Here is a 136,399-nt window from a genome sequence, read left to right as displayed (position 1 = left end):
CCATCCTCCGAAGGCACCAGATAAAGTTGCATTCCTACAGGGCAAAGATGCAGTGGGTTATAATTAAGAAAAGAATTTACTTAGCCTAAGGTTTAACATGATTAATATCAAGGTTAATACTTATTTCTCCCATACGCTAGTTATATTCATTAATGTAATAAGGGCAGGGGATATGGAGACTTAGCAGAGAATATTGGCTCAACAATGAAAAACCTCCACCAGTATAATTTCTAACCAACCCAGTAATACTATACTAATAATTTTCTAACCTCTCAAAAGAATCTGTATTTAGAAAGTTTAAAGCATCTCATGCCTCTCACGGTTGGGAGGCTGTGAACAATCACATGTGGCCGGACAAGCCTGTCAGGCAAGCTAGAGAACCTTCAGAGGAGTTTGTGGATTGAAACACTCTTGTCACACCCAGGAGATTTATTAACTGGAGCTGTAAGTTAACCCCTTCTCAGAGAGAAGTGGTGAGGGACAGCCCCCCGTAATGTCAGAAGTATAAGTGAAAGTATAAAGCAGTAAGATAGGCAGACTCTGGTTTTGGGGGTAGATGCTCGAGAATCTCCAGGAGGACCCCTGAGGCTCCATCCTGCCTTTGCGTATGCCGAGCCTCCTTCCTCATGACCTTTGCCACGGGCGGGATTCCTCATGATGACTCCCGGCATAAAATATTCTCTTTCATTTAATTTATATTGATTTCCCTGAGTAATTTGACTTTTCAATTCATCTCACTACCACAAATGCAAAACTATTATCAGCATCATAATCAGAAGCTGGGTATAAAGATCGATGCCAGAATACCAAAAGGATGGTGATCTAGGTAACTTCTCCAATTGCTCTTAATTCAACTTCCCATGGTCTCTGCCCTGCAGAGAGGATGTTTTCCTGTCTCCCTTGGACGCTCAAGCTGAAGACCTGTTGGGACAAATGTTGCTTCCACTGTAGGGCAAGAGGAGAGCCAGGGAGAGGGGAAGGGGGGATGATGTAGACCAAGGATGCAGAAGCAACAGGTGGAGTACGTGAGACAGCACTGAGGCTGTGGGTCCATCCTTCTGGTGGATGGGCTATGGGTTCTCCTGTGTGTGGGAGAGGGTGTGGGGGTGGGTGGGAGAGATTTGGAGGGCATTCTCTTGAATTTGTTTGGGGAAAGCAGTTTAGAAGAATAGCGAAGAGCAGGTGGAGAGGAGGGTTGTGACCCCCAAGTGAACCCTGGAGGGGTCAGGGGCTGCACTGTGCCTACAGGTTTTGTGCCCCTAGTTACCTTGCAAGAGAGATGCCATGGTCTTGAAAGTGTTTTCCCAGCATGTAAGCCTTGTCTGTTGCACTTGTGAAAGATGATGGCTGTGATTTCCCCACCTGTGGGAGGGACGTGGTGCTAGTGAGGGGTTTGAGTTGCCACTCTCTCCTGATATCCCTTGGTCCATGGCAGATGACACCTCTTCCATAATGCTTCTTTGTGCTATGCTGACCCAGGGCAAGAGCCACACCACTCCGTGTACTCAACTGCCTGGGAATTAGGGTAAGCACCTGCATTTTCATGGCCCTCCTGTTTCATGACCAACGTGTATAGATGGGTCCTACTTCATTTGCCAAGCCTCCTGACTGTGCTGTCTGTGGGCACGTGGGTTCCCCACCCATTGGACTTGGCACTTGCCTGGGGAGCCCTTGAGGGCTGGCTGGCAGGCACCAGCAAGAGAGAAGCCACACCTCAGGGGTTGTGGAAAGACGAGAAATGTGGCCCAGAGTCCTCATACCTCTGAGGCCAAATGGGGGTCAGGTGGGGGCAGTGGAGGCACCCCTTCCAGGAACAAGGAGGCCAGAGGCTCTCCGGACCAAGGGGCACTTTCCCTTCCAGGCCTAGCCAGTTCTAACGCCCTCATATGGCTTTCCCTTCTCCCTTTCCCTTCTCCACACCAGCTGTGTTCTTGGGGAGTGTAAGCCATGTTTCCCAACAAGCAGAAATCTCCCAACAAACAAAATGTCCCAACACACCTCTAGTGCTTAGGGAAGGAGTTGGATCAATGTTTTCTAACAACAGGAGGACAGAGAACTTGCAGTGGCTGGAGGCAACCTCTTGCTTTGTTGGTTCTCTTGGCTGACACGAGGGCCCAGAATGATGCTCCTCGTTGAAGGCTTGGGTGGCACAGCCCAGGGGCTTGACCAGGCTGGTGTCTCTCCCACTGCTTCTTAGGGAACAGCAAGAAATCCGTAGATCCACTCTTACAGAAGAGATGCCCAGAGAATGCTCTTGTAGAGCCCAGACTGTGCACTAAACCACTTTGGAATGATGATTCCATGGGCCATTCTTCCTTCAGTGAACCTTGGAGAGTGGAGAAAAGATTGACGATGCTACGCCCTTCATTGGCAGTAAAAATTCCACTTTCCTCTGACTTGCCTCACTGTTCCCTTCCACTCCCTCACTCCAGCATAGAAGGTCGCTGGTGTTGCTTTCCTGAACAATTTTTTGTCCTTGGCTCCGTTATCTTTAATAGACATTTATTCTCAGATAACTTGTGAAGTTACACAAGAAAGTTATAATAGAAAGGTATTCATATTAGCCTTTCCCGATACTGTAGCTTGAGATCACCCCAGTGTTCATCATATACGAAGTAGTTTTACATTAGTGTAATGGCTATCATTAGTATCAAATTAAGGTGTGAGAAACGCAAATACACACAGATATATACATACATGTGTATATATATATAACATAATGTTGGTTGATAATAGCTAGATAGAAAACTGTACACACATTCACTTGAACTTGAAGAAAGGACAAAACCTGATTTGCGATAGTTGACATTAGAATTGTTTAAAGTAGTACGGGATGGGTGGGCATTATCTGGTAAGTGTATCAAAGGGGCACGCTTGAATGACAAAAAAAATTTCTCTGTCGTGATTCTGGTAATGATTACACATGGCAATATTCTAATAACTGCCCTTTATTGTTTTGTGTATTTTGTTCTGTGAACACCTTTTAATAATTTCCTTTTAGGATAAAAATTGTGGGTAAGATGTCAGAGAATCCAGTGAAGACAATGACTGGATTGGAGTATATTATAAATTCTTTATTTAAATTCTATTTCGTTTTGTGTAAAAAAGCCTCACTGCTGTTTGAAATATTTCTGCTGCTGCTAAGTCGCTTCAGTCGTGTCGCGACCCCATAGACGGCAGCCCGCTAGGCTCCGGCGTCCCTGGGATTCTCCAGGCAAGAGCACTGGAGTGGGTTGCCATTTCCTTCTCCAGTGCATGAAAGTGAAAAGTGAAAGTGAAGTTGCTCAGTCGTGTCCGACTCTTCGTGACCCCATGGACTGCAGCCTACCAGGCTCTCCAGTCCATGGGATTTTCCAGGCAAGAGTACTGGAGTGGGTTGCCATTGCCTTCTCCGAGAAATATTTCTATACACACACAAAGATTCTTGTCTGAGTACACAATTTCTTTTGTGGAAGCTACACACAAGACTCATTTAGAGTTTGAAACTGATCTTTAGATATTTTCTAGTAAATGGTGAGACCTGGATCAAGTCCAGAGTGCTTCAGCCTAGAGCACCATTGGGTTGACTTCAGTTCTCCTGACCTTACTTCGTTTGGTGACTAAAGAGTTGTTATAGATACAATGCAAAAGAAAGAACACTGCCGTGACTCGGATTCGAACCGAGGTTGCTGCGGCCACAACGCAGAGTACTAACCACTATACGATCACGGCGCGCCACCGTGCTAGCAATAAACTGCGTCTTTGAGCTCCTACATTTTAGTATAGCTGTTTCGTTGAACAACCGTCAAGTACTCCTGCGTTTCCGTCACGTCTTCCTTCCGTTATTCTTTTCCCGTTCTGATGCAATTTTCATCTCTTTCAGCCCGCGCCTCAAAACAGGTATCCTGGGAAGTATCTTTGCTTTGACCTTGCCTCTCCTCCTCGTTACATTTCCCGATTTGACCGATCCTCCCCAAAGCCTCCTTCCGGCTCACGCCCACCGACCGCAACCTCGCGGAGGGAGGGCAGCGCCAACGGCTCAGGAGGTCAGATGAAGGCGGAGAAAAGAACCGAAAGAACCACTGCTGAGCCCACCGGGCGTCAGCTTCCCTCGGGCCCTCCTCGGCTCAGGCCCGGGGCGTCTCCGGGGCGCTGCATCTGCCGCGGGTGGGGAGCCAGGCGCGGCGGGGACGTTCGGCTGGACTTCTACCTTCGAAATGCCCAACTTCCGGCTTCCCCACTGGCTCCTCCGGTTTTCAGAAGCTTCAGAACGGGTACTATTGTTCTGCTAAAAGGAGGGAGCTCCCCCTAGAGTGGAAGGCGTGCTTGCTTTCTGCCGGATGAAGTTGTGGGGGAGGTAGGAGACAAACGCGGTTGTCCCAGAGTCTCTGTGGCGCAATCGGTTAGCGCGTTCGGCTGTTAACCGAAAGGTTGGTGGTTCGAGCCCACCCAGGGACGCCCCTCCCCTCCATTTTAGGACGTAATCTAAGGATTTGCGGTTATTTCTGCTTTGTACATTCTTTCTTGAAAATTTGAAACTAGGACTCCTTTACCCTCCTTGTTACCTATATCTTCTCAACAGGCTAACCTAAGACATGATTATCGCTGATCTTCACAAAAGAATGTTGGCTCTGGAGGAAACAGGTAGGTCACTTGGAAACCAGGATCGAAAGAACAGTCATTTCATCGTTGCCCTCCGGGTTCCTTTCAACGGTGAGGTTCCATCCATTGTTTGTATTGGTATTTATTAACCCCTTTACATACACCTTTAAAATTAATTCCTGTTTGTCGTGAAGTTCCCTGGTGGTCTAGTGGCAAGGATTCGGCGCTTTCACCGCCGCGGCCCGGGTTCGATTCCCGGTCAGGGAAGGTGTGCCTTTTTTTTTTTTTTTTTTTTTTTTGCGGCTTTGCAGGTGGCACTAGCAGTCAAGAACCTGCCTGCCTACGCAGGAGACATAAGAGAGGCGAGTTCCATCGTCGCGAAGATCCTCCAGAGAAGGGCATGGCAACCCACTCTAGAATTCTTGCCTGAAGTATCCCATGGACAGAAGAACCTGGTGGGCCACAGTCCACAGGGGTGCAAAGAGTCGGACATTACTGAAGCAACTTAGCAGCAGGAGTTTAAATTAAATATAAAGACGTTCATTTTTCATAGCTTGGAATGTTGCCATTTTCCTCATTTGGAGCTATTATATAAAGACATATTCTTTGTGCCACCTTTACCCACACATTTGATGTTTTTATCAATTCCTGCAAAGGCGAAGAAAGCAGTGTAGCTCTGCTGTTGTTGTTCACTCACTAAATCATGTCTGACTCTGTGATTCCATGGACTGCAGCACGCAAGCCAGGTTCCCTGTCCTTCACTATCTTCAGGAGTTTGCTCAAATTTATGTCCATTGAATCAGTCATACTATCTAGCCATCTCATCCTCTATTGCCCTCTTCTCCTGTCTTCAATCTTTCCCAGCATCAGGGTCTTTTCCAGTGAGTTGACTCTTCACATTAGGTAGCCAAAGGATTGGACCTTCAGCTTTAGCATCTGTCCTTCAAATGAATTTTCAGGATTAATTTCCTTTAGCATTGACTGGTTTGGTCTCCTTGAAGTTCAAGGCACTCTCAAGAGTCTTCTCCAACACATAGTTCAAAAGCATCAATTCTTCAGTGCTCAGCCTTCTCTATGGTCCAACTCTCACATCAGTTCAGTTCAGTCGCTCAGTCATGTCCGATTCTTTGCGACCCCATGAATCGCAGCACGCCAGGCCTCCCTGTCCATCACCAACTCCCGGAGTTCACTCAGACTCACGTCCATCGAGTCCGTGATGCCATCCAGCCATCTCATCCCGGGTTGTCCCCTTCTCCTCCTGCCCCCAATCTCTCCCAGCATCAGAGTCTTTTCCAATGAGTCAACTCTTCTCATGAGGTATCCAAAGTACTGGAGCTTCATCATTCCTTCCAAAGAAATCCCAGGGCTGATCTCCTTCAGAATGGACTGGTTGGATCTCCTAGCAGTCCAAGGGACCTTCAAGAGTCTTCTCCAACACCACAGTTCAAATGCATCAATTCTTCGGTGCTCAGCCTTCTTCACAGCCCAACTCTCACATCCATACATGACCACAGGAAAAACCATAGCCTTGACTAGGTGGACCTTAGTTGGCAAAGTAATGTCTCTGCTTTTGAATATACTATCTAGGTTGGTCATAACTTTTCTTCCAAGGACTAAGCGTCTTTTAATTTCATGGCTGCAGTCACCATCAGCAGTGATTTTGGAGCCCCCAAAAATAAAGTCTGACACTGTTTCTACTGTTTCCCCATTTATTTCCCATGAAGTGATGGGACCAGATGCCATGATCTTCGTTTTCTGAATGTTGAGCTTTAAGCCAACTTTTTCACTCGCCTCTTTCACTTTCATCAAGAGGCTTTTTAGGTCCTCTTCACTTTCTGCCATAAGGGTGGTGTCATCTGCATATCTGAGGTTACTTTCATGCATTGGAGAAGGAAATGGCAACCCACTCCAGTGTTCTTGCCTGGAGAATCCCAGGGATGGGGGAGCCTGGTGGGCTGCCGTCTGTGGGGTCACACAGAGTCAGACACAACTGAAGTGACTTAGCAGCAGCAGCAGGCTTTTAAATAGTTCAGCTGGAATTTCCATTACGTCCACTAGCTTTGTTCTTAGTGATACTTCCAAGGCCCACTTGACTTCACACTCCAAAATGTCTGGCTCTAGGTGAGTGACCACACCACTGTGGTTATCCTGGTCATTAAGACCTTTTTTGTATAGTGCTTCTGTGTTTTCTTGCCACCTCTTCTTATTCTCTTTTGCTTCTTCTGTTAGATCCTTACTGTTTCTGTCCTTTATCATGCCCATCCTTGCAAGAAATGTTCCCTTGATCTCTCCATTTTTCTTGAAGAGATCTCCAGTCTTTCCCATTCTATTTTTTTCGTCTAGTTCTTTGCATTGTTCACTTAAAAAGGCTTTCTTATCTCTCCTTGCTATTATCTGGAACTCTGCATTCAGATGGGTATATCTTTCCCTTTCTCCCTTGCCTTTCGCTTCTCTTCTTTCCTCAGCTATTTGTAAAGCCTCCTCAGACAACCATTTTGCCTTCTTGCATTTCTCTTTCTTTGAGATTCTCCTTTCTATAGGAGGCAGTTTTGGTCACTGCCTCCTATACAATGTGACAAACTCCTATCCATAGTTTTTCAGGCACTCTGTCTATCAGATCTAACCCCTTGAATCTATTCGTCACCTCCACTGGGTAATCATAAGGGATTTGAAGTGGTTTTCCCTATTTTCATCAAGTTAAGCCTGAATTTTGCAGTAAGGAGCTGATGATCTAAGCCACAGTGAGCTCTGTGTCTTGTTTATGCTGATTGTATATTGCTTTTCCATCTTCAGCTGCAAAGAGTATGGTGTGAAGTCGCTCAGTCGTGTCCGACTCTTTGCGACCCCATGGACTGTAGCCTACCAGGCTCCTCCCTCCATGGGATTCTCCAGGCAAGAATACTGGAGTGGGTTGCCATTTCCTTCTCCAGGGGATCTTCCCAACCCACGGATCGAACCCGGGTCTCCCGCATCCCAGGTAGATGCTTTAACCTCTGAGCCACCACGGAAGCAAATCAGTCTAGTTTCAGAATTGACCATTTGGTCATGTCCTTGAGTAGGGTCATCTCTTGTGTTCTTAGAAAAGGGTCTTTGCTATGACCAGTGTGTTCTCTTGATATAACTGTTAGCCTTTGCTCTGCTTTTTTAGTTTATTAAGGAACCTCCAATCTGTTCTCCTAAGTGGCTATACCAATTTACATTCCTACCAAGAATGTAGGAGGGGACCCACTCCACTTATTATCACTCAGTTCTAACCAAGAGTATCACTACAACAATACTAAACACAGAAGAACAATGGCACCATACAAAGATGACCAGGAACTTCCGCATACTGAAGGTATGGATTTCTGGTATCATATCACTTTCTTGTGCCCACATATACAAATTAAAAAACATTTCCTCCTGCCCACATATTAATCAGGCATTTATTTTTTCAGTAAAAACAAAGCAAGACTTAAACTACCTTGGAAGCCTCAGTTTTCTGTCCCACTTGCCTCACCATTCCTCTGCTTCTTCGCATTAGATTTTCATTTATTTGTGCCGTCCTGCAGCATTCCCTTCTTCAAACCCCGGGCCCCCTCTCACAGGAACAGAGGTAAATGGAGAATTGTATTATTGTTGACATTACAGACTTGTTCCCTGGATAGAAATCAACTCAAAGAAGAGCATTTTTTTGTCCATCCCAGGATTTTGTTGTTGTTGTTTTTAAAAAAGAGCTTAGAAAAGTAACACTTAAATATTTGCTTTTCTGATAAAGAGAAATTTGAAGTAACACTGCTGGCATCTGGTTATTAAGCTAAACGGAAGCTTTTACATTCACCATGGCGCCGAGGAGAAATGACAGTCAAAACTGGTTGGAAGGAGGCTTCTGAGTCCATAAGACATGTCACTTCCACTAAAGGGAAGTAATGTTTTCACCTCTCCATTTATAGCTGGACTAGGCAGAAGCTTTTATTCTGAAGGAGGTAAGGAGCAAGTTATGGGAGGGCAGTTGACTCAGTCTGGCCTTGAAATCATTTAACTAAAGGTGTTCTTGTGAGCCCCCAAATTGTTCTGTGACGTGACTTCCTCAGTCATGTCTCCAATGTCTGAAACCTCCTGAGACCTCCAGAGCTAGAGTGGTTTGAAAGAGCAAAGGATGAAAGAAACACTAGCCTAGGTTCTCATAAAGCACATTCCAGAGTGTGGTGCGAAGACTTCCAGTCCCTTGGGCTATCAACTAAGTGGGTTTGGAGCATGAACCTACTTGGAATCAAAGCTTCCTATTGAGTCTTTTCCGGTAGATTCCCTACATGGTTGACTTTTGCTGTCATTTCAGCAGTGATCTCATCCTATTTGCCCTTACCATTTAAATCAAATAACAAAAAGCCCTAATTAGTAGAGTGTTGGTGGACATAAAAGAAATATTTTCATCCAAAGCTCTGGGAATTAAAGGTAAAATTTGCCCTCAAAGTAATTTTCTTATGTTGGCAGAATTTAGTTCTTTGTAACGGTGTATCCTTGGAAGGCTGATTGGTGTGCTTCAAACCTGTTTCCAGCTCTTGCTTAGTTCAGTGAGCTTAGATCTATCTCCAGGGTTCCTTTGGGATCCAAGATGTCTTTATATTTCTTGTATTTTCAAACAAAACCTTCTGAAAAGAGTACATCAGTGTCTTTCCAAAAAAGAGATGATTCTACCCAGTTTTTGAACGAACATTTTTCACATTGAGGCAACCGGTCCACTGTAGTGCCCCACCCTCTCCTGAATTCAGTGCTCCAAATTCAGACTATGTGATGTCCAAAATTCAATTGCACCATATACCAGGAGCAATTATCTCCAGAAAGAAATAAGACAGTGCTTCAGTGGAAGGAGAGCATAGGCTTCTGCTTGGGGCCTGTATTGCCTTTCCCTGGAAGCAAGGACCCAGGATTTTCACATCTGGATTAGCAACCCACATCTCAGTCAGGAGTCAGAATCTCAAATCTCCTGATTTGAAAACAGAATACCAGTTGAAAGTTTTCACCCCTTGAATCTGAGAGCTCCTGGATGTTGCCTGCGGGAGTTAGGGCACATGCACAGATCAGAGGCGTGAGAGAGCTCTGTGCAAGTCAAGATCAGTGGGACTCCTCCCATCCACCACCCATTATTCCCCTTCATTTCATTGCTCTGCCAGCTCATTTCTCTTAAGCTTCAGTGTTTCTTTCTTGCTTTCCCTCAGAAATGGGAGATCCCTCTGGCTCTTGTCACTTTCCTTTGTTCTGTTTCATCAGATTTCAAGTCTAATAGTCTAACCAGGTCTTCATGTTTTAAACAGTGCCATAGCCAAGCCTGAAGGTCTCAGGGCATTTGGCTGTTTTAAAATGGTAAATCTCTTATCCAAGTCAGCTCTTGATTACATGCTTGAATTGAACAAAAGACCAGCCATGAGGCCAAGTGTGAACTATTCACATCACTGGGCTACCACCTAGTGGAGGACCAAAGTCCAGAAAACACAGACTGTCATGGTGACTATACTTCTTTTGACTTTAGGTTCTTTATCCCCTTAGTTGGTTCTTGTTGCCCTAATGGCCTGGGAGCAAGTGACGAGAATGAAGACAGAAAACAAAATCTGGTGCAATGGGTCAGAGGACCTGCAGCCTCTATTGGACTGACGTGCAGAGTCCACTCTGAGTCCAGCTTTTAGTCCTAATTGCAGCTACAAGACTTTCTCAGATCTTATCTTTCTCAAGACACATGCTGTGTTAATCATGTACCCCTAAATGTCATGGACTACACCGACATAGTCCAGATCTCCTTGTGTTTACCCCAGGCCGTTCCCTTCTGGGCTAGTCTTTGGAACAACTAGCAAGTGCATCGGCAGCGTTCTGGAGAAGGAAATGGCAACTCACTCCAGTGTTCTTGCCTAGAGAATCTTGTGGACAAAGGAGCCTCGTGGGCTGCCGTCTATGGGGTCGCACAGAGTCAGACACAGCTGAAGCGACTTAGCAGCAGCAGCAGCAGCAGGCAGCGTTCATGCCTGATGCCAACCCAGTGTTCCAAGTTCCATGCTTTCATGATCCCAGTCATATTCCCTTCTGGGTCTGGCCTTGGGGTTTGTAACAAGGAGATTATTCTTAAGAAAAACATGAAAGATAATTATTAACATGATTTCTTAATATATGCTGTTTTTTCCAGATGATCAACCCTGGAATTTCTTTGGAAGGAATGATGCTAAAGCTGAAGCTCCAGTACTTTGGCCACCTCATGCGAAGAGTTGACTCATTGGAAAAGACTTTGATGCTGGGAGGGATTGGGGGCAGGAGGAGAAGAGGACGACCCAGGATGAGATGGCTGGATGGCATCACTGACTCGATGGATGTGAGTCTGAGTGAACTCCGGGAGATGGTGATGGACAGGGAGGCCTGGTGTGCTGCGATTCATGGGGTTGCAAAGAGTCGGACGCGACTGAGTGACTGAACTGAACTGATTTCTGTGGAATTTCTCAAGGCTGTGAAAGTATATTATTAGGAATCCCCACTACAGGTTCTTCTTATAGGAAAGTATCTCGGATGGGAAGCAGGTAGAAACTGCTTTTATGAAAGACTTTCACGTCTCCTTTTTTTTTCAACGTCTATGGAAGGGCAAGAAAAAACCCCATCAAGTGTATCTCTGGATTCCTCTGGAATCCTGGCTGTAGAAGCGGTCACTAACCCATGTTGGAGAGAAGCACAGTTGAATATGAACCACAAATCAAGATACCTCAGACTGGGGCCAGGACCATTCAAGACCAGGACAGGACAGGGCCAAGCACTGTTGTTTCTTGGGTTGTTAAAGCATGGGTTCAGTAAGTAAGTGTTAAGTAATCTAAAAATATGAAAATCCTTTAGCAGTTCCAGGGTGGTTTTAGAGTAGAACAATGTTGCATACTGCCAGATTCTTAAAAAAGACATTCCCAAAATATTTTTAAAACATTTAATGAGATTATCTTAAAAAATAAAAAAGACTAAGCACCATTATTACAAGGTAGCCATCTACCTGACAACAGTGATTCAGACAACTCTGGAAACTCTTGAGAATTATCCCCTACTTTTGAGGAGATAATTTGCCACTTGCTCCCTTCATCCTCCCCCCACAGGAAAGATTCTTCACTTTTTTGTGGCATCAGAAGCATTTACAGTGTTGGTAGGAATTAAAATGGTGCATCCACTATGGAAAAAGTGTAGCGATTCCTTTAAAAATTAATAATAAAACAGCCATATGATCCAGCTATTCTGCTTCTGGGTCTTTACCTAGAAAATACAAAATCACTAATTGGAATAAATATATACACCCATATGTCCATCACAGCATGATTTACAATAGTCTAAATATAGAAACAACCCAAGTGTCTATCAGCAGATGAATGGATAAAGAAGATGTGGCATACATACACAGTGCAGTACTACTTGGCCTTAAAAACAACAAAATCTGCCATTTGCTATAACATGGATGGACTTGAGGGTATTATGCTAAGTGAAATAGGCAAATAAATACAAATACTATGTGATTTCACTCATATATGGAATTTTTAAAATGTTTTAATGAATGAACAAACCAAATCATATAAAAACAGCACATAGGTACAGAGAACAGAGTAATGGTTACCAGAGGGGAAGGAGGAGGTGTGGGAGGGAAGTGAGTAAAGTAATTTGTTATAAAATATTCTAGCAGGACACAGAGAGCCAGGCTAGAAGCGAGGAGGCAGCGGCACTTTCTTGTCTCTCCCAAGGTGAGGGGTTCCAGCATTCAGTTTTACCCAAGACCCCACAGCCCACTAAAGCAACTAAGCAGAGTCCACAGGGCAGCAGGGCTGTGTCCTGTTCCTTCTAAAAGCTCTAGGCCTGCCTGGCCTGCACTATCAGAAGAGCGGAATAAATTTTCACCTGAAGCTTCTTATAGCCTACGGAGAACAGGGCGAAAGGACAAAATCTTTCCCTGGCCTTGGAGAACAGGTCCTGCAAAAGCTGGTTTTGAGGGACGTGCCAAAGGAAGGGAGCAACAGTGGCCCAAAGAGTGATCTTGAGACGTCTGCAAGTTACTTTCAAATGATGGAGTAAATCATGTATATGGAGAGAGAGTGAGAAAGCAAATGTGGGGAAATGTTAACTGTACACTTAGGTGAAGAATGAAAGTGAGAGGGTTGCTGCTGCTGCTGCTAAGTCACTTCAGTCGTGTCCAACTCTGTGTGACCCCATAGATGGCAGCCCCCTAGGCTCCCCTGTCCCTGGGATTCTCCAGGCAAGAACACTGGAGTGGGTTGCCATTTCTTTCTCCAGTGTATGAAAGTGAAAAGTGAAAGTGAAGTCGCTTAGTCGTGTCCGACTCCTAGCGACCCCATGGACTGCAGCCTACCAGGCTCCTCTGTCCATGGGATTTTCCAGGCAAGAGTACTGGAGTGGGGTGCCATTACCTTCTCCAAAGTGAGAGGGTTAGCAGTGTCCAACTCTTTGCGACCCCATGGACTGTAGCCTGGCACTCTCCTCTGTCCATAGAATTCTCCAGGCAAGAATACTAGAGTGGGTAGTCATTCCCTTCTCCAGGGGAACTTCCCGACCCAGGGATCAAATCTAGGTCTCCCACATTGCAGGCAGATTCTTTACTGTCTGAGGCACTGGGGAAGTGAAGAATATATACTATTAATATACTTATAAAATTTTATAGGCTTCAAAATTTTTGTTCTTTTTCTTTTTAAAGGAGTAATTGGTGCTCAGTAATTCTTTTTAAAGGAGTAATTGGTGCTCAGGTCCCAAGTTCTCTTTAGATGGACATGCAAAGTGAGATTCTGCGTTCCTGAGATGAAGGGAAGAGTGGAGGTGAAGGGCTGTCCAGGCTGCTCCTCACATTTCCCCCTACCACTCTGGGAGATGCCCTGGACCTGCGGCCGGATCTCACTGACTTAAGGATTCAATGCAGAAATTTTACTGCATGGGGACACTGGGGTGCATCACACTTGTGGAAAATGAAAGTGTTAGTCGCGAACTGTAGCAGGCCAGGCCCTTCTGTCCTTGAAATTTTTCAGGTTGCCATTCCCGGCTCAAGGATATCTCCCGGACATAGGGATAGGAACTCAGGTCTCCTGCATTGCAGGTAGATTCTTTACGATCTGAGCCACAGGGAGCAAGTGAAAACTCTGTACCGGGAGATGAAAGCAAAAGAGACACTTTACTTTCCCTGACCGGGAATCGAACCCGGGCCGCGGCGGTGAAAGCGCCGAATCCTAGCCACTAGACCACCAGGGAACTACGTGCTCTTGTTCTCATAAGTGACAACAGGAAACCGGAAAACAGTGTGTGGTGTCTCTCGCCCTCCTATCTGAGTCCCGCACCCTCCTCCAAGGAATTGTACCCAAAGAACGTTCCTTCCCTGCTTTCTCCAAATGAGGAGCTCCACACCAAAAGCCGAGCGCTCTGCGTGACAGTGGACGCGCCCGGAGGTCCACCTGATCCTCACGTCCCCACGACTTGCCCAGTCCCGGCGCACCTCACAACTGCCCTGGAGACGCGCCTTTTCCCGGCGAGCGCGCGTGGAGAGCAGGTCGCCGGGGCGGCGGCGGGAGAGGCGGGAGGGCAGCCCCGCGGGTGAGACTTCGGGATCCCCAGCGACACTGCAGGAACCGGGAGGGCTGGATGGAAAACGCTTGCGAGCAAGGCTCCGCGCCCAGACCTGGATTCCGTCCGGTCTTCCCCCACGACCTGCTGCCCTGCGGTTCTCCCGCCTTGGATGCCGCCATCTCCAGCTCCCTGGGCTCAGACCTCCAGTTGTCCCTGACGCCGCGCTTTCCTCAGACCCACATCCAATGAGTCCGGACCTGGCGTTTGCTTCTCGGTCCCACACAGTCCCAGTCCCTCCTTTTCGCGACTCTGGACTTGGGCAAACGACTCTGCCGAGAAAGGTGGCCCCTCGGGCGCCCGCTGTGCCCCCGCTCCGGCCGGGAAAGGACTGCCGCCCCCTCCTCTTGTCCACGTAGGACGGCAGCGCGCTGGACGCAGCCGAAAAGACCGCGAATCCGCTCCTCTGGCTGGACGCGGGAGGTCCTGCAGGGGAGGAAAGCAGGGGAATCTCATGAAAGGTCCTGATCTAAAGCTATGTTCATGTCCGTCTCTGTGGGGACTCAGACTCCAGCGCTGGTGAGGGTGCTGCCACGCGGTCGCACCCTCGACCGCACTCGGAATCCACGCGGAATCAGGCAGAGCCCCGTAGCCTGGGGGCCGGTGCGCACGCAGCCCGAGCCTCCCTCGGGGTCGAAGCCCCTGAACCTCACGCTGGAAGGAAATGGCTGTGACCGCCGCACTAAGAAAAGTGCAGAGGTTTTCACCACTGCAGGAGAAAACGCACGTACATCCCCAAGCTTGTGACCCTTTACTTCTAAAGGAAACCAGAGGCAGACAGACACACAGACAACACTGCATTAAGTTTTTCAGCAAAAAGAAACTGCCTGCTGTGAGGTGAACACGGAAACCCCTCCAGACGCCAGCTTTCTGGGAAGATTGTCTTGACCTCTGCCGTCCTAGGTTAAAATTCTTACTTCATGACCTGTTGAACTGGAAAATTATAAAAGGCGTTTCAGCCATTGTAAAAGGTAAAACAAAACTGTTTCTCAAGAAGAATCTCAAGTACAATGAGCGAGGAATGAACGACCTTGAGATCTGTGTGGACCGAGCCTGGCTCCCCTGCGGCTTTATGCGGGGCCTGGCCTGCAAGCGAATTCAATACAGGCAGGGAAGAAAGCCTCGGCCTGCGTTGATACTCGCTATTTTCAAACAGATAAAAGACCTAAGCCTTCAGCCTTCGCTGCTCTTCGTGCTAAAAGTGAAAGAGTGGTGAAAGTCTTGGATTTGAACTATATTGGACAACTAAGCCATAGCGGCAGTAACCTGAGGAACCCCTTTTGCCGCAGATGTCGGGGGAGAAACGCTGCGGCCAAAGGGCTGTAAGGCAAGAACGCGCGGAGCTTGGGAGCAGAGGGGAGGGCCGGGCCTCGGGTTCCCGGGTGAATTCGAAACACCGCTCTTTTCCGGGAGCCAAGAGCTCTGACCGACCACCTGTGCCGTCTGCAGCCGGGGAGGGGCGGCGTCTACACTGAAGGGCGTCCAGGTTGCTTGCGGCTCAGACGTGCCCATCACTCCCAGCTCCTGAGGCTTCTGGAAGATGGGGATTCAGTGGAGCGATCCCTGGTCTCTGGCGCTAGGCTGAAGAACTGGAGACTCAGTTGGACGTGCGGGCCCCAGGGACCTCGCTTCGGGGGAGGCGACAAACCCTAACTTTAAGGAAGGCCTCTCGGGAACTGCAATCTCCGTGCTTGGGAGATCGAAGGTGCTCCCAGGATCCTTTTTCTTCAAAACTTTTTGGTGGGCCAGTCTTGGCGACAAGTTCATTTCTTGGAGCTGTCATTAGGCATTGGTACCCACGGGGTTTCCGTAGTGTGGTTGTTATCACGTTCGCCTAACACCCGAAAGGTCCCCTGGGCGAAAACAGGTTCCTTTTTTTTTTTTTTCCTCCCTGAAACTTTCCCCCTGAACTCCTGTTTTTTCAAAAACGGGGGCAAGTGGGGTGGGTTATGGCAGAATGTGTAGCTGCGTTTTTCTCCCCCCAGACCCAGGGGAAGTTCTACTACCGTAAGCCAACTCAGCACTAGGAACCAGGCCTCCTTTCTTTGCTCTGAGTAAGCTCTTTAGAGGCCAGGCCACAGACATTCCAAGGAGGACACAGGAGAAGGCTCGCCTTCAAGTTATCTTTCCATCTGAAAATCCACACCTTCTTTTTCAGGGGCCTAAATCTCCTCTACACGTTGACAGGGATCATGTCTCAGAAAACCAAGAAATGCATCCCTGTGAAGCAAACTTGGCTTTCCCTCACCCCAGCACACTTGTGAAACAATTTGATTTTCACGACAGAAAAATAGAGAACGAATTCAACTCTGCATGGGGCTCAAACTAAAGACACAAAGATGAAGAATTTCATGCTCCACAAATTGAAATGGTTGTGGGGGAAAGGAGCCAGTACACGTGCTTTTAACCAGGAGAGGTTCCCAGCAGTCAGGTCAGGAAACAGGAAATAGATGAATCTGCTTATCACCCACTGAGAACCAAGTCCGCCCCTGATTCAAAAGGCAGCTGAGGTTCGAAAGAGACCATCACATTGGCTCGACCAGCACACAGCGCTAAAGCTAGAGTAGGATGGAATCCACCTTGTGGCCTGGCCTCTGAGCCCAAAGCCTCACTCAGGAGGGAGAGGGTGGTGAAGGGTGATGAGCAGTGAGGCAAAGGCTAGGAGCCTTGCACAGCTGCAATTAGCCCTGGGCTCTGAGAATCACCTTTTTTTCTGCTCTCTGCATCTCTGAAATCTAATCTTTTCTGGGGTAGACCGCCTGCTGTTGTTGTTCAATTGCCCAGTTGTGTCCAACTCTGAGGTTCTGTGGGCTGCAGCACGCCAGGCCTCCCAACCCCTCACCATCTTCTGGAGTTTGCCCAAGTTCATGTTCATTGCATCAGTGATGCCATCCTATGATTTCATGCTCTGACGCCCTCTTCTCCTTCTACCCTCAATCTTTCCCAGCACCAGGGACTTTTCCAATGAGTCTGCTGTTTGCATCAGAGGACCAAAATACCGGAGCTTCAGCTTCAGCATCAGTCCTTCCAACGAGTATTCAGGGTTGATTTCCCTGAAGATTGGCTGGTTTGATCTCTTTGTTGTCCCGGGGACTCTCAGGATTCTTCTCCAGCACCACAGTTTGAAGGCATCAATTCTTTGGGATTCTGCCTTCTTTACGGTCCAGCTCTCACAACCATACATGACCATTGGGAAGACCATAGCCTTGACTGTATGGACCTTTGTCTGCAGTAATGTCTGTGCTTTTCAACACACTGTCTAGGTTTGTCACAGCTTTCCTGCCAAGAAGCAACCATCTTCTGATTCCATGATTTTGGGCTGTTTTTGTGGTGCAATCGGTTAACTTGTTTGGCTGTTAACTGAAAGGTTCGTGGTTTGAGTTCACCCAGGGATGCATCTTTCCTGCTATTGATTGCAGCTCCACTTTTCCCCTTCATGAATCACTGTCTTGTAGGGGTGAAGGGACTTGCCATAACTCAATGAAGTTATGAGCCATGCTATGTAGGGCCACCCAAGATGGACTGGTTATAGCAGAGAGTTCTGACAAAACGTGATCCATTGGAGGAGGGAATGGCAAACCATCCCAGTATACTTGCTGTGAGAACCTCATGAACTAAGTAAAAGACTGCCTATCTCCACTTTACTTAAGTCTGGAGTTTTGTCTTGTTCCTTCATTTGGAGCATGACCTCATTTTGCTAATGCACTGTTTTTATTTCTCCATATCTGGTAGGGTAGTTATGTTTCCTGGCCTTAGAGAAGTGGCCATTTGTATGGGACTTCCTGTGGATCCCAGCAGCCTGCTACCCTCTCATCTCCAGAATGATATGCTCTAGGGGTGCCCTGTATGTGGGCTGCATGGGTCCTTCTGTTGTGGCTGGCTGACCACAGTGCATGGTCTGGCAGGATTAGCTGGCTCCAATCTCTTTGCTAGGCCCTGCCTTGTTTGGAATCTCCAGCCACTGGTTAGCATGGCAGAGTCAAGAGGCACCTGGCTGTGGAACCCCTGGGTGCTAGGGCTAGTACTGGCACACTGGTGGGCAAAGCTAGGTCCTGGGGTCTGGTCTGGCTGGAGGGCCCAGGAGTCCCAAAGCTGGTGTCTAACTGCTGGTAGATGGGACTAGTTCCTGACAAAGGTGACTCTGAGGGGTCCAGACACTTCAATTGGCTGGCTAATGGGTTGGGCCAGAGTCTAGTCAGTCCCAGGGCTGGTGAAAAAATAGGACAGTTTAAGAAAAGTAATAACCTTGAATTGTTGTTACTTGGATAGTTATAAACTCTGGGTTTATAACATGTGCAAAGTTAAATGCAACAAAACAAATAAAGGCAGGAAGATGAGAAATGTGAACTGGTGTGACTTCACTTGAAGGTGGACTGTGGTAAGTTGCAGATGGATGGCATAAAGCCTAAAGCGATTGCTGAAATAACAGGTTATAGCTAACAAGTCAACAAAGGCAAGACAATTATATACATGGACTTATATACAAAACCATGTATAATCTATGATAGAGCATTTGCTCTTCTGGCATTCGTCCTATGGATATGTGTATAAGAAAGATGACTGCAGCATTATTTGTAATGATACAAACATGCATGTGTGCTAAGTGGCTTTAGTCGAGTCTGACTCTTTGTAAGCCTAGGCTCCTCTGTCCATGGGATTTTCTAGGCAAGAATACTGGAATGGGTTGCCTTGCCCTCCTCCAGGGGATATAGCCGACCCAGGGATCAAACTTGGGTTTCTTAGGTCTACCTGCATTGGCAGGTGGATTCTTTACCCATAGGGCCACCCAGGAAACCCATAATAAAATATAACCAAATTAATACCAAAAGTATATGCAAAGGAGTAAGTAAATTTTAGTACAAACAATGGAAGAAACTTCACGATTTACAGGAATTCACAGTTTAATGATGAGTCTACTCTTTTGAGAATTTCTCAATTGTGAGTGGCCTGTTTTCCTCATGAACTCCTCTCCGAGGATCAGCGATGATCTGGGCTTAGGTTCTCCTGTGGTGCACAAAATACAAAGGACAGCAGGAATATAGGAGTGGAGGTTCCTGTCTTGGCCATTAAGGGAAGAGAGCTTGTGTAGAAAAGGTAGAGATGCCAATCCTTTACATTTTATAGTGTGAAAGACACATTGCTGGTGAGGGTTTGAACCACCAACCTTTCAATTAAGAGCCGAATGCACTAACCAATTGTGCCACAGAAACAATTGGAGGCTATATGTTCTCCTACTTCCCTGCTACCTCGTTCAGGTGGAAAGCAAGCACGCCCTCTCCGCCTTACGCTGAGCCACCCGCTTTTAGAAGGACTATATATTGGCTTTAAAGCCTTGGAAAACCGGAAAAATCCATGGGGAAGCCATGAGTCGTTCGATTCCGAAGCCCCACGCCTTGCTTCCCTCGCAGCCACAGTTGCGGCACCCCGGAGATGCCCCGGGCCTGAGCTGAACTGCTGGTGGGCTCACAGGTGGCTCTGGGTTTGCTCTGCCTTCACTCAACCAAGTTCGCCCCTGGGCAGGAATTTGTAGATGTGGCCCTTCTGGGTGCAGAAGAATCTCTCTGGAAAGAGATCAGATAAAAAGAGGAAACATGAAAAGGAGCTAGAGCAGGCAAACGCAAGAAAAAGACAACGATACCTCCCAGGAAGCCTGTGAGGAGGCTTGGGCCAGATCCTGAGAGAGAAAAATTGTTTTTATTAAGTAGCAGAGTGGGGATGGAGAATCGGAGAAGAGCATGAAAACGAGAAAAGCACGAATTTCTGTAAGTGTGCACGAATAAAACAGCCAAGACAGTGTGAATATATTAGCCTTCAAAAACTTACAAAAAGTGCTGTGGCTGCCAGCTGGCCTGTGGCTCATCGTGACCGTATAGTGTTGTTAATACTATCGATGGTTACAGCAATCTCGGCTCAAATTCGAGCTACAGCGAGGGGAGCAAGGCATGGTGGGGACGCTGCCCTTCTTCCCTTGGAATCACAGGACTCACAGCTTCCCCATGGGTTTTCCTGGTTTTCCGAGGCTTCAGAGACGATATAACTATCCTTCTAAAGGCCAGTGGCTCAGCATAAGAGGAGCTGTAGAAGTATCCAAAAATAATATTTCAAGAGAATCCACTTGTCACTAGAATTCAGTTATAAATATAAGAACAAAATCTCTTGTGTTTGAAATTTTAGAAACACTTCTACCACTCCTGAATCAAAGCATATTTGAAAATAAAAGTTAGGAAATATTTTGAATCAAACAAAACTGAAATACTACATGTATACCAAAGATGAAGCTAAACCCATCTTTAGATGATGATGGTCAACACCGAAATCAGATTGATTATATTCTTTGCAGCCAAAGATGGAGAAGCTCTATACAGTGAGCAAAAACAAGGCCAGGAGCTGACTGTGGCTCAGATCATGAACTCCTTATTGCCAAATTCAGACTTAAACTGAAGAAAGTGGGGGAAACCACTAGACCATTCAGGTATGACCTAAATCAAATCCCTTATGACTATGCAGTGGCAGTGAGAAATAGATTTAAGGGACTAGATCTGATAGATAGAGTGCCTGATGAACTATGGATGGAAGTTCGTCACATTGTACAGGAGACAGGAAACAAGACCATCCTCAAGGGAAAAAAAAAATGCAAAAAAGCAAAATGGCTGTCTGAGGAGATCTTACAAATAGCTGTGAAAAGATGAGAAGGGAAAAGCAAAGGAGAAAAGGAAAGATATACCCATTTGAATGCAGAGTTCCAAAGAATAGCAAGGAGAGATAAGAAAGCCTTCCTCAGTGATCAATGCAAAGAAATAGAGGAAGACAATAGAATGGGAAAGACTAGAAATTTCTTCAAGAAAATTAGAGATACCAAGGGAACATTACATGCAAAGATGGGCTTGATAAAGGACAGAAATGGTATGGACCTAACAAAAGCAGAAGATATTAAGAAGAGGTGGCAAGAATACACAGAAGAACTGTACAAAAAAGATCTCCACAAGCAAGATAATCACGATGGTGTGATCACTCACACTCACCTAGAGCCAGACATTCTGGAATGTGAAGTCAAGTGGGCCTTAGGAACCATCACTACAAACAAAGCTAGTGGAGGTGATGGAATTCCAGTTGAGCTATTTCAAATCCTGAAAGATGATGCTGTGAAGGTGCTGCACTCAATATGTCAGCAAATTTGGAAAATTCAGCAGTGGCCACAGGACTGGAAAAGGTCAGTTTTCATTCCAATCCCAAAGAAAGACAACCCCAAAGAATGCTCAAACTACTGCACAATTGTACTCATCTCACACACTAGTAAAGTAATGCTCAAAATTCTCCAAGCCAGGCTTCAATAATACGTGAAATGTGAACTTCCAGATGTTCAAGCTGGTTTTAGAAAATGCAGAAGAACCAGAGATCAAATTGCCAACATCTGCTGGATCATCGAAAAAGCAAGAGAGTTCCAGAAAAAGCATCTATTTCTGCTTTATTGACTATGCCAAAGCCTTTGACTGTGTGGATCACAATAAACTGTGGAAAATTCTGAAAGAGATGGGAATATCAGACCACCTGACCTGCCTCTTGAGAAACCTATATGCAGGTCAGGAAGCAACAGTTAGAACTGGACATGGAACAACAGACTGGTTCCAAATAGGAAAAGGAATATGTCAAGGCTGTTTATTGTCACCCTGCTTATTTAATTATATGCAGAGTACATCATGAGAAATGCTGGACTGGAAGAAGCACAAGCTGGAATCAAGATTGCCGGGAGAAATATCAATAACCTCAGATATGCAGATGACACCACCCTAATGGCAGAAAGAGAAGAAGAACTAAAGAGCCTCTGATGAAGGTGAAAGAGGAGAGTGAAAAAGTTGGCTGTAAAGCTCAACATTCAGAAAACTAAGATCATGGTATCCGGTTCCATCACTTCATGGCAAATAGATGGGAAACAGTGGAAACAGTGACAAATTTAATTTTTGAGGGCTCCAAAATAACTGCAGATGGTGATTGCAGCCATGAAATTAAAAAACACTTGCTCCTTGGAAGGAAAGTTATGACCAACCTAGACAGCATATTAAAAAGCCGAGACATTACTTTGCCAACAAAGGTCCATCTAGTCAAGGCTATGGTTTTTCCAGTGGTCATGTATGGATGTGAAAGTTGGACTATAAAGAAAGCTGAGCACCGAAGAATTGATGCTTTTGTGCTGTTGGAGAAGACTCTTGAGGGTCCCTTGGACTGCAAGGAGATCCAACCAGTCCATTCTAAAGGAGCTCAGTCCTGGGTGTTCATTGGAGGGACTGATGTTGAATCTGAAACTCCAATACTTTGGCCACCTGGTGCAAAGAACTGATGCATTTGAAAAGACCCTGATGCTAGGAAAGACTGAGGGCAGGAGGAGAAGAGGATGAGATGGTTGGATGGCATCACCGACACAATGGACATGGGTTTGGGTGGACTCTGGGAGTTGGTGATGGACAAGGAGGCCTGGTGTGCTGTGGTTCATGGGGTTGCAAAGAATCGGACACGACTGAGTGACTGAACTGAACTGAACACAAACATAAATGCAAATTATGAAAATTAAGGCTGATTGCTGAAGAGATAAATCTTCATCTTACAGGTACTAAAAGAATAACAATAACAGAAGCAGATAGGAGTAGAAATTAACTAGAAAAGCAGAAATTTTAAAGTTAGAAATAAATATACAGAAGAGAAAATATAAATGGTTGACGCTGAAAAGACTACTAAAGCTGATAAAACTGTTCAAAGAGAAAAAGGAAGTCATTGCTACTAAACTTGTAGACATGAGGGAACAATAAGTGAATCTCTTAAACACAAAATAAATATTTTAGAGGAACTGAATCATTTGTCCCAATAATGATTTTTTTTTTTTTTTTTTGCAGGGGTGGGGAAGAACTAGTCTAAACGCACTAAATTTTTTCAAGTCAGAATTTTAAAATCTTCCTGTGAAGAAATCTCCAGAACTAAAAAATATTCATTAGAAGAAATGGCTCCTGAGCAAAGAAATTCCAAAAGAATTAAAAGACGGCACATTTTCTCCAATTTATTGTATGAGTTTAGACTAAAGCCAAACTCTCCAAAAAATATAGTGTAACAAACAGAAGTTATAGGACTGTCATTGCTGAATATAGCTGTAATTTAAAAATACTGAGTCAAGTAACGTGTTACAAAAGCATGTGAAAATAAAGAAAAATAAGAAAAAAAGTATGTGGAAAGTGTTAAATACTGAATCAAATAATATAGTAATAATGTATGTAAGAAGAAGTTACTTAGTCGTGTCCAACTCTTTGGGATCCAATGGGATATATAGCCTCTGTATTCATCCAACTCCCCAGAAAAGAACACTGGGGCAGGAAGAAGGGAGCAAGGAGTTCCTCCTGACCAAGAGATTGAACCAACGTCTCTTGTATTGCAGGCAAATTTTTTACCATTTGAATCACCAAGAAAGCTCATTGACTGCTATGACAAAATTGGTCTTATCTTGGAAAATAATTGATGCTCTTTACAAAATAAATTAATCTAATTAGCCACATTAACTATGTAGAGGAAGAAAATAATAATTACTACACAGAATATGGGGTTCCAAAATCACTGTGGACAGTGATTGCAGCCACAAAATTAAGACGCTTGCTCCTTGGAAGGAAAGCTATGACAAACCTAGACAGCGTATTAAAATACGCTTATACAAATGTATAGTCAAAGCTATGGTTTTTCCAGTAGTCATGCAGGGATGTGAGAGTTGGACCATGATGAAGGCTGAGTGCTAAGAACTGATGCCTTCGAATTGTGGTGTTGAAGAAGACTCTTGAGAGTCCCTTGTACAGCAAAGAGGTCAAACCAATCAATCCTACAGGAAATCAACCCTCAATTGGAAGGACTGATGCTGAAGTTGAAGGTCCAATACTTTGGGCACCTGATGCAAAGAACCAACTCGTTGGAAAAGACTCATGCTGGGAAAGATTGAAGGCAGGAGGAGAAGGGGACAACATAGGATGAGATGGTTGGATGGCATCACCGAATTCAATGGACAGGAACTTAGGCAAACTCGGAGAGACAGTGAAGGACAGGGAAGCCTGGCGTGCTGCAGTCCATGGGGTCGCAAAGAGTCGGACACGACTTAACGACAGAACAACTATATATATAGTACTGTTGACACGCATTTCCAGGTACATGAGATCCTTCCTGGAACACCGATGGGCTCACAGGACACGCAGAGGCCGAGGTGGCTGACGATGTTAAATGCATCACAACGTCCTGCGCAGAGCCTCAGAGACATCTTGCCACTGCTGCACAAGACCCGGTCTTCGCATCTCCGCTCCTGTCCGCGCGGATTCCTCCCCTCAGGCTTTCCTCTAACTTGGCCGCTGGCTCCTCCTTGGATACTGGGGGGTCAGCCGGCCGCAGCTGTTCTTTTGATTCTCGCTCCCTGGTGGGTTGTGGCCCATTCGTCAGCCCAAGCTCCAGAGTGTGCATCAGCGACCTGATGGCTCTTTGGGTTGCTAAGACCTTCTGGAAGAAAAACTGAAAAGTAACAAGTCCAAATATTCTAAATTGAAGGCCCACAGAAATACACACCGAAAGGTAGGAACCCACCAGCGAGGTGGTTGCTGCGCTGCCAGCCACCAAATGCTTCTCCATATACCCAGACACCTCAGAGCTTTGCAAAGCCCCAGTTGACCTCGTCCCCTTACAGTCTTCTGTTCAGAACCACCTCGAGGTTTTCAGTTCTCCTTTTCCTGCTCCTGGTGGCAAGAACCGCGTAGTATTCAGACCTGACTGTGCACTGGGCAAAACAAGGAAGTATGAAAAGTACTTAGGCACTATGCATTGGCCGGGAATCGAACCCGGGTCTCCCGCATGGGAGGCGAGAATTCTACCACTGAACCACCAATGCCTTACCACAAACAACCTTTTGACAGCTCTCCAGAAAGAATCTCCACAGTAACCAAGGGCCTGGTGGTGGGGAAACAAAAGACTTCCCAAATAGGTGTTGTCTTTGGAAGATAGAACTCACAGACTGAAAGGCGCTTAAAGGAAAGGCTTCCAAAAGAGACTGACAATCAGGCAATAGCATGCAGTGGGGACAACCAAATGAAAATAGAAATATTGGTTTTGTTTGCTCACATTACAGCTCTAATAAAGGCTCTTTCCAATCACAGAACAGACCCTTGCAGAAAAACATCGGAGATTCATTCAGATCCCTTGTTTATAACCCTAGACCTTCAATTGTCAACCTTAAGTTTTACCTAAAAGAGTCTATGCAGTGGTCTTAAAGAGTCTGAGAAAATGGTCTAACTTGCTAAAATAGGCAAGTAAAAAAATATTTTTAATTAAAAATTTTACTTTTAAGACTTCAAAATATACAAGTTCTAAGGTTGCTTTCCATTTACAGTTGTTACTAAACATTGGCTATACTCATCATGTTGTACAATACCTCCTTGAGCCTATCTTACACCTAAATAGTCTGAACCTTCCACACTCCCAACCTTATGTTGCCCCCCAACCCACTGATAACCATTAGTTTGTTCTTTTAATCTTTTTTGTTGTTGTTGTTATATTTACTAGTTTGTTGTGTTTTTTAGATTCCACCTATAAGTGATATCATACAGTATTTGTCTTTCTCTGTCTGACTAATTTCACCCAGCTTAATGCCCTCCAAGTCCATCCATGAACAGCAAATGGCAAAATTTTGTTCTTTCTTATGGCTGAGTGGTATTCATTTGCCTCACTGTATCCTGAGTGACCTTGCACAGCCCAAATCTGAACATGCCTGTTGCCTAAAGCCACCCAGTGTCCCCATATTCCTTCACTAAAATGTCTTATTACCTCTAGGACATGTACTCTGTTTCTCCCCCTCCTTATCATCGAGATACCTCTTGCCAGTTCCCAAGTCCAGCAACAGTGAAATAACTTGATGTTTCAGGAACTCTCTCCCTTTCAGGGACTTGCTTCTCTCTACAGGGAGGCCTTTCACAACTCCCTCTTAATTCTTCAAACTCATCCTCATTCTTCAGGTCTCAGTCCAGAAGTTTCCCCTGGAGAGACTTTCCTGACTGCTGGAATTGAATGTGTGATATTTCCACTTTGCTTTTGACATTGTGTTCTAACAATATCACATTTTACTTGACTCTGTCTTCCAAAGACATATTTTCATAAGAAAAAGATTTATATTTCCCACAAAAACCAAGACTATGTATGTAAATAAAATATTTTCAAGAGATAGCACAGTGCCTAGCATAGTTTATAGTCTAGAGTTGTTAAACAAGGAAAGAGAGAGGAGCAAATAAAGGAAAGTTTCTCTCTCTCACACACAAGCAAGATAGGCAGAATGATGAGTCTGCAAAGCATCGGAACTACAGCATAACAACTGAAAAAGGTGGAGAATAAAATGATCAAAAATAAAGTTTTGCTTGAGTGTAATGTGCTAAAAAGATCTTGAGTGGATCTTCAGAGCTGAAAACAACTCAAGAGCTGGGAAGGAGAGGGGAAAGGTGTGGTGTGGTGTGATGAAGGGAATAAACCTTGGTGCGAAAACTTCACTTATATTTTTGTGTAGGTCTCTGTGAGACACCAGAGTCTGAAAACTGGCCATTTTGATCCTTGGGCTTTTTTAAGGACTTAAAAGAGATGCTCAGGAGGAGAGAAACTGTGGGGCTCTGCAGTGATTGTGCATGGATTAGTGCTTGGCCTATACCAGGCTAATTGGTTTTTGTTTTTTTAAAGAATAAAAAACGGATAATTTGAATATCAGACAAAGCAAAGGGCAAAAGAAATTTATGTTAGAAATTTATGTAGCAATCCAGCATCTACCCAGAATCAAATGCAATCATTCTCTGCATGCCCTCCTTGAGTGACCAAAGAGGGTGGGGCTAAAGGGAAATCTTGGAGTGAAATTTTCATTTATTCACCCTTTCGTAGGTCTCTCTCAAATACAAGAGCTTGAAAGCAAGGCCATTTTATGCTTGGTCTTTTTCAACAACTCAAAAGAGTATCTTCTCTGGTTAATCATTAATTCTGAAGAGAATAGATTAAATTCACTTAGGTGTCCACTTTAATAAATTTTTGTTATAATTTATGTTACTGTTATTGAATCAGGAGAAGAGGATATCAAATTGCTTTAAAATTTTTTAAAAAAAGAAAGAAAGAAAAAGAGCCTTAGGAGAAGAGAGGCTTAATTGTCATTCAGATCTTCTGGAGTAACTCAGGCACATCTCCAAATTTTGAGCCTCCCAAACTGTCTCTGGGTCCAGAATGCCTGTTTAGGGAAGAATTGGTGTTTGTCTCAAGAGTGAGGGGAAAGGGTTTGGAAGGCACCAAGCCATGGGAGGGCAAAGAGAATGCATCCTAAGTGAGGAAATGAAGTCCAGTATTTTGATTTGAATTCCACATCTTGATGGTGTTTCCTGACCTAAACCTCCTATACAAACTTCTGTTCTGGGTGTGCTTTTGGGGCTTTGATCTGCATTTCAAATAAAGAGGCCTGTATAAACTTTTATTTTTTGAACTGGCTTTGCAACATCATTCCTGTGACTCTTCCTGGTGAAGCTGAAAGCAAGCACTTACAGGAGAGCACTGATGGTTTAGTGGCACAATTCTCACCTCCCATCCAGGAGACATGGGTTCAATTCCCGACCGATGCACAGCTTAAGGTACTGTGTTCCTTAATCTTTAAGGAAAAATGAGTTTTTGCAGCCCTCTGAAGCCACAAAGTGCTTCCAAACCGCTAATGCTGCAGACCCCTTCTGTTGGGAGTATGTCTTTGAAGTACCGAGTTTATCCACTAAAACCTCTGAGGTTTGGAATTTTTGAAACCGAAACCATTGTTCCTACACATCCTTTTTCCTATCCCAGTCTCGGACTACATCGCACTATGGAGTTTCATACCCAGGAAACTTAGTGTCAAGCCTAAGGTCACATAGATTTTCTCCTATGCTATCTTCCGGAACTTTTATAATTTAGCATGTTCCTTTTAAGTCTATGACCTATTTTGAGTTACATTTTGTGAAAAATGTAAGGTCTATGTAAATGCACTCAGAAATTGCATAAGTGAGAGGAGGCGATTTTCTGCAGCTGTTGCTAGTGGCAAATAAGGTTATGGAACCATGAGTGTTTAGACATGGTAACTAGCAGCCACAATCTACTTTCTAGTCACCTTTTTAGTGCTCTTCAGTGGCAGTAAATATTCCACTTTTCTACGACCTGCCTCACTGCTCCTCTCCACTCTGGCATACTAAAACCTCTAGGATAGAAAGCCATTGGTCTTGCCTTCCTTGACAATTTCCTGTCCGGTACTCCCTTTCTTTCAGTGGAATTTTATGCTCACATCCACAGATAACTAGTAGAATGGCATTTATATGAGCCTTTCCCAAAAGCTGTAGTTTGAAATTATCCTAATGTCCATCATTTGTGACATAGTTTTATATTGGCATAATGCCAAAATTAAGGTGTGAGAAATTCAATAACATACATATGTATCAAAAACATCATGTTGCTTGTTAATAGCTAGATAGAAAAATTATATATTCATTCCCATGAACTTGAAGAAAGAAGCCTGAAGGAGTAGACATCAGAGTTAAGTATGAGAGGATGGATATACATTACCTGGAAAGTATCAAGGGCCATTCTTGAATGATAAAAATTTTCTGTCAATCCTGGTGACAACTACACATTACAGTATTAAAACAGCTGCCCATTAATGATACAAACATTTTGTTCTGTAAACACAACTTAATGATTTCGTTTCAGGCCAAGAGTTGTTTTGGCAGATACAATGCAAAAGATAAAGATAAACACTGCCGTGACTCGGATTCGAACCGAGGTTGCTGCGGCCACAACGCAGAGTACTAACCACTATACGATCACGGCGCGCCACTGTACGGTAGGCGAAATGCGGTCTTGCTCTTTTAACTTTGACAAATCCGTTCCAGTTACTGTGCTGCCTTGTTGTTGGATAATTGCCGGCACTCCTGATTCTCTCTCACATCTTCCCTCAGTTACGCCCTCTCAAGTCTGTTGCATTTTTCATTTCCCCTGTGTCCAGTCCTTGTCTCTGCACGAGCTTCCAGAAGTTATCTTTGCTTTGTCCTTGCCGCCCCTGCTTCATTCCCGCCTCTTTATATTTCTGTTTTGATCAACCGTCCCCAAGCCCTCTTTCTGGCTCCCTTGGCCGGCTGAACGCAGGGAGAAAGGGGGCAACGCCAGGGGCGCAGACGGTCGAATGATGGCAGAGCAAACTGGGAGGCAGCACAGAGTCCACTCGGGGTTCAGCTTCCCTGGGGCCCGCTCGGATCAGGCCCGGAGCGGCTCCGGGGCTCTGCATCTGCGGGGAGCGTGGCGCCAGGCGCTGTGGGGACGCTCAACTGCACTTCTGCTTTCGGAATCGCCCGACCCCCGGCTTCCCCACAGGTTTCCCTGGTGTTCGGAGGCTTTGGAGCGGGTATAACTGTTCGGAGAAGGACGAGTGGCTCCTCCTAGCGTGGAAGGCTTGCTTGCACTCTAAGGGAATGAGGTGGGGGAGGGGGAAGAGGACGCTACCTCCAGGTGTCTCTGTGGCGCAATCGGTTAGCGCGTTCGGCTGTTAACCGAAAGGCTGGTGGTTCGAGCCCACCCAGGGACGTTTCCTACTTTTTCAGAATGAAAACAGGGTGCGGTTATTACTACCCTGCACATTCCCCTACAGGTGCAGAAGTCCTCCATTACCTTTTTGTTCCCTGAATCTTATGCACAACAGGAGGACATAAGCGAGGACATCAGTGATCCCCACGGAAGTGCTCTGGAGGAAAACAGGTTACTTAGAATCCAGGATTCTTCATCTCATCGTTATCCTCTGCGTTCCTTTTAGCAATGAAGTTTCTCCCATTGTTTGTACTAGTATTTATTGAATCCTTCCCATCTAACTTTGAAATTCATTTGGCTCTATGCATTTTCTGTGACAATTAATACGCATTCATCAATCTTGTGCACATATCTTATAGGACAGAGTTCCGGAAGAGCAACTGCTCTATCATAGAGTTTACATGGTTTTGTATATGGTTCCATTCTCTCACCTTCGTTGGCCTATTAGCTATAGCTATGTTTTGTTATTTTAGCGATTGCTTTAGGCTTTACAACATACATCTGTAACTCACCACAGTCTGCCTTCAAGCCATGTCACACCTTTTTACATTTCTCCCCTGCTGGGCTTTATGCTATTGTCATGCATGTTTACTTTGCTTATGTTATAAACTCCACAATCTAGCATTGTTACTTTTCTTTAAACTGTCGCATGTTTTTAAAAAGGTTTAAACAGTAATGATAATACCAATAATAATAATAAATGTTGTATATTTCTCCCACAGATGCCATTTTCGTTGTCCATCAATTTGTGTACATCCTTATTTCCAGCTAGTGTGAGTTTCCTTTTTCCTGGAGGACTCTAACATTTCTTGTAGTGTGGTTCTGCTGGTAATGAAGTCTTTCAACATTTGTATGTCTGTAAAATTTTCATTTTTATCTCTCCAAGACTTTGGGAGGGGGGGCGGGGAGAAGAAGTGTAGAATTCTACATAAACTGTTTCCCACCCTCCCCAATCCTTTAAAGATGTTATTCCACTATCATCTTCTCTTTTTTTGTAACTGTATATAGCAGAGTTTATTTTCCTATTTCTTGATTCCTTTCAAAAAGTTTTTATTTTTAAATTGGGGTATAGTTGCTTTACCACTATCTTATATCCACTGCTTCTGATGAGAAATCTGATATAATCTTTTCGTTTTCTGGATGCAGCTTGTCAGTATCCGTGCTTCTTTTGAGATTCCTTCTTTTTCAGTGGAATTGAACAGTTTAACTACAGTGTGTTAGGGTCCATTTGGTTCCTTGTTTCAGTGGGCTTATAATTTTAATTATGATTGGAATGTTTTCTGTCATTATTTCTTCAAAAATATTTTCTTTCAAGAAATTTACCCCCAGTGTTTTCAGGGACTCCGATTATATTAGACTTTCTAAAATTGCCCTACCCTTCACTTACGCATGCTATTAAATTTTTTTTTTTTGAGTGGGAATTTCACTCTGGATATTTAAAAATTGATTGTGGCTTTGTGTTCCATAATCCATTTTTTTTTCCCCTGCAATGTCTCATCTATTGTTAATTCTAGCTGGTGAATGTATCATCCCAGATATTATATTTTTCATCTCTGAAGTTTGGGTCTCATCTTTTGTCTATGTTCTACATCTCTCCTTAACTGGACATATGTAACAGTCATAATAACTATTTTAAAATCCTCTCTATAATTTAAAATCTGGTTCAGTGTGGATTGATTATTTTCCTCCTTATGGGATATGTTTTCCTGCTTCTTTGCATGCTTGGTATTCTTTGGATGCCAGACATTGTCAAAGTTTTGTTTTGGGGAAACTGGCTATTTTGGCATTCCTATATATCTTGAGACTTATTCTGGGGGACAGGTAAGTGACTTGTAACTACTTTCATGTTTTTGGACCTTGCTTTATGATTTTTAGGTAAGTCAGTCTAGGACTGAGTGTTCCCATGAGTGAGGCAAAATTGCTGAGGTCTGTAGCCAATGGTCGAGGAATGATGAGTAGCCCAATATGGCTGGTGGGAGTGAATAAGATTTTCTGCCCTGTGTGAGTACCAGACACAGTTCTATGATCTTTTCAGAATTTCTTTTCTTGGCATCATGCAATTTCTCTGCAACTAGGCTCTGATCAGAACTCTGTTTACTATTTGAGGGAGATCTTTTTCATATGTCTGGATTCTCTCTTCCATCTCTCTCATCACTGGATCTTTGTCCTATGGACTCCAGCTACTTTGCTCTCCACAGGCTCTTGGCTTTATCTTCACTATCAAGGAGCTGGCCTCAGATCTTGTTCCTCATGCCCAGTTTGCAATCTCTCTGAAATTAGTAAGCTGAACCAATGGTGGGGCTCACCTTGCTTGTTTTTCATCTCTCTGTGATTTCTCTTTTTATTGCCTATTTCCAGTGTTTGGAAAGCTAGTGTTTCATGTCTTTCTTTTTTTCCACCCCCTTGGAAGCAGGGAAGAAGGGGAGGGTATTTCAAGCAAGAAGATAAATAAAATTTCTGTCACTCCACATTTGCCAGGAGCTGAAGGCATCTTTTTATGTTCCTAGTTGAGCTTCAGTAGGAGTTGTGTTTATTGATATTCCAGTGTATTGTTCCAATTTGATGAAAGATCTTTTTCTTGTCAGTATGACAAGCTGTCTATGCATCTATCTGTTCATCCAAACTGGGGAGTGGTGCCCTCCCAAGCAAGAAATACAACAGAAGGGCAATGTGGCCATTACCCACAGACACCCTACTGCATATGTTCAGCAACTAAACCTCCAAGATGTTTAGAAAGTCTTCGAACAACTTCCAATTGTTTTTGTTGTAGCCAAGAGCCCTGGGAAGCAAACTCACTCAGAAGGACAGCGCAGATAGTGGAGTAGAGTTTATTATACCAGTGGATCTGAGGCAGAGATTCCTCTTTAGTGAGGGACGCCGACCAATTTTTGTGACAACTTTTTATACCCAAAGCATACGTGCCCAAGCTCACAACCCCCAAATTCTCTAAAGCCCACTCTGGACAATGTTAGTAAGAGATACAATCAGGTTACAGCCATAAATTTACATTCTAAAGTCATCTGGACATGCAGTTTAGCCTACATCAACAATGGGTATTATTAAGATTACAGATAGTGATGGATTACATAGTAGACATTGCATTCTTTTTGGCGCCGGGAAGTCTAGGTACGGGGTCAGCCTGGTCTGGTTTCCCTGCACCAGAGAGGCCTGCTCTGTATTTTATTTCCATGGCCTCCCAATATACAGTCCAAAGTTCACCGAGAGTGTAAGATGGAGTTCCCTTTCTTTTCAAGATGGAGTCAGTCCAGTCAGGGCAACTTGTTCCTTTCCTTCTTCATTTTCAGTAGTGACCTACACAACTGGGCACTAGAATGACTTGAGCTTGCTTCCTGCCATGTAGCTTACCTACTGGAGTTAGGGAAACCACTGGTCTCAGACATTTGCTCCTCTAGCCTTTCCTTTGTGGACTGCCTTTTTGCCTTCATTGTACGCACACACTTTAATGGCTGGGCTGCCTCCTATACCAGGGTGAATTAGCAAACTGATAACTGTCTCCATGTGATTCCTTGACAGTGTTTGAAAAAGAAATTAGCCTACTTGAGACAAATCATTAGAACCAAGAATCCTGCCACTGATAATGCATCATGTGCAAACCTGAATATCAAGAATTATTGGCACACCTTCCCTTGGTTCTCCTGTTGAATCTCCGGAGCATAATTGGGCTCTTTGCCTTTATACACTAAATATGGTTCTTGGACAATCTGTGTGTGTGTGTATGTGCACATGTGCGCGCATGCCCGTGCATGGGTATTTCTCTTTGTCTGTCCTCCTCTGTCCCTTGTACTCTAGGCTGCCCCCAATTTTACCCATTTTTCTCTCCTTCTCTTCTGTTTTCTGGGATCTCTTGTTAGAATGCCTTTCATCACTGAACACATATTAGGGGCTTACTAAGTGCCAGGCCCTCCTCTGGGAGAGATGCTGCGTGTTGAGCAAACCCAAGGCAAACCCCTGCCCTGCTGAGCCCACATCTGGAGCATAGCAGAAGCATAACAGCTTGGCACTGTGTCCTTTGCAGGTGTGGCCTCCCATTTCCCTCCCACTGCACTAACAGTGAAAAAGACAAGGAAAACCTAACAAAGAACAGGAAAGAGTGACTCACAATCTGGAAGGCAGGTAACAAGGAACACACCTGCCCCACACATAAATTTTTAAAAATAAATAACATTTTAGGGAAAGAAGTCTCCAGTGACAGCTCCTTAATTCCTGGCACAGACACTGCATGTGTTTTACACTTCTTAAAGTGACAGTATGGCCATGCTCACCAACATCCCTTAAAGCACTGACACCTCCTCTTAATCTGTGACCATATGGACACTTTATAATCTATAAAAATAATGAGGTAGTTACCCCCCAAATGGTAGGTAGAATAATCAACATAGTGGCTTCTAGAATTATGACTTAGTCTCCATTTATCATATGGTATATTATTTAGGCTTAGTTGCTCAGCTGACTCTCTGTGGCCCCATGGACAGAGAAGCTATGAACTGGAGCCCACCAGGCCTCTCTGTCCATGGAATTTCCCAGGTAATAATACTGGAGCTGGTTGCCATTTCCTGCCCCAGGGGATCTTTCCGACCCAGGGAGCGAACCCTTATCTCTTGTGTCTCCTGCATTGGTAGGCGGTTTTCTTTACTGCTAGTACCATAGGAAGCCCATGGTACATTTAATTTATTACAACACATATTTTAAAATTTTGTAAAAAATATTTATAAGATTTAAGTTTGCTTATTGGACCAGTAAAACCAGTGTAGGAAAATCAGACAGTTCAGTGTCATTAGAATTTTGAAGAGAAAATAAATCCAAGACTTCTACAAACACCGAATTAGAGCTCTTTGCCACCAATATTTTCTTCATTATTAGAAAATCTGGAAGACAACATAAAACAGCTTTTAGACTGAAATTACTAAACAAATGTGATGCATACAGGGCTTCCCAGGTGGTGCTTAGTGGTAAAGAACCCACCTGCCAATGCAGGAGACATAAGAGATGCTGCCATTTCTGGGTTGGGAAGACCCCCAAAAAAGGGCATGGCAACCCACTCCACTATTCTTACCTATAGAATCCCCATAGGGTTGCAAACAGTCAATTTCGAGCATGCACACACATGATGCATAAAAGGAGTCATTTTTAGAAACATAACATGACAAGAACATTGTCTATGTCATTATATGTCAATTATTAGAATTCTTAAAAGTCTTTAAAAATATTTTTTCTTTTACCTAACACTGACGATCACAAATTTATCCAGAGCTAAACTTTCTTCCTGAGCTAATTATTTTCCCCCCTGAGTTACGGATCACCAAGAAAGGAAGTTCAAGGAAAAAGGAAAAAACCCAACCCATGGATTCCATCCACCGGGATCCTGGAACTAGAAGTTCAGTGACTACCTCATTTTGGACAGAGGCACAATGGATTATGTACTGCAAACCAGGTTGCCTCTCTTTGCTGGGGCTCAGATTGGACCCAGGCCCAGGCCAAGGCCAGGGTGAGACAAGACTACATACCATGATCACAGGGCAGCCAACCCTCTGACAGCACCAATGCAGACAATTGTAGGAAGCTCTTGAGAACACTCCCTCTTCCTTTAATGCATTTCCCACCTGATCCCTTCATCCTCCCACCACAAGAAAGATCCTTTATCTTTCTGTCCAGTTGAAACACTTTATGCTCCCTGCAGGACAAAAAGAGCTGGGCAAGAGACAAGAGGGCAGCTGCACTTCCCAGAAGGGTTTTTCAGGAGGTGGGTGGTTCTAGCCCTCAGGCTGACCCAAGACCCCACTGCCCAGCGAGGCAACCAGGAGGAGTTCCAAGAGTAGGCAGTGCTAGGGGAATGACAGCCTAGTAGAGTTCCTACAAGCACAGGGCAAGCCTGGCCTACACTTTGGGGAGAGCAACATAAAACACCGCCTGAAGCTTTTCTGCAGCCTAAAGAGAACAGATTTCAGGTTCCTGAAGGGGCAAGCAGGAACTCTGTGCAAGGACAAAGCCTTCCCCTGACCTTGGAGGACAGGTCCTACAGAAGCTGGTTTTGAGGGAAAGACCAAAGGAAAGGAGCAACAGTGGCCCAACCAGTGGTCTTGAGTTGAGATGCCTGCAAGTTACTCTTAAATGATGGAGCAAATCATGTAGATGGAGAGAGTGAGAAAGCAAATGCAGGAAAATGTTAACTGTGCAGTCGGGACAGAATATACAATACGAGGATTTCAATTTTTTTTGTATTTTAAAAGGTTTTATGTTTTTGTTTTCCTAATGAGTTTTTAGAACTCAAGTTCCAGGTTCTCTTTGAATGAAAACTCCGTATGTGAGACACTAGGTTTCTGAAATAAAGGAAGAAAAGACTGGAGGGTAGAAGTCCTGGTGGTTCACCATATTTCTCTTCCCTGACCTGAAGGGCACCTGGCCACAGGAACGCTGCACAGGGTCTTGCCTGTGCCTTGCAGCAAACCACCTCTGGTCAGGAAGAGAAAGATTTAATGCAATTTAGAGCTTTCCTGGAGAAGGCAATGGCAACCCACTCCAGTGCTCTTGCCTGGAAAATCCCATGGACGGAGGACCCTGGTAGGCTCCAGTCCGTGGGGTCACGAAGAGTCGGACACGACTGAGCGACTTCACTTTCACTTTTCACTTTCATGCATTGGAGAAGGGAATGGCAACCCACTCCAGTATTCTTGCCTGGAGAATCCCAGGGACGGGGGAGCCTTGGTGGGCTGCCGTCTATGGGGTCGCACAGAGTCGGACACAACTGAAGCGACTTAGCAGCAGCAGCAGCAGCAATGCTTTCCTGACCTGGAATTGAATCCAGACCACAGCAGTAAAAATGCCAAATTGTACCTACCAGGCAACCAGACATTACCTTACTACCTCCACCCTCTAATTTGGCTTTTCCAGTTGAAAACTGACAATAAAGGTTAAATTTCTGAGAGTGGCAGGGCAGAAAAGGAGGTGAGTCCCAGTGGCCCAGGGCTGCATGCAGCTGGGCAAGGCTCCAGCCCTTATCTGCTCAACTCCCTTCACTCTCTCTCCTGGGTGATGCTCTGGGCTCTGAGGCCAAGCGGAAAGGTGATAGGCTGGGTCCTTCCTCGTTTGGTTTTAGTGCTGTGTACAGCAGAGCCAAGATCATGCTCTCTTTCTGAATCTCGGTTTCCTTGTTAGGCGTTCTCAGCGGGTGATGAGGGGATAGGTCTGCTCCCTGATCTCTCACCTGACTCCGGGATCTCTCCTGATAATGGCACTCGTAAGGACTCCTTTCCATACAATTCTAGAGCCTGAAATCCTTCATCCATGTGTCTTTGGGTTGAGCACTGGGTTGTTGACAGTCTCTTAAGTTCTGTCAGGCAAACCAAATTGTTCCACAGGTGTGCTGAGGTGGGGAAAAGCGAGCAAACGTCACAGGGAAAAGCTTCTTAGTTTTCAGAGATGAAATGCCTGTCAGTGTGTAGAGGAGATTTAGGCACCAGATGAGAAGGTGAGGGCATTTCCAGAGGAAAGCTAACCTGAAGCTGGCTTTGTGCCCTCCTTGGACTTTCTGTGGCCTGGTCTTCAAAGTGACTCAGAGCAGACAAAGGAGGTCTGGTTCCTAGTGCTGAATAGGCTTTTAGGTAATTAGGGAACTCCTCCTGTATTTGTGGGTGGGCCGTAAAAGTGCAGCTGCACACCCTGCTATAATCCATCTCTCTAGCCCAGGTTTTTTTTTTCTTTTTCTTTTTTGATATGTGTATGATGGGGGTGGTGGTGGTTTAGTCATCAAGTCGTGTCCGACTCTTATGACCCCGTGGACTGTAGCCCGCCAGGTTCCTCTGTCCATGGGATTTTCCAGGGAAGAATACTAGAGTAGGTAGCCATTCCCTTTGCCAGAGGATCTTCCCCGCCCAGGGATCGAACCCTGGTCTCCTGCATTGCAGGCAGATTCTTTATCGGCTGGGGCGGGGAGCGCGGTGGGGGAGCGGTTTAAACGTGAATATAAGCTTCAGGGAGAAGAAGAAAAAGCATGTAAAAATACCGCTCTGTTTCCAACCGGGACCTTTCACATGTTAGGCGAACGTGATAACCACTACACTACGGAAACCAGATAACTGTTGTTGTCTAATGACACATCTCAAGAACTGTATCTCTTACCACGCCTGGCCACAAACATTCTGGAAAGGAAAAGGACTGTAGGGGCACAGGCGATCCCTCAGGTGAGGAGACTGAACTCTGGCTAAGGTTCCTCGCCTTCCACGAAACGAGGTCCCTGGGTCCCCAACAGTCTAGCCTGGAGGTCCCACACCCAAGGCAGGGTCTCCAGTTTCACAGCTATGCATCCGCGTGTAAGGGTCGCCATCGCTGACTCGCCAGTTCCCAGAAGCCGCAGGAGCCCGGGGTTAGATGTGTTTGAACCCCGGTGACCCCTCAGCCCAGAAGTGTGGACGCTACTCCTTCCGGGCTGCGGACCCGGCGCCTCGGTGGCCCTCAGTGGTCAGTGCTCTGGGCTCTCGGAAATGACTGATGCTTCGAATCCACCCGGAAACCCAAAGAACCGCACTCCGCTCTGCTCCGATGCCCCTGACCCGCGCGCTCTTTCCTCGCAGCCCTTTAGCCGCAGTGCTTCTCCCGCAAAGACCACAGGAGACCGGGTTCCTCAGGTTCCTGCCGCTATGGCTTATTCTACTTGTCTACTGTAGTTCAAGTCCAAGACTTCCATCACGCTTTCACGTTCAGCAGGAAGCCCAGCAAAGGCTGACGGCTCAGGTCTTTTATCTGTTTGAAAATAGCGAGCATCAACGCGGGCAGAGCCATTCTTCCCTGCCTGTACTGAGTTCGTTTGCAGACGAGGCCCCGCCTCAAGCCGCAGAGGAGCCAGGCTCGGTCTACGCAAATCTCACGGTGGTTCATTCCTCATCGGTTGAGGTTCTTCTTTAAGGATAGCTTTGCTTTATCGTTTACAATGTCTAAAACTTCAAAAAAATTAAATTAAAAAGAACTGTTTATTTTATATTGGAGTATAGCTTATTAACAATGTTGTGACAGTTTCAAACGGACAGAAAAAGGACTCAGCTGTACATAAATATGTATCCATTCTCCCCTAAACTCTCTTCCCATCCCGGTAAGATGTCTAAAACTTATTTGCCTTTTATAATGTTTCAGTTCAACAGATCATGGAGTGCGAATCTTAACCTAGAACCACAGAGAGCTAAAGGCAATTTCCCCCAGAAAGCAGGATGGGTTTTTGTGTTCACTTCACAGCATAACGCCAGCGGGCAGAAAGCATTTCTTTTTGCTGAAAGAATTTAATGCTTTGTTGTCTGTTTCCTTTAGAAGTAAAGCTTCACAAGCTTGGGAATGCATATGCGTTTTCTCCTGCAGTGGTTTCTTCTTCTTTTCTTAGTGCTACGGTCACAGCTATTTCCTTCCCATCTGAGGTTCAGGGTCTCCTACCTGGCGGAAGACGCAGGCCGCGTGCGCACCGGCCCCCAGGCTACGGGGCTCCGACTCGTTCTGTGCGGATTCCCAGCGCAGTCGCGGGTGCAACTGCGCGGCAGCACCCTCACCAGCGCTGGAGTCTGAGTCCCCACAGAGGCGGACATGAAAATAGCTTTAGATAAGGACCTTTCATGAGATTCCCTGTTATGCCCAAGGTCCAAATCCCCAGAACTGAGAGAACAAGACATCCACGGCAAAGCAAACGCAAAAAGGTAATTTATTGCTAGCTCGAGCCAGGGCCCAAGTCACATCCAGCGCAGTGGAGTGGAACAAGGGCCCCGAGCCCTGAATTACAGCAGTATTTATAGGTTTAAGACAAAGACAGGGAGTTGGCAGGGGCGGATTGGTTGCAAGGGTTCCTTAGCATCTACTAAGTGGCTAGATTTTCACGCGCGGGGGCTTTCTTAGGGGGTTTTCATCCTCCTCCTGATAAGCTTGAACCAGGCTACAGGGAGTATACTGATTGGTCGAGTCCTGGCGCCGGCAGAGGATGATCTCAGCTCCTCCTTGGCAATAACTCAGCCCCTCTGTAAAGGAGACTTAGGCCTACCTTGGCCCCCTGAAGCCTGTCATGGCGCCTGTTTGGTCCTAACATTCCCCTGCTTTCCTCCCCTGCAGGACCTCCCGCGTCCAGCCAGAGGAGCGGATTCGCGGTCTTTTCGGCTGTGTCCAGCGCGCTGCCGTCCTACGTGGACAAGAGGAGGGGGTGGCAGTCCTTTCCCGGCCGGAGCGGGGGCACAGCGGGCGCCCGAGGGGCCACCTTTCTCGGCAGAGTCGTTTGCCCAAGTCCAGAGTCGAGAAAAGGAGGGACTGGGACTGTGTGGGACCGAGAAGCAAACGCCAGGTCCGGACTCATTGGATGTGGGTCTGAGGAAAGCGCGGCGTCAGGGACAACTGGAGGTCTGAGCCCAGGGAGCTGGAGATGGCGGCATCCAAGGCGGGAGAACCGCAGGGCAGCAGGTCGTGGGGGGAGACCGGACGGAATCCAGGTCTGGGCGCGCAGCCTTGCTCGCAAGCGTTTTCCATCCAGCCCTCCCGGTTCCTGCAGTGTCGCTGGGGATCCCGAAGTCTCGCCCGCGGCGCTGCCCTCCCGCCTCTCCCGCCGCCGCCCCGGCGACCTGCTCTCCACGCGCGCTCGCCGGGAAAAGGCGCGTCTCCAGGGCAGTTGTGAGGTGCGCCGGGACTGGGCAAGTCGTGGGGACGTGAGGATCAGGTGGACCTCCGGGCGCGTCCACTGTCACGCAGAGCGCTCGGCTTTTGGTGTGGAGCTCCTCATTTGGAGAAAGCAGGGAAGGAACGTTCTTTGGGTACAATTCCTTGGAGGAGGGTGCGGGACTCAGATAGGAGGGCGAGAGACACCACACACTGTTTTCCGGTTTCCTGTTGGCACTTATGAGAACAAGAGCATGTAGTTCCCTGGTGGTCTAGTGGCTAGGATTCGGTGCTTTCACCGCCGTGGCCCGGGTTCGATTCCCGGTCAGGGAAGGCTGGTTACATTTTTTTTTTTTTTTAAGTTTTGGCTGCATCTCCAGCAATCTTCACTTCCTGCCCACAAGTGTAATGTGTCCCATCGTCCAGTTGCAGTGGAGTCTCTGCATCAAATCCTTCAGCCAATGAGGCAGAATCCCAGGGTCCAGGGCATTTCCTAGGGTGACAGAGGGGAGGTGTGAAGAGCAATAGGAACAGCCCCTCGCCTCCACTCCTCCCTTCATCAGAAACCTAAAGCCTCACTTTCAGTGTCCCTCTAAAGAGAACTTGGCACTTGAGTACCAATTGTTTTGTTATTGTTCGGTCCCTAAGGCCAGTCTGACTCTGCCACCCCATGGACTGCAGCACACCAGCCTGTCCTGTCCTGTCTCCTGGAATTTGCTCAAATTCATGTCCATTGAGTCGGTGATGCTATCTCACCATCTCACCCTCTGCTGCCCTTTTCTTTTGCCTACAATCAGCATCAGTTTTTTCATCAGTCTTTTCCAATAAGTCAGCTCTTTGCATCAGGTGGCCAGAGAATAGGAGTTTCAGCTTCAGTATCAGTCCTTCCAATGAATATTCAGTATTTATTTATTTTATGGTTGACTGGTTTGATCTCCTTGCAGTCCAAGGGATTCTCAAGAGTCTTCTCTAGCACCAGAATTTGAAAACATGAGTTCTTTGGTGCTTAACCTTCTTTACGGTCCAACTCGCACATCCCTACATGACTACTGGAAAAACCTTAGCTTGACTATATAAACCTTTGTTAGCAAAGTGATGTCTTTGCTTTTTAATATGCTGTCTAGGTTGGTCATAGCTTTTCGTCAAAGGAGCATGTGCCTTTTAATTTCATGGCTGCATGAAACTGGCTGAGTACTTATTCCTTTAAAAAGTACACTGAAACTTATGAAAATTTGCAAGAAGAGTAACTGCATATATTCTCCATCTCAATGCATCAATTAACATTTCCCCACATTTGTGTTCTTACTCTCTCTCCGTATATATGACTTGCTCCATCATTTGAGAGGAACTTGCAGACATCCTAAGATCATTGGTTGGGCTGCTATTGCTCTTTCCCTTTGGCATCTCCCTCTCAACCAGCTCCCATGGGACCTTGTCCTCCAAGACTCGGGGAAGGTTTTGTCCTGGCAAGGAGGCCCCTCTTGCCCCATTCTCTTCAGGCTGTAAGAAATTTCAGGCAATATTTTATTCAGCTCTCTTTGGCAGTGCAGGCCAGTGCCTGTAGGAATGCCACTAGGCTGTCATCCCTGGCCCTCCACAGCACAGGCTGCCCTCCAGCCTCCTCCAGATTCCCTTGGTGGGCAGTGGGGTCGTGGGCCAGACTGAGCACTAGAACCACCTACCTCAGGAGAGAGCCTTCAGGGAAGTGCAGCTGCCCCCTTGGCTTTTGCCAGGCTCTCTGTACCCTGCTAGGATATCATTTTACTTATTTTTTCATTTATAACTATATTTTTTATGTGTAAGTATATTTTAACTTCTGTATACATTACAGCAAGTTCACCATTAAATAGGTTTACTTTCCATCTCTTGCCATACAGTTGACTCCTCTTACTCATTTTTCCCTCCCCACTTCAGTCTTCCCCTCTGATAACCGTTACCTGTTTGATAACCATTACCTGTTTATGTTTGTTTTTGAAAGGATCAGATGGTTCATTTTAAATTTTAAAAAAATATTCCACATGCGGTGAAACTGCATGCTGTTTGTCTTCCTTTGAATGATATTTCACGTAGCTTAATACCATCAAGTCTATCCATGTTGTAGCAAATGGTAAGATTTCATCTTTTTTTTTTTTTCTAAGGCTGAGAAATCACATGGATTCCAGACCTCTAAGCATTCCCATAATGTGTGATATGTCAGTATGAAATTCCTTCATTTCTGGTTTAAAAGTTTTGTTCTGTTCTCTGAATATCCAGTGTTCATGGATATGTGCCAGATAACTATAAACTAATAAAGGGTGATCAACACAGCACCTTCTATGTTTATGGGCTTAATAAATAACCTACTAATGATAACAGTGCATGGAGTCCCTTGTGACTGTGTGGCAGGGTGAGATAGGAGGAGTAATATCAAGACAGTTATGTCTGGAACAAAGCAGAGTACAAAGTGCCCACAGCACATAGCCATAGAAGGGGCTGGCAGGATGACATCCATGTTATTCCAGATGCTCCAAAAAGCAAATGGTGAGAATTAATTAAATGTGCAAGGACTTCATTAGGGAAAATACCCATTTGCAAGGAAATAGGAAGGTACTTAGGAATGATGAGAGATGCCTCAGGTCATGAAGCAAATCTGACTTAGTAAGGAAGAGAAGAGAAGGTGTCCAAGACTGCCTGCCATGAAGTCTAAGTTCATCAAAGTCATTGTGGAGTCACTGAGCCAAAGTCAGCCAATGAAGAGTCTTGTCTCTCCCAGGAGTGGGTCTGCCTTTCCATCCCCACTGCACTCAGCTATTGGCAGGGAGCAGTCCATGGGAGATGCAGCCTCAGAAATAGATAGATAGCATAACTGGGACCTTCAGTCAATTATCTCTGCATTAGGAAGGTCTATAAGGCCATCAGAGCAACCAAACCCAGGACAGATGTAAGACTACATAAAAGTATTAGTGATTGGTTAAGTACAGGGAACAGAAATAAGAACAATGGTAGAACTGTCTCGTCTCCTCTCCAGTTTGGTGAAATACTGGTCACTCCACCTTCTTTTGTTCTACCTTCAGTTTAAGCTATAAGTGGCAACAAGGAATTGGTGGACCCATGAGCCACAGATGTGATTATCTCTGTGCCCTGGGCTGATCTCATGAGAGAAATCATCTTGTTTACAGAATCTTGATTGAAACTATTATTTTTCCTCATTTTAAATTATGAAAGAATGATAAACACATTTACAGGAGACTTGGAAAATACAGAACAAAGTTACATATATTTCCACTATATATTACAATTATTTGAAAGTAGGTAAATTAGGATTTTTAGTTGGAGTTTCAATATCAAACTCTCAAAAATAGAATAGATAGAAAAGTAGAAGGATATAGTAGACCTGAAAAGGACTATGAACCAATTCAACAGAATTATGATTTATACAATTTTCACACAACAGCAGGGTACAAATTCTATTCAAGTTCCCATAGACTATAAACTAGGAGCCATTGGAACATATCCAGGGACATAAAACAGGGTCTAAAAATTTCATGGTATAAAGGTATTGAAATCATACAGTCTGTCATATATATGACAGATATATATATATATATATATATACACACATATATTTTCTGGTTGTTCAGTTGCTCAGTTGTGTCTGACTCTTTGTGACTCCATGGAGGGGTCTCCCTATACTTCACCATCACCCACAGCTTGCTCAAACTCATATGTCCTTTGAGTCGGTGATGTCATCCAACCATCACACCCTCTGTTGTCCCCTTCTCCTCCTGTCTTCAATCTTTCCCAGCATCAGGATCTTTTCCAATGAGTCAGCTCTTTGCATCAGGTGGCCAAAGTATTGGAGTTTCAGCTTCAGCATCAGTCCCTCCAATGAATATTCAAGACTGATCTCCTTTAGGATGGACTGGTTGGATCTCCTTGCAGTCCAAGGGACTCTCAAGAGTCTTCTCCAACACTACAGTTCAAAAGCATCAATTCTTCAGTATTCAGCTTTCCTTATGGCCCAGCTCTCACATCCATACATGATTACTGGAGAAACCATAGCTTTGACTAGATGGACCTTTGTTGGCAAAGTAAAGTCTTTGCTTTTTAATATGCTGTCTAGGTTTGTCATAGCTTTTTTTTTTATCAAGGAGCAAGCATCTTTTAATTTCATGGCTGCAGTCACCATCTGCAGTGATTTTGGTATATATATATATGTATTAAAAAATAATTTATATAAGGATGGACACACTACTACATTTAAAATGGATAGTCAACAAAAATCTGTTGTACAGCACATGGAACTCTGCACAGTGTTATATGGCAGCCTAGATGGGAAGGGGTTATGGGGGAGGAATGGATACATGTATATGTATGGCTGAGTCCTGTTGTTGTTAATTGGCCATACCCCAAAACAAAATAAAAAGTACAAAAAATACAGATAACATTCATCCTCATAAAAAATAAAGCTTTAATTGAATGTAACAAAAAAGTTACATTTTTCATTAAACTTTTTTTTAATGAATCTCAAATTCTGTGACAGACTTTTAGTCAAGTTGTTTTAATTAAAAAGTACTGATTTTAAAAACTAATAACTTAAAACTGCCACACACAAAATATATGGTCCACAAAACATTCTCCTTTCCTTCTGAAGGTTTTATGATGCATTTTTATCATTAGCCAGTCTTTTACTATTAAACTTAAATGGCCAATTGAGACGAACAGTTCTGAGACTGTTCTTCCACCACTGATTAAGACTGGGGTGGCAGATTTGGGGGATAATATTCATTTAGCCTTCTAAGCTTTCTGGGCAGACTTGGTGACCTTACCAGCTCCATCTGCCTTCTTGTCCACTGCTTTGATGACACTCACAGTGACAGTCTGTCTCATGTCACACACAGCAAAACGGCCCAGGGGAGGATAGTCAGAGAAGCTCTCAACACACGTGGGCTTGCCAGGAACCATATGAACAATGAGAGCATCACCGGATTTCAAGAATTTAGGGCCATCTTGCAGCTTTTTCCCAGAATGGCAACCAATCTTCTTCTTCAGCTCAGCAAACTTGCAAGCAATGTGAGTTGTGTGACAGTCCAGCACAGGTGCATATCCAGCACTGATCTGGCCTGGATGGTTCAAAACAATCACCTGAGCTGTGAAGCCAGCTGCTTCCATTGGTGGGTCATTTTTGCTGTCACCAGCCACACTGACACAATGAACATCTTTGACAGACATGTTCTTGACACTGAAGCCCACACTGTCCGCAGGAAGGGCTTCACTCAATGCTTCAAGGTGCATTTCTACAGACTTCACTTCAGTTTTTACATAGACTGCAAAATGCCAGTCTGGATGAAGCACCAGTTGGAATCAAGATTGCCGGGAGAAATATCAGTAACCTCAGATATGCAGATGACACCACCTTTATGGCAGAAAGCAAGGAACTAAAGAGCCTCTTGAAAGTGAAAGAGGAGAGTAAAAAAGCTGGCTTAAAACTCAACATTCAAAAACTTAAAGATTATAGCAACTGGTCCCATCACTTCATGACAGATAGATAGGGAAACAATGGAATCAGTGACAGATTTTCTTTTCTTGGGCTCCAAAATCACTGCAGATGGTGACTGCAGCCATGAAATTAAAAGACGCTTGCTCCTTGAAAGAAAAACTATGACAAACCTAGACAGCATATTAAAAAGCAGAGACATTACTTTGTCAACAAAGGCCTGTCTAGTCAAAGCAATGGTTTTTCCAGTAGTCACGTATGGATGTGAGAGTTGGACCATAAAGAAGGCTGAGTGCTGAAGAATTGATGTTTTTGAACCATGGTGTTGGAGAAGACTCTTGAGAGTCCCTTGGACTGCAAGGAGATCCAATCAGTCAATCCTAAAGGAAATCAGTCCTGAATATTCATTGGAAGGACTGATGCTGAAGCTGAAACTTCAATGCTTTGGCCACCTGATGCAAAGAGCCAACTCACTGGAAAAGATTCTGATACTGGAAAAGACTGAGGGCAAGAGGAGAAGTGGGTGACAGAGGATGAGATGGTCAGATGGCATCACTGACTTAATGGACATGAGTTTGAGCAAGCTCTGGGAGTTGGTGATGGACAGGGAGGCCTGGCATGCTGCAGTCCAGAGGGTTGCAAAGAGTCGGACACGACTGAGCAACTGAACTGAACTGACATGTCATTTCATTAATATCAATCCATTCTTAGTTTGAAAAAGATCAAAATAAAATTTACTCTTCTATATATATTAACATATATTATTTTTACCATTTTGAAAATTCAACAACTACTATCTCCAGGCTTGAGGCAACTCTGATCTTCATGATTCTGAGAAGCAGTTTCTGTCACTCTCTCAAATGGAGTTTACCTGGGTCTTGCAAATGGTCTTCATTATAAACATTTAGGTTTTATCCTACTATATTTTCACATGTGATAGTTTTTTTTTTCTTTCCAAGCATGTAATAGGGCTCAAGGATCCCACAGGCCCACTCTCAATAGATCTAACTTTTCCCCTACATTGGCCTTTCTGATCTAGTTCTCTAAATAGAGATAGATAATAGAGAAAATGTATTTTTCCTTTAATCTTTTCTTTGAATTTCAGGCCATTATGGCCTACACAAATTTTACTTTTTATAGTCACTCAATAATACATGTAAATAATTTTTAAATAATAATTTATTAATCTGATCCATTCATTTAAAGGTAATGTCTGATGCCTCCAAGTTTACACCCACAAACGCTGTTGGGTAGGACTGGAGAATCTGGAAAACATTCCTCTAGACCCTCCCGGTGTCGTGTCACAAGATGTCCTTACCAGAGCCAGAAGAGTGACTCTCAGTGTATGAATGAGGGGTGGCGAGGGACACATCTGAAGCTGACTGTGCAGTACCTGGGGAGGGAGAGACAGAGCTGCAATGAGGTCTGGAGGGATTTAGGGAACTCTCTTCAGTGACTGCTCCCAACAGAAACTGACATTTTTTCCCCTCCTTATTCACAAGCAACTGGAAGTGGGAAAGGTAGAGAGAGAAACACCAAGCTGGTATCCAGTTCACAGCCAGTAACTCTGGTTATCTGGGGAAGGGACTTACACGTGAAATGTGAATTTCCCACTGGGCTTCACTCCTAGAGCTTGCGAATCTAGGGACTTGCAAGTGGGGCCTCATAAGATGCAGCCTTATCTAGATTGGGCTGCGTGAGGCTGGGCAGTTTTTGTACTCTCCACTCTCTGTGACTCTGCAGCTGGCTATTGCTGCAGAACGGAGGGATATGGAAGTAACCAAGTTTGGGTTTTGCCCTGTGTAAGTCTGAAAACTCCAGCTTGCTTCCCTCAAGGCCCTTTTATTGTTGTAGAGCTGAGGTATGGACTCTGGGTTCTATCCATGGAAGCCAAAAGTAGATACTATCTCTGAAAAATAAACCAGACAAGTTACACATTTGGGTAACAGATGCTTTCAAAGATATACTTCCCGTCACCCACCAAAATTGTGGCAAAACCTGGGAGCCTCATGCACTGGGACAACAGTCTGATGTGGCTGAGTCACACCACTATGGGCCACACCCTCATGTCAATGGCTCCGGTTGTGGAACATAGTCTTTCCCTGTAATGGGCTGCTGCTGTGATGTTGTCAGGGCCCTGGTCACCATATTCCTGATCATGACAAGGGAGAACATTTGGGTAGCAAGTGTAGAAATACAGTCCATCTGCATGAGGGGGAGGAGGGTGGCAGGTGGCATCCAGAGCATGTGGTAGTGACATGAAGGTGGGATGCGGTTCTCCCTCTGCTGAGGGCACCATGGAAGCCTTGGCTCTACCACAGTCAGGCCATAAGCCCTCGGGGCAGCACCAAGTAGTCCAGGGAGATACAAGAATAGGCATCACATTAGATAGCTCTGAGGATGAGAACAGCTTCCCAGGTGGTGCAGTGGTAAAGAATCTGCCTGCCAATGTAGGAGGCGCCGATGATGCAGGTTGAGGCCCTGGATCAGGAAGATCCCCTCGAGCAGGAAATTGCAACCCACTATCAGTACAGTTCAGTTCAGTTCAGTTCAGTGGCTCAGTCGTGTCTGACTCTTTGCGACCCCATGAATCGCAGCACGCCAGGCCTCCCTGTTCATCACCATCTCCCGGACTTCACTCAGACTCATGTCCATCGAGTCGGTGATGCCATCCAGCCATCTCATCCTCGGTCATCCCTTTCTCCTCCTGCCCCCAATCCCTCCCAGCATCAGAGTCTTTTCCAATGAGTCAACTCTTCGCATGAGGTGGCCAAAGTACTGGAGTTCCAGCTTCAGCATCATTCCTTCCAAAGAAATCCCAGGGTTGATCTCCTTCAGAATGGACTGGTTGGATCTCCTTGCAGTCCAAGGAACTCTCAAGAGTCTTCTCCAACACTACAGTTCAAATGCATCAATTCTTTGGCGCTCAGCCTTCTTCACAGTCTAACTCTCACATCCATACATGACCACAGGAAAAACCATAGCCTTGATTAGATGGACCTTAGTTGGCAAAGTAATGTCTCTGCTTTTGAATATGCTATCTAGGTTGGTCATAACTTTTCTTCCAAGGAGTAAGCGTCTTTTAATCTCATGGCTGCAGTCACCATCTGATAGAACGTGGTCCACTGGAGAAGGGAATAGCAAGCCACTTCAGTATTCTTGCCTTGAGAACCCCATGAGCAGTATGAAAAGGCAAAATGATAGGATACCAAGAGAGGAACTCCCCAGGTCATTAGGTGCCCAATATGCTACTGGAGATCAGTGGAGAAGTAACTCCAGAAAGAATGAAGGGATGGAGCCAAAACAAAAACAATACCCAGTTGTGCATGTGACTGGTGATAGAAGCAAGATCCGATGCTGTAAAGAGTAATATTGCATAGGAACCTGGAATGTCAGGTCCATGAATCAAGGCAAATTGGAAATGGTCAAACAAGAGATGGCAAGGGTGAACGTCGACATTCTAGGAATCAGCGAACTAAAATGGACTGGAATGGGTGAATTTAACTCAGATGACCATTATATCTACTACTGCGGGCAGGAATCCCTCAGAAGAAATGGAGTAGCCATCATGGTCAACAAAAGAGTCCGAAATGCAGTACTTGGATGCAACCCACTATACAACATATTAAAAAGCAGAGACATTACTTTGCCAACAAAGGTCCATTTAGTCAAAGCAATGGTTTTTCCAGTAGTCACTAATGTGTGGATCTGAGAGTTGGACCATAAAGAGGGCTGAGTACTGAAGAACTGACACTTTTGAACTGTGGTGTTGGAGAAGACTGTTGAGAATCCCCTGGACTGCAAGGAGATCCAACCAGTCCATCCTAAAGGAAATCAGTCCTGAATATTCATTGGAAGGACTGATGCTGAAACTGAAACTCCAATACTTGGGCCACCTGATGCAAAGAGCTGATTCACTAGAAAAGATCCTGATGCTGGGAAAGATTGAAGGGAGGAGGAGAAGGGGGCGACAGAGGATGAGATGGTTGGATGGCATCACTGACTCAATGGACATGAGTTTGAGTAGGCTCTGGGAGTTGGTGATGGACAGGGAAGCCTGGGGTGCTGCAGTTCATGGGGTTACAAAGAGTCAGATGTGACTGAACTGAACTGAACTGAACCAGTATCCTTGCCTGGAGAATCCCATGGACAGAGGAGCCTGCTGGGCTACAGTCCATAGTGTCTCCAAGGAGTTGGACAGGACTGAGTGACTGAGCATGCATGCAAGAAGATGAGAATTAGCTCCACCCAGGGCAAGCCACTGAGTGTCTTCATTTACAAAGTAGGGGAAAAAATGCCTGTCCTGCTTACCTCTCTGGGCTGACTGTGAGGAAGAACAGGGTAGTGCACACCAATGTCTTTATAGCTGCAAAACTACGTGCCCTGTGAGGTCCCAGATGTGGACAGAGCCGGGAGGTTTCAGTGTCCTTCCTACCTTTTCCTTGGCTGGCATCGCTGAGCACGTACTCCAGCCTCTCCCGCAGGCGGTCATTGATGAATACAGATTCCTCCAGGCGCTGGCGCAGATTTTGGATCTCAATAAGATTCTTTTCCAGCAGGTCGGCCCCTGTCACACACCACCAAGACATGGGAGAGGCAGGAAATGAGGAAGGCGGATCCCTCATGGGACCCTCTGCAAGATCCCTGCCCATATCCGTACTTCTGTTAACTTCCTTTCTCATCTCGGCACCTGGGAAGCACCAGGCAACTTTGTTTAAAGCGGTCCTAGGCTTTCAATCCCAGAGAAGACAATGGCACCCCACTCCAGTACTCATGCCTGGAAAATCCCATGGATGGAGAAGCTTGGTGGGCTGCAGTCCATGGGGTCGCTAAGAGTTGGATACGACTGAGCATCTTCACTTTTACTTTTCACTTTCATGCATTGAAGAAGGAAATGGCAACCCACTCCTGTGTTCTTGCCTGGAGAATCCCAGGGACGGGGGAGCCTCATGGGATCGCACAGTGTCGGACAAGACTGAAGCAACTTAGTAGCAGCAGCAGCAGCAGGCTTTCAATCCCAAGACAGCCCTCTGCTAGGAACTCTATGAGGCCTCCTCCCAGGGAGAAGTTGAGTATATCTGAGGGAGATGGACACTGGGCTTGTGAACAAGGGTGAGAAGCCACTAAAGTGCTCTTGGGAGGAGTGGCCTAACAATGAGAAAGTGTGTCCACCTCCTTTGGTAGAAATCCAGAGTGCATCCCTCTCTTATCCTACGATTCATGACCGAACAACTTTTAACATTCACCCAGGAGAAGAAACTAAGGCAAATGCTTTTGAAATTAGATCAGGCTGTGAATAATGAGTGACATTGAATGTCTTCCTTGGGTGAAGAGTGACGGGAAGAGCCTGGGGAGGTGTCAGGACCTGAAGGAGGAATGAGAGAAGGGAACACTTTCAAGGATGGAAAAAGATGCAGAAAGAGGAGGGTAAAAAGATCAAAAATAGGCCTCACCAGGACATCTTGCTTACAGCTAGGTTTTTCCTCTGAGATTTTCAAATGTTGTTTTGTTATACTGTCTGCTTACTGAAACCAAGCTGCTTCCAAGCAGTTCCTCCATGGGTGCACCCCTAGCCACTGAGTGCCAGGTGGCCTGGCTCCAAACCCAATGGCAAAGAATGAGAAGCAGGACTGGCTTATAGTTGTATACAAAGTGTGTGTGTCTCTCTCTGTATGTGTGTATAGAAATAGTCTTCCATTCTGCAATAACTCTTGAGCTAAGAAGACTTACCTTCCCCTTGGAAGCCTGAACTTCGAATTCTAGAATAGTCCAAAAAATCTAGACCGAAAAGGTTATAGCACAGAAAAAAGGGAACACACAAATGTGAGGGAACTCATCCTCCTTGTAGAGTGCCTCAGAATGCCCTTGCTTTCCTTTATTCTCCTGCCCAGAGTGAGCCCCTAGCTAGTGGAAAGGAGAGAGGCACGTAGTAAGGATCAGCACTGAGCTGGGGCTTCATTCTCTGGCTGGCCCATGGGATACTGTCCCTTCATCTTCTCACCCACTTCTGGGAGTCAGGGTCTAACTGAGGAACAAAATACCCTCTGGCCAGGAAAGGAATGTGTCTTTTCTGTCAATGGCTGTATTTCACCAACTGCTCCTTTGTTACTTTACCAGAGGGCTTGGAGTTGGGCCGGTCCAAAGAGGAGGAGGAGGATAGGCTCCCGGAGGCATTCATCTTCTGAGGCTTCATCTCTTCCCATGGGTGATTGCTGCCATGATGCCCAGGGTCTGGTGTCCCATTCTGCTCTGTGGTGCCACCCAAAGGATAGGAGGGCTGAGCAGATACAGCTTCTGAGTGGTTGCTGGGCGATGAAGCTGAATCAGCAGGAGTGGCTGGGCTGACATCTGTCCAGAAAGGAATATGAGTGAGAAACCAATGGGGAAGTCAGAAATGAAGTGTTTTAACAATAATTATGCTGGGTTTAATAGTATCCTCCAAAAATTCATGTCTACCTGGAACCTAAGACTGTGACCTTATTTGAAAATAGAGTCTCTGTACATTTAATTAGTTAAAAGGAGATGATACTGGATTAGGGTGGACCTTAAATCCAACATGACTGATGTCTATATAAGAAGAGGAGAGGAGACAGAGATAGGAGATTCACAGGGGAGAAGACCAGGTGACACTGGGGGCAGGGATTGGAGTGATGTATCTTTAAGGCAAAGGATGCTGCCCCAAACCATCAAGTTAGGAAGAGGTAAGAAAGAAGGGAGCCTAGCTCTGCCTACTTGATTGCAGACTCCTGGTTTTCAGAACTGTGAGAGAACCAATTCTGTTGTTTTAAAACATCCAGTTTGTGATACTTTGTTACAAGAGCCTGAGAAAACTGACACAGCAATCCATGGAATGAAGACTAAGGTGAATGACAGTGATCAGTCAATTGCTTAGTATCAGCTAAGAACTCATTTCCCAAGGACTATCAATTTAACCCCAAGGTTCCTGGCACTCCTGGCCTATGATATCAAGAAGCAGTTGCTAGATACAATGTCTGAGGGTCACAGTGCATACAGAGGAAAAGTACAGGGGCCTCTCTCCTCATTCTCTCTAAGATCCTCAAATGCTGGATGATCCCAGGGAGGTACTTCAGAAATGTCTCCTCCAATTGTAGGAACCACTGCCAATCTTAGAAGTCATGAGAGTAAGGACTCTCAAACTGGTCTGTGAACGTGTGATCTTCTCACCCAACAGTCTATGCCCTTGCCACCAAACAGCTGATAATCCTTCCTGAGCTTGTTCTGTATTGGGATTGTTGGTAGAAGATGAGGAAGAGAAAATGGCCTTCGCTTTTGGCTGATGAGCAGCAAACCTAGACAGAGTGGCCTCCTCCTGGTGGCTCCCACTGCTTCTGCCTGAGTTGACTCTGGACGCCTTCTGAGGCCGAGGGGGTGTCTGAGGAAGGCAAGTGGTGATTTGCAGTCCACCCAGAATGGCTCATGAGAATGTAAAAAGAATTCTTAAGTATAGCTCAGATTGTCTGGCTCCTGTCCAAAGAATGACTGGGGTACAATATTTTTGCATAGGGGATTAGAGAACCAAAAAAAAAAAAAAAGGTGTTGTACAGCTCAATGATGCTATGAGAACATTTATATCATGTTCTTTGCTGGTTCCCTTTAGACAAAAATCCTGGCTGGGTGACAGGGCCATAATTCAGAGAAAAGTTTAAGAGCCTTCTCCTTTCAAGGATTATTATCAAGGGCCACAGAACAGCCAGGTTTCTTCTCTGAGCAGGGTCAGACTGAGGTCTTATTTTCCTCAACCAAGCCAAATTCCTTTAGGGAACTGCTTACTTAAATCAGTGTCCTTCCCTGACTTACACAATATAACATTGCTGTGAAATAAAGAGTAAGGTAGACTATGTTAAGCCTTTAGTTCAAGGCATAACTTAAAGTAGAAACTCAATCAAAATGTGATTCCTCATCTTATTCCTTTATATCCCCTCCCCAGAAAATCAGCTTACTCTCAGCCAAGGGCATACGAGGTTTCTAGTCGGTCAGCAACAGTGATCAGCATGTTTTTGTCCCATTCTTCCCTTGCCACACAACACAGGACACATGTCCTACACTGTACATGGAAAGCAAGCCTCCTGGGAGGGGAATCAAGTCTCACAGTGATACTGCCACACACCATTTGTTGCAATAGAAACTTTGGCCCCCAAAGAAGGAGTATTGATAAACCATTGCCCCTCTGAGAAAAATGAATGCTTCAGGTGGGAAAAAGGGCTTCGTTTCCTTCAGAAAAGACAGAGATAATAGAAAACAAGGCTGATACTTTCTGAGAGTGCCACCCCCGTGGTCACATCTCAAATGTGGCCATTCTAACAAGTAGTGGCAGGAACTGCAGCTAAGGAGAAGGTATGTTTGCCCTTTATCTGCTGTATCTCAGGGAAGTATTGAGGTGGAACCAAGTGCCTCTGGGCAACTGAGTTCAAGGATGCACCACAAACTCCCATCAGCCATCTTGGACAATGTCATGTACCTAACAAGGGCAGCCTATTCATTTATAGTGGGCTTCCCTGCTGGTTCAGTGGTAAAGAAGCCACCTGCAGTGCAGGAGATATAAGAGAGCCGGGTTTGATCCCCGGGTGGAGAAGATCCCCTGGAGAAGGAAATGGCAACCCACTCCAGTATTCTTGCCTAGGAAATCCCATGGACAGAGGAGCCTGGGGGGCTAGAATCCATGGGGTCACAAGAGTCAGACATGACTTAGTGACTAAACCACAATCAAAACCATTCACTTATAAATTCATGGGTGGAAGTACACATGCATAGAGTCTTGTCTTCTTTGCAGAGGCTAGGCCTTTGTGCTGGGCATAGGGGAAGAAAGAGTGGAATGGGGAAAACACTGGCTCCAGAAGCCTAGAGAGAGATGTGCACAGGGATGACTCCCTCCCGGCTTGGTCCATGACTGCTCAGGCTGCAGTGCAGAGGGCACTCCAAGCTTTAGAGTCAGCCAGGATCACAGTCAATGTTACTCCAAGCTGGACTGCTTCAATAAGTTCCCTGACCTCACTAAGCCTCAGTGTCCTTAGCTGTGCTGTAAAATCAGGACACCACCACTAATTTAAAAGGATTGCTGTCCTGATTAAATGAGGCAGCATATATATAGTGATCAATAATATGAGCATAATAGACGCTCAGTAAATGTGAATTTTCTGTCTTTCCTTGACTGCTATACTCAAGAGGAGACATGCTGCTTTGCTTCTTGTGTAAAATGAGAAACAGGAATAGTTCCAGGTCAAAATCCATTGTGGCTTATTCATGCCTCATTAGAAAAGACCCTGATGCTGGGAAAGATTGAAGGCGGGAGGAGAAGGGGACGACAGAGGATGAGATGGTTGGATGACATCACCAACTCGATGGACATGAGTTTGAGCAAATTTCAGGAGATGTTGAAGGAGAGGGAAGCCTGGTGTGCTACAGATCATGGGGTTGCAAAGAGTTGGACACGACTGAGTGACTGAACAACAAAAACAACAACATGCCTAAAATATTCAGAAAAAATAAAAACAAACAGATATAGCCAGGGACTAAGGATGGTTTCCTGGCCCCTGGTTGTTTACATCTGACTCTGTATGAGTCAGATGCTTTCCTCAGAAGGGAAAATAAAGGGAATGCTGAGCAGGAGAAAAACGAAGGCTTGACTTTAAACTTATTCTTAAACCAAAGCTACCCAAGGGCCCTCTTTGAGGAATTCTGGGGAGTGTCATGATGGTGATGGATTCAGTCAGTCCCAGTAACTGATGGTTTAGAGGATATTACAGCTGAATTATTAGAATGATGGGTGGGATCTGTAAATTCATAGATGATAGAGAATATTTAGTGGTGAATAAAAATAGGAAAAAGTAAAAAATATAAATGTAAAAATAAACAAATAATAGGAAAAAATGGGCTTCCCTGGAAGCTCAGATGGTGAAGAATCTGCCTGCAATGCAGGAGACCTGGGTTCGATCCCTGGGTTGGGAAGATCCCCGGGAGAAGGGAGTGCCTACATACTCCAGTATTCTTGCCTGGAGAATTCCATGGACAAAGGAGCCTGTTGGGCTACAGTCCATGGGGTTCCAGAGCTGGACCCTACTGAACGACTCACACACACACAAAAGAGAAACTGTAGCTGTTTACCCAAAGGAGTTCAGGATCAAAGGTGCAATGTTAATGACATTCGTGTCTGTGGTCTGAAAGGTGACAGGACTGTGTTGCAGGTATGAGGGAGCATTTGTCCCCTCCCCTTCCCAATTCATGACCCCTCCCCTCAAATCCAGCACCATGTACGTGCCTGAGTCAGGGTCTGGTGGCTGATGAAGTGAGGCACTAGGAATGAAGAAAAGCTACCTGACAGCCCTGAAGCCTGTGCTTGGCACTGAATCCCTGACCTGTGCTCAATCAGGCATGTCACAGTAGGTCTGCAGGGTGTGGCTGCCACGATGCCTCCTCTTGGTCTAGACAAATAAGCAAGCGCCCAGAAACTGGAGGATGTCTGGGTACTTACTGGCCATGTCCACTGCAGGGTGCACTTTCTGCTGATTGAGCAGCAGGTAGGCGCTGCTAGGGGAGTGATGGGCGGTGGACTGGGCATGGCTGCTGGAGCAGGTCTGGGGCCAAGTCTGCGGCTGGGCATCCTGCTGCGTCTGCAGGACTTCTGTCTTCTTACCCCACTTCTGCCTCCCCCTTAAGATACTAGGAAGTAAGAAAGACAGAGGAAAAGTGAAAGTCACCCAAACATCACAGTTATACTGATCTGGGGGCTTAGAGGAGAGGCCCCAGGAGTCAAGGAGACTGTTCCTTCAGAGAAGCAGCCAAACAATCCATTTTCATTTGGGGGTAGAGAGTTGGGAGGCAGGGAGAAAAACAGTGTCCAGTGCCTTGGCCACAAACATCCTGAGAAGGAGAGAAGACCCATCAGGCTCTTTAACACTTTGACAAGACACCCAGAGGCCCATAAGAGTTCAACATACCCTGTGACATAATCCATTAAATAGTATTTATGGTGACCCATTTAAAACTGCTTCCTGAGGCAATGCTCCCTTCTAGGTATCTTGTAGTTTTCAGACCTCCTTGGGCTTCCCTGGTGGCTCAGTTGGGAAAAAACCTACCTGCGATACGGGAGACCTGGATTTGATTCCTGGGTTGGACAGAGCCCCTGGATGAAGGGAATGGTTACCCACTCCGTTATTCTGGCCTGGAGAATTCCATGGACAGAGGAGCCTGGCGGGCTATAGTCCATAGGATCACAAAGGGCTGGACACAGAGTCAGACACAACTGAGTGAGTTCTCCTTTCCCTAGTCATACATAATATAAATCTATGTCATATTTATAATATAAATCTTTTTTGTTTGAAAGAAATTTGTAGCCATTCAACATCTGCCAGCACTTGTTGGGTCACTCTTAAAGATTTCAGATATGATCTAACTCCAGGTTTTAAAGATCTAGAGGAGACCAGAGGTGATCCCTGGGAGGATGGGAGACTCCTAAGACTGGAGAGTTAGGCTAAATTACTACATTACTAAATGAGTGAATTAATATGAGCCTTGGAACCAGAAGAATAATAAACTAAAAAAACAGGAAATGAGACCTTGTCACTAAGGTACTGATGGTATAATCAGCTGTTTGGTTTTCATGGGATGAGAGAGCTGCTGCTCCACTCATCTTCTGGCCCTTGCTCTGGATTCTTGACTAGATTTTATCTTTCATACCCCCTGAAAATTTGGAGTTACCTGAGTTTCTGCAGCACCTGTTCTCTTTGCTTCTTCTTACTTATACAGTCATCTGAAAACCAAATTGAGAAAAGGAGCAGTCTTACTTTAAACAGCTCTCATTTACCAAATACAAGCACACACTGGGTTCTCTCCCTGGGGTCCTTGATGCTCAAGTACAGGCTTCTCTGAATTTTTTCGGGAGACACTGGGTTGAGTGTTTGGACAGCATGTCTGGCAAACTTTCCTGCTGCTACTGCTGCTAAGTCGCTTCAGTCGTGTCCAACTCTGTGTGACCCCATAGACAGCAGCCCACCAGGCTCCGCCATCCCTGGGATTCTCGAGGCAAGAACACTGGAGTGGGTTGCCATTTCCTTCTCCAATGCATGAAAGTGAAAAGTGAAAGTGAAGTCGCTCAGTCATGTCTGACTCTTAGCGACCCCATGGACTGCAGCTGACCAGGTTCCTCCGTCCATGGGATTTTCCAGGCAAGAGTACTGGAGTGGGTTGCCATTGCCTTCTCCTGAACCCACCTCAGAGATCATCAGTCACCTCTACTTTCTCTGCCCTGAGTCAGAGTAAAAAGTTGAAAATGTCTCTTTTCCCACAGATCACGGGGTATTTGTCCAGCTGGCCTCTTGATCACCACAGCCAGAGCCTCCCAGTCCTGCCATGGGGTGGGTTCCCAGTCTGCGTTCCCATGTCTGTGTGTCCCATCAGTTTTCATGCAGAACCTGTCTCCACAGAGGTAACAGCCACCCTGTCCCACCTTTGCATCTGCCATCAGGAGCCTGCACAATGGCCTCAAACCAGCTCTTAGTATGTGCCCTCAGGTCACTAGGCAATATTCTGTGTAACGGGCTTCTGAAATAATAAACATTCCCACAAAAGGTACTTATACATAGAGTGCCTAAACCATTCCCAGGGACTTCCCTGGCAGTCCAGTGGTTAAGACTTCACCTTCCAATGCAGGGGCTGTGTATTGGATCCGTGGTCAGGGAACTAAGATCCCTCAAGCTTCATGATCAAAAAACCGAAACATACAAAAAAAACCAGTATTCTAAACAATTCCCAAATCAGCACCATTCTCTTATCATTCTTTTCAAGTGCACTGATTGTTTATTTGATCCTAAGAACAATCATGCAAGAGTTAGGGGCTTGTATTATTTGATCTAAATTTTTTTAGGTGAGAAAACACATATCAAAAAAAATATGAACAAGTCCAGAACTAGCAATGAACACATACAGGCTAGAGCAGAAGTCTTTAGATTCCTAGTTTAGGACTCTTTTCACAGCAACCAGCTGCCCCATTCTACCTCTCTTTCTACCAATTAGTTTCAGATACATGCTGTCACCCCCAGCGATGCCTCCTGCCGTAGCGGCCATACTCCACGAGACACAGAGTAGCTGGCATTCATCACGGCATCCCCAACCCTGTGTGCCTCTCTGTTGCTTCTCACCAGCCAGCCCTAACTCTGCCATAGCCCCAAGATGGTGATTACAGGACAGGACACCAGATTGAAATGTCACTTGTGAATGAGTGTAGGTCTGGGAGTGTGAGTGGGGGAGGGACTAAGGGCCCTCCTGAGCCCGGGGGGCTGGCTTACCTGTGTTGAACTTGCTGGCAAGGCTCTCTGCCAGCTGGCTGCTCTTGGCCAGCTGCTCACGGAAATGCTGTTCCACGTTATAGTCAATCTTCCTACTGCTGAGGAGCTCTTCAAAGGCCTTCACTGCGTTCTGAACATGTTGGATGAGAAGGGAAGAGACAGCCCTCCCAATCTTTATCTTTTCCCGCAGGTGGGTCAACTCTCGAGCCTGATCCTGGATCAAGGAATATTTCCTAAAGTGGGAAGTGGTAAGGGTAGAAAGGGGTGACTGATAGATTATGGTGCTTCAGCAGAAGGTGCTTTGAGAATTTCACCAGTAGAGTCCCCATGCGGAACTCTAGCTGGTGTTTAGTGCCGGGAATGGGTAAAGGGAATGAAGGAAGGAAAATAAGAGAGTGTCTCTGGGTAAAAGATTCCTTCTAAGATCATCTTTTCCCCTGCTCCCATACTTCTAAAAATGGTTTTCTTTTCTAGTTCTACTTTATCAATTAATTAATTAACTGGAGTATAATCACTTTACAGTGCTGTGTTAGTTTCTGCCGCACAACAGGGTGAATCAGCCATGTGTGAGCCTCCCTCCCACCCTTCTGGGTCATCACAGAGCGCTGAGCTGAGCGGCCTGTGCTGCGCAGCAGCTTCCCGCTAGCATCCATTTCACGTGGTAATGCATATGTCAGTGCTACTCACTCAATTCGTCCCACCCTCTTCTTCCCACTCTGGGTCTACATGTCTGTTTTCGATATCTGCCTCTTTATTCCTGCCCTGAAAATAGGTTCATCTGTACCATTTTTCCAGATTCCATATATGTGTGTTAATATACAATATTTGTTTTTCTGATTTACTTTATACTTTACTCTGTATGACAGACTCTAGATCCATCCATATCACTAAAAATGACCAAATGTCATTCCTTTATATGGCTGAGCAATATTCTGTTGAATATATGTACCACATCTTTATCTATTCATCTGTCAGTAGACATTTAGGCTGCTTCCATGTCTTGGCTATTGTAAACAGTGCTGCAATGAACATTGGGGTACATGTGTCTTTTTGAGTTATGGTTTTCTCAAGAGTATATGTCCCGTAGTGGGACTGCGGGGTCATTTGGTAGTTTCATTTTTAGTTTCCTAAGACACGTCCATACTGTTTCTCCATAGTTGTTGTATCAATTTACATTCCTACCAATACCGCGAGAAGGTTTTCTTTTCTGCACACCCTCTCCAGCATTTATTGTTTCTAGATTTTTTCATGATGGCCACTCTGACCAGTGTGAGGTAATACCATATTATAGCCTTGATTTACATTTCTCTAATAATGAGCAGTGTTTAGCATCTTCTCATGTGTTTGTTGGCCATTTGTATGTCTTCTTTGGAGAAATGTCTATTTAGGTCTTCTGCCCATTTTTCAATGACATCATTGTCATCATGGAACTGCCAATTAAAACAAGAGTAAGCTACTACTAAATGCAAATCAAAACTATAATAAGGTATCATCTCACACTGGTCAGAGTGGTCATCATGAAAAAAACCCTACAAACAGTAAGCTATTACTAGGGGCTTCCCTGGTGGCTCAGACAGTAAAGATTCTGCCTGCAATGTGAGAGACCTGGGTTTGATCCCTGGGTTGGGAAGATCCCCTAGAGAAGAGAATGGCTACTCACTCCAGTATTCTGGCCTGGAGAATTCCGTGGACTATAAAGTCCATGGAGTCACAAAGAGTTGGACATGATTGAGTAGCTTTCACTTTCACTAAGCTACTACTATACATCTGTTAGAATGGTGACCATACAGAACACTGACAATACTAAATGCTGGTGAAGATGTGAAGCAACAGATACTCTCATTTATAGCTGGTAGGAATGCAAAATGTTATTTATAGCTATCTTTGAAGACAGCTTGACAGTTTCTTACAAAATTAAACATATTCCTACATATGACCCAGTAACTGCATCCCTCACTGTTTACCCAAATTAGATGAAAATTTATGTCCACATCAAAATCTGCACACAATGTTTACAGCAGCTTTATTAATAATGGCGAAAACTTGGAAGCAACCAAGATGTTCCTCAGTAGGTGAACAGATAAATAGACTGTGGTACCTCCATAAAATGAAATATTTTTTGGTTCTTAAAAGAAATGTGCAGTCAAATGATTAAAAGACATGGAGGAATCTTAAATGCATATTACTAAGTGAAAGAAACCAGTCTGAAAAAGCTACAGAGCATATGATTGCAACTATATGACATCCTGGAAAAGCCAAAACTGTAGTGACAGTAAAAAGGCCAGTGGTTGCCAGGGATTAGAAGGCAGAGAAGAATGAGTAGGTGGAGCACAGAGTACTTTTAGGGCAGTGAACACTCATTCTATATGATACTGTAACGATGGATGCATGTCAGTATACTTATGTCAAAACCCATAGAATGTACAAGACCAAGAATGAACCCGAACGTAAACTGTTGACTTTGAGTGATAATGATTTTCATCGACTGCAACAAATATCAACAAACACACCGCTATGGTACAAGGTGTTGATACTAGGGGAAGAGGCTATGCATGTGCAGGGACAAGGATAGGTAGATGGGACTCTTTGTACTTTCCGCTCAATTTTCCTCTAAACTTCCTGTTCTAAAAACAAAGTCTATTTTTAAAAAAGAACGATTGTGAGAATATAAAAATTTTAAATGCATTTGACAAAGTGGGTGGAGGCTTTGTGAACTGAGAGCCCAGCATTTTGATATTATTTCTGCCAAAGTCCACTGTACAACTGTGAGCAAGCAACTATATCTTTGGGCCTTGGTGTTCTCAGTTCTAAAATATTTCTCATTATTTTAGTTCTAACATTATTTTCTGGGTCAGTGAAATTTAAGTGTTACATATTAACAGAGATTCAATGGAGTATGAAGCAAAACCTGAACCACCTTCAAAGCTGATCCTCAACCACTAAGCACGTTAGTGATGATTTAGTATTTCAGTAACTGATGCTCACAGGTAATTATATAATAGATTAATTCTATACTAATTGAATGTCTTTGAAAAGTTTTAGGAAAATGGCCATTAATGACAGACTGACAAATCTAGCGATCAGGCCATTATTTGGCCATTTTGTAAGCTTATTTTTGAAATTGAGCTAATCACACTGTAGTGCATACAGAAATGGAAATATAAGATTGTACTCATGGAAGTTATATAATGTCATAAATTGATGGTACCTCAATAAAAAATAAGTTTTAAAAATTAAGCTTATACAAATTGCTATTCTAGAAACCAGGGATGTGAGCTTCTGAAGAGAATGGAGTAGAGATGGAGGAGCCTCTGTATAATTCCACCTCTTCAGCACTAATATGGGTCAACTTTTCACCATCAACACAGATGAGGTAATAGGAGATTCTTATGTGCTCCCATCAATGCAGAAAAGAAACACCACTCACATGACCGGAAGGGCTCCATGAAATCTCAAGTATCCATGAGATCATATATTTGGTGTATATATATGTATTGTTAGGCTTCCCTGGTGGCTCAGTGGTAAAGAAACTGCCTACCAATGCAGGAGATGCAAAAGACTCAGGTTTGAATGCTGGGTTGGGAAGATCCCCTGGAGAAGGAAATGGCAACCCACCCCAGTATTCTTGCCTGGGAAATCCCATGGACAGAAGAGCCTGGCGCCCTACAGTCCATGGGGTCACAGAAGAGTCAGACACAACTTGTTGACTATTCAACAACAACATGCATTGTTAATTAGAATAAAACCAAATTTCTCTGAATAATATAAAGTAATTATAATAAAAATACTATAGACTTTTCTCTAAAGAATTTCTAGGCTGGTCTTAAGAGCAAGCCCTACAGTTAAGGCACATAGTTTGCATACAGACCCTGAAAGCTGCTATAATAGTCTCTGAAACACAGAGTCCCTTACTCGCTGTAGGACATAGAGGAGAATCCGGCTTTCTCAGGCTGAGTCTTTGGCTCATTCACCCTCCTCTCAGAAGGTCCCTTCTTCTCCAAGGGCTGATGCATCCCAGGCTTAAGTTGGAGCATTTTCTCACAAAGAAACCTCTTGCTGCCTCCTTCAAAAGGAAAGAGAGAAGAAACGCATCTGGGTATCCACAATGACTAGCCTCTCCTCCACATCTACCTAGAGGAATCAAAACAAAATAATGGTTTAAAGAGGTTGGATTATAAGAAGGGTCCCCCAGGAGCATAAAAATCACAAGAGCAGAAGCTACAAGGAAGTAAACAATGAAACCTACAATGTGCTCCATTGAAGAGTTCTTTATCAGCCATGAGAACCATGGTGATCCACTGGGACTGAGAAAAGATGCAGCAAGTAGGGGCGGATGCTGCCATGAGGAGGAAGGGGAGGGTTCAGAGAAATTTTAGCATTAAAAACAAGCAAACAATGAAGTAAACACATGAAAACAAGTGGGCTTTAAACTGGGCTAGAGGAAGAGTATTTTTGAGTCTTACAGTTTAGACAAAGTTCCTTGTGAGTGTCCCCTCAGAAACCAGCAAGCCTTTCTATCATCCCTAACTTCTGACAACTATGTGGGCACAAACAAAGTTTGAGATGTCAGAGTTCAAATCTCAGTAACTGGGACTCAACGATAGCACCATGATAAGAGAATCTGGTGGCAAATTGTAATCATACATAGAATGTGGAGGTAGCTACAAAACCCCAGGAAGCCTTGCTTCCTGATGGCCTGCCACACTCAACACAAGGCTTTTTCTTTCTGGTTGTCTCTGTCAATAAAGACCACTTCTCTCACCAGCCAGTTTTAATATCTATGTATTCTTTTGCTGATACTACCAACCAATCACTCTTGCCTCATAGCTCAGTTGGTAAAGAATCTGCCTGCAATGCAGGAGACCCTCATCCGATTCCAGGGTTGGGAAATTCCACAAGCCATGTGGTGTGGCCTAAATAAATATTTTTTTAAAAGAAAACACCAAACAATAATATTTTCTCAACACTTTTTATTTTCTTGAAGATAGTTTCAATGAAAACAACTCTTGCAGCTTTTCTTAAATGAGTTTTTTAAGACTTCTAGTGATTCTTACCATTTCTCTTTGGGAACTCTCCAGATTTTGCTTTTTAATATTCTTCTAAGAGCACAGTAATCAAAAGCTGGAGTTTATGTTCTGACTAATAAATTTAGCATAACAATTTTCCATTAATCATAATCTTTTTATTCCATAATTATTAATATATCCCAAAGCAAAGCAATGTTGGATTTCTTTCCCTTGAAGTAGGAATACATGCAGGGGGTTTCACTTAACAAGAAGTCAATTTTAACTTTCCAAACTACCACTCTCACCCAACTTTGCTATTTACAGATGACTGTTTTTGCTTAAAAAAAAAAAACTGTACAAACATTATACTACTAATGTCTGTTTTCAATTGAATTCTGGATCTACAATTACTTTCCACTTTATCATGGCCCTTAAAATATTTTATCTCCTTTAATATAATTAATGGATACTTCATGTTGGTACTGATTTTAAAAATCTAACATATTTATTTATTCTTTTACTTTATTTAATAGAGTTGCCTGGGCTGCCAAAAAGCCTATTGAAAATGGCCCTTGACAGAACCCAGTAAGATCTAGGCCATAGCAATTGGACTCGAGATGGTACAAACCAGGCTGGTACAGGTGTATGGTAATGTACAATGTGCTGCTTTTCATTAGGAATCACTAATATTCTAGCATCAACATTAGAGGGTATTCAATGTGCAAAGTAGATCAAAAGATAAGAAATTCTCATGGTCCTCACTTCAATAGTTTAATCTACTCATCAGAAAGGAGAGTCATAGCTATGAAACAGAAAGAGGTGTTAAAACTTTTTAATACCACAGGCTAACACCACCTAGCATCTGTGTGACAGTGGTTCATTATAAGCAACCTTGTTACTATTTTCTTTTTGGGGTGAGCAGTACTTATCTGTTTTTAAATTGATGTATAGTTGGCCACCTCATGCAAAGAGCAGACTCATTGGAAAAGACCTTGATGCTGGGAAAGACTGATGACAAAAGGAGATGTGTGTTAGTTGCTCAGGTCATGTCTCACTCTTTGCAACCCTGTCAGGCTCCTCTGTCCATGGGATTCTCCAGGCAAGAATACTGGAGTGGGTTGCCATTTCCCTCTTCAGAGGATCTTCCCAATGCAGAGATCAAACCCGTGTCTCCTGCATTGTAGGCAGACACTTTACCATCTGAGCTAGGAGGTGGCAAATGATGAGATGGTTAGATAGCATCATCAACTCAAAGGACATGAATTTGAGCAAACTCCAATAGATAGCGGAGGGCAGAGGAGCCCAATATGCTGCAGTCTATGGGGTCGCAGTGTCAGATACCACTTAGAGACTGAAAAACAACATTATTATAGTTTTGAACAGTAATATTTGATTTACTTACGTATTAAACCTATTCAATGTTCTTCAATCCATGTCCTTCATTTCCATGTTTCTCTTGGGATCACTTAGTGAAAGTAAAAGTGTCCCACTCTTTGGGATCCCATGGATTGAAGCCCTCCAGGCTCCTCTGTCCATGGAATTCTCCAGGCAAGAATATTGGAGTGGGGCACCATTCCCCTTCTCCAGGGCATCTGCCTGGCCCAGGGATTGAACCTGAGTCTCTTGCATTGCAGGCAGATTATTTACTGTCTGAGCCACCTGGGAAACCTCTGGGATCACCTAACTTCTGCCCAAAAAACTACCTTCTGTATTTCCTCTAGTGAAGGTATGCTGCTTATCTGGAAAGGCCTTTATTTCACCTTCCCTTTGAGGGATATTTTGTCAGGGACTAAATTGTTGATTGGAAATTATAGTATTTTAGTTCTTTAATAATGAATACAATGTGAAATTTTTTTCTTTTGGACATTTCTATGATGTTTCTGTTTGCCTTTTGATTTTCGGCAGTTTCACAGCCACGTACCTAGATGTGGCTCTCATTTTTATCCTGTTTGGAGTTGGTAGAATTTCTTATATATTTGGCTTCCTAGCTCATCAGTTATTTTTTTCATTGACTGTTACATTTTATAAAATTGTTTTCAATTCACATTCCATCTCCTACCATGTGGGACTTTGCCCTTTATAACATGATCTATGTTCTTTTTATTAAATTTATTTTTAGTTGAAGGATAATTGCTTTACAATGTTGGTTTGATTTTTGCCAGACATCAAAAATGAATCAGCCATAGGTGTATATATGTCCCCTCCCTCTTGAACCTCCTTTCCACCTCCCACCCCTCTGGGTTGTCACAGAGCTCCACTTTGAGTTCTGAGTCACACAGCAAATTTCCATTGCCTATTTATGTTTTTCCAGTAATCAAGTATGGATGTGAGAGTTGCTCTATAAAGAAAGCTGAGTGCCAAAGAATTGATGCTTTTGAACTGTGGTGTTGGAGCAGACTCTTGAGAGTCCCTTGGACTGCAAGGAGATCCAACCAGTCCATCCTAAAGGAAATCAGTCCTAAATATTCACTGAAAGGACTGATGTTGGAACTGAAATTCCAATACTTTGGCCATCTGATGCGAATAACTGACTTATGTGAAAAGACCCTGATGTTGGGAAAGATTGAAGGCAGGAAGAGAAGGGGATGACAGAAAATGAAATGGTCGGATGGCATCACAGACTCAATAGACATGAGTTTGAGTAAACCCCGGGAGTTAGTGATAGACAGGGAGGCCTGCAAAGAGCCTGACATGACTAAGTGACTGGACTGAACTGAACTGAACTCCACATCCCTGACCCCAAGAGATTACCCAAAGTGCTGCTACTTTTTTCTCCCCTCTTTAGCATCTGCCCTCTACCTAGCTTCTCGGCCTCTTGTTCCTTGCCAAGACTTGGCAAATGCCCTGAGGGGCAAAGGCAGAGAATTAGTTTCCTTCCAATGAGCCTCTCTCTAGAACTGGCTCTGTGTGTCCTGACTGCATTGGTAGTTTTCCAAAGACTTCAAATATAATTCCTTTAAATCAGATTTTATCTACTTGTTTTCAGAGTATGCGCTGGTTTGCTACAGATACTCCATTCATAACTGAAAGAGGAAATCTACAAATTCCAGGTAAATTAAATTTTCCTACTTTGATTCCTTAAGAACAACAAAAAATAAGGGGTCACTGATACATGCTTGGATTTTTCTTATATTTGGGTAAGTCTGATTTGGCTCCTGCATTGCAGGTGGGTCGGGGCTTCCCTAGTGGCTCAGTGGTAAAGAATCCCCCTGCAATGCAGGAGATTCAGGTTCCATCCCTGGGTTGGGAAGATCCCCTGCAGAAGGAAAATGGCAACCCACTCCAGTATTCTTGCCTGGGAAATCCCAGAGAAGTTAGCAGGCTACAGTCCCTGGGGTTGTAAAAGAGTCAGACATTACTTAACGACTAAACAACAAGTCTGGTTGTATACTAAAAGCACTTCCTAGAATCATGTGCAAAGATTTTCTACCATGAGCTGAAAAATCATTATGCCTGCATAGAAGTCCAAGAATATGATGAAGTTTGCTCCAGTTCCTTGCTGAGCTGTCTGCACTTCAGTTAGATCACTATCAAACCTTGCCAGTAACCAGTTTTCCAGTACTGGTCACTAATATGTGGGAGAAGAGGCCAACCAAACCATTCAGTTCAGTTCAGTTCAGTGGCTCAGTCGTGTCCGACTCTTTGTGATCCCATGAATCGAAGCACACCAGGCCTCCCTGTCCATCACCAACTCCCGCAGTTCACTCAAACTCATGTCCATCGAGTCAGTGATGCCATCCAGCCATCTCATCCTCTGTCATCCTCTTCTCCTCCTGCCCCCAATTCCTCCCAGCATCAGAGTCTTTTCCAATGAGTCAACTCTTCACATGAGGTGGCCAAAGTACTGGAGTTTCAGCTTTAGCATCATTCCTTTCAAAAAACACCCAGGACTGATCTCCTTTAGAATGGACTGGTTGGATCTCCTTGCAGTCCAAGGGACTCTCAAGAGTCTTATCCAGCACCACAGTTCAAAAGCATCAATTCTTCAGCGCTCAGCTTTCTTCAGAGTCCAACTCTCACATCCATACACGACTACTGGAAAAACCATAGCCTTGACTAGACAGACCTTTGTTGGTAAAGTAATGTCTCTGCTTTTGAATATGCTATCTAGGTTGCTCATAACTTTTCTTCCAAGGAGTAAGCGTCTTTTAATTTCATGGCTGCAGTCACCATCTGCAGTGATTTTGGAGCCCCCCAAAATAAAGTCTGACACTGTTTCCACTGTTTCCCCATCTATTTCCCATGAAGTGATGGACCAGATGCCATGATCTTCGTTTTCTGAATGTTAAGCTTTAAGCCAACTTTTTCACTCTCCTCTTTCACTTTCATCAAGAGGCTCTTTAGTTCCTCTTCACTTTCTGCCATAAGGCTGGTGTCATCTGCATATCTGAGGTTATTGATATTTCTCCCGGGAAATCTTGATTCCAGCTTGTGCTTCTTCTAGTCTAGCGTTTCTCATGATGTACTCTGCATAGAAGTTAAATAAGCAGGGTGACAATATACAGCTTTGGAAGTACTCCTTTTCCTGTTTGGATCCAGTCTGTTGTTCCATGTCCAGTTCTAACTGTTGCTTCCTGACCTGCATACAGATTTCTCAAGAGGCAGGTCAGGTGGTCTGATATTCCCCTCTCTTTCAGAATTTTCCACAGTTCATTGTGATCCACACAGTCAAAGGTTTTGGCATAGTCAATAAAGCAGAAATAGATGTTTTTCTGGAACTCTCTTGCTTTTTCGATGATCCAGCGGATGTTGGCAATTTGATCTCTGGTTCCTCTGCCTTTTCTAAAACCAGCTTGAACATCTGGAAGTTCACAGTTCACATACTGCTGAAGCCTGGCTTGGAGAATTTTGAGCATTACTTTACTCACGTGTGAGATGAATGCAACTGTGTGGTAGTTTGAGCATTCTTTGGCATTGCCTTTCTTTGGGATTGGAATGAAAACTGACCTTTTCCAGTAGACATCCTTAATTTATTCCTGGGAATGTTGAAAGTCAGCAGTGGTATAGTTAGAAGTGGAAATAAAAGGCTTAATAATAACAACAAAAATAACAGCTTTCTTAGAGCTTTACTGTGTGACCAGCACCATTCCTCAGTGCTTTACTATGTAATAATTTATTAAGTCCACATAACAACTCTGAAACATAGTGTAGGATTTTACCACCCTCTTGTTGCAGAGGAAAACACCGAGGCAGTAAAAGGCCGAGCTAACCTTTTCAGGGTCCCACCACTACGATGATGAGACCCAGCACTCAGACCCAGGCAGAGCCCTTCTCCTTGGCCAGCATGCTCAGTGAGAAGGCTTCACTAAGATTTGCATCTCTTCCTACTTGTTCCACCTCCAAGATTTCAAAGAAAAAAAGAAGACTGAAAGGAAGGCTTATGAAACATTTAGTCCTAATTAACAAAATAAGGAAGAGAAGAAAGTAAATAAAAACCATTTAATCTACCCCAAAACAGAATACATGGGTCCAGAGATGATGTGATCATATCTCCCAACCAGAAGTGTTTATGGGTCTTCATTCTCCTGGTCTGAACAAGGGAGTTCCCTAGAGAGTCTCCTAGGAAAAAGGGTTAACAGTGTCTTTTATGTTCAAAGGGTGAAGGGGACAGCTGAGCACGTCTTCTTGAGTTAGAGAAGAGAGAATGCTCCTAAAGGGACAAGGAGAAGGGAGAATATGCCATAAAAAATGAGACAAATTCATGCTTTTCTAAGTTCATTAATGATATAACCCTTTCATATTTAGCCATATCCATGTACCTTTATTGGGGCTTCCCTAGTGGCTCAGTGGTAAAGAACCCACCTGCCAATGGGGAGAGACAGGAGAGGTAGGTTGCATTCCTGGGTCAGGATGATCCCCTGGAGAAGGAAATGGCAACCCACTCCAGTATTCTTGCCTTGAAAATTCTATGGACAGAGGAGCCTGGCAGGCTGCAGCCCATGGGGTCACAGAGTCAGACACAACTGAGTGGCTAAGCATGCACGTGTACCTTTATCATTGAAAACTTAATGCTTTCTTTACAGTGATTCACATTTTTTTCTTCCTCTACTTTTCTGCTTGTTAGGTCATTTAACACGTCTTTGTTTATTTTCAAGTCCTTGTGTAATAGTCCAGCATCAAGGGCACCTGAGAGTTGTCTTTTTGTTGTTGTTCAGAGGCTGTCATGTCCAATTCTTTGCAACCCCACGGACTGCAGCATGCCAGGCTCCTCTGTCCTTTTCTATCTCCCAGAGTTTGCGCAAATTCATGTCCATTAAATTGGTCATCCCTTTTTCTTTTGATTATATGTCACTTTTTGCTTCACTGTGCCTCCAGTAACTTATTAATATGTGTCACACAGTGTGTTTGACAGTGTGGAAACAGAAGTAAATATTTACTCTCCAGTGTGAATATGAAAGAAGCAACAGTTAGAACCCTGTATGGAACAACTGACTGGTCAAGATCGAGAAAGGTGTATGACAGGTTGTCTGCTGTCACCCTGTTAGTTTAACCTATATGCTGAGCACATCATAAGAAATGCCAGGCTGGATGAGTTACAAGCTGGAATCAGGATAGATGGGAGAAACATCAACAAACTCCGATATGTGGATGATACTGCTCTAATGGCAGAAAGTGAAGAGGAACTGATGCGAAGAACTGACTCATTTGAAAAGACCCTGATGCTGGGAAAGACTGAGAGCAGGAGGAGAAGGGGACGACAGAGGATGAGATGGTTGGATGGTATCACCGACTCAACGGACATGGGTTTGGGCAAACTCCGGGAGTTGGTGATATACAGGGAGGCCTGTCATGCTGCGGTTCATGGGGTTGCAGAGAGTCAAACACAACTGGGTGACTGAACAACAACAATAATGAACATGCAAAGAAATAGAGGAAAACAACAGAAAGGGTAAGACTAGAGATCTATTCAAGAAAACTGGAAATATCAAAGGAATATTTCATCCAAGGATGGGCATAATAAAGGACAGAAATGGTAAAGACCTAATAGAAGCAGAAGAGATGAAGACAAGATGGAAAGAATACACAGCAGAACTATACAAAAAAGATCTTAATGACTCAGATAACCATGATGGTGCAGTCTCTCACTCAGAGCCAGACATTCCGGAGTGTGAAGTCAAGCGGGCCTTAGGAAGCACTGCTGCCAATAAAGTGAGTGGAGATGATGGAATTCCAGCAGAGCTATTTAAAATCCTAAAAGATGATACTATTAAAGTGCTGCACTCAATATGTCAGTAAATTTGAGAAGCCCAGCAGTGGTTGCAGGACTGGAAAAGATCGATCTTCATCCCAATTCCCAAGAAGGGCAGTACTAAAGAATGTTCAAACCACCAGACAATTGCACTCATCTCCTATGCTAGTAAAGTTATGCTCAAAATCTTCCAAGCTGGGCTTCAGCACGATGTGAACCGAAAACTTTCAGATGTTCCAGCTGAGTTTAGAAAAGGCAGAGGAACCAGAGATCAAATTGCCAACATTTGCTGGATAACAGAGAAAGCAAGATGCAACAGTTAGAACTCTGTATGGAACAACCGATTGGTTCAGGATTGAGAAAGGAGTATGACAAGCCTGTTTATTATCACCCTGTTTATTTAACTTATACACAGAGCAAAATGCTGGGCTAGATGAGTCACAGGCTGGAATCAAGATCACTGGGAGAAACATCAACAACCTCAGATATGCAGATGATACCACTCTAATGGCAGAAAGTGAAAAGGAATTAAAGAGCCTCTTGATGAGTGTGAAGGAGGAGAGTGAAAAAGCTGGCTTAAAACTCAGTATTAAAAAAATTAAGATCATGGCATCTGGTTCCATCACTTCATGGCAAATACAAGGGGAAAAGGTGGAAGCAGTGACAGATTTCCTATTCTTGGACTCTAAGATCACTGTAGATGGTGACTGCAGCCATGAAATTAGAAGATGATTGTTTCTTGGCAGGAAAGCTATGACAAATTTAAACAGTGTATTAAAAAGCAAAGACATCTCTTTGCTGACAAAGGTCTGTATAGTCAAGGCTATGGTCTTTCCAGTAATCATGTACAGATATGCTGCTGTTGCTACTGCCACTAAGTCACTTCAGTCGTGTCTGACTCTGTGCGACCCCATAGACAGCAGCCCACCAGGCTCCCCCATCCCTGGGATTCTCCAGCCAAGAACACAGGAGTGGGTTGCCATTTCCTTCTCCAATGCATGAAAGTGAAAAGTGAAAGTGAAGTTGGTCAGTAGTGTCTGACTCCTAGTGACCCCATGGACTGCAGCCCACCAGGCTCCTCTGTCCATGGGATTTTCCAGGCAAGAGTACTGGAGTGGGGTGCCATTTACAGAAGACCAAAAGGCACATGAACAGATGCTCAACATTGCTAATTATTAGAGACATACAAATCAAAACTACAATATCACTTCATACTAGTCTGAATGGCCATCATAAAAAATCTACAAATGAAAAAATGCTGGAGTGTGGAGAAAAGGGAACCCTCCTCTACTGTTGGCAGGAATGTAAATTGGTACAACCACTATGGAGAACAGTATGGAGGTTCCTTAAAAAGCTAAAAATAGAGCTACCATACGACCCTACAATCCTACTCCTAGGCATATCAGTTCAGTTTACTCAGTCATGTCCGACTCTCTGCAACCCCATGAACTGCAGCACGCCAGGCCTCCCTGTTCATCACCAACTCCGAGTCCACTTAAACCCATGTCCATTGAGTTGGTGATGCCATCCAACCATCTCATCCTCTGTTGTCTCCTTCTCCTCTTACCCTCAATCTTTCCCAGCATCAGGGTCTTTTCAAATGAGGCAGCTCTTTCCATCAGGTGGCCAAAGTACTGGAGTTTCAGCTTCAACATCAGTCCTTCCAATGAACACCCAGGACTGATCTCCTTTAGAATGGACTGGTTGGATCTCCTTGCAGTCCAAGGGACTCTCAAGAGTCTTCTCTAACACCACAGTTCAAAAGCATCAATTCTTTGGTGCTCAGCTTTCTTTATAATCCAACTCTTACATCCATACATGATTACTGGAAAAACTATAGCCTTGACTAGACAGACCTTTGTTGACAAAGTAATGTCTCTTGCTTTTTAATATGCTATCTAGGTTGGTCATAACTTTCCTTCCAAGGAGTAAGCGTCTTTTAATTTCATGGCTGCAATCACCATCTGCAGTGATTTTGGAGCCCCCCAAAATAAAGTCAGTCACTGTTTCCACTGTTTCCCCATTTGCCATGAAGTGATGGGACTGGATGCCATGATCTTAATTTTCTGAATGTTGAGTTTTAAGCCAATTTTTTCACTCTTCTCTTTCACTTTCATCAAGAGGCTCTTTAGTTCTTCTTTACTTTCTGCCATAAGGGTGGTGTCATCTGGGTATCTCAGGTTATTGATATTTCTCCCGGAAATCTTGATTCCAGCTTGTGCTTCCTCCAGCCCGCATTTCTCATGATGTACTCTGCATATAAGTTAAATAAGCAGGGTGACAATATACAGCCTTGACGTACTCGTTTTCTTATTTGGAACCAGTCTGTTGTTCCATGTCCAGTTTAACTGTTGCTTTCTGACCTTCATACAGGTTTCTCAAGAGGCAGGTCAGGTGGTCTGGTATTCCCATCTCCTTCAGAATTTTCCACAGTTTATTTATATCTGGAGAAAACCATGGTCCAAAAGGATCCATGCACCCCAATGTTCACTGCAACACTGTTTACAATAGCCAAGACACGGAAGCAACCTAAATGTCCATTGACAGAGGAATGGATGAAGATGTGGTACATATATACAATGGAATATCACTCAGACATTAAAAAAGAATGAAATAATGTCATTTGCAGCAATATGTATGGACCTAGAGATTGTCATACTGAATGAAGTAAGTCAGAAAGAGAAGAACTATCATGACATCACTTATATGTAGAATCTAAAAAAGAAATGATACAAATGATCTCATTTACAAAACAGACTCACAAACTTAGGGAATGAACTTATGGTTGTCAGAGGGTAAGAATTTGGATAAGGGATAGTTAGGGAGTTTTGGATCGATGTGTACATATTGCTGTATTTATAGATAACCAACAGAGAGAGAAGGCAATGGCAACCCACTCCAGTACTCTTGCCTGGAGAATCCCATGGATGGAGGAGCCTGGTAGGCTGCAGTCCACGGGGTCGCTAAGAGTCGGACACGACTGAGCAACTTCACTTTCACTTTTCACTTTCAGGCATTGGAGAAGGAAATGGCAACCCACTCCAGTACTCTTGCCTGGAGAATCCCAGGGATGGGGGAGCCTGGTGCGCTGCTGTCTATGGGGTCGCACACAGTCAGACACGACTGAAGCGACTTCGCAGCAGCAACAAAGTCCTACTGTATAGCAAAGGGAACTCTGCTCAGTGTTATGCGGCAGGCTGGATGGGAAGGGAGTTTGGGGGAGAATGGATACATGTATATATATGGCTGGAGCCCCTTTGCTGTCTACCGGAAACTATCACAACATTTTTAATCAGCTATACTGCAATATAAAATAGTTTTTAAAATGCTATGAACATTCTTGCTACAACTTCTTTTTGTATGAACATGTGTATTTCTCTTGGAAGAATATCTAAATGAAGTGTTTCTGGGATGTTAGGGAAATTAAAATAGAGGAAGTCTTGTTCAGTCTTCAAAGCAGGAGAGCAGGCCTCTGACTTTGCTTCTAACCTGCCTGGATTCCGAGCCTGTCTGCAAGCACAGCAAATCAAGCGGTACTTCAGAAAAGAAAGGGAGTGAGTGTTGGAATTCTTGAGCCCCTGGAGGTCTGGCCAATTGCTTGGGGTTTAATGAAATCCTATGACTCACAAGGTGACACAAACAGCATTGTGAAAATGTTATAGTAAAACCAGAGCTGCATCTTTCCATGTAAACTGATAACATCAGTTTGTGGCCTGGGATTATAAGTGGGAGCCCTGGAAAGGGCAATTTGTAGTCTCATTTGTGGAGTGGATGCACTGCCCTTCTCCTAACTGGGACTCCAGATTGCTGTTACTTGGGACTTCCCAGCACACTGTTTAAGTCTGGATGTTGGTCGGCCCAGTTTGCTGACGTATGTGCTATTACTCTTCTCTGTTGTTTCTATTTCTCTTTTCTTCTAATGACTGCATATTGAAATTAAGTTAAATAATCCTCTTTTAAATACTGAAATTATTTATTTGTATGTAACAAGTGTTTTTTTTTTATTAAGGAATCCTTTGAATCTGAAATGAAAGTAACACTTCCAGAAAAACATGGGAACAGAAGGATATTTATGTAAATTCGTTTAAATGTATAAGTAATCGTCAAATCAAAGTGATTATAACATTTACATCCCCGGATGAGAATTCTGGTTTTGTCCACATCTTCACCAAGATTTGATATTTTCAGACTTTGTAATTTTAGCCATGCTATTGAGTGGAGAGGTATCTCAATGTAGTTTTAATATCTATCATGATATTGAACACTTTTTTATGTGTTACTGGCCATTACTGTATCTTCCTCTCTCTGAAGTGTATTTAAGCTTTTGCCTGTTTTAAAAATGGGTGTTTCAGTTTTTAGTACTGAGTTATAGGAGTTCATTACATATTCTGGAGACAGTCTTTGTCAGATATCTTTTGTAACTATTTTTTTCCACTGTAACTTGCCTTTCTACTTACTTATGGTATATTTCATGAGAACACTTTTTAATGTTGTTAAAAAGTTGATTTAGCAAGTTGTAAAGTTGTTTAAAAAGTTATATTTTATAGTTATCCATAAATACAGCAAAGCTGTTATCACTGTATTTTTTACTTATTTGTGTCATATTTAGAAAACCTTTGCTTACTGTCATGTCACAGGATATTCTCATGTATTCTCATGTATTTTCTTATAAAATGTTATAGTTTTAGTTCATATGGTTTGATCTAGGGTCCAACTCAAATTAGTTTTTGTGTATATTGCGAAGTAAGGATTGCAGGCTTTTTTGCTATATAGATATCCAGTTGTCTCAGCACTATTTATTCAAATGATATTCCTTTTCCCATTGAATTGCTCTAGTGTTCTTAAAAAAATAATTTGCCCATATAAGGTGGGTTTGTTTTAGGTATCTCAATTCAGTTACATTTATCTATACATGTATGCAGCTGATTGTTTTGCCTCTGCCATACTATCTTATTTGTAGTAAAAAACAGTTTGATAGTAAATCTTAAAGTCTTCCAGGTTTGACTTTTTCACACAGCTCAAGATATGTTGAAATGTGTACACTGAAGTAGCCACCATGCAAATCAAGATATAGTTACTTAACTCCTCTCATTTAGTTGCAGGATACATGCCTTCACATATTATAGCTGACCTATTAGCCAACAATCCTCTAGTGCAGCCTCCAAAGGAAAATCTCTAGTTACCTCCAGAGCTGATTGAGAGACAAAATATCTGTAACATTCAACAATGAATCTGGGTTTTTCTTGGGGGGAAAAAAAAAGTTTGTTTTCCTTATGAACATGAATACAACGTTTGCTATTCAATTTTCTTTATTTTTGGCTGTGCTGGGTCTTTGTTGCTGTGAGGATTTTTCTCTAGTTGTGGTGAATGGGGGCTACTCTCTAGTTGAGGTGCACCGGCTTCTCCCTGTGGCTTCTCTTGTTGCAGAGCATGAGATGTAGATCTGGCCAGCTTCAGTAGTTGTGGCTCATGGGCTCTAGAGCACAGGCTCGATAGTTGTGGTGCACAGGCTTACTTGCTCCCCAGCATGTGGGATCTTCCTGAATCAGGGATCGAACCAGTGTCTCCTGCATTGGCAGGTGGATTCTTTACCACTGAGCCACCAGGGAAGCCCCTGTAATTTTCTATTCGTTGTAGGGAGAGTCCCTTGGAGGACTTCTACTCTAACTTACTAGGCTGATTGTTGGGTTTGGGGTTGCAAATTAAAGGCTGAAGTAGAATTTACTTTTATGGTATAGAAAAGATGATGGGAAGATGCTGAGGAAAGTCTTAGGGAAGAGTAAGCTGGAACTAGAAAGCTGGTATTAGGTTCTTGCAGTGGTTGACAGATTTCATTGAATGAGGAGTTAGATGCTACCTATCCAAAGGGGGAAAAATATTGATGGAAAAAATAATATTAAAAGTCATTTTATTAGGTCTTGTCATTTATATATCATCTTTCCTTTTCGTTTTTGTAAAATAGGCATAAAGGGGGGCCTCAAGTGTTTGTTAACTTCTGGAACGTGTATGTCCATTTAAAACTACTAAAATTAAAATATTCATTGTGAACGTCCTAGATTTTTCTGAAGTTCCACTAACAGTGCATTTAAAGTAGGCCCAACCTAATGGACCGGAGAAGGCACTGGCGACCCACTCCAGTACTCTTGCCTGGAGAATACCATGGACAGAGGAGCCTGGTGGGCTGCAGTCCATGCGGTCGCTAAGAGTCGGACACGACTGAGCAACTTCCCTTTCACTTTTCACTTTCATGCACTGGAGAAGGAAATGGCAACCCACTCCAGTGTTCTTGCCTGGAGAATCCCAGGGACGGGAGAGCCTGGTGGGCTGCCATCTATGGGGTCGCACAGAGTCGGACACGGCTGAAGTGACTTAGCAGCAGCAGCAACTTAACGGACAAACCTACCTGGCTGAAGTGTTGTTTCTGGGTGTGTGTCATTAACAGTAGTTGCTTTCCCTAGTGTATTGGTTTTCGTAGATCCCGCACACCTGAAATCTGTCAAAACCCACCACAAACAGTTTCCTTTGCTAAGAGATTTTAAAGTACTCTTGCCCCAAGTAAGTGAACTTTAAAAGTAGATGTTTCTGTTGCATCCTTGGAATCCATCCAAAGCCAAGGGGGAGAAGTTCAAGCGCTACGAGAGAAGTTCAAGTGCTGCCCATCCGGGGAGGAAGAGGGGCTGCTTACTCACTGGTGGCCGGGCCCAGGTTGTCTGCTTTGGCTCCAGCTGCTAACGAGGACTCCACCCCCTTCACCTGCGCCAGGAGAACCTGGTCCCTGCAGACGCCGACTTCATCTTCAGGGTGCTTTTAAATGAGGAAACCACCGACGATTTCGTTTCCCTTAACGTATTTCCACCCCTCCCTCCGTCTCAAGATCGTTTTTGGATCCTGACTGGACAGGACTTTAAAGGAGGCCACCCTTCTCCTACCGGTCTCCTGCTGCCCAGACGTTACTGCCGGTACGGTCAGAACGAGGCGGGCAGCGGATGCGCGAGAACAACAAAGTCGCCGCGTGCGCACGCGCGCACCTGCGCCTCGCAAGCTCCAAGCAATTTGATTGCATGGTGCCGGAAGCTTCTCTGCTAGCTCCGCGCGAGGTGTGAGGCTTCAGATGCTGGAAGAGGGAGATTTTGACCGGTGGAGCCAGAAAAGCTTCAGTTCAGTTCAGTTCAGTCTGATTCTTTGTGACCCCATGAACCGCAGCACGCCAGGCCTCCCTGTCCATCACCAACTCCCAGAGTTCACCCAAACTCACGTCCATTGAGTAGGTGATGCCATCCAACCATCTCATCCTCTGTCATCCCCTTCTCCTCCTGCCCTCAATCTTTCCCAGCATCAGGGTCTTTTCAAATGAGTCAGCTCTCGCATCAGGTGGCCAAAATATTGGAGTTTCAGCTTTAGCATCATTCCTTCCAATGAACACCCAGGACTGATCTCCTTTAGGATGGATTGGTTGGATCTCTTTGCAGTCCAAGGGACCTTCAAGAGTCTTCACCACAGTTCAAAAGCATCACTTCTTCGGCGCTCAGCCTTGTTTATAGTCCAACTCTCACATCCATATGTGACTACCGGAAAAACCATAGCTTTGACTAGATGGACCTTTGTTGGCAAAGTAATGTCTCTGCTTTTTAATATGCTATCTAGGTTCATCATAGCTTTTCTTTCAAGGAGCAAGTGTCTTTTCATTTCATGGTTGCAGTCACCATCTGTAGTGATTTTGGATCCCCCCAAAATAAAGTCTGTCATTGTTTCCACAGTTTCCCCATTTGTTTGCCATGAAGTGATGGGACCAGATGCCATGATCTTAGTTTTCTGAATGTTGAGCTTTAAGCCAACTTTTTCACCCTCCTCTTTCACTTTCATCAAGAGACTCTCTAGTTCTTCTTCATTTTCTGCATTGGGGTGGTGTCATCTGCATATCAAGGTTATTGATATTCTCCCAGCAATCCTGATTCTAGTTTGTGCTTCATTGTGCTTCCAGTCCAGCATTTCTCATGATGTACTCTGCATATATAAATAAGCATGGTGACAGTATACAGCCTTGACCTGTTCCTTTCCCAATTTGGAACCAGTGTGTTTTTCCATGTCCTGTTCTAACTGCTGCTGCTTGACCTGCATACAGGTTTCTCACGAGGCAAGTCAGGTGGTCTGGTACTCCCATCTCTTGAAGAATTTTCCACAGTTGATTGTGATCCACACAGTCAAAGCCTTTGGCATAGTCAATAAAGCAGAAATAGATGTTTTTCTGGAACTCTCTTGCTTTTTCCATGATCCAGTGGATGTTGGCAATTTGATCTCTGGTTTCTCTGCCTTTTCTAAAACCAGCTTCAACATCAGGAAGTTCACAGTTTTAGGACCCAAGAAACCTAATCTCTGGCATTTCTACTTATCATAAAGCCTGTTCAGGAAGTCGTGCATTATTTAACATTGCATCTGGAAATGGTTATTACCATTGTTTCCTATTTGGATGGTTATCTCATTTCTTGCTTCAAAATATCTAGAAAGTATGGCTTAGGACCACATTCTCAATTTTTAGGTGAAAAGTAGTCTTTGAAGACATCAAACACAATAAAATACTCCCTTAAATGACAGTGAAGTATATGGATTGGGAACCAGGAAAGGAAAAGTGTTCGCTTCAGTTCAGTTCAGTTCAATAGCTCAGTCATGTCCGACTCTTTGCAACCCCATGAATTGCAGCATGCCAGGCCTCCCTGTCCATCACCAACTCCCGGAGTTCATTCAGACTCATGCCCATCGAGTCAGTGATGTCATTCTAAAGGAGATCAGCCCTGGGATTTCTTTGGAGGGATTGATGCTGAAGCTGAAACTCCAGTACTTTGGCCACCTCATGCGAAGAGCTGACTCATTGGAAAAGACTCGATGCTGGGAGGGATTGGGGGCAGGAGGAGAAGGGGACGACAGAGGATGAGTGTTCTCTTAGGAGGTAGCAAAATTGATAAGAGTTGAAATTATGCCACCTACCCCTCATGTCCTACGTAGGAGGGAAGTTCCTGCCTTATCTAACCAGTAGATGGAGCTACCAAGATGAAAAATAAATTTTGGCCTGGTTCTTTTCTGACCCAGGTGCTCCTGAAAATTTGAAAACATTTCGCTTTTTCTTTTTTTGTGTTTCAATGTGGATAGTTTCTTTTGGTTTGTCATTAAGTCCACTTTTAAGTCAAAATCTTTCAATATTGGCAGTTTCATATGGCTCAACATAATAGATTAACCTAATGAAAAAAGTTCAATTTTGCTTATACACTGCTTAACATATATATATTTCAAACTTTTCCAATTTATTTCCATTGACACAGTGTGAAAGTATTCTTTTTCTTTCATTCTTTCCAACTTGATATCATCAATAATTTTTACAAACGTGAAGAGGAGGTTGTGGGAACTCCTATTTTATAGCTGCTCAGTCAGAAGCACAGGTGAAGTGGGGGCAGTCTTGTGGGACCGAGCCCTGGCCATGTGGATCTACCCTTTGAGTAGTTAGAATCCGAATTGCTTATTGCAGCGGTGGGGGGCGGAATTCATACATCTAGTATCAGAAGTGTCATGAGTAGGGGAAATCATTTTTTTCTTTTAGTATGTATGAAGGAAAAAGCACCCTTAAACTCACTTACCTTAGGGAAGAAGGAGAGTGCCACAAATCTGATGCTGGAAATGGCCTTTCCCCACATGAGTTTTCTGAACTGAACGAACTCCCATCTATTTGAGCTAGGATAACATATTCCTAACCAAAACAGGGAGAATAATGATGTGATCCCAGGAAGTCCTTGCACTGCTAGACCTCTAATCATCTATTTCATTTGGTTTCATAGTTCATAGCTCTTGAAACTGTAGAGACAGAACTGAAGGCTGGGCTGTGTTTGGGCAGTGATGTCTCTATGGTTGAACTAAGGCTTGGATCTAGACATGAGATCCAGTGGATTGAGTGTAAAGGGGAAGAATGTGGTTGTAACTAAGAACCACCTCAATCCTCCCTGAGTTAGCATTTGTCATCCTCTTACTTAAATTGCTCCTAAGAATTTTTTACAGATGTAAATTCTCCCAATACCTCTTGTGAGCATCATGACATACACTGATCATTAAATATTAGAGACTACTCTCTGCCTTAGTTAAAATGATTGTTCTTTTTTTTACATGAATTCAAACTTACATCCTCAAATTTTGGAAATTATAGATGCTTACTAGAAAAAAAGTATTTCATCCTTCCAGGTTATGGATCTCTTTCGTTCCTCTTCTGTAACAATACTTCTTCCCCCATATTTTCCTGGTCAATGAAACACATTCACTCATTTTCAAAGCAGCAGCTGTTTTGCTAGAAAGCAGGAATTGTAAGGGATGAAGAAGGTACTGTTATAATCTACTGATGAGAATGTAGAGGAAATCAAACTGCCTGGTTTTGAATCCTGACTCTACTTTTTATAACCTTGGTCAAGTTACCAAATTCCTCTCTGGCTAGTTTTGTTTATAAAATGGAGAGAACAGTGTGTCTACTCATAGTTTACAGTGAGGGTTAAATGAGAAAATACATATTGAGCATGTTTTCTGGCATATAATAAGCACTGTACAGTTATATGAAATGATGATGATAACAGACAACCTAACAATCTTTCCAAAGTTGGGGCGGGGAGGTGGAATGTACTACACCTATGGAAATAACAAGTTGACTATTTAAAGATAAGATTATTCATTGCAATGCTGGTCATAACAGTAAAACATTAGAAATAACCTTCATGAAGAGACGTTAGTGAAATACAGTATGGTACAGCTACACAATAGAACACTTTGGAGACAAAATAGTATAATAGTTTGGAATACAGACTTTGAGAGTAAATTGGAGTGAGCTGAGGCTTCTCCCATCGCTCCCAGAACATCTTGAGTTATTCTTAGACCTTTCTTTCTTGCTTTTCATTCTATCGGTCAGCTACAGATCCATAATAATTTCAAAATCTCAGTGGCATAAAACAGTAAGCATTTATTTCTCACTAGAAGTTTGCAGGGCAGATGGAGCAGCTCTACTTCAGGGCTAGGATAGCTTCACCTCACAACAGAGCTAGTTAGCCAGAATACGTTCTTATCATGACAATCACAGAAGTATAAGAGGATGAGAAACAATATGTGAAGCTTCCTAAGGCCTAGGTTCAGAATGAACACAAGTCTGTTTCCATCCACATTTCATTGGTCACTGAAAATCACATGGATGAGCCAAAGCCAAGGATCAGAGAAATACCCCCAGCCTCTCATGAAGCTGTAGAGATGGGGTAGATTCGAGGAGCGATAAGAAATTGGAGCCAGTAATTTAATCTACAACATTATTTGTCATCATTTTAAATTGTCTGTCAGTAACATTACTACCCAAGTCTCTCTTTGTACTCATTGAATTCATCCTTGATTCTGTTTAGTTTACTTTCTCTCCTAACAGAAATATCTAAAAATTTCTTTGTATCTTTGCAACTCTGACTCAGGAACTAGCTCACTTTGGTGGCATAAGGGCTTCCCAGCTGGACTCTGAAACTCTCTCTGAGGGATATTTCCACCCATATATATGAGTTATTTTTCTTCTCTATTGTACTCACATTAAACATTGAACTTCCTTGGATTCAGCCAAGATAAATATCCCAAATTCATATCGTCTTTTAGGGGATGGCTTTTTTAAAAACCAAAATAGGATATTAATCCTGCATGTTTTTCCAGAGGTACAGAGGCTGGTTTGCACAGATGAGTAACTCTTCACATGCTTCATCGACACTGATATAGAAAATCTGGATTCAAATGATCAGGTTTCGAAGGCATTAGCCAGTCTTTGAACCATTTTTTTAAAATGGAGATTTGCCATAGTCTAGCCCCAAGAAACAGAATTGGTGGAGGGAGAATATAATCAGAAGAGAATGTCAAAACTTTACCCCTTCCCTTGGATTCTGCAAATTCCATAAACCCCAAATCCAGAGTGTCAAACGGGGAGATAAGCCTAGAAGTATGAAAATGAGATCATGCTTCAAGAATTAGGGATGCGTTTCCCAGAAAAGGAGCATGATGAAAAGCAATTTCCTTCCTCTTTTCTAATCTTGACTCCAGAACCCCAAACAGAAACTCTTTAATGTCTTGTGTGTTACAGATTTCACTGTTCCTGTCAGATTGGAGATGTGGCTCATGATAGCTCTGATCCTTGGGGGTAAGTTGGGTTTAGAAGGGGGTAACTAGACGGCTCTGGCTGTGGGGACTCAGGACTTTTTGTCTTCCTTTGGTATCCTAGGCTAGAACTCATGAGTATGGAGACAACTGTTTCTGTGCTTCCATGGTTTACTCGTGTCTATTGTATCAAAAAACTGGGGAGGGAAACTCTGCGGTAACAATAAGCCTGGAAGCAGAGTCTCAAAATAAAGCCCCACCAATAACCATCTGTAGGCTGTTCATTATCACCAGTACCCCATTTGGGAAAAGTGGGTAAAGAGAAACTCAAGAGACCTAAATTGGTCCCTCAGAGTCCACGTTAATTCTGTCTCCTCAATTCTCCCTTCCTTGTCACCTCCCACTGACCAACTGATGTCTCTGTTCTTTGTCTCTTACAGCTCCAGTTGCTGAGCAAGTGGGTGAGTAACTCAACTTCCTTTCCTGTCACAGAATGGGTCCCCTTATTCTAAAGAAGAGAGTAGAGGGAGAGTAGAAAGGAGAAAGATTTATAAATGATGTAAAATTCCCTATATTCAGAGTATGACTGTGACCAAATCCTGGTTTTTAAGGTTTCTCTGTAAAATTTTCCAAATGCACCCTGATCTCTTGATTAAATGTCAAAGAAATGTTTATATAATAACAAGAAAGGACCAAACTTGCAAAAGCATAGATGTAGCTCTGCTGTGCTTTCCAATAACCCCTACACCATTCCCCTTTAGACAAAAATTATTTATTTTTTCTTCTCCTCAGAGAGAACCAAACAGGTACTGAAGGTTTCAAAGTATAGAGTTTGAACCTAGATTTCCAACACAGATGCTAATTAAAGTCTGAGGTTAGCCTTCAGAGACAAAACAGTACAGAAGACAGGAGAATCAGCTCCAGTCAGTTTGCCCTAGTTTAAAACCATGCTTCGTGCTTACCAACGAGACCTAAATTAGTCAATTATTTCTCAGGAACCCCAAATCTCCAATAGCGAGATGCAGCTTTAATAACATGAATAGAACTCTCTGCTGCAGAATCTGGATACTCTTAATGGTTAGCTTTTATAGTTTTCTACTTGCCTATTTTTCAATCTGAGTATTGATACTGGATTTTTCTTTTTCATTGTGCTAGCCACATCTTGCCAGTTGCTCAGATTTCCCTTTTATTCCACTTGATCTTTTTCTTTTCTTTTAATCCCCAAGCAGACCCCACAAAGGCAGTGATCACCTTGAAGCCTCCATGGGTCAGTGTATTCCAAAAAGAAAATGTAACCTTATTGTGTGAGGGGCCCCACCTGCCTGGGGACACCGCTACACAGTGGTTTCTCAACGGCACAGCCATCAAGACCCTGGCCCCCAGATACAGTATTAATGGTGCTACATTCGATGACAGTGGTGAATACAAGTGCCAGACAGGCCTCTCAATGCCAAGTGACCCAGTACAGCTAGAAATCCACAGTGGTAAGTACGGCATGGTACAGGAGGGCTAGAAATCACAAGGTCTTCATTGGTGTTTTCTCCTTCCTGGATGGCGTGTGTGTGTGTACCAATTTATCTGAGTATGCATCTCAGCTCTATGTGTCTACCAGGTAAAAGTCAAGATACTCAAAACATAACATTAGGGTTCTTAAATTGTGCCCCAACAATACCTCAACTAGGGCAGCTCTTAGGGTCTAAGTTTTAATCTAGATACCCTACTAAGACTTTATTTTTCAAAGTTATCTTGTTCTGTTGAAAAAAGTTATGCCTGCACACATAGTAAATAGAAATTCAGGGAAATGAACAATCACATTTCCTTCCCACCCAAACCCCAAGTCCTGCAGTTATCTTCCACAAAAACGAAACTGTTAATATACATAAACTCCCAAGTCTTGCAGTTACCTTCCACAAAAATGAAACTGTTAGTATATATACATTTGTTTTTAAAAGTGATTGATTAGAATACTCCATATACTATCTTCTACCTTACTTTTATCACTTAAAATACTTTGGCTGTCTGTTTATATCAATAGAAATCTACTTCCAACTTTTATAATTAACTTAACCATTATATTAGTAAACTTCTACTGTGTTTCCATTCTTTTGCTTTTACAATCCGTGCCTGCAGTAAACATCTTTATACACATAGTCTGGGGCACACTTCACAGTATATTGGTAATATAATATTCTGGACATGAAATTACTGTGAGACTTTGAGAATTAAAAACTTTGGTGAATAGAAGCAGAGAAAAAATCTCCATCCACTTAAATCTGTAAGAGGTTCCTACTTATCAAGAAATGGAGACTGTAGTATTTTTTAGGGCAAAATGTTTCATTATTCAGGACAAATCATTCAGTTGGGTGATTCAGTTATTCAAAAGCAATGTTAAAACTTCTTTGTAATTATTAATCAAAAGTTAACTCATACTGGAGGCAGAATTAGATTTATGTAGACAAGGGTGCTTTTGGAGGAAATGTGCTTTAGCCAAGGAAATGTTGAGAATGTCAGAGCAAATGCTAGGTGTTCCTTATGTGTCTCTTAAGACTCCAAGACTCAGTTCCTATGCGAGAGAGGTAAGGGAAGCTGACAGAACTGTTTTAACATGAGATTTTGTATAATTCAAGCAGAAGCAGAAACATTTCATAGTTCAAATAACAAAAGATGAGCTAGGGCTGGGAAGGGGCCATTTTCTTTGCTTCTGCACAGACTCTTGAACTTCAAGCACTGATGACTTACTGAGAAAAATATCTTTTACATTATTTGTTACAGTATACTATATATCTTTCACATTATATTTTGGGCTTCCCTGATAGCTCAGTTGGTAAAGAATCCTCCTGCAATGCAGGAGACCTGGGTTCCATCCCTGGGTTGGGAAGATCCCCTGTAGAAGGGAAAGGCTACCCACTCCAGTATTCTGGCCTGGAGAATTCCATGGACTGTAGAGTCCATGGGGTCACAAAGAGTCAGACACAACTGAGTGACTTTACATATATTATATACATTATATTTTAATGTAAAACTTTTATTGAAGTATATCATGTGTGCTTGCAAGCTAAGTCGCTTCAGTCATGTCCAACTCTTTGTGACCCTATTGATCATAGCCAGAACATTTCTAGACTCACTTGTCACTACCCTCAACACTGACTTCTAATACTGTGTATGTGCTCAGTTGCTCAGTCCAACATTTTTATACATGTCTTTTACTGTTGTTTTAGTTGCTAAGTTGTGTCTGATTCATGTGATTCTTTGTATATTCTGGATATATTAGGTAGCATTTTGGTCAAAATTTGTGTTAAATCTGGTATCAGTTCCTTGATGTGTGTTGAAAATTGCTTTGTGGCCTACTATGTGCTCATTTTTTAATCACTGTTGCATGTGTCTTTGCACAGGATGTGAATTTTCTTTTTTTAAGGTACATCATTCTATAAATCCTGAAATCAAGTCTATTAATTATATCATTCAAATATTTATATCTTTATTAGTAGTTTTGACAGTTTCTGATGGAAGCATGTTAAAATTTCCCACTGTGTGCGTGGATGCAGAAAGCAAAGGTGTCTGTGTGTTTGGGCAGTGCAGTCTTTGAGCACCTTTTGGCTGGGAATGAAAATACGGGAAGAAAGAGTGTTCATTCTATTTAGAAACTCTATGGCAGCATCCTGGACTGTAAAAACCATACACCATATAGCATGGAATACCTGCCTTCCATTCTTAGATATGTTCTGGAGGGAGGGAATGCACTATTATCTCTTTTTCTCTTTCGTCCTTTAAGAACCTCATCCTCATTTAGCCAAGCCAACTGCCCCAAGGGAGATGAAATAAAGTAGGCCTTTTGGGGTATGTATGGAAATGAACATCAAAAGGGAGGGCCCATTTGATCTGGAGTTTATTTTGAACCAGCTATGTCACTGATTTGCACATATGTGAGTATTCCTATCAATTTAGAAGCATATATATATATATATACACACACTTACATATACTTGTTATTCTGTGTTTGTCTTAGTATGTGTGATACCATTAACAAATTAGTCAGGAGTTAGAATGTATTAGTTTTTTATTGCTGTGTAACAAATTGCCATAACTTCAGCAGCCTAAAACAACATACATTTATTATCTTTCCATGGGTCAGGAGTCTTGGCACAGCTTGGTTGGTGCTCTGCTGAGGCTGCAGTCAGGGTGCTGACTGGGCTATGTCCCTCCTGGCAGCTCTTCCAAACTCCCATGATCATTGGCAGGATTCAGTTTCTTACGGTTGTAGAATGAGGTTCCCGCCATTTTACTGGCTGTCAGCTGGAGGACCGTCTCATTTCCTGAAGACCCCTTCTCTGTGGCCCTCACACAGGCCCTCTCACAATATGTCAGCTCACTTCTTCAAGGTTGGCAGGAGTTTCCTGCAGCCCAGTCAGCTAAGACAACCTCATATAATGTAACATCATCATAGGAGTGGCATTTCAGAACCTTTGCCCTATTCTGTTGACTGGAAGTAAATCATAGGTTCCAGCCACATGCAGGAGTATGACTCATAGGGGGCATTTTAAAATGCTGCCTACCACACAGAGTAAGCTGATTTGTCCCAACCAACTTCTGAGACGTGGAAAGAAAAAGTAAGAAGGGGCTGCTGGTAAAGATTACTTTTCTTCCTAGCAAAGCTAAAGATACTCTAGGAACAGAAGACAGACCTTAAATTCAACAGTTCTAAAGTTGGAAGCTTACAAAGTGAAAAAAGATAAACCCACAGGGTCCAGCTTTGGCTTTCTTGTACCTCTGCCACCATATACACACATTTTGTGCCCATATTTTCCAGATTGGCTACTACTCCAGGTCTCTAGCAGAGTCATCATAGAAGGGGACCCTCTGGTCTTGAGGTGTCATGCATGGAAGAATATGACAGTGTACAAAATGCTTTTCTACAAAGATGGCAAGTCCTTTTGGTTTTCTCATTGGGATTCTGAATTCACCATTCTGAAAACCAACTTGAGTCACAACGGCATCTATCACTGCTCGGGCGAGAGAAAGCGTCGCTACACATCAGCAGGAGTATCTATCACTATAAAAGGTACTATATCTAAATAGTCATAGAGCTATTAGTTATTAGAACCAGAAGAACCATCATAAATTATCACTTCAATTTGCAAGTGAAGAAACTGAACTCCAGAGAGGTAAACTGCCTTATGAAGGCCACACAATGGTCAGTGGCTGGGTTGGGAGCAGAACTGAGGTCTTCTGGGTCCCTGTCCATTGCTCTTTCCAGTATACCACAGTGCCCCATCACTAACTCCAGGCGCTAATGTCAAGGCCATGCCATAGTGAGAATCGACTTCACCCATTTTATTTTAGTTGCAAGGAATAGAGATGCACTCAAGGTAGGTAGGAAGATTATTAGAAAATAACTCAATGAAACTTCATAAAAATTCCATAGTGAGGAAGACTTTAGGATGTGGTTATACTTTCCATCTATCTCCCAGGGACCACGTGCCCTCTCTGGTTCCACTTCCCTCTGAACATCTGCTAATTAAGTAGTTCCCTCTGTCTTAGTTTGCATGTGGCTCTTGATATAACTCTTTCATGGCCTTTATCTTAGTAGTCATAACCACTAGCAACTTCTGTGTGTCTGAAAAATAGTTCATTCCTATGGGAAAAAAATTATTGTCCCAGATTATCTCTTTCTGTCTTTTTGACTGCATCGCACAATTTGAGAGATCTTACTTCCCTGACCCGGATCAAACCCTGCCCCCACTGCAGTGGAAGCACTGAGTCCAAACCACTGGATCTCCAGGGAATTCCCCTCCAGATTATCTTTTGAGTCAGAAACACAAGTAATGAGTCACTGAACTGGCTGGGGGGTGGGGTGTCAGTGTCCACTCCCAGTTAAACATTACCAGAGGGTCCTATAAAAAATGACACGGCTATTCAGTGAAGCATGAACTACGTAGAGGTATTCTCCTCAGAAAAATATGGTCAAGCTGGTAACTGCAAGTATGTCTATGAGGAAATCCTAAGAATACCTCTCTGCTGGAAGTGGGGAAATTCTGTCTTATAGACGTATTCTCTAGGAGCAGGTTTCCCAAAAGGGGTGGGAGTATATCTTCTGTTAAAAAACAAACAAAAGAACCTTGACACTGATGCAGGCCACCCTATCCCTATCAACTTTTCTTTCAGAGCTATTTCCAGCCCCAGTGCTGAGAACATCCTTCTCAGCCCCTCACCAAGAGGGGAATCTGGTCAACCTGAGCTGTGAAACAAAGTTGCCCTCAGAGAAGCCTGGTCTGAAGCTTTACTTCTCCTTCTATGTGGGAAACAAGACCCTAATGAGCAGGACCACATCCTCTGAATACCAGACATTCATTGCTAAAAAAGAAGACCCTGGGCTATACTGGTGTGAAGCTGCCACAGAAGATGGAAATCTTATCAAGCGCAGCCCTGAGCTGGAGCTTCCAGTGCTTGGTGAGCGGGAACCAGGGGAACTGACCGACACGCAAGGAGACATACCTTCCCTCCTCTGCGACTGAGATCTCACGACACTTTTTTCATAGCCCACCCAGGAAAAAACCATGAACAGGTCTTTGCACTCTTGATTCAAAACTTCACTGTTCTCCTCATAAACTTCCTTAAGTTTCCTTTCCTTTCTCTTTCTTCTCTTTCCTTCCTCCATTTATTTCCTCCCTTCTTTTCCTTTCTCTGTATTCTCTCCTGCCTTCTCTCTCTCCCTCTTCTGTCTCTCTTCCTCCTTTCTTCCCTCCCTCTTTCACCAATAATCTAATAAAAAATATATTTAATTCTTCCTATCTATTTTATAGGTATGGGGATATAAAGACACTGGGGTACAGTTTTTTACTTCAGAGAGCTCACATGGTAGATTGGTGAGACGGGGGTTTTATGGATTGCACATGAATACCTGCCTGCCCAAGTGTCTACATATGGTTGAGGTAGAGGGAATATGAGCTCTAGAACAAAGACTCTTGAGGGGAAAATGTTTATCTTCAAACTAAATTTTAATCTTTAAATGGCACAGATAGCAGTTGTTGCTGAAACTAGGAAGTAAGTGCACTGGCAAGGCCCTGGCAGCTAGGCTCTTACGAGGAGCATGCCCCCTGTCCAAAACCATAGAGCCCAGCTCGAGCTACCACCAGCTCCTTCCTGCCCCCCAAAGCCCCAGCGTCTCCCTCAGGCACAGACATAGCAAGTCTCAGTCAACCTTCTCTTCCAAACGTAACTCAGCCAGATCCCTCTGGTTTCTCAATAGCATTTATCCTCTGTTGTTTTCTGTTACAGGCCTCCAGTCAACAACTCCTGTCTGGTTTCATTTTCTTTTCTATCTGGCAGTGGGGATAATGTTTTTGGTGGACAGTGTTTTATGTATTGTAATACATAAGGAACTACAAAGAAAGAAAATGTGGAATTTAGAAATCTATTTGGACTCTCTGGACTCTGGTCATGGGAAGAAGGTACCTCCTACCTTCAAAAACATAGACAATTAAAAGAAAGCGGAAATGTCAGAAACAAGAACAACTGCAAGAAAGGACACATGAGGGTGGACTGTGGCAGTCATGCCGTGGGTGCCCGCAGGTCCAGAGGCCCCTTCCCCTCTTCTCTGTGTAAGCATGGGGCACAAACACCCAAATGCTGACACACATGAGAACCGCGACTCCCATGGCACCCAACTCTTCAATAAAGCAAATAAAGGAGGTTGACTTCAGTGGAAATAAAGTGGAAAACTTGGTAACAAGGATGATTTGAAGTAAGACTTACTCTAAAGAAAAAGTTTTTTTAAAGTTGGAAGTCAAGTCTAACCTGATTATCCTATTAAAACAATAAATTATTGTTATCAAATTATTATTTATGAGCAAGAATTTGTTTACAGAGACAGGGTGGAAAAGTAAGTGTGTATATATGTAAGAGATTAAGATAGAGAAAGAGAGAGGGGAAGGATATGAGGGAGACAAGAGGGAACAGTATAAACAAAAAAAGGAAGAACTATAACCTACAAATGAATCTGGGTGACTGAGAATGAGAGAGTTCATACTTCTTGGTGTCTGGGTGGTCCCTTGATGACTTTTCTGTATTGCATACACCTCAACGAGATACAAGGAAGTAACTCATGATGAAAAATGGGTGTATCACTTTTGCCCTTTCCTTTGAGGTTTTCTCATAACCTTTCTGTGATCAGAGACTTGCGACTTGAAGCAGATGGAAGAGCACCATAGGCCCCCTGCTTCCTTAGTCTGTGGACAATGAGAATGTCCTTCTCCCCTTCATGTTAAGAAAAAAAGTACAGTAATTGTCATCTCAACAGAAATATTTTAACTCCAACAGTTGTATTAAAAGAAATGGTCATAGAGCATCATAGGAGCCTTATTGATTACCCATATTTGGTTTTATGGACTGTGGAAACAGAAATTAGAATTGCAGGGAATTAGTTCCATAGGAAAGAGGCCCAAAGACCCTCTCTGGAGAGACTGTCTGTAGAAGACTCTAGCCTGAGGAATTGGGAATTGAAGCAGGAAGTGACAGTCACACTCAAGAGGAGACAGTTACATTCTACCCTCACTAGGTGGATGGAATTTCAGGAATAGGGCTCCCTGGGGACGGAAAATTGGAGGCAGACATGAATACAGACCTGGCGGAAATTGTAATGAAGCCAATCATGGTTAACATATCCAGAAGTACTTCCTTCTTCCCCATGCTTTTCTTTTGTGCTTCCTATCCAGAGTTTTCCATGCTTGTATCTTTGCCACAGTATTTTCTCACATATACTTTAGTATACTTAAAAAATGGATCTGATTCAGTTAAGTTTCTTGATTGAACAATCTGTACCTCCATGTACCCTCATTTCTAGTGTATAGCTGGAAACAGGCTCTTGGGATCCCCAAATGGAGGCACACCTGCCTGGTCCGCAAGCCTTGGTGCTGGGTCTGGTCGAGGTCTGATGCCACCTCCCTCTTTCTCCAGGTGGGTGTACAGCCCTATAGTTTCTCTACAGGGGTTGAGTGCCGTCTCCCTAGCACTTGCCCTGTCTCTCTAAGGGCTCACTCCTCTTTATTTTTATTCCATCCAGTGTGGAAACACACAGAAATCACTGGCTCCTCCTGGAGAAAGAGGCCCAAAGGACCCAGATCTCTTCTTTGTTCACCATCTTCCACCTTTGCTTAAAGCCTATGTATGGCGGGACCAGGCAACCATGGGAAGGAAAGTGAAAGATTCTCTAGGTCTGCTCTAGAGACAAATCAACAGGCACCCACAGGGAAACTTGACCTCATGGTCTCATATTTTGAATCACTAAATTCAATTTGTTTCAGACATAAAGAAAAATGCACTGATCAACCTGAATCTTCACACCAGTTTTCAGTTTGCAGGGAGAGGCACAGCTGAAAAAAGTCACGAGATGGTTGCTGACTCCAGCCTCTGGAGCATGCCTGATCACTGGAAAGGAGCCATTCTGCTTCCTGTGGTTTGTGTGCCACCATGCCAGTCTCATGCCCCTCTGTACACTCGAGACGTTTCCCGCAGGCAGTTCTCCAAAATGCCTCTGATTCTTAAAGGCTCCTCTGCTGTGGGAATTAGCATGCAGGGACACCCAGAAGTGATTTTGTAAAAGCTGACATTAGCTTTTACTTACTGGAGGATATAGGAGGTATGTTTTACCAATTCCCTTCAGAAAGTGCACTGAAAACTAAGTTTAGGCTCCAGATCACGTGCAACAAATTCATTTGGCCACCATCTTGTCAACTAATGATAACTTAATGCATGGATATGTATTCAAGATTTATAATCAGATGTATCTTGGTAAACAAACCTAAGTGGTCTTTTACCACCTATAAGAACAAAAATTCTAGTAATTTTACTTAAATCTTTCAGAACTTAATATCATCAGGACAAATCAAAGTCTTACATGTTTTTAACCCAATGCTTTCTTCAGAATAGCTAAGACTATTTATTGAATATTTTAGTATCACATTATCTATTTGTAATAATTTTTTTGTTTTTGAATATATACTCAAATCCAAAATGTACAAAAATCTCTTTCCATCTCAGACTCCAAGCCCTTTGTACTTAGTCTGTTTGTGCTATTATTAAAAAATACCATAGGTTGGGTCACTTGTAGACAGAAGAATTTATTTCTCATAGATCAGGAGGCTGGGAAATCCAAGATCAAGGTGCTTACAGATTGATGGTCAACACTGAAATCAGATTGATTATATTCTTTGTAGCCAAAGATGGAGAAGCTCTATACAGTCAGCAAAAACAAGACCAAGAGCTGACTGTGGCTCGGATCATGAATTCCTTATTGCTAAATTCAGACTGAAATTGAAGAAAGTGGAGAAAACCAATAGACCACTCAGTATGACCTAAATCAAATCCCTTACGATTATACAGTGGAAATAGAAATAGATTAAAGGGACTAGACCTGATAGACAGACTGTGTGATGAACCATGGATGGAGGTTCATAACACTGTATAGGAGTCAAGAATCAAGACCATCCCCAAGAAAAAGAAATGCAAAAAAGCAAAATGGCTGTCTGAGGAGGGCTTACAAATAGCTGTGAAAAGACAAAAAGTGAAAAGCAAAGGAGAAAAGAAAAGATTTACCCATTTGAATGCAGAGTTCTAAAGAATAGCAAGGAGAGATAAGAAAGCCTTCCTCAGTGATCAATGCAAAGAAATACAGGAAAACAATAGAATGGAAAAGACTAGAGATTTCTTCAAGAAAATTAGAGATACCAAAGGAATATTTCATGCAAAGATGGGCTCAATAAAGGACAGAAATGGTAGGGACCTAACAGAAACTGTGGTGTTGAAGAAGACTCTTGAGAGTCCCTTGGACTGCAAGGAGATCCAACCAGTTCATTCTGAAGGAGATCAGCCCTGGGTGTTCTTTGGAAGGAATAATACTAAAGCTGAAACTCCAGTACTTTGGCCACCTCATGTAAAGAGTTGACTCATTGGAAAAGACTCTGATGTTGGGAGGGATTGGGGGCAGGAGGAGAAGGGGACGACAGAGGATGAGATGGCTGGATGGCATCACCGACTCAATGGACGTAAGTTTGAGTAAACCCCGGGGGTTGGTGATGGACAGGGAGGCCTGGCATGCTGTGATTCATGGGGTCACAGAGTTGGAACGACTGAGCGACTGAACTGAACTGAACAGAAGCAGAAGTTATTAAGAAGAGTTGGCAAGAATACACAGATCTGTACAAAAAAGATCTTCACGACCCAGATAATCACTATGCTGTGATCACTCATCTAGAGCCAGACATCCTGGAATGTGAAGTCAAGTAGGCCTTAGAAAGCATCACTATGAACAAAGCTAGTGGAGGTGATGGAATTCCAGTTGAGCTATTTCAAATCCTGAAAGATGATGCTGTGAAAGTGCTGCACTCAATATGCCAGCAAATTTGGAAAATTCAGCAGTGGCCACAGGACTGGAAAAGGTCAGTTTTCATTCCAATCCCAAAGAAAGGCAATGCCAAAGAATGCTGAAACTATGGCACAACTGCACTCATCTCACATGCTAGCAAAGTAATGCTTAAAATTCTCCAAGCCAGGCTTCAGCAATATGTGAACTGTGAACTTCCAGATGTTCAAACTGATTTTAGAAAAGGCAAATGAAAGTGAAAAAAGGAAAGTGAATGAACCAGAGATCAAATTGCCAACATCTGCTTGATCATGGAAAAAGCAAGACAGTTCCAGAAAAACATCTATTTCTGCTTTATTGACTATGCCAAAGCCTTTGACTGTGTGGATCACAATAAACTGTGGAAAATTCTTCAAGAGATGGGAGTACCAGACCACCTGACCTGCCTCTTGAGAAACCTGTATGCAGGTCAGGAAGCAACAGTTAGAACTGGACATGGAACAACAGACTGGTTCCAAATAGGAAAAGAAGTACATCAAGGCTATATAGTGTCACCCTGCTTATTTAACTTATATACAGAGTACATCATGAGAAACGCTGGGCTGGAAGAAGCACAAGCTGGAATCAAGATTTCCAGGAGAAATATTAATAACCTCAGATATGCAGATGACACCACCCTTATGGCAGAAAGTGAAGAAGAACTAAAGAGCCTCTGATGAAGGTGAAAGAGGAGAGTGAAAAAGTTGGCTTAAAGCTTAACATTCAGAAAACGAAGATCATGGCATCCGGTCCCATCACTTCATGGCAGATAGACGGGGAAACAGTGTCAGACTTTATTTTTGGGGGCTCCAAAATCACTGCAGATGGTGATTACAGCCATGAAATTAAAAGATGCTTACTCCTTGGAAGGAAAGTTATGAGCAACCTAGATAGCATATTCAAAAGCAGAGACATTACTTTGCCAACAAAGGTCCGTCTAGTCAAGGCTATGGTTTTTCAAGTAGTCATGTATGGATGTAAGAGTTGGACTATAAAGAAAGCTGAGCACCAATGAATTGATACTTTTGAACTGTGGAGTTGGAGAAGACTCTTGAGAGTCCCCTGGACTGCAAGGAGATCCAACCAGTCCATCCTAAAGGAGATCAGTCCTGGGTGTTCATTGGAAGGACTAATGTTGAAGCTGAAACTCCAATACTTTGGCCACCTGATGTGAAGAGTGACTCATTTCAAAAGACCCTGATGCTGGGAAAGATTGAGGGCAGGAGGAGAAGGGGACAACAGAGGATGAGATGGTTGGATGGCATCATCAACTCGATGGACATGGGTTTGGGTGGACTCTGGGAGTTGGTGATGGACAGGGAGGCCTGGCGTGCTGTGGTTCATGGTGTCGCAAAGAGACACGACTGAGCGACTGAACTGAACTGAACTGAACTGAAGAGCCCAAATCCTGATCTATAAATGACTATCTTCTTTCTGTGTCCTCATATGCAGAGGGGTGAGGGAGCTGTCTGGGGTCTCTTTCATAAGGGCACTAATAACCACGCATGAGGACTCCACCATCATGACTCAATCACCCCTTACCCCTGGCCTAATACCGTCGGCCTAACACCCCTAATACCACCCATGACCTAATACCATGGCCTAACACCCCTCACCTCCTAATACCATCCATCATGTTGGGAATTAGATTTCAACATATGAATTTGGGAAGAAATATGAACACTCAGTCCATAGCACCTTCTAATGTCCTTTCCAAAGATAATTTCTATTGGTTGTTTTCTGTCATCTCAGAGATTTTCATGCTTTCATAGGCAAATGAAAGAAGGCATCCTTTCCTCTATCTCCCTTTGTAAGCAAATGTTGGCATAATATACACCATTGCACCTGGCCTTTTTCAAATAACTTATTAGGAGCAGCACTTGCTCCAGAGCTCCTTGGAGGGTTCATCAAAGCCTACACTGCAATCTGATTTCCTCTTCTGCCCAATCTTATGTCCTCATTCTTCCTTTCATAAGAGTTCATCCCTAATAATCATCTTGTTGGTGGCTCAGATGGTAAAGCATCTGTCTACAATGCGGGAGACCCAGGTTTGATCCCTGGGTCAGGAAGATCCCCTGGAGAAGGAAATGGCACCCCACTCCAGTACTATTCCCTGGAAAATCCCATGGTAGGAGGAAGCCTGGTAGGCTACAGTCCATGGGGTTGTAAAGAGTTGGACACAACTGAGCAACTTCACTTCACTTCACCCCAAACACTGCCTCAGCCTCTGCTTCCAGAAAGTCCAACCTGAGCAGTTTGTAAGTCATAACAACAATTGTAAAGCCTCTGGAGTCTCATAAGATATTCATATAACATGTTTAGGGACACACTTCTTGTAACAGAGAACAAAACATTAAAAATAATTGTACCATACCTCCATTGTGGACAGGAGAATAAGCTTGATATTCCTGTGAATGTTTTTGGTTTAACACCTTCTCAAATTGAATTTTTTGAGCTGTCTTATGAAGCAAAAATGTTGTCTCTCCCTCTAGCTGTAAGCAAGAAAATATTTTCTTTTTTTTTTTTTTTCTGATTATACTTTTATGTGTTACACAGGCTTGCGTTTTAAAGTCAGGGTTTAGAATTTCACTAGTTAATATTAGATGCAAAATGCAAGCCTGGGGACTTCCCTGGTGGAGCAGTGGATAAGAATCCTTGTGCCAATGGAGGGGACATAGGTTCGATCCCTGTTCATGGATTCTACATGCTGCTGAGCAACTAAACCCCAGTGCCACGATTATTAAGCTTGTGCTCTAGAGCCCAGGAGCCGCCAACTAATGAGCTAACGGGTTGCAACAACTGAAACCCGTGCACCTAAAGCCTGTACCCTGCAACAAGAAAAGCCACCACAATGAGAAGCTTTCGCACTGTATGGAAGAGTAGCCCCTACTCACCACAATTAGAGAAAGCCCTTGCAAAGCAACGAAGACCCAGTGCAGCCAAAAATAAATTAATTAAAAAGAATTGTAAGCCTACTAATTTTATTTGCAGAATCAATTGACCCAGAAATGGGTCAATATGATTTTATTCAACACTGGTAAAACAAGCACTGTACAGCATTTCATTCTACAGTCACCACCACTCCCTATTGTCACACACATGGATTGCTTCACTCACCAGCATAGGTGTCCTCGAAGGCTGTACGAACTCACAGGGATATATAAAGATGTCCTAACAGGTACTTTGGCAATGATAGTTTAAGAGACTCATCCCTTGATGGAAAATTGATGGAAATCATCAATTTCCATATGCACCCTTTCATTACATTTGTGCAGCCTAAGAACATGCCTGCTGTAAATGCTGAAGCTGGTTCATCCTTTTAAAGCTCTTCTTTCCCACTCATCCTTCTCCTAGTTTACAAAAGAAAAGCGGGTGAAAGATGGGTAGCTCTCACCCATCCCAAATCATGATACACTACCCCAGGGATTAAAAAAAAAAAATCTCCAAGTGTACCAAAGAGACAAAAGAACTATTATACAAACCAGAGGTAATTTTCATCTTTCTCTGTCTTATACATATGGGAGTTAGGTGCCAAGTCAGATATTCAAAAACCACTGTTAGCCCATGTTGAGATGTTTTAAATCCTAGTATACTGTAGAGAGGTAGGGCAGCCATTTCACAACAATTTTTATTTGAAGACCTTGCTTCCCTGCATTATTATTTACAAAAAAAAAAAAAAAAAAAGCTTGGCTCTGCGGCAAAAGTCCTCTGAGAGCAAGGCAAAGAAAGTGCAAGTAAGAAATATTTGATAATAACCTTGTGCATGCTCAGTCACTCAGTTGTGTCTGACTCTGTGACCCCATGGACTGTAATCCACTAGGCTCCTCTCTCCACAGAGTTTTCCAGGCAAGAATACTGAAGTGGGTTGCCATTTCCTACCCTAGGGGATCTTCCCAAACTCGGAGATGAAACCCAAATCTCTCGCATCTCCTGCACTGGTAGATGAATTCTTTACTACCTGATAACAACAGCAAATTATCTCATCTAGGACAACAAACATGCACAGCCTATACCTAATCTATTCATCTATGAATTAGGCTGTATTCGAATCTATAACACGTTGTTTGGGGGTTTAAACAACTCCCAAATCCCAGCACCTTACACCAATAAAGTTTTGTTGTTCATATTTACTCTAGGGTCAACTGAGAGGGAGGGAGAAGGCCAGTTGTTTGTGCCAGAATGAAAAAGAGTTCTGGAACATCTCAAACCAGGAATTAAACGCTCTAGCCCAGAAGTCACAACCAACACTTCAACTTCCAATGCTTGGGTCAGAACGTTGCGTTACACCCAACCACAAAGAGGATGTGAAATCCTAAAGTAAGCAAAAACAAGGAGCTGGAAATACTGTGACAAGAGCATAAATGCAATCACAGAGTATTCAAGCTACGCCAAAAGCATGCTGGGAAATACCAGCTAATTTCAAAAGAGCCCTGTCTCCCTGCATCATCTCAGTAAAGGGAAGGGGTTGATCTTCATTCATCATGACTCAATCTTGTTTCTTAGTTGAACAGGTGGCATGATTTTAAAAACTTGAAGTCTTTCACTTCTAACAGATTCAGCATTACATCTTCAAGTAAAACAAGTGTGTAGCATGTCCTCAGTCATGCGCAATTCTGCAACCCCATGGACTGCAGCCCACCAGGCTCCTCTGTCCATGGGATTCTCCAGGCAAGAATACTGGAGTGGGCTGCCCTGCACTTCTCCAGGGGACCTTCCCAACCAGGGATCGAACCCTGGTCTCCTGCATTGCAGGTGGATTCTTTACCACTGAGCCATTGGAGAAGTTGAAGGCAAACTGGTATTTTAAACCCTTCTCTGTTCCAGACTCATGTTTAGTACTGATGGGCCTCACTGTGCATCGGGCACATGGATGTGAGATTTCAATAACAATTTATGGTGACTGGGGCAGGACATCTGTGCCCATGGCAGTTTGACCCTGGCCAGGGGCAGCCCCTTCCCGAGTACCCAGCAGCTGCTGGAGTTCATTTTGCTCTGGGGAAATGGAAGGGACTCTCCCTTACAGGCTCCAGCTGCCCCAAGGCACAAGGCTGTTTGGAGCAAAGAAACATCCAGAGCTATGGTCCACATTTGGCGTTGCCTGGAGTACGTCACTCAAGCTTGCACAAGCTAGGAATTCTGTCCACTCCATTTGGGCTACTTCCTTTGCAGAAAGTGAGCCATTTTGGGTCCGTTCTCTTTTGAGAGCTGGGCTACTCTGGAGACCTCTGGTAGTGGAAGTGGAATTTTAAACTCACTTTCTCTAATTATCTGTCTGTGTGACTGTAGCTTCTTTGTTGTGTTTTTGTGTGTATCATTTTGGGGTGGGCCACTCTGGTTTGTCCTTCTGTGCGTGGGACCACGTTTGTTATTTGCATATTGTATGTTTGTGATTCAGGATTTTCACTGGTTAGTTGAGATGTCTTTGAATAATGGAGCTAGCATGTGATGATGACACCAGGTATCCTTCCCTATTGAGCTGGGTTTCGCCTGTGGTGGAACATTGGTTGGGATATTCCCTTTGCAATGGGTGGAAGTCTCATTTTTTTGGTGCTAGGGAACTGTGAATCTTAGAGACCATTTCGCACTGTTTGGTATTTGATAACACCTGGCATTTGATAATAATCAGAGCTCTATTCCATCTTATAGTGCCCCCACCCAGGGTTAAAAAAAAAGATTTTTTTTTTACACTGCATGGCCACTATATTCTTTAGACTCTGGAGGAGGGGAAAATTTGGTCAAGATGAAACTTTTTAAATTTCAAAACTGGCCCTTTTTTGTATATGCAGTTGGAGAAAGCTGGCTTGATGAAATACTTTTTTCAGAATTCTGACACTGAGAAAATAAAAAATACTAGCAGAAAGCATGAAGTTAACTAAGTAAAGTTAACTTATTCCTACTGTTATTTCTGGTTTTGTGTTTGTCGCGTGAATTGCCATGACACATGTAGTCATGATCTCCTGTCTTTCAATTTGCATGTTGTTTGTTATTAATAAGAGGAATCTTGGTTTGAAAAAGTTGAGGAAGTTGTTGAACTTCACCCTTTTGTTTTTGTCCTGCAGGGATTACATTTTTGTTCTTTGTATGTGTTTGGGTTTCTTTTGTGTGTAAGTGTGCCGGCTATGGGAAACTCAAATTTGTTTCCTGAATACAGCTTATTCAGCTGCATTCTCCAGAACTGGACCATTTTTTGGTTATAATACTTCTGAGTTAATTTGTAAATGATCTTTATTTAACTGACTCAAAAGTAAGCGCTTACAAATTAAATACTTCCTAATATTTAGAAACTTGGCCAAAATGAATTTCAAATCATGATCTGGGAAAAATATTCAGTACTGAATTGATACCTGGTATTGAAGCTAGCTTAAGTATGTTGTTTTGCTAAATGTACCTAGATTTATTAGACGTCAAATAAGACAGTAAAGAAACTGCCTGCAATGTGGAAGACTTGGGTTTGATCCCTGGGTTGGGAAGATCCCCTGGAGGAGGGCATGGAAACTCACTCTAGTATTCTTGCCTGGAGGGCTACAGTCCATAAGTTTCCAATCAGAAAATGCTGGTATGACAAACAGTTCACAGTTACTTGCCTCTTGGTTTTCACTAAAAATTAAGGTGTTTAAGAGTTGAGGATTCTGATCTAAATGTGTAATTAAAGCTACTAAGAATAAAGGAAAAAATTATCAGTATATAATAGGAAAGTAGGATATATGTGCTGAGTAAAAACACATGAGGACTTTTATGCATGGTCAGGCTGAAATTAGATTAAACTTAGGTAAATGGATTTTGCTAATATATGTGGATAACGTGCAAAAAAAAACATGGAGAAATACTATACTATCACTTTAAACTGAAAAAAAAAGACTGTAAAATCTTTACATATAATACACAAACATAATTATGCTACAATGTGCACAGAAAAATGACAAGAGGGAAATTCTCCACATCTTAATGCTGACTTTGAATGGTAAATGATTTTGTTTTCTTCTTTCCCATTTTCTGCATTTATAATATTTATAAAAGAAAGAAAGACAAATATTGGACTAGGAATCAATCTTGCAGTGACTAACAGCATGGTATGTTTGGAATTGCAAACGACATCAGATGCTGGTCTTTTTACTTTAGAAGGGCAGTCATTCCTAAGGCTTAGATCAGTTTCCTAAGGAGATCACCATCAGCTTTAGCACTACACTTCAGTGGCTTCCTCCTGACATATCCAGGTGTTATCCTCAAGATTAAGGATTATCAAAGAAAAGGGGGTAATCGCAACAGAGCAGGATGAGCACAGCCCTTAGCAGGTAGTATTGCTGTGCCTCATTACTCTGCACCCTGTTACTAGGCAACAGGTCTTGTTCAGCCATTGCTCAGTGCCTCAAGCATGGGCCCTTCCCACAACCAACCAGCTGTCCTGCCTACTGGTAACTGTCAATGAGGGACGACTGGGGAAGTGATTCAGTCAAGGGTCCATGGTGTGGTGGTCATCAGGTAGAGAGTGAGGTAAGAGGCAGATGCAGGCCTTCTCCTGGAGGCCATCCAGTTTACCCAGCCTTGGACCAGCAGATGAGCTGGAGGGCCCAGGGAGCAAGGCCCTCCACTAGCTGGGGCCCAGACTTTGAGAAGCAGTCAACCTCTCCCTGTCTCTGTGACCCACCAGCAGTGGCCGTCTGTATGCGCCACAGTCTGTGAGACCTGGTCTCCCCATTTGGATGGCCTGAGGAGACTGAGGCCACTTGGGTTGGATGCCTGGCTCCCTCAGGGATGACAGCTGGGCAGGATATGGGGACCTGGCCCCGAAGGAGCTGCCAACTGAGATCTGCCTCCTCTTAGCCAGGACGGGGACTTGGAGGGTAAAAGCTGTGCCTTGGGACTTTGCCCTTTCTCGTCAGGACAGAGAATAACATTCATCTGGTAGAGATTTACAGGAACATCATTACCTGACCATGACCTGACCTCGAGAACAAAGGATCTGACACCCAGAAGTCTGCAACAGCTAACCATGCCCATCCCTCACCTTTTCCTTTTAAAAGGACGCGCTGACAGCTTTCAGTAACTTTGGGGTTCTTAGGACATGAGCCACCCATCTGCTTGTATGAATCTGTAATAAACCCTTCTCTGTTCCAGACTCATGTTTAGTATTGATGGGTCTCACTGTGCATAGGGCACGTGGATGTGCGATTTCGATCACAGTACTAGATACTGTAAATCCATATTCATATTTTCACTCGGTTGCAAATCTGCAATCATTTGTTTCTAACTGGTGTTAGTAGATTCCACTGTAAAACTGCTACACTAACGGTCATTAAAACACTTTTTTTTAGCTCCACACTTACTTGCTAGAACCGGGCTAGCGGAAGGTCAGACCAAAGCGGTAGCTCTGGGACTGACGCGGAGTCTTCGTGCTCCGACGGTATCCCTCGGAAGACCGCTGACGCCATCGTGTGATCGCCTGTGCACACTGCGACCTTAGCTCGCCAGAGACTGGGGCCAGGGCTCGGGGATCCGGCGGCGCAGAGGCTGGCAGGGTGCACGCTTTCTGCAACCTCTCCTCAAAATCCCATGACAAATATTTGCTTCCCCAGAGCCAGCAAGTGCAAAAAAAACAGCTCTGGTCGGGTCGATGGACAGGGACTGCCTTGTCCTGCTCTTGGGCCCGGCGGCGGCAGCGCCAACCCCGGGCCCCCTGTTGCGGTTGCACTCTCGGCCGCCGTCTGGCGCGGGGGTTTGCCAGGAGGCGCGGGGCACGCCGGAGTTTGCCGGCGGCCATGGCCTCGGCTGAAACCTGGTCCGGGGATCACCGGAAGGGGAGGAGCGCTAGCCATCTGGGCGAGACCTAAAGAAAAAGGCGGCTGGAATCGGCGGCAGCAGCAGGGAGGGAGCAAGTGGAGAGTACGAGGCGGATGTCCAGTAGAGCACTGATGACTTCCCTGCTGGCTCCGTCACCATCAAGAGCCAGGAAGGGACCCTCGGCCGGCAGAGTGTGCAGGCTGCTGTGCAGGGAGCCCCCAGGCTCTTCACAGGCTGCTCTGAAATACGTTTGGGAACTGTGGAGCTTCTCCCTCAGGGGTCCAAGGCCTGTCTATTCCGGAAGACATTTCCGGGCCTGAGAACAAGGCCCCAGAGGGGACTGATGCAGCTAGCTGGGAGAGAGGAGGGAGGTTGGGGTTTTTTTTCCTTCGCTTTCTGTTTCAGCAGGGACAACACCCAGGACCAGTTGGATTTACCAAGGCTTCATCTGAGAAGCCCTTGGACCCTTATCTTATATTCCCCAGGGCTAGACCTAAGCACAGTTATGGAGCTGAACAGGCAACCAGGTGTGGAGAAGAGTTGATTTTCACCTTCCAGCCTGTAGGGAGGGCCCTAAATTCATTTGGGGATCACGGAAACTTCTGCTAGAGTCCAGGCCCGCTTCAGAGCACACAGGTGGTTACTAGTCTGAGAAGGAATCTATGTACTAAAATATACATACCATTTTAATACTTCTGTATCTAATGTTGCTGATAGTTATGTACTTTTTCTTTCAAACTTAAATTTACTAAAGGAGTAACTTTAAATTTTCTTTCAAAGAACCAGATTATGGTTTTAATTAATTGTTTTGGGGGAGTGGGGAAATCTGTTCCATTGATTTCTATCCTAATTTATTTTTTCTTTCCTCGGGTTTTATTATTCCTTTATTAGCTTTTATAGCTTTTAATTCAGTTTTTAATAGTTCTTAATTTCTCATAAAGGCATTTTAAAGCTATGAATTTTCCTCTGACCTCATCATATAGGTTTTAAAATGTAATGTTCACTTTATTTCTAAGGAGTATATAATTTTTATTTTGATATCTTCTTTAACCATGTGCTTTTCCCCAACAGTATAGATCAAGGATAGCATTTTTAGTTTTTTCATTGCATTATGATTAGCAAATATATTTTGTATGGCTTCAGTTTTTTCAGCCCTTGTTGAGTTTTCATTTGTCATCTCACACATGGTCAGTTTCTAATCAGTTTTGCATGTGAAGTTCAATATAATGTACTCTATAGGATAAAAATGGTGCAGGTATAGTACACTTATGATTGATCTTGTTAACTATGTTCTTCAAATCCTCTATATCTTCAAATAAGTTTTTGTTGATTTAGTCTTAATTCCTGAGAAAGATGTATCTATGCTAACATAATTAACCCTTGATTGTTGACTTATTTTAAATCTTTGTGTATACACTCCTGAGGATATGCATGTGTGTGTACCTGTGTTAGATGCAAACAATTTTTTTTACATTATATAATTTAAAAGATTTGTTCTCCACCACCACCACCACACACACACAATTAGCAAATGGGTTTCATATCCAACTGGAAGTTTCTTCCTACAGTCACCTTTCAAGTGCAAACAGTTCTTGTTGTTGTTCAGTTGCTAAGTCCTCTTTGCAACCCCGTGAACTGCAGCATGCCAGACTTCTCTATCCTTCACTGTCTCCCAGAATTTGCTCAAACTCTTTTCCACTGAATCAGTGATGCCATCCAACCAGTCCATCCTCTGTCACCCCCTTCTCTTCCTGCCCCTAATCTTCCCAGCATCAGGGTCTTTTCCAATTAGCTCTTCACATCAGGTGGCCAAAGTATTGGAGCTTCACCTTTAGCATCAGTCCTTCCAGTGAATTTGATTTCCTTCAGGATTAACTGGTTTGATCACTGTTTAATGGATTTCCGCTTTTCTGAGTATGAAATATTTAGTACATTGTAATTCAACTTTTATACATATACATTTTGTATGTACAGCTGTATTTAAACTTACACTTTCCTAACTTCTAGAATAATAATCTATATCCTCCTCTTGAGTATAACAAATATTAGTTAGCTTGTTTTATTTCTCTTCATTCTCATCCCCCCACCATGTCAATATCATCTGGAATTTGAAGTCCAGATTTTCTTTTTAATTTTTAGGATCTAGACCAAAAGAATCTATATTTGAAGTCACTAATGGTTTTGAACTCTTGTTTGTTTGTTTTTTAAATAGTAGACAAAATGTGGAGGAGAGACCATAAATGTAAAAAACTGTGTAATCACAGAATTACCTAAACAAAAATCTTAAAATCCAAACTTAAACCAGTAATCGAAACAGAGGGAGATTTCAGTACAGACATGGTGGGTAAAATAAGTTAATGCTTCTTGTGTGACCCAGGATGTCACCAACAGCGTCACCTGTACCTCTAACCTCACAGTTGATCCCACATGTAACTGTTTTTGACCCTACACTGTAGTCCTCCGTGCTCTGTCCATGGGATTTTCCAGGCAAGAAGACTGGAGTGGGTTGCCCTTTCCTACTCCAGGGGATCTTCCTGATCCAGGGATTGAACCCACTTCTGTGTCCCCTGCATTGCAGGAACTGTTAGGGAAGTAGTCTTTTTCAGGCTTCAGAAACAAAGAAAGCAGAGTAGAGCTCTGACTTGTCCCAACTTGCCTGCCTGCATGTACACTGGCTGTTACCAGCCCCCTGGGCCGCATCAGAGATAAGTTAGGGAGTGAGTCTTGGAATTCTCCTGAGCTCTGGAGATCCAGTCTCCCAGGCCAGAGAGTATCAACACTCACAAGATAAAACATACAGCATTGTGAAAGATTAACGTGACACCAGAGCTGCAGTTTGCTCAGACAGATGATGTTATCAGTTTGCAGCCTGGGATTATAAGCAGGAACCCCCAAACTGCAATTTCGAAGTCTCACCCGTGGAGTGGAGACTGCCTAGGACCTTTTCCCAATTGGGGGTTTCAGATTGCTGCTATTACATGGGACTTCCCAGTGCTGTTTGAGTCTGGATGTTGGTAAAAACCCAATTTGGTTATGTATCTGCTGTTTTGTTTCTCTTTCCTTTTAATGATTGTTTACTGAAAGTAAGTTAGATAATTATCTATTAAGTACTGAACTGTTTGTGTATGACAAGTGGTTTCTTTTGTTAACAAATCCTTCGAATCTGAGATGAAAGTTTAAATTTTGGGCAAAACACAGATTCTTTTACCACTGCACCACTTTGTATCTATCTTTTATAGCATATTTCTTTTTAAAATTTTATTACATGTAATTTGGTATATATGTTATATTCCTTTGTTAGTTGAGCCTTTTCTGATTCATTTATTTCATCTCTCTCTTATCACCTGATTTCTGATTTCTCAGTAAAGACATTCAATAATGAAATTAGATGGATGAATAAACAGCAAGTATTCTAAGCCTTAAAGAAATTTTTCTAGAACTTAGACTTAGCAATACATTTTACTGGCACGTGGCCCCCTTCTGGTATCTCATATCTTCCTCTTAGAATCTTTTCTTATTCTTGCAGGAATACAATTCCAGAAATTCTTTCAGGGAGGGCCTGAAAAGTCAATCCACACTTAGATGGTAGTTTCGTTGGATATAGATATTTAGTTTCAAAATTATTTTCCCTAGATTTTAAAAAATACCAATTCATTGTCTTTTTATACCCAAAGTTGTCCAAATGAGAAGTCTGACATAACCTGATTTCTATTTCTTTGCAAAGAATTTTCTGTTTCTAGAATTTTCTCAACTCTTGTGTTTTGACAGTTTATCACCCTGTCTATAGATATAGATACTTTTAATTCATCTCTGTATACTCTGCATTTAATGGAAAACTTGCAGTCTGAAGATAAAAATTCTGTGAAAGTCTCCTTTTCTTTACTCAGGACCACCATGTACGACACTTGGGTTGTGCACTGCACTCTACTCACACACTGTGCAATGGCGTATTCAGAAGATTTTAAGGCTACATTATCCTACACTGTGACTTTGACATCTCTGTGCTGCTGTTGGGCCCTGCTACATGGTATCTGACAACTCAATCTAAAAGACTCAGTCAGGCTTGTAATCCATGTACATACTACTATTTTCTCCTGTCAGAAAAAAACAGCCACAGCTGTTTTGCTTTGTTTTAGTCTTATAATAGTTGGGACTTTACTATTTCCCATTATAAATGATTTACATGCACTAATCCAGAAAGATTTATCTATTATGCCCCTTCCAGCCTAAACAGATTCCACAATCATAAATACCATGAAGTTCCTTTAGCCAAATGAAAAGATTTCTTACTTTTTTTCTCTAGTCTAAGAATTGAAATTCAAATTCTGCCTTGGTTAGCTTTCCTGCTAATTCTAAAATTGTGTTCTCTAGGCATACTCGTTTCTGAAAAAAATTGATTTAAGAATAATTTCTGTCACCCAGTTCCTTGATATTAATGTGAAAAAATCATGAAAATAAAAATGCAAACATTTACGAGGAAAAAGCACCTACAAAACAGCTTGCATCAGCAAAATCATTCTTACTTGATTTTCATGTTGCAGCAGGGAGAAAAGTGAAAAACCTATGAAAACAAGGATATGCTCCCTTGCTGGAAGTAGTCTTATGGTTGATATACATACAAGTTAATCAGTATGACTTTCTTCTGCTCATTATTCTCCATGTTACAATAGGGAGCGTAAGTGGACATGCTAAACTAGATGAAATCTACATCTCCAGAAAGAAATTCGAGTGGTTTAAGGCCCAACGCTAGAGTTGGAAATTTTGTTAAGAACACTGAACAACCTTTGCCCTGGGTTGTGGTATGTCTGAACTCTGTTTCACATTCCCTCTTGGACTAAAGAGTTTTCCTTCCATGCATTTGAAAACGATAATCCCACTAACTGGAAACAGTCCTACACAAATCTCCAAAATCATTGCCAAAAACAACAAAAAATAAAGCTGATAGCTTTAGGTATTTTGTCTTCCCCTCAATGTTAAAAACACTGATTAAAAAAAGCATGATAAGGATTTTCCCCTACCTTCTGGCAATTTAAAATTATTGCCTTTGATCCTGTAAAACAACAGAGAGAAATTGTTCTTTATTTCATTTCACAAATCTGCATCCTCCATTTTTTTGCCACAGGAATTCCTTCTGGGTACCTTGTGCTCCCGCAGTCCTAAGACCAGTTATCATCTTGATCTGGGTCCTCTGAGGGAAAGTGGTAAAGAACTGCTGCTGCTGCTAAGTCGCTTCAGTCGTGTCCAACTCTGTGCGACCCCATAGACGGCAGCCCACCAGGCTCCCCCGTCCCTGGGATTCTCCAGGCAAGAACACTGGAGTGGGTTGCCATTTCCTTCTCCAATGTATGAAAGTGGAAAGTGAAAGGGAAGTCGCTCAGTCGTGTCCGACTCTTAGCGACCCCATGGACTGCAGCCTACCAGGCTCCTCCGTCCATGGGACTTTCCAGGCAAGAGTACTGGAGTGGGGTGCCATCGCCTTCCCCGGTAAAGAACTGCTCAAGTTCAATTAGTTCTGCTTCGCTCTTTGTTTCTGGCTTTGGCCATTCAAAGCAAAGTTCCTTGGATTGGTTGATAATGATACTCTAGATTCTCATGCTGCCATTTAGTGAAACCACCTGAAATATTTATTGTATAATGAGCTCTCAGTCAAAGAAAAGAAATATTGAGGTTGGGACTATCATCTTGTTTGCCACTCCTCGGACCGCAGTTTGAATAAGAAAGTCTTGCTTATATTCTTGGGGAAACTGGGTTCGGAATAGGTGACAGGAACAGGAGCTTCATCTTGAAAATGAAGAGAAGAAACACGTTAGATACTTTAACAAGCAGAAGTGAAGAACTCAGAAGTCATCAACCTGACTCCACCAAGCCAATTTTTGAATTTCTAATTAAACACTTCCCAATTATTCATACATTCTCCTTTCAGTTATAAGGTTTGTCCTTCTCTGTGCTACCTGATAGCATGCCCTAGATCATTTCTATTCATTTGGTTTGTTCTTGTGTTAAATCCTCCAAATTCAGAGATTTCAACTCAGAAATAAGAAATAGGAAAGAAGTATTGAGGGTATTTCATTTTTTTCTGAAAGTACTGATGGGAAGTTTTACAGACATCATCTGATTTTTCTTTTTAAAGGTATGTGTCAAAGATTATATCGGTCTTTATACAGCACTAGTAACAGACATTAGAAATAAGGTCTTCTGTTATGTCACTCTTTTTTTTTTTTTTCCCTATTGAGACACATAACAGATAGTTGAAGATTCTACAGAATCATAGGCCCAACAAGTAAACTGTGCCACAGCCTTCTTGGATGTTTTTAAAATAAAGAAGTTCTTATGCAAGATGCTTAGGGAGTTGACTGGCAAGTCTCTAGGAATCTCTTAAAGCACAGCTTGTTGGGAAATAAATGTGCTCTGGAGGTACAGGAGTGCCCATGCAAGTGCCTTGCCTACCACAACAATAATGGGAGAAACACTGATCAAGTGTCTGCCATGTTCCAGCTGCTGCAGTATATGTATTAAGTACATTATCTAATTTAATCTTCACAAGAAGCCTCGAAGGTACGTTCCATTATCTTTCTCATTTCACAGAAGAAGAAATTGAGGTTCAGAGGAGCAAAGAAACTTTCCTAAGGTCATTGAGCTCTTAGGTGGGAAGCTGGGACTCAAAGCTAATGCCCATCACTACTACAGTACACTGCCTTTCAGCCGGTGTCTTGACTTTTATAACTGGTTTGCTATAAGGGGTTCATCGCCAGAGACCATGGCGTGGACTCTGACATAATGTATATTTGGTCTCTTTCGCCAGTTACTGACACAGAGTTCCTAAAACTCTTTGTGATAGTGGTGCTAAGAACATCTTTTGTTCTAATATTTGGTCTTTGGTCCCAATTCGTAACACAGAGCTCCCAAACCCCTTGGGATTTTCTGGGTAATAGGAGCCTATTTTGTTCTAATGAGATGACTCTTCATGGACTCCTGGGTAGCTTCAGGAAAGGGGCTGGTCACCAGAAAGCCTGGGTATAGATTAGAAGATTGAAACTGTTAACCCTACATCCTCCAGGGAAGAGAGAGGGACTGGAGACTGAATTAATAATCCATCATGCTTACCTGATGAAACTGCCATAAAAATCCCTAAACTATGAGATTCAGAGAGCTTCTGGGTCAGTGTACATACCCACATGCCAGGAAGCCATGTGGATACCCCAGGTACACAGGGACAGAAGCTCCTGCACTCAGGACACTTCCAGATCTTGTCCTGTGTACGTCTTCATCTGGCTGGTAGTCTGGATCCTTTATTATATATCCTTTATAATGGTAAACATGTTTGCCTGAGTTCTGTAAACTGTTAGAGCAAATTATTGAAACAGAGGAAGGGGCTGTGGGAACTCCTGATTTGTAGCCAAGACTGACAGGGGTCTACTACTTGTGATTGGCATCTAAAGGTGGTGTGTGTGTTGAGGGTGGGGGGTGGGGTAATCTCCTTGGCTGAGCCCTTAATGTGTGGGGGCTCTGAGCTAACCCCATGTAGTGTCAAAATTGCTTGATATGGAAAGCCCACACACTTGGTACCAGAAGGATTGAAAGTAAGTAAGTAGAGGAAACAAAAGTTTTCCTTTTATGCTCTTATGGCTTCTGAGTTAACTGTAGATAAGTATCCTTAAATGCCTGACAATGAACATTATAAATCTTCTAAAGTGATTTCTGGACCATGGTGGCTGGAACTTCACCTAGACTTTCACTCTGTATTGTGCCATTCCTCATTCAGAGGGCAAAAGATTCTGAAAATAATTTTTGTTAAATCCAACTCTTAAGACTTCTGCACCTTATAAATGCAATTCCTCTGCCCTCCCTTCTCAACTACTCTTTCCCTCATCAATCCATTCATCCCATCAATATTTACGAGTGCCCACTCTATTCCAGATATAGCTTGAGCAGATAGGGATAACAGTGGCAGTGGCCACAGGACTGGAAAGGTCTGTTTTCATTCCAATCCCAAAGAAAGGCAATGATAAAGAATGTTCAAACTACCCCAACAAGCTGGGGTAATTTGACACTAATCACACGCTAACAAAGTAATGCTGAAAATTCTCCAAGCCAGGCTCCAACAGAACCAAGAACTTCCAGATGTTCACGCTGGATTTAGAAAAGGCAGAGGAACCAGAGATTAAATTGCCCACATCCACTGGATCATCGAAAAAGCAAGAGAATTCCAGAAAAAACATCTACTTCTGCTTTATTGACTATGCCAAAGCCTTTGACTGTGCGGATTACAACAAACTGTGGAAAATTCTGAAAGAGATGGGAATACCAGACCACCTGACCTGCCTCCTGAGAAATCTGTATGCAGTACAAGCAGCAGCAGTTAGAACAGGACATGGAACAACACACTGGTTCCAAATTGGGAAAGGAACAGGTCAAGGCTGTATACTGTCACCCTGCTTATTTAACTTATATGCAGAGTACATCATGTGAAAAGCCCGGCTGGATGAAGCACAAGCTGGAAGCAAGATTGCCGGGAGAAATATCAATAACCTCAGATATGCAGAGGATACCACCCTTATGGCTGAAAGTGAAGAGGAACTGAAGAACCTTTTGATGAAAGTGAAAAAGGAGAGTTGAAAAAGTTGGCTTAAAACTCAACATTCAGAAAACTAAGATCATGGCATCCAGTCCCATCACTTCATGGCAAATAGATGAAAAACAGTGGAAACAGTGGGAAACTTTATTTTTCTGGGCTCCAAAATCACTGCAGATGGTGACTGCAGCCATGAAATTAAAAGACGCTTGCTCCTTAAAAGCCGTGACCAACCTACACAGCATATTAAAAAGCAGAGACATTACTTTGTCCACAAAGGTCTGTCTAGTCAAAGCTATGGTTTTTCCAGTAGTCACGTATGGATGTGAGAGTTTGACTGTAAAGAAAGCTGAGCACTGAAGAACTGATGCTTTTGAACTGTGGTGATGGAGATGACTCTTGAGAGTCCCTTGGACTGCAAGGAGATCCAACCAGTCCATCCTAAAGGAAATCAGTCCTGAATATTCATTGGAAGAACTGATACTGAAGCTGAAACTCCAATATTTTGGCCACCTGATGTGAAGAACTGACTCACTGGAAAAGACCCTGATGCTGGGAAAGATTGAAGGCAGGAGGAGAAGCAGAGAACAGAGGATGAGATGGTTGGATGGCATCTCCAAGCCTGGTGTGCTGCAGTCCATGGGGTTGCAAAGAGTCAGACACAACTGCATGACTGAACTCAACTGATAGGGATAGAGCAGTGACTAAAACAAAATACCTCCATTCATAGGACTTACTCTGAGAAGGTAGCAGGATAGTCAGACAACGTATTGGTCACAAAGCAGCCTAAATTATTGTACCAAATATTTTAAAAAATGATAGCTTATTTAAACAAGATACAGATTTATTCATCTCTCATGTGATAGTCCAGGGCTAGTAGCAAAGTTCTGCCATTCTCATCACATGGCTTCCATTTCTGGGCCCAGAGTGATTGACGTAGTTCCTGCCATCATGTCTGCAACCCAGCCAGAGGAAAGGGTAAAAGGGCAAGGGCAGCACATATTTATTCGTTTTTAGGGCACAGACTAGAAATAATATGTATCACTTTTATTCATATCTCATTGGCTCAGAACTTTGTCTTATGGGCAAACCCAGATGTAAAAAAGCTGGTAAAATAGCCTTTAATTAAGAAGCTATGCACCCATAAAGCAGGGAGTGAAAGTAAGCAGGGAAGTATAGCTTTTATGGGTAATGGTCTCTGATTCAATAATAAGTAAATATATTAATATTCAGATGGTACATGGAAGGAAATTTAGCACATTTTTTCATCTCTGGAATGCGACTTCCACCTCCTTCCTTGTTTGAAACACTGGAAAAGCAGTACATCAAGCCAGGCTAAAAAAACTTTAACCTCATCATTTTGGTCACAAAGACACATTCATCAGCTGAAGGGAAGGTATCAAGTGCAGTACTTTATCTCCTCTTTTAGGATTTTTAAATCTCTAACAGTCATTTTAACTGGGTCAGTAATTATCAAGAGCAATTAAAAAGCATCCAGGTTAAAGGAGCAAGGAAAAAAAAAAAAAGGAAAAAGTAGAGAAAAAAAAAAAATCTCATGGGAGCACCTGAATCTACCATCCTTGCATCATTTTCTAGTGTTCTACAGTCTGGGCAACAAACTTTGAGGAGCTATTTTCTTTCAGGCACTGGGATAGCCCTTGTGGTAGAAGACAAGTAGTATTAAAAAATGATAGATCCTACCCTCTAGCAGAAGACAAACACATGAAAATGTAAAAGCAATGAAAAAAATTTAAGGACAACACTACAACAGTTCACAAAGCTACACAGTTAATTGTAAATCCACTGTGCAAGGAACAGAGCCTTAAGAGTCAAAAGGAAGAAAACCTCCCCGTGAAATAAAATAGGATGGGGAGGCTTCACAGAGTGAGATCTAAATAAGAGTTTAAAGAACTGGTATAATGACAGGTTTGTGTAGTCTAGAGAATGACAAAGCACTTACTACAACTTAAAAGAGTGATACCACAAAAGCAAAAATGAAGAAAAATTTAAGATGCATTAAGTGAAGAAGAACTAAAGAGCCTCTTGATGAAAGTGAAAGAGGAGAGTGAAAAAGTTGGCTTAAAGCTCAACATTCAGAAAACTAAGATCATGGCATCCAGTCCCATCACTTCATGGCAAATAGATGGGGAAACGGTGGAAAACAGTGTCAGACTTTATTTTTCTGGGCTCCAAAATCACTGCAGATGGTGATTACAGCCATGAAATTAAAAGACACTTACTCCTTGGAAAGAAAGTTATGACCAACCTACACAGCATATTAAAAAGCAGACACATTACTTTGTCCATAAAGGTCCTTCTAATCAAAGCTATGGTTTTCCAGTGGTCATGTATGGATGTGAGAGTTGGACTATAAAGAAAGCTGAGTGCCGAAGAATTGATGTTTTTGAACTGTGGTGTTGGAGAAGACTCTTGAGAGTCCCTTGGACTGCAAGATCCAACCAGTCCATCCTAAAGGAGATCAGTCCTGGGTGTTCATTGGAAGGACCAATGCTGAAGCTGAAACTCCAACACTTTGGCCACCTGATGCGAAGAGCTGACTGATTTGAAAAGACCTTGATGCTGGGAAAGATTGATGGCAGGAGGAGGAGGAGACAACAGAGGATGAGATGGTTGGATGGCATCACTGACTCAATGGACATAGGTTTGGGTGGACTGTGGGAGTTGGCGATGGACAGGGAAGCCTGGCGTGCTGCGGTTCATGGGGTTGCAAAGAGTTGGACACAACTGAGCAACTGAACTGAACTGAAAGGATAGTGAGTAGAACATTTTACCTAAGGTGGAGGACTGGGGGAAACAAGTAATTGAAGAAGGTACCTTTTGGCAAGATGATAGAAGGCCTTTAGTTTCAGAGTAAGGAATTGAGGTTTAACTTTTAGTCACTGGATAAATGATGGCTTGGATAAATGATGGCTTTTGATTAGGTGAGCCAACTGCCAACACTTTAACAACTTCAAAAGACCATAAGAAACATGGTCCTTAGTGTTCAGGGATGAGAGCCCCTGAACTTTAGAATTCTAGTTGAGGAGAAGAAAGATATACTATCTGATGGCTTGTTTGGGTAGAAGATAGGCCACCCTGGTCTTTAAACATACAGTGACTTTTCCTACCATAATATGTATTGTATAATGATTTTTTTTCTTTCAACTGAAAATTTTAGATTCTCAGTTGAGTCATCTTTCCCTGGCCTCTTCGTCTGATAGCCTCTGGGGAAAGATGACTCACTGAGAATCTTTATTTCCACGTGAAAGAGAGAAATCACATACAGCCCACTTTATTCAACTTTTAATTAGATGTAAATTTGAACTCCTACATTATAAATTAATAAAATTCATTTTAAGCACAGTCATGTAAATTCTCCCGTTTGATTAATATCAAAACTTGACTGTCAAGTGAATTGGAAAGTAAGATTTTGTCCTTTTGCCTCAAGGGTATATTTTATTTGGTAAAATATCCAGCCTTTTTCAGGATTAGTCTTGAGTTTTGCAAATTTTGAGAGAGCCTTAGAAATTCATCCCACGTTAACTGTGCCCTTTTATATATCATGCCCCCAAAATCTATTAAAAAAAGACACCCGAGAATACTAAAATCCACCTCCCCAGTCCCCACCCCCAACCTGACTTTATCAGGGAACTTCAGGACAGGCACCTGGATGTTGTTTAGCAGGCTGGTAAGTGGTTGTTGTAAACAGGGAAGTTTGTTACAAAACTAAGACAAGGTGCTTGCCCTGGAGGAGATTATTTTCCTGTGGAAGAGTGTAGACAATCACAGTAAATTATGTACTGCTCAGTTTTCACCAAAAGCACAGGACAGGGGAAAATGTTTGACCTAAATGAGAACTAAATCCTAAAAGGGGCGGGGGGCGGGAAATCCCTGAAAGAAAGAAGTCTTTGGGCACTGGGTCTGTCAACCTTATCACAAGGATCAACGTTATGCACCAAAGAGACAACTCTTAGTTGTGGGGCTGTAAGCTGTCCTATACATTGTAGGATGTACCCACTAAATGCCAGTAGCACCCCCTCCCAAGTGATGACAATCAAAAATGTCTCCAGATATTGCCAAATGTCCCATGGTTGGGGGCCTGGGGGAGGGAGGGTAAATTATCTGGTTGAAGGTCACTGGGCTAAAAAGAAGTTAGGGGAGGATTGCTAGGTTGGGATTTGCTGACAGGCCAACATACTAAAGCACCTGGCTATGTTGGTAAAAGCTTGTGACACATACCCAGAGGTGTACGTTTAAAAAAAGACTAAGATATTAGTAAACAGCGGGGACTGGGGAACTCAAGGCTCTCTACCTGTACGTTGAGAGTAAATCCCAGCTCGTTTACTAGATAAAAGAACAAATGAATTTAGTAGGTTAGCTCCCCCTCCCCCATGTACCTAAACTCCACTGAGACTCAGACTAGGCAGGTAGGGACCATCTTGAACACCCTATTACCAGCAAGACATTTACCATTAGGTGGCACCACTGGATCATGGGACGTTTCGAATTTTAACTACTTACCATTGTCCCGACATAGCCCCACAAGTAAGTGCGATCCTAATTACGGACCCACCCAACGCATTTAATTAAGTGTTTACAGCCACTTTCTCTGGTAACGTAAGTGGCTCTGAAAAGAGCCTTTGTGTATAACGTAGATGTTCGATTTCGTCCCTTGCGCGCCCTTACTTTGAACTGGTGTACTTGGTGACCGCCTTGGTGCCCTCGGACACGGCGTGTTTGGCCAGCTCGCCAGGAAGCAGCAAGCGCACCGCCGTCTGGATCTCTCGAGAAGTAATGGTCGAGCGCTTGTTGTAATGAGCCAGACGCGACGCTTCGCCGGCAATGCGCTCGAAGATGTCATTGACGAAGGAATTCATGATGCCCATGGCCTTGGACGAGATGCCGGTATCCGGGTGTACCTGTTTCAGCACCTTATACACGTAAACGGAATAGCTCTCCTTGCGGCTGCGCTTGCGCTTCTTGCCGTCCTTCTTCTGCACTTTCGTGACAGCTTTCTTGGAACCTTTTTTAGGAGCAGGAGCGGATTTTGCTGGATCCGGCATTTTTGCAAGAAGACACACCACACGCCTCTACTAAACGATCCGGACTACCTCAAACCTAGCCACTTACACGCTATTTATAGAGCCTGTATGCAAATGAAGGCTAACAGAGTACTGCATTTTTATTGGTTAAGATACAACAGTGTCGTCATAGAGAGGCAGTCCATGTAAAAGAGGTCCTGCTCGCGCTTTCTTAGTGGTTCTTACAACAAACATCTTGTTAACCAATCAAAATGTTCTGTTTCACACTAAATTAAGTAAATATAGTTTCACCTGTTTGGGGTCTTTTGTTAAATGATTTTCACTTTTTCTCATTGACTTGTATATAGTAGAGATCTGAAGCGCGTGCTAAAGACAAGCTAACTTTCTCTTATTTTTGCATCGTTTTACTCCTCTGTAGTATTTTGGGTAAGTTTGGTTCTGGTTTTCACAACAATACCTTAGCCGCCTACCCCTCCCCCGCCTTTTTTTTTTTTTTTTTTACAGTTTGCGCCTTCTGTCTCATGCAGTTAGGAAGATGGGATCCTACGTATCTCAGGACTCTTGTCCCCATTCTTAACAGTTGAAGTACCGAGGAACTACTTGGGGACCGAGGATTCTATCTAACATCTGGCCTAATTCTAGTAACTGTAGAGGAGCTGAAACCGATTATCATTCCTACAGTTATCACATAATGACGGCCTTCTTCAGTATTCAGATTTGTGCTAACGTTTTGTACTAGCAGCTTGGTAAGCGCTAAAAACGACTGGCAGAGAATTTAGCCTCTTGCAAAGTTTTCTCAGAAATGGCTAGGTTCTCCAAAAAAAAAAAAAAAGGCTAGGTTGGAGCTCTGCATTAAGAAATCAAACCAGCTTGTAAGCGCAGTTAAAAACGACCCAGACCTTGCTTCTGGGGCTCCCTCTAGGGTCTGTCAGCTTTAATTCCATAACCTCACCACTCAACGCGTGTTAAACTCCCGTACCCGCTTTACCCGTAACACTCGTGCATTAAGAGTTCACCGACTAAAATGAAAGCTGGTACAGCTGCTTTTTAAGAAAACGTGGGTGGCTCTGAAAAGAGCCTTTAGATCGTCTATTTTTAAAAGTACGCCTTAAGCCCGCTCCCCGCGGATGCGGCGAGCCAGCTGGATGTCTTTGGGCATGATGGTCACGCGCTTGGCATGGATGGCGCACAGGTTCGTGTCTTCAAACAGCCCCACCAGGTAGGCCTCGCTCGCCTCCTGTAGCGCCATCACGGCCGAGCTCTGGAAGCGCAGGTCCGTCTTGAAGTCCTGCGCGATCTCGCGCACCAGCCGCTGGAACGGCAGCTTGCGGATCAGCAGCTCGGTCGACTTCTGGTAGCGCCGGATCTCCCGCAAGGCCACGGTGCCCGGCCGGTAACGATGCGGCTTCTTGACGCCGCCCGTGGCTGGCGCGCTCTTGCGAGCCGCCTTGGTGGCCAGCTGCTTCCGCGGCGCCTTGCCACCGGTCGACTTGCGGGCAGTCTGCTTCGTACGCGCCATAGTATCTCACAGGTTTTATTCACCGACCCCCTAGGCAGTCTCATTTATAGACATAGCCTAGTCTTGATTGGGCCAGAAAAGCGAGCAGTTTCCGAAATTGTAATCTCATTGGCTAGAATTCAATCCTATTTGGGCAGAAGATTGTAATGCTAGTCTCTTTATTTAACCTCCATTTTCCAGTCCTTTTCTATCATCTTATCACGGATTTTTTTTTTAAGCCCTTTTCTTTATATTGCTGTTAACTTTCGTAAGAACAATTTATGAAGTATTTTTGCACTCTTGGGATTTATATTTTAGCAAGTTCTTTCAAAATACAAGCACGCCCTAGGTTTCAGCCTGCATTTCCACTTACTAGTTATTATAACTCCTCGCCTATAACTAACAAATTTATTTAGTTCCTGACACTGAGCTAAGCGAGAGTTACATTACGACTGAGGTTCAACAAAACAATATGTAGTTGAAGGAACCGGAAATTAAACTTAACCTTTACCTGGTTCGGAACTACACCAAAATTGTGAGCTGATGCTTACCAACTCAGAGCCATCTGCCTCCCTCCACCCACCGACTGCGGTTTTCTCCTCAATCCATCAAAGCATAATTAGGTCCTATGGACAAAACGCTTTAAGTAAGGGAAGGTAACACTGGAAATATTAATTTCTCCCTTACAATAGTGAATAGTTTTAAATAGTCAAGTTGCTTATCAGTCATTTAACGTTAAAGGGTCAAAGCACATAAATTATTCGTTGATTACTGAGTTGCTAGCATATTTTCAATAAAGTGTTTCCTAATGCTTACAGTTTCAAATCTTTTCTATTCTTTATACAGAAATTGAAGATCTTTTGCCTTTTGTTTCCTGTGCTTTGAAGAATTTCTCTGAAAATTGCATGTAATAAAACAAAAGTTATGTAAGGCTACCAGTGCTTAAAATTGTAATAACAAATACCTTTAATGATATGCTTATTTGATTGGAACAACATCGCATATAAAAACTCAAACCTGAGAATAAAATTAGGCCCAAGAGGCTCAGAACTTAGCTCCAAGGTATGATGATCACTTTCCTGAAGTTAAAAGTGATTTTGAGAGTTTTTTCTGAACATTAAACACAAGGTAGAGACAATCTGTGATGTATGGTTGCCTTAGAAGTCACCTTTGATAACAGAATGCTGATTCATATTAGACGTCTCCTTAGGCAGCAGCAATCTCCTGCTATAGGGAGAAGATCTAAAATGTCAGTGAGAAAGTGTTGGTGATATGAACAACTGTTACCATCTCCTGTGGTTATTTTTGTAATAACTTCTTGTAGATACAGAGCACCGCTCAGTATTTTAAAATTTTCTATGTATATTATTTAATTCCAACTCTGTGAAATAGATGTTATTTAACTCATTGTACAGATAAAGAAACTGAGTCTCAGATGTTATGGCTCATCCTGGATAAGTAACAAGGCCTACATAATATTCTAAAGCACAAGAATGAAATTACAATGGATCTCCAGTTTCTTCAGGCTTGGGGTATATTTTAAAGCACTAAAGAATTTTCCCAACATACAATCGAATTACTCAACTCAGTTGTTCCCATCAGAAGAAACTACCCCACAGCAGGTGTCTGGGTTACAGCCCAAAGCTGTCCACCCAAGTGTCACGTTTCTTTGAAAAAAAGATTTTTTTACTTTGTTTTGATGTATCCACTCTTGGCCAAGCTGTATGGGATGTGCTCATTTAAACAAGAAAAAGATTCTCAAGCTGTTTATATAGAATCCAACAGTAATGGGACTTGTATTACCTTTATCAGCCAAAATTGGCACTTGCCACAGGGGCTTGCTGTCTTCCTCTACAAGGATTAAGTCATGGGCTGCTGCAGCTGCTGACCTCCAACACTCCTTGAAGGAGTTCAGGGTGGAAAGCAGAAATTAGGCACTCTGTGCTCCGGAAAACTGGCAGGATGGGTCTTTAGATAGTTAGATGTTCTCAGGAGCTGATTTCATGAGCCCAGTTCTTACAGATATAAGAAAATACAGATATAAGATATCTAGAAAAACACTAAAATCCTTCATGGTGATAATTGTTTCTCTTGACTAGCAGAAGTCTCATAACGCCAGCAGAAACTTCTATAAAAAATATGCGCTTGAAAAAAAAAAAGTGCTTGATTGTATGTGCTCCTTTTGCCAAAATCAAGTATATATTGTCTTTTCCCTCTGCCTCTTTGGAAGTTTCTCAGAGCTATCAAAAGTGCTGTCTCCCAGGCTGCAGTCCTCATATTGCCCCAAATAAAACTTAAGTCACAACTCTCATGTTGTGCTTTTTTTTTTTAAGTTGGTATCTTTATAACAGAGAATGAGAAAATTCCGAGAGTCTTCCTCTGGCTTAATAAAGAAGCTGAATAAGAATTTCTACTTCTCAGAAAACAGTGATGCCAACTTAAATGTTAACTCTGAGACAACAAATCAAATAAGATAATCAGAATCGTATATTATTAAGGGTCATAAGTAACATTTCTCTGAATATAACAATCTGTAATATATAGTCACCTTAGAAGTCATCTTTAATATATATGATTGTCTTAGATGTCACCTTTAATAAGAGAATTCTGATTTAGTTCAATTTCACCTAGTCTCCACATTGGACAATAGAGTAATAATCCTGTCAATGTTCTCAATATACCACTTTATCAAAAGCAAGTTTATAACAGAAGAATCTGTGCTTTGCTACAGCTGTGAAGAAGAGGCAATCTTTTTCTCTTTTAATATTTCTGAAGTTTCTTTCATTAGAAATAACAAAAATCTGCAGTTTTAAGACTGAGCACTAAAATTTCATTATTTAGTATTGAGTGGGGGAAGAAAACAGGCATGAGAAGCTTAAATTTTACCATAGGAAATAAGCAGGCAAAACATGTAATATTTTGTGTGTGCATGTGTTTGTTTTTAATACAAAAGTAATGAACTAAATTATAAGTTCTAGGAAGACAGTTTGTGTCTTGTTTTTTACTTCAAGTACCCCCAAGGTTTCAAGTATCGCAATTTTGAGACTAAATCTTCAGCCTGTGGGTTTCAGGCCACATGCCTCCTTCTTTTCATTTTGAATGGCTTCATCCCTGGACCAAATGGAGAGAAGGCAAAGGATTTTGAGTTTCCTTTCTTACTCCATTCTGAGCTAAACTCATTCCCCCAACACTCTACTTATTGGATAAACGCTTCCCCTTTCCTGCCTGACCTTAATACTACTGCCTGTAAGATACAGTGAGGGATTGTGTCTGGGAGGAAAAATTTCCCTTGACCCACTTAGGGTCCCTGGCTGAGTCTGAAAATTAAACAAAGACAGATTAACAGGAAAAAAGCACACACAGGTATTTAAGTTTTATATGATGCAGGAACATTCATAAGGAAATGAAGATCCAAAGAAACAAGCCTAAGCATTTTTATGCTAGATTTAATGAAGAGCAGGTGTTGTGTAGAAATATGAGAGGTTAATGAGTATAAGGTAAGCGTACTAAACTGGGGGAACAGCAAGGCCTGTTTGTTAGGATTCTTCTGTGTGTCCCTTTGTCTTCAAAGATAAGGATGCTCTTTTTCTCTGGAATAGGGACAGCACCTCTCACAGAAGAGTTTTATGACCTCTTTCAGGTGAGAAAGTCTGGGGATGGTCATAGTGACCCTCCTGCTTCTGTCATTTTCTCAAAATTTCTTCAGCTTACTCAATATGCTGAGGTGCAGTATTTTGGAGTAGCACGTCTTGAACCCCATCAGTGGCAATATATGCCACCCCTAAAATATGTCACTTTCATATAAAGATTATTTTAAACTAGGGGACTTCTCTGGTGAAACAGATGGTAAAGAATCCACCTGCAATGCAGGAGAGCTGGATTTGATACCTGGTTCGGGAAGATCCCCTGGAGAAGGGAATGGCAACTCACTCCAGTAGAATTCTACTTCTTCTCCAGTAGGATCCACTCTAGAGAACTGCATGGACAGAGGAGCCTGGCACGGGCTACATCCAAGGGGAGACAAAGGCAGATGCTGCTGAGCAACTTCCACTTTCATTTTTCGCTTTTTAAAGTAAAGGCACTTGAAAAACAGCAGATGCAAGAAGGGCCCTCTGACAACCCCTTTTCTTCCTTAAAAAAGGAGATTAACCCCCCTGCCCCGTATGCTAGATGTCTTCCCTATACAGGAGCATGTTCCAAGACAGGGAATCCTGGAAAGCCGAGAGGAATCTACTCAAACAAGCCTTATTAAACTAGCCCATATCTTCCTAGTTACTTCTCTACCTAGTGAACTCCTGCAGTTAACTTCACATAGTTAGCTACCTTTGTCCAAACCCTTTGGTCTTCTCACATCTCTAGACTTCATCGGGTTTTTTAATTGTTTTAAAAGTTATATATAAGCTCAGGGCCTACCTAGGTCTTCATGTTCCTTTTGAAGACTCCTGTATATACATGGAAATACGAAATTACATTCTTTTTTCCCTTTGACTGGATTTATGTCAGTTTAATTCTCAGGCCCAGTCACAGAATCTAAGATGTAAAAGAAAGTTTTCCCTCTGCTATAAATTTATACAATTTCTGGCTTTCCAGTATAACATGTCCTTGTGGACTGTAGTAGGTTCAAGTAAAGTTACATACAGTATTTTAAAGCTATTCAAACAAGAATTTATTTTGCTTCATTAACCATCCTCATGAGATTTGAGCTATATATTGCAGGGATTTTAAGGGCTATAGATATTATTTTTAACATTTATTTGACTGTGTGGATCACAACAAACTGTGGAAAATTCTTCAAGAGATGGGAATACTAGACCACCTGACCTGCCTGTGAGAAATCTGTATGGAGAACAAGAAGCAACAGTTAGAACTGGACATGGAACAACAGACTGGTTCCAAATCGGGAATGGAGTATATCAAGGCTGTATATTGTCACCCTGCTGATTTAACTTACATGAAGAGTACATCATGCGAAATGCCAGGCTGGATGAAGCACAAGCTGGAAGCAAGCTGCTGGGAGAAATATCAATAACCTCAGATACCCAGATGACACCACCCTTATGGCAGAAAGCAAAGAAGAACTAAAGAGCCTCTTGATGAAAGTGAAAGAGGAGAGTGAAAAGTTGGCTTAAAACTCAACATTCAGAAAATTAAGATCATGGCATCTGGTCCCGTCACTTCATGGCAAATAGATGGGGAAACAGTGGAAACAATGGGAGACTTTATTTTTCTGGGCTCCAAAATCACTGCAGATGGTGACTGCAGCCATGAAATTAAAGGACACTTGCTCCTTGGAAGAAAAGCTATGACCAGCCTAGACAGCATATTAAAAAGCAGAGACATTACTTTACCAACAAAGGTCTTTCTAGTCAAGGCTATGGTTTTTCCAGTAGTCATGTATGGATGTGAGAGTTGGACTCTGAAGAAAGCTGAGCGCTGAAGAATTGATGCTTTTGAACTGTGGTGATGGAGAAGATTCTTGAGAGTCCCTTGTACTGCAAGGAGATCCAACCAGTCCATCCTAAAGGAAATCAGTCCTGCATATTCATTGGAAGGACTGATGCTGAAGCTGAAGCTCCAAAACTTTGGCCACCTGATTCGAAGAACTGACTCATTTGAAAAGATCCTGACGCTGAGAAAGATTGAAGGTAGGAGGAGAAGGGGACAACAGAGGATGAGACCATTGGATGGCATCACCAATGTGATGGACATGAGTTTGAGTAAACTCCAGGTGTTGATGATGGACAGAGAAGCCTGGTAGTCCATGGGGTCGCAAAGAGTCAAACACGACTGAGAGACTGAACTGAACTGCAACTTAGAAAAAAAATTCAGGCCACAGTTGTTAGCAGGACACTTAATACTTCTGGTCTGTGGGGAAAATTAGAACAGAATGCTCACAACTCAACCTACATATAGCCCGTCCAGAAAAAATAATGTATTTTTTAAACATATCCTCTTCCTCAACATTCCTTTCATTTAATTTTTGTAACAACAGTGTACATATGTTATTTCATTTAATACAGCTGCACATGGATTGCTTTCTCAATCTGAATTTACTTGCAACAGGGAAAAGGAGAATTTATTTTGGAGATAATTTTGTTTAGGTAATGAGTGATTAGTCACTTCACAGGCAGATGAAGCATGCTGAAAGTTTGTAGATACTCTCTCTGAATCTGCCTAGGGCCCTGTTCTCTCTGACATCAAAAATCATCACTTCTGTCAGCCTGGGGAAGGAGAGACATGGACCCTAGGCTGAACAGCTTCTTTCAGGAGGCTGGGCTCTTCCCAGATAAAAGACCACATATTTCTCATTCATGAAGTTAAAGAGACCTCCCTGACTACATATATGCAGAAAGGCTCCTTGGAGGTCAAAAAGGGAGGGGGCATCACCTCATAGTAATTGATGTCAACAACCCATAAGCCTCTTCACTAGAATCCATCTTGGCTAAGAGATGCATGTGAGCACATGGAAAGATCCTGAGATATACCAAATACAGACTCAGAACCAGGCAAATCGAAATGATTGGCCAAAGGAAACCTGGAAGCAACGCCCCATAAAAGTGATTCAAACCACCACGAGAGTGCTACTCTCTCTCAGCCTGCCTGTGTGTCTGTCTGCACATACTGGACTCTTTTTCCTCCTAACAAATACTGGTTTCACTATTTTCCATCTTTGTGTAAATTCTTTTCTGCAAAGCCAGAGAGCCAGGGCCTTGTCACTGACCTCTGGTTTAGTGGCTAGGCTTTGGTGCTCTTACCACCACAACCCTAGCGTCAGCCTGGCCAGGAACCAAAGCCCTGCTTCAAGCTGCTGCAGGCTGAGAGCACTTGAGATCAAACCTTGGCTTGAAGTTGTTTCATCATGTTACACTTTGGTTGTGTCTTTCTTTCCTAGTAGCGTTTGAAGCAGTCAAATGGAGAAACGGTTCATTTTATAAACAATTATTAAGCTTGTGCTAGATACTGAATAACATGTTGGTTTACAAACAAAAATAAAAACCACTGCCAGGCACTCAAAGCTGGGGGAGGGGATATATAAGATGCAAAAGATACATAAAATAATGTGATAGATTCTGTAAGAGTGGCTAAAGAGTCAGAAAAAAGCATGTGTTTCTCTGCCCTGAAGCAGCAAATGGAGAGGAAGATATTACAGGGAAGGAAAAATAATTTTCCCTCCACCCTTCTGAGTTCTCACTGAGACCTCTATAATAAAAGACAGATTAACAAGAGAAAAACAAACAAATTTATTAATAGATATACCTCAGGTTTATGTGAGAGATACACGGGAAAATGAGTAACTCCCTCAAATGGCTTAGAGTATAGACTTAAATACCATCTTAATAGGAAAGAGTGGTTAGGTAGGCCTTTAAGGGAGAGTAAATGATATTTAGGAAAGATGAATGGGCCCTTAGAATAGATGAGTGGTGTGATCGTTTGTGACGTTTGTCTGAGTGTGGTGGTGACGTCCAGTTTCCTCTCCTGTGTTGAGCCAATCTTCCCTGATTGATAGAAATCCCATTTCCATGGGATTTCCACTAAGTTCCTTTCTGAGGATCTGTCTTAGGTAGGTAAAGGAGTTCAAAGAAAGTCTATCCCTACATTAGCTGTTTTTCAAAGTATTACAGCTCAAAATAATCAATACACCAATGCCACATATTTTGAGGTAGCATGTCCAGAACTCTGTCATATTCTGAGGTGGCATATGCTACCATTCAAGATCTATTGTGAATTCCAGGGTGTTCATTTAGGCTTGTGATTTATGATAGCACCATCCAATGAGCAGAGTTGTTCAGTCACTCAGTTGTGTCTGACTCTTTGCAACACCATGGACTGTAGCCAGCCAGGCCCCTCTGTCCATGGGATTCTCCAGACATGAATACTGGAATGGGTTGGCATTTCCTTCTCCAAATGAGCAGAGAGAGAACCTCAATTTTTATAGGGTGGAAGGAGGAGAATATATTTCCTCAGCCCCCACAAGAGTCACACCTTGGAGAGTTTAAACATTTTGATTTGGAGAGATTTTGAGTTTAAAATGACTAAAGAATAACCAGGAGAATCTCTGTGCCTGGAGCCTAGAAGTTTAGATAAAGATATAGATTTAAGATTCATTAACAGAAGATAGAATTAAAGGAGAGATGAAGGAAGGCAGATAAGTTGTTTATTCTTTTCTTGTTTTTTAGGTCTGTTATGACTTATTTCCCACCAGTGACCAGGCTAATACAACATAACTTGCAAATATATTAGTTAAAATTATAATTTCTAATATTCTGGATATAAATTTTTTGCATCTTACTTAACATTGCTCCATTTAGCCATTAGCTTTTTTTTTCAAGTTTGTATGTTTTAGATATTTAAAAAATAATAATAAACATATCTCAGAAAAAAAGATAATTCTTTCTGAGGTAGAAACCACATCTCTTCCTATATTCTACAGAAGACCCTGGTAATGAATGTGCTGTCAGTAGAACCCAAATCAATTTCATAAGGAAGTTTCTGATAATGACTCTCAATATGGAGCAGATGTCGTCTTGTGTGAAACCCAATTCAGCAAACTTTGCTAGCTCCATGTGGGGGTCTCAATTTAGGCACTGAATTCTCGCTGAAAACAAGGGTCAGCTGGAGAGGATCTGTAGAAACTGAGGTACAGAAACCCCTTCAGTCTTCTTTTTGTATGTATTGCTTCTTTCTGCAGAGTTTAGGATGACAGTGCGTTGGATTCACTGACCTCCACGTTAGAAGCCTTGCAGTATAGAGACCAAGTTTCCTAGGATCTGATTTCTCCTGGTTGAGGTGAAATTCCATGCCTCATACGCACAAAATAGAGACGAGACTCGGGAATTACTGCGCGCGCTCTCTTCCCCCTCCCCACGCATGCCAGGTGCAGCTGCCCTAGGGATCGCCTCCTGGGTCTGTCAGTCTAATTGTGGAAACCGTGTCTGCTGTTTTATGTAACCGTGGTTTCGAAGCCTAGGATCTCTCTGTCGAGGTTAGGTCCGGGCGGAGCTCTCTAACTCCTGTCTCTGGATTCCATCTGCCCTTCCTCTGGTTTTTCTCCCCATTCCTTTCTTCTTAGCCTAAATCTAATGTCCTCTGGGACCTCACAGTCGGAGCGAGACAGAGGCGAAAACAGCGGCGGGATCCGGAAACGGATCCGAATTCTCCCGGGAATTCTGGCAAATAGATCTTTGAAAAGAGTAGTCCGAGAGGAGAGGGGCAAGATAGGGTAGAGGATTAAAGAATACAAAGTACTATGTATAAAATAAATAAACTAAAAGGGCATATTCTACAGCACAGATAATGTAGCCAATATTTTATAATAACTAAATGCAATCTGATTTATAAAAACATTGAATCGTTGGTACACCTGAAACTAATATAAAATTGTAAATCAACTTCAAAAATAAATTAATAAAAATGAAAGGAGAGGATCCATTAGCGGGCTCTGTGGAGGGTGGAGGAGGAGAGGGAAACAGCAGAAATGAACAGTCGAGTGGGCGGGGACAATTGGGACCGCTTCCCGCCCGCGCGTTTTCGGTTTTCAATCAGGTCCGCTGCTCTTGTATATCTGGGGGAAAAGCAGCCCTTTCTGTCTCAGAGGCTTATCCGACGAGCTCAGTCATGTCTGGAAGAGGAAAGGGCGGCAAAGGCTTAGGAAAGGGTGGCGCCAAGCGCCACCGCAAAGTCTTGAGAGATAACATCCAAGGCATCACCAAGCCCGCCATTCGGCGCCTTGCTCGGCGTGGGGGGGTCAAGCGCATTTCCGGCCTTATTTACGAGGAGACCCGAGGCGTGTTGAAAGTGTTTCTGGAAAATGTTATTCGGGACGCAGTCACCTACACGGAGCACGCCAAGCGCAAGACGGTCACTGCCATGGACGTGGTCTACGCGCTAAAGCGGCAGGGACGCACCCTGTACGGCTTCGGAGGTTGAGCTGTTGCTCCTGTGCTCTGTGTGACAATCTCAAAGGCCCTTTTTAGGGCCAACCACACGGTCATCTGAAGAGCTGGATACTTAAAAGTATGGGTAACTTTGTACCTGGCTAGAGTGGGGTCCGAAGTAGCGAATCCTAAAAGTGTCAACAGCTCAGAAGACAAGTCATTTACCAAAAGCTGCTCTTCACTTGTCTGCTTGCTTTTGGGCTCCCTATCAATTGTAATCGTTGGACCAGGCTGTGGAAAGTAGTTTGTGTGGGCTTCACTTCCCAGCTCTAGGGATCACACTGGGTGGTGGTAATTGCCATTACAATCTTCTTACTTGGGAAGGTGCAAGAGCACTAGCAAAGAAATAAACCCAGTAACCGACCATTCAAAAATGAAGCAAATAAGGGGTTGTTAGGTCAGAGGTGGGCTCATTGAGTTTTAACACATCTGGAAATTATCTGACCAGTGTATGGAAGGTATTTTTGGTGTCCTGTGCTTTTTATGCTAAAGGCCCCTCACAATTTTGCTGAGTAGTGTGTGCGTGTACAACATTCAAGGAAGAATTTACTTAAAGATTTAAGAGATTTGTCTTTGGTGATAATATTACAAAGATAAAATGCAGAAACATACGAATTTTCAATAAAAGCTGAGCAGAGTATATAACTTTAATGTGAAAGCACGTCTTCAAGAAACAGAAAATTCTGGTATGTGACTTTTCCATTAAGGCCTGTTGCAGCTTAGAGTAAGAGACTGTCAGAAACATACCATCAGTACAGAAAGCACAGTTTAATTAACAAGGCAAAAGCAAATTCTTATATATAGATAGAGATACATAGTCTTTCTCTATACACTACCACTGCTAAATTGCCCTAATTTGAATTGAAGTATTGGTCCACACCTCTTGTCCTTAAACCTAATTATAGTTTTGCAGGTATTATATTTTCAAGTAAAAGGTGTTTGTTTGTTTGTTTTATATTCCAGGCCTATAATTTTACAGCTGAATTTGGCCTGTCTGTAGCCACCACCCCCCCACCGCCCCCAAATCCTACAGAAGAAATTCTGTCAATTCCCAAAAGATATTGAGAATTGGTCTCCACACTTGGCTGCTCTCATTAGCATCAAACATTTGGTCAACTGGTTTAAAACAAGGTGCTTAGCAATGGAGATGCCAGAAAGTCAAAGCATGGGAAACCTGCCCTAAAGAGGTTATTATCAAAATGAGTGAGTGAATGTTCAGTCGCTCAGTGGTCTCCAAATCTTTGCAGCCCCCACGGACTAGGGGAGAAAAATAATACATAAAATACATACACACACAGCCCAGAAGTACATAGTGTCAAATATTTGAGATGATGCAAAATGTAAATGATGATTATTATAGGAGTCCTAACAGCAGAGGTCACTGCCTGCTGGAAAATGATCAGGCTTGGCTGTAGAGGTGGGGCTTGTATCAGGCTGTTAAGAAGGAGCAGAATGCCTGGCATCCTGATAAGATATACAGTAAAGGGGAGGGAGAGGATCAGGGAGGGAAAGGCAAGACTAACATTTGTGAAGATGTCCAAGGACAAAAGGATTCAATGTTCAAGATGTTTCATCTTCCCTTCAACTTAAAATCTCAACAGCAACTGATGACATTTCTATTTCAAACACCTCTATGATTTTTTTTTCATTTTAAAGGTAATGCAGATTGAATATATCTGATCCTCACTGAGATCCTCTGAAGGAGATTATCAAAAATTTGAAGAGAAATCAAAGAATAAAGGAAGGAGGGTGCGACATATCCATTATCTAAACTGCTGCTGCTGCTGCTGCTAAGTCACTTCAGTGTGTCCGACTCTGTGCGACCCCATAGACGACAGCCCACCAGGCTCACCCATCCCTGGGATTCTCCAGGCAAAAATACTGGAGTGGGTTGCCATTTCCTTCAATGCATGAAAGTGAAAAGTGAAAGTGAAGTCGCTCAGTCGTGTCTGACTCTTAGCAACCCCTTGGACTGCAGCCTACCAGGCTCCTCCATCTATGGGATTTCCCAAAGTGTGGTATCTAGTCTAGGAGCATCAGCTTACCTGGGAATTGCTAGAAATCCAAAATCTTGGACCCAGATTTTGCAAAACCCCAGACCTGTTGCCTGAGAAACTCTAGGAAGTGAGATCTCGTAATTTGTATTTTAACAAACCCTCCAGTTGATTCTGAAACACATTAAAGTTTGAGAACAACTGGTTAAATAACAGTTTTTCTTTAGATCAAACAAAAATATTTAGAATCTGAGTATATGTTGCCCTAATTTGTTTCAGTTCAGTTCAGTTCAGTCACTCAGTCGTGTCCGACTCTTTGCGACCCCATGATTCGAAAAACGCCAGGCCTCCCTGTCCATCACCAACTCCCGCAGTTCACTCAGATTCACGTCCATCAAGTCAGTGATGCCATCCAGCCATCTCATCCTCTGTCGTCCCCTTCTCCTCCTGCCCTCAATCCCTCCCAGCATCAAAGTCTTTTCCAATGAGTCAACTCTTCGCATGAGGTGGCCAAAGTACTGGAGTTTCAGCTTTAGCATCATTCCTTCCAAAGAAATCCCAGGGCTGGTATCCTTCAGAATGGACTGGTTGGATCTCCTTGCAGTCCAAGGGACTCTCAAGAGTCTTCTCCAACACCACAGTTGAAAAGCATCAATTCTTCAGCGCTCAGCCTTCTTTACAGTCCAACTCTCACATCCATACACGACTATGTTAAATTTTGCATTCTTTGATACCAAAAAAAAAAAAAGAAAGAAAACTTTAGGTGAATGATCCTAATAAAAAATTTTTAGGACAAAATATTACAGGAGGAAAAGGTAGAATTGCTTATTTCCTTAAAGCATGGGGCAAAAAAAAAATGTATGAATAAAAAATGTAGTCAGCTTGTTTTATTAAATATCATTGGTTTGTGTTTTAACAGTACTTAATTGTGTTATCAAGGGATATATATTTTTTTATTCTTAAATTTCTTTAAGATCTTACTGTTTAACCATAAATTATACATCTTCTTTATAGTGATTTTAATAGTGATCCCTCTTCCCACCTTGTCTACTCCACTAAATACTATTAAAACAAGGCATGACTGAATCTTCTGTTAGCCATATCCAGCCTCTGAATTTTGTCAAATTACAGAGTATACATTATGCATAGTTTCATGTTAATAAATGGTTTTGTTTTTGTCATTCTTAACCATCTGTAACAGTGAGGAATATAATGCTATTCCACCTCTAATTTGGTAACAAAATAATTTCCTTTCCATTTCTACCTCCTGAGTGGCTCAAGTACTCTTTAAGCCAACCCTGGCTGTCAGCTTGTTCCTCCCATGGGTGATTCAGGACTTTCGGTACAATACATGCATATAAATGATTGTTTAGTCTGCATGCCTACTTCCATTACCATGATGATAGAGGCACTCAAGTGTCACTGGCTAATCAGACATCACACTGGACCAGTTCGAAGACTTACCTTACCTTTCCAGACTCCCAACTTCTTTGAATAGCAGCATTATCCTCCTGAAGGCTAGATGTGCCTGTAATCTTTCACAACATTCTTCCTCTGAAACATTCAACTCCAAACTTTATATTGTAGCTATTGATGTACATGTTATTTCTCTATGTGAGCCAAAAGTATAGAATTATCATTAATACAGAATATTACCAGTACATATAAATATGTATGGATATATAGAAAACTATCGGGAAGAATGTTCACAGAAATTTGAGTGATTTATAGGTGTTGGTTTTTGTTATAATCATTGAACATTTTGAATTGTTCCAATATCTTAAATAAGCATGTACAATTCCAGCCCCCACCCCTACCCAGACAATCAGAAGATGTAGGGTTGATGGGGAATGAGGGAGAAAGAAAGAGAGATTCTGGGTTATATGGCCCATGGCAAATCTTAACTTTACCACAGTCCTATTTTCTCATTGTAATGTTGCTGAGAATTCCTGACTTTCTTACAGAAATTATTCAAGGATCAAATGAGAAGATCCCTGAAAGATTAAAGTGAAATCTTTCTATGTGAAAGTCTTGTAATGAAATAGAAACCTAAGTTGGTGTATTTACTGCCTATTTCACCCAATGTAGGTCTTCTATGCTCCATAATAACTGGGGAAGCGGGAATCAGTGTAGTAAAAACTTAAAGAGCAAAGAAGACAGTGGGTAAAGGTGGGTATGAACAAGTTGGCAGGTCCAGATTTTTCAGAATTAGAGCAGAAAAATGTGAAATCATCTTAAAGAATCAAACTTGCCAACTGACTTGACTGTTAAAATGTGTATAAAGAGTAGAAAGTTGTAACAAGTAGGTAATATAGCCTGTGAGAAATGTTAAATATAAATAAATAGAGCATCTTCCTACATAGATATAGGAAAGGATAGAAGTACCAAGTAAGCACCATATCAAATATTCATGAGATACATGAAGTGCCCAGTATTCGTGGCTTCTATCAGCCATCCACTGGTGACAGCCATTGTTGCCCAATGTCCTCTGGATGCTAAACACAGAGAAATCCATAGCTACTCAGCAAGTTATTGGTGAATTACAATGACAGCCAGGCACACTTGCCCCTGTATCTCTGTGACTGAGCCAGCTTAAATTAGGATCAAGGACCTTCTGTCTGCTGAGTCCCTTTGTCCACTCTCATCTCTAGTCCTTTTAACTGCAGCATCAGCAGGGAAGGCTGATGCCACAGAGCAAGACAGGACAGAAAACTGTAACTCAGCATTGGATACAATGTTGTACTTCCCCCATCATTGAACCCTATTCTATTAATATGTATGTTAATTTACCCTTGCTCATCATTTTCCCTTGCTCTTTGTTTCATGTTTTAGATGGATTCAGTTAACTGTGATTTGAACATCTTTATTTGGCCTTTCTGTTCAGTGAACTCTGGGATTTCTTATCTGGTAGTAGAGTAGAAGACTATGATTACAACAAAGTAATTTTTTACCACAACTTTATTAGAGAAGAGGGCTGGAAAAGAGGGAGGAGAGGAGGGAACGAGAGGGTTGCAATCATCAAAGTACCCTCCAAGGCAGACGTACCCTGACTCTCTAGTGAGCATTTCCAGTCCAGTTCTTGGAATGAGGCAGCCTTTAGAGTGAAATGGTACCCTGGTTGAGTAATGGCAGCCACTGAAGTCATCTGCCTCCAGGCTCTTCCAATCTTTCTGATTGTAGTTTGGCTTCCCATATAGATTTGCCTGCAGGGAGCTAATGGACTGATCAGTTACACTTCTTGTTGGAAATTGAGAGCATGAATTCTGTAACCAGATTATTCAAGTTAGGATCTTTCCTTTTGTTGTTGTTGTATAACCCACCAGAAATGCAAAAAAGGGAAATGCTGTATGAGGAGGCCTTAGAAATAGCTGAGAAAAGAAGAGAAGCTAAAGGCAAAGGAGAAAAGGAAAGATATACCCATCTGAATGCAGAGTTCCAAAGGATAGCAAGAAGAGATAAAAAATCCTTCCTCAATGATCAATGCAAAGAAATAGAGGAAAACAATAGACTGGGAAAGACTAGAGACCTCTTCAAGAAAACTGGAAATACCAAGGGAATATTTCATGCAAAGATGGGCACAATAAAGGATAAAAACAGTATGGACCTAACAGAAGCAGAAGATATTAAGAAGAGTGGCAAGAATACACAGAAGAATTAGACAAAAAAGATCTTAATGACCCAGAGAGCCATGATGGTGTGATCACTTACCTCGAGCCAAACATCCTGGAGTGCCAAGTCAAATGGGCCTTAGGAAGCATCACTACAAACATCACTACACTAAGCATCCGTAGCTTAGTGGAGGTGATGTAATTCCAGCTGAGCTATTTCAAATCCTAAAAGATGATACTGTGGAAGTGCTGCACTCAATATGCCAGCAAATCAAGTCACTCAACTGAGAACCTCAAGCTGTACCTCAGAAAGCCCTATGTCTGTTTGTCCCTGAAAGTTTTACCATGAGGATGGATGAGATGATAGGTGCAAAGGTGGTGCCCCACCACACCTTAAAAGTTACTACTTTTTAACTCAGAGTACTGATACAGGTCCTGGATCCAGCCTGCATTGAGGGCCTAAGCAGGTAATCAGGGTCTAGGCAGAGACCTGGAGGCATGCTCTGGAAATTGCTGTGACCCTGGAGCTTGGACTTCAAGGAGATGCAACCAGTTCATTCTAAAGGAGATCAGTCCTGGGTGTTCGTTGGAAGGACTGATGCTGAAGCTGAAACTCCAATACTTTGGCCACCTCATGTGAAGAGTTGACTCATTTGGGAAAAACTCTGATGCTGGGAGGGATTGGGGGCAGGAGGAGAAGGGGACGACAGAGGATGAGATGGCTGGATGGCATCACTGATTCAATGGACATGAGTTTGAGAGAACTGCGGGAGTTGGTGATGGACAGGGAGGCCTGGCGTGCTGCAATTCATGGGGTCGCAGAGTCGGACATGACTGAGCAACTGAACTGAACTGAATTAAAGCTTAAGAAAAAAAGAAGGGAAAAAAAAGTGTCTTTCCTTTTCCCTCCTCTGTATTCTCACTGACTTCTATAACAAATGCTTTTAACCTGTCACTGTGCTGAGACAAAACGGAAAACAGGCTTTGGCCTTGTCCAAGTTCAGATAGATGACTGAGGTTAAGTCGACGTGTCACATAAGACCTGTACAGCCTTTGTGTCTGAGATCTGTGGAGAAGGGCTGTGCAAGACCTTGCCCCCACTCTGCTGCCCATTAGAGGCCTTGCACTTCCACCTCCCCTCACCCCCTTCACCCCCGGCCCAAATGGTACAAGAATCATCCCAGGTCTCCACTCTCAACTATTTCCTAACGGGGTGCTGGGGGAGATCGGTGGGGGGAGGGGCGGGGGCGGTGAGGACTTCATTTCCCCAAAAAAAGACCATGCTCTGCCTGTTTGATCTCTTCCCCAAACTTGAGCTCAGAGCCCCATTTCTTTCCTTTCACTGAGTAGTAACCCAAAACCTGAGAAGAGACTTCCCACGTGTCTGAATGAAACAGAGACACTACCAGAGGTTGAAGCCATAGCCTCACGGAGTCTCTTTGTGGAACTGGGCAGGAAAGCAATCCCTTAAGACCCAGCTCACTAAAGTGGCTTTAGGATCTGTACAAGCACCCTGTCATTCATCCCCGGGTTTTGAGAAGTAGAGGGTGGGAGTGAGGCAAATTACTGACACTTGAAGCGATGAAATGCCGCACTTTACTCGGCAGAAGTGGGCCGGGACCCGGGTGGCGGTATCCCTCCGGAGCGGGGGAGCCAAGCGCCCGGAAACCTTTCGGGCACCGGTGAGAAGGTCCAATATGTGCGCGGGTCTCAGCCGCCTAAAAGCCCTTTGACTCGCGAATCCCGAGCGTCTCCAAGTGACTCCGCCTTCTCTCAACCCAACTCCCCACACAACCAGTCGCCCGGCACCTAATCACAGGTCACCTTGCTCCTGGGACAATTACAATCGTGGGCCACAGTGGAGCACAAAGACGCTGGAAAAGAGCCCCAACCTACAAGAGAACACACCTCTAAGCAGCCAAGTTGGACGTTCTAGGGCGTCCAAGGAAGCAGCGGTAACCCGCCAGCCCAGACAAGCACACTAATTCTTAACTTACTGACATCTGGGAAGGCAGCAGCGAGCAGGGGTT

The 136,399-nt window shown here is 43.1% G+C and overlaps 5 protein-coding genes and 8 non-coding genes across 14 annotated transcripts; 6 read left to right on the top strand and 7 right to left on the bottom strand.

Moving 5' to 3' along the window:
- Nucleotides 1-3,639: 3,639 nt before the first annotated feature.
- TRNAH-GUG lies at nt 3,640-3,711 on the bottom strand. Its single transcript has one exon. It is a non-coding gene; the product is annotated as a tRNA-His (tRNA).
- Nucleotides 3,712-4,363: 652 nt separating this feature from the next.
- On the top strand, nt 4,364-4,437 carry TRNAN-GUU. Its single transcript has one exon. It is a non-coding gene; the product is annotated as a tRNA-Asn (tRNA).
- A 339-nt stretch (nt 4,438-4,776) lies between these two features.
- Nucleotides 4,777-4,848, top strand: TRNAE-UUC. The gene has a single exon. It is a non-coding gene; the product is annotated as a tRNA-Glu (tRNA).
- Nucleotides 4,849-13,746: 8,898 nt separating this feature from the next.
- On the bottom strand, nt 13,747-13,818 carry TRNAE-UUC. Its single transcript has one exon. It is a non-coding gene; the product is annotated as a tRNA-Glu (tRNA).
- An 11,195-nt stretch (nt 13,819-25,013) lies between these two features.
- On the bottom strand, nt 25,014-25,084 carry TRNAG-CCC. The gene has a single exon. It is a non-coding gene; the product is annotated as a tRNA-Gly (tRNA).
- Nucleotides 25,085-28,983: 3,899 nt separating this feature from the next.
- Nucleotides 28,984-29,055, bottom strand: TRNAH-GUG. Its single transcript has one exon. It is a non-coding gene; the product is annotated as a tRNA-His (tRNA).
- Nucleotides 29,056-29,732: 677 nt separating this feature from the next.
- TRNAN-GUU lies at nt 29,733-29,806 on the top strand. The gene has a single exon. It is a non-coding gene; the product is annotated as a tRNA-Asn (tRNA).
- Nucleotides 29,807-40,698: 10,892 nt separating this feature from the next.
- Nucleotides 40,699-40,770, top strand: TRNAE-UUC. Its single transcript has one exon. It is a non-coding gene; the product is annotated as a tRNA-Glu (tRNA).
- Nucleotides 40,771-47,074: 6,304 nt separating this feature from the next.
- On the bottom strand, nt 47,075-105,332 carry LOC120855950 (myomegalin). Of its 2 annotated transcripts, none has more exons than XM_040230822.1 (8): nt 103,267-105,332; nt 63,127-63,277; nt 59,215-59,447; nt 57,629-57,680; nt 56,403-56,590; nt 52,028-52,261; nt 50,349-50,480; nt 47,075-47,306 (listed from the first exon to the last, which is right to left on the bottom strand). In XM_040230822.1, the coding sequence occupies exons 2-8, from the start codon at nt 63,246-63,248 to the stop codon at nt 47,215-47,217; spliced, it is 1,053 nt and encodes a 350-aa protein (XP_040086756.1). In that variant the 5' UTR covers nt 63,249-63,277; nt 103,267-105,332; the 3' UTR covers nt 47,075-47,214. The 2 variants fall into 2 exon arrangements, with proteins under 2 accessions (XP_040086756.1, XP_040086757.1); XM_040230823.1 differs by lacking the exon at nt 103,267-105,332 and adding an exon at nt 63,461-64,132 and having other exon boundaries at nt 63,127-63,345.
- FCGR1A (Fc fragment of IgG receptor Ia) lies at nt 83,489-91,386 on the top strand. Its single transcript, XM_040230824.1, has 6 exons — nt 83,489-83,590; nt 83,988-84,008; nt 84,777-85,031; nt 88,355-88,606; nt 89,710-89,994; nt 90,823-91,386. Exons 1-6 carry the CDS (start codon nt 83,560-83,562, stop codon nt 91,026-91,028), a joined length of 1,050 nt encoding a protein of 349 aa, XP_040086758.1. The 5' UTR covers nt 83,489-83,559; the 3' UTR covers nt 91,029-91,386.
- Nucleotides 105,333-109,397: 4,065 nt separating the features above from the next.
- LOC120855949 (histone H2B type 2-F) lies at nt 109,398-117,530 on the bottom strand. The gene is made up of 2 exons (XM_040230821.1): nt 116,979-117,530; nt 109,398-109,501 (listed from the first exon to the last, which is right to left on the bottom strand). The coding sequence occupies exons 1-2, from the start codon at nt 117,353-117,355 to the stop codon at nt 109,498-109,500; spliced, it is 381 nt and encodes a 126-aa protein (XP_040086755.1). The 5' UTR covers nt 117,356-117,530; the 3' UTR covers nt 109,398-109,497.
- A 632-nt stretch (nt 117,531-118,162) lies between these two features.
- LOC120855948 (histone H3) lies at nt 118,163-118,859 on the bottom strand. The gene has a single exon (XM_040230820.1). The coding sequence runs from the start codon at nt 118,851-118,853 to the stop codon at nt 118,443-118,445; it is 411 nt and encodes a 136-aa protein (XP_040086754.1). The 5' UTR covers nt 118,854-118,859; the 3' UTR covers nt 118,163-118,442.
- A 9,566-nt stretch (nt 118,860-128,425) lies between these two features.
- LOC120855947 (histone H4) lies at nt 128,426-128,813 on the top strand. The gene has a single exon (XM_040230819.1). The coding sequence runs from the start codon at nt 128,448-128,450 to the stop codon at nt 128,757-128,759; it is 312 nt and encodes a 103-aa protein (XP_040086753.1). The 5' UTR covers nt 128,426-128,447; the 3' UTR covers nt 128,760-128,813.
- Nucleotides 128,814-136,399: the final 7,586 nt, after the last annotated feature.

The sequence above is a fragment of the Oryx dammah genome, unplaced genomic scaffold (assembly GCF_014754425.2).
Source record: "Oryx dammah isolate SB20612 unplaced genomic scaffold, SCBI_Odam_1.1 HiC_scaffold_28, whole genome shotgun sequence".
In the NCBI taxonomy this organism is placed as follows: Eukaryota; Metazoa; Chordata; class Mammalia; order Artiodactyla; family Bovidae; genus Oryx; species Oryx dammah.
The sequence above is the reverse complement of the archived record's forward strand: the minus strand, read 5'-3'. Positions and strand labels throughout refer to the sequence as shown.

Excerpts from the sequence above, each read along its gene's own strand:
- LOC120855948 (XM_040230820.1), bottom strand. The coding sequence starts at position 118,853 with ATGGCGCGTACGAAGCAGACTGCCCGCAAGTCGACCGGTGGCAAGGCG.
- LOC120855949 (XM_040230821.1), bottom strand. The coding sequence starts at position 117,355 with ATGCCGGATCCAGCAAAATCCGCTCCTGCTCCTAAAAAAGGTTCCAAG.
- FCGR1A (XM_040230824.1), top strand. The coding sequence starts at position 83,560 with ATGTGGCTCATGATAGCTCTGATCCTTGGGG. Across the intron at positions 83,591-83,987 it reads GATAGCTCTGATCCTTGGGG|CTCCAGTTGCTGAGCAAGTG; the intron begins GTAAGTTGGGTT and ends TGTCTCTTACAG. Across the intron at positions 89,995-90,822 it reads GCTGGAGCTTCCAGTGCTTG|GCCTCCAGTCAACAACTCCT; the intron begins GTGAGCGGGAAC and ends TTTCTGTTACAG.
- LOC120855947 (XM_040230819.1), top strand. The coding sequence starts at position 128,448 with ATGTCTGGAAGAGGAAAGGGCGGCAAAGGCTTAGGAAAGGGTGGCGCC.
- LOC120855950 (XM_040230822.1), bottom strand. The coding sequence starts at position 63,248 with ATGCTCCAACTTAAGCCTGGGATGCATCAGCCCTTGGAGAAGAAGGGA. Across the intron at positions 59,448-63,126 it reads TCCTCTATGTCCTACAGCGA|GAAATATTCCTTGATCCAGG; the intron begins GTAAGGGACTCT and ends TTCCCACTTTAG. Across the intron at positions 56,591-57,628 it reads CAGGTGCTGCAGAAACTCAG|TATCTTAAGGGGGAGGCAGA; the intron begins GTAACTCCAAAT and ends CTTACTTCCTAG.